Source organism: Cenococcum geophilum (genome assembly GCF_001692895.1).
Source record: "Cenococcum geophilum 1.58 unplaced genomic scaffold K441scaffold_99, whole genome shotgun sequence".
In the NCBI taxonomy this organism is placed as follows: Eukaryota; Fungi; Ascomycota; class Dothideomycetes; order Gloniales; family Gloniaceae; genus Cenococcum; species Cenococcum geophilum.
In genome coordinates, this window is record NW_027137657.1 from 109767 (window position 1) to 253945 (window position 144179).

General features: G+C 37.7%; 9 protein-coding genes across 9 annotated transcripts; 5 read left to right on the forward strand and 4 right to left on the reverse strand.

The window, feature by feature from the left end:
* Positions 1-38550: 38550 nt before the first annotated feature.
* Positions 38551-38914, reverse strand: K441DRAFT_671410 (uncharacterized protein). Its single transcript, XM_067650420.1, has 2 exons — positions 38671-38914; positions 38551-38616 (listed from the first exon to the last, which is right to left on the reverse strand). Exons 1-2 carry the CDS (start codon positions 38846-38848, stop codon positions 38594-38596), a joined length of 201 nt encoding a protein of 66 aa, XP_067496528.1. The 5' UTR covers positions 38849-38914; the 3' UTR covers positions 38551-38593.
* Positions 38915-39680: 766 nt separating this feature from the next.
* On the forward strand, positions 39681-40637 carry K441DRAFT_682903 (uncharacterized protein; the record flags this gene model as incomplete). Its single annotated transcript, XM_067651632.1, has 2 exons — positions 39681-40138; positions 40313-40637. 2 exons carry the CDS (start codon positions 39681-39683, stop codon positions 40635-40637), a joined length of 783 nt encoding a protein of 260 aa, XP_067496529.1.
* A 604-nt stretch (positions 40638-41241) lies between these two features.
* On the forward strand, positions 41242-42850 carry K441DRAFT_691368 (FAD dependent oxidoreductase; the record flags this gene model as incomplete). The annotated part of the gene is made up of 6 exons (XM_067652473.1): positions 41242-41370; positions 41440-41537; positions 41585-41765; position 41852; positions 41907-42049; positions 42098-42850. The coding sequence occupies 6 exons, from the start codon at positions 41242-41244 to the stop codon at positions 42848-42850; spliced, it is 1305 nt and encodes a 434-aa protein (XP_067496530.1).
* An 8549-nt stretch (positions 42851-51399) lies between these two features.
* On the forward strand, positions 51400-51681 carry K441DRAFT_596435 (uncharacterized protein; the record flags this gene model as incomplete). Its single annotated transcript, XM_067645032.1, has 1 exon — positions 51400-51681. The coding sequence occupies one exon, from the start codon at positions 51400-51402 to the stop codon at positions 51679-51681; it is 282 nt and encodes a 93-aa protein (XP_067496531.1).
* Positions 51682-56062: 4381 nt separating this feature from the next.
* K441DRAFT_682905 (esterase) lies at positions 56063-57205 on the reverse strand (the record flags this gene model as incomplete). Its single annotated transcript, XM_067651633.1, has 2 exons — positions 56063-56083; positions 56126-57205. The coding sequence occupies 2 exons, from the start codon at positions 57203-57205 to the stop codon at positions 56063-56065; spliced, it is 1101 nt and encodes a 366-aa protein (XP_067496532.1).
* Positions 57206-57530: 325 nt separating this feature from the next.
* K441DRAFT_709576 (FAD/NAD(P)-binding domain-containing protein) lies at positions 57531-59598 on the forward strand. The gene is made up of 3 exons (XM_067653855.1): positions 57531-58347; positions 58412-59074; positions 59133-59598. Exons 1-3 carry the CDS (start codon positions 57737-57739, stop codon positions 59164-59166), a joined length of 1308 nt encoding a protein of 435 aa, XP_067496533.1. The 5' UTR covers positions 57531-57736; the 3' UTR covers positions 59167-59598.
* An 813-nt stretch (positions 59599-60411) lies between these two features.
* On the reverse strand, positions 60412-62996 carry K441DRAFT_701531 (uncharacterized protein). The gene is made up of 3 exons (XM_067653348.1): positions 62202-62996; positions 61494-62141; positions 60412-61353 (listed from the first exon to the last, which is right to left on the reverse strand). The coding sequence occupies exons 1-3, from the start codon at positions 62723-62725 to the stop codon at positions 60468-60470; spliced, it is 2058 nt and encodes a 685-aa protein (XP_067496534.1). The 5' UTR covers positions 62726-62996; the 3' UTR covers positions 60412-60467.
* A 1033-nt stretch (positions 62997-64029) lies between these two features.
* K441DRAFT_701532 (MFS general substrate transporter) lies at positions 64030-65913 on the forward strand (the record flags this gene model as incomplete). The annotated part of the gene is made up of 4 exons (XM_067653349.1): positions 64030-64479; positions 64531-64894; positions 64953-65036; positions 65086-65913. Exons 1-4 carry the CDS (start codon positions 64181-64183, stop codon positions 65911-65913), a joined length of 1575 nt encoding a protein of 524 aa, XP_067496535.1. The 5' UTR covers positions 64030-64180.
* Positions 65914-66111: 198 nt separating this feature from the next.
* On the reverse strand, positions 66112-68111 carry K441DRAFT_691373 (amidase family protein; the record flags this gene model as incomplete). Its single annotated transcript, XM_067652474.1, has 8 exons — positions 66112-66281; positions 66336-66521; positions 66569-66688; positions 66738-66864; positions 66916-67317; positions 67374-67474; positions 67588-67636; positions 67692-68111. The coding sequence occupies 8 exons, from the start codon at positions 68109-68111 to the stop codon at positions 66112-66114; spliced, it is 1575 nt and encodes a 524-aa protein (XP_067496536.1).
* Positions 68112-144179: the final 76068 nt, after the last annotated feature.

Here is a 144179-nt window from a genome sequence, read left to right on the forward strand (position 1 = left end):
CTAATATTAAGCGCTAAAGGTGCGTCTCTAATTAGGTGTAGGCTTAAGTAATATCTTATAAATAAACCGCTATTTTATTCTTTATTAAGGAGGGAGCTAATATAATAATAACTCGCTAACTAGCTTATTAAATCGTGGGAGATTATATAAGAATTATCTCTTTGCTATTATTATTGTAACCTTAAATAATAAGCCTTGATTTCTTAAATAGGGCGTTAATAGCTTTGCCCTTAATCTTATTAACTATCCTTAACTTAAAGATGCGAACTTTATTAAACTTAGTAGGGCTATACTTCTTAAATTTAAAGACTCCTCTTGTAATAAGACTGTTAATTTCCTACTTATCAGATGCTTAGAAAGGAGCTCCTAGGGTTATAATACGACCTTCCTTTTAAAGCTATTTTGCGAGCTTAAAGTTAGCCTTCTCTTTAGCTGTTATAAAGGCCATTAATAACTTAACTCCATTCTTAATGGCGGCAATAAATTGTTCTTTAAAATTAATAAGATGTTAGCGATTTTATAATCCCTTTAGGTGACCTCTACCGCGTTATAGTTGTGGCGCATCTACTATAATTATATTAGGATTGTAGTCGCCTTCTAGAGTATATTAATTATAGTTTTCTTTTAGGGTATCTTCTAGGGCATCCTATAAAGGCTCAGAATTGTTATCTTTATAGTAAGGCTTAATAATAGTTAAATGGAATTAAGTGGGTCTATAAGGCATCTAAATAGTATAAGTTTAACTATTAATTATAATAAGTTAATGTGGGCCTAACTATCCTCCCTTTTTACGCCATATATGTACCTTAGACTAAAGTGGCAGATTAATTATAGTTAAGGTATTTGGGCCATTTCTTATTCCTAGTACGTTATTAACCTAGCGTATAGCATAGAGGCGTTATACCTCCTTTATTGCCTTATAAATTACCTTAGCTTATTATATAATGGAGGGAGATAGTGGAGAATCATTAGTTATTTATAGGTAGGCGCTAAAGACTAGTAATGTAGGTATAAGTCTATCCGGGCCAGCGGAATTATTAATAGCTTTAATAGCTATTTATAAGGTAAGTTCTTCGCTAACATCCTTTAATTCCGAAGAGATAATCTTATATACGCGGTGTAATGGCGCGTAATATCGCTCTACTTTTTTAATACTATTATATACCTTAACAGGGACTTCTTTAACCTTAATTGCTATTGCCTTTATTTATTATTAGAACTCTATAGATAAGAAGTTCTTTCCTATGTTATATACGATTTAATTAGGGGGTCCTAGGTAGATATTAATCTAGCATAACTAAAGGGTATCCTATACGTTCCTAGCTAATATATCCTTTAAGAATTATACGGCTTAGAAGGAGGTTAAGAAGTTAATAACTTAGAGTACTAGCTTACCGCTAAGATATATAACGTCAACGATGATACAGAAGTTAAAGTTATAGTTATCTTTAAGGGTGAACTTAAATTGGCTAGGGGATCTCTAGTTTATTTAGTAGTAGTAGCAGTATTTTATAAGATGCTTAACTGCCTTAACTTTAACTTTATAGCCTACTTGCTAAAGAACCCTAAGTAATTAGTAAACTCATAGGTAACTAAAATAACGGTGTAGTTAGCGTAACTCTAACTTAGTTAAATAGCTCTAAGCAACACTCTTTTTTAGTTATTAAAGGAGCAGCTAAGGGTAACCCCACTTACGTATAATAGGCACCTAATTATCTCCCTGCATAAGTATATTCTTAAGGTTATTAAGCTTAATGCCTAGTTTGTTTATATCTCTAATATAAAATAAAAATGGGGTGTTTATAGGAACAACGTAAAAAGTAATATACCCTAAGGGGGTTTAAACCCTAATTATGCTAAGGGAGATTGCAGTACCCTCACTAAAACGAATTGTGTATTGGCCTACCGTTAAATAGTTAATCTAAATAGAGCTATTAAGCTGCTAAAGGGCTTAAACTTAAGGTTCTCCTACTATAGATACTCCTACGGCTCTAGTATCCGGTATAATACTATAGAAGACGTTCGCCGAGTATCTGTTATCAAAGGAAAACGCGAAGCTCTCCTTTGGCTTATTAAAGATATTTAACTTTATAATAAAATAGAGCGTAGATTAGTTATTAAGAACAGCGACGGTTTATATACTATTTACCTTACTATACTTAGTAAAGTATTAGTTAGGTAAGTAGTCCTTAATTTCTATATCTATAAGGAGCTGTTCGGTCTTATTAACCTTACCCTTAAAATCTTCTACGCCTTTATATTAAACTAGGAAGCTTTAAAAGTAGGCTATAATAACCTTATAATTTTAACGTTTCTTATACTCTAACGGAACTTATTATATATCTCCTTTTGCTTATTAAGGGAGTGTCTAGTTAACTAGTAATTTAGCTTCTTATAAACGTAGCACTTTTTCTAGTAATTACTTTGAAATAAACCTCTATAAGGACCTCTATAATTACCTTATAGTTAATATTAATTGTACCCTCTTCTATATTCTCTACTATGGCCACTATATATTTAATTAGTCTAGTTATAATCGTGTTGGTTAGGAATACTTAGTTAGGTAGGGTTTTTGGTATAAAACTATTAAGATTCTTGTGTTTGTATTACAGTACCTATAGTAGAGCGTAGCTTAGTATATACTCCTTTAAACGTATCCGCAGGTTTATATAGCGCTAAGTTGCACTTAGGAATGCTATAGCATGCTAAGATAACCTGGTCCCTTAGGCTGTTCTTATTTTAGTAAGTTTTAGTAAGGCTATGTTAGATTTTCTAGAGTTTATTAAAGAGTAGTTAAAGGCACTCTAAACGAGTCTTTATTAGGTTAGAAGTAATAACTCTCTAAAATATAGTCTCCCGCCATTCGGATATATAAAGTTAGCAATTCTTATTAGTCTTAAAGTAAGCTCTAGTAAGCTAAAGCATTATATTAAAGCTATAGTTTTTACCTGTAATATAGTTATAATAGAATATTACTGCCTATCCCTTTAATATAATAGAGAAAGCGTAATAGTACTAGTGGCGTTAAATTTTAACCTTATTATAACAGTTATAAAAGACCTATAGTTTTGCTCCAAGTATATTATATAGTTCTCCTTTAAACTTCTTCTCTTTGTCCGAATATACCTTTATTAAATTTATAACTTCTTATAATAAAGGCTTACCGGTTAGCTAGAGTGGAGGAGATAAGGCGGAGTAACTCTAAGTGGGATAGCACCTCTAGGTAGGAGAGCAGCTTTAGGTAAGGGGTTAGCGTTCTAAGGGTTTTAATATAAATTAAAGTTGCCTTCCAAAGAATATAGGTTGTTTTTAGGTTTCCGTAGTTAATATATAATCTTAGCTTCCGTCTATATTAGTTCTTCTATACTAATAATAATAGCCTAAATATTGCTAGCAATTAGGTTACTGTTTTTAGTAACGTATACCCCATTCCTACGGAGGAAGTCTTAAAAATCCTAAATAATATTAATATTACTAAGTGCCTAGGTATCAGCAGTCTATCCTATAAAATCCTCCCTAAAATACTCCTATAGTTATAAGTCGGCGTAATATCTATTTTAGTAGAATATAATATAGTATAGGAGAAAGCTATTAACTTATTTTGCGGTATAAGTTGTTATATTAAAGGCGAATTTATTCTAATCTTTATTAATAAGTTTCGCGTACTTAGCTACCCCTAGTAGTAAGGAGTTTTTCTAGTTATTTAAAGTAGGCGTAGCTATGTTTTCGGAGGGAGGGAAGTATTATTAGTATAGGGATTGTTGTTTGGTACGCGTTCGTAATATATATTTATTATTTAGTACGTGTTTGTTATTTAGTACGCGTTTAGACGTATATTTGTAATTATAGGGCTTAGGACTAGTTCTAGCCTTAAATCGCGAAGACTTATAAAGTGTATTATTCTATATAATAGACGCAAGAATCCGTAATCTTAGAAAGGCTTAGAACCAGTTCTAGCCTTTAAATCCCTTAGATTTATAGAAGAGTTCTATTTAAGGTTTAGGACCAGTTCTAACCTTAAAAGACAGCTCCCTTTAGTATAAGTAGCACTAGTATAGTGGCTTATCTCTTCTTAGTGGAATACCTAGCTGCTCTATAGTATAACAGTAAAGTTAACTACTAATTAGTGTTGGTTACACAAGGTAATATTACGTAGCTACGGTTTGTAGATAGTATAATAATAATAATTATTCTTTTTTAATAAGGGAGGGCGAGGAGCTTAAGGCTCCTCGCCACGCTAGTGCCGCGGCGACACGTGACGGCAATATACCTTATATGGTGACTACTTGCCTTTATTCCCAACAAGTTTGGCCGTTTATTTCTAGGTACTAGGTCAAGCTTAATCTTAAGGTTATTTTAAGGCGTTTACTTAGTCGTTGCTAAAAGTCGCTAATAAATTATATACTATAATCGGAGATAATTATACTTAGTGCACTGTGGAGCTTATACACATTATTAATAAAGCCGTTAACTAGCTCCTCTATTAAGAGTCCTATTACTAAAATAAGGTATTATATTTTAGTTAGGCAGTCTATAATAATAAGGATATATTTATATACCTTACCGTAGCGTTAGCATACTAGTAGTATTATAATATTGTTAATCGAAATATTAGTCTATAGTATAAAATAGTATGCGTTAGGTTAGTGCCGTAATAGTACTCCTCTCCCCTAGATGGTTTAGTCCCTAAACTAAATAGATAACTTAAAAATAGGCAGTGTATGGGGTTGCCTATTTTTTACCGTAAAGATATTAGTTCCGCTTACCGCCCTTAACTAAGCTAATAGCGATTTTCTATACCGGGTATAGAAAATCCTAATTAGTTAGTTTAGTAAGTAAGGTCGGTAGAACTTTATACCACTACCTAAATTAATCCGTATAGCGTTTCTTAGCAAGAATTTGGCTAATTAGACAACTTTAACCACTGGTTAAAGTTCTATAATATCTTAACTACTATAAATTTTAATACGGTGGTTGGCCGTAACCTTAGCGTAACTTTCCCTTATCTTATGCTTAGTTTGGGGGTTCTAGCTTCTTAGGGTGTTACTTATAAAAGCGCTATACAGCTTATTTATAACCCTTTAGGTCTTCCTTTAGCTGCTAGGTTATATNCTTATAATATTTCCATTTAATCTTATAAGTTAGGCCCTAGGGGTCTTNATNNTNTANATTAAGGATTTTCTTAAACTCCTATTTATCTTCTATATTGCCGTTATTATCTCTCTACTACTTGTCCTTATATATTACGGCGCTCTACAGTATTAATATTTACTTAGCTAGGGATCTCTTTAGTAGCTTAGAGGCGGACCTTAGATATATAAAAAGATTTATTTACTTAGATATAGTCTAGAAGGTCTACTATAACTACCCCTTAGTATACTGCGAGTATAGGGTACAGGCCGTCCTATTTATCGTCCCATTTCTTTTTAGGTCTATTTATCTTTATATTTTCTAAGCTAACTATAACTATATCACCTTTATAGAATAACGCGCTCTTATCCCTACGGGTATTAGTATTATTTTTATAGTATTACTATAAAATCTAGGCTAAGGCCTTAAGCTGTATTAATATCCGCTTAAAGCGGTTAGCTATAGAGTCTGCGCGGAAGAACTCCTTCTTTACTTATACTAATAGTATTAATAGATAGGGGCTAGCAGGCTTAATTCCAAGGTAAGGGTTAAAGCTATAGTTTGCAAAAAATAGGGAGATGCCTATACTCTTGTTAACTTGGTTATTTATAGCAAACTTAATAAGCGGTAGATAGTTAACCTAGTTATTCTATATAAAGCTAACAAAAGTATAAAGGTATTTATTTACGGCAGCGTTAATAATTTCGGTTTAGCTATTTATTTTTAGGTATTAGGCTAAGCTTAATTATAAGGTTGTCTTAAGGCGTTTACTTAGTCGTTACTAGAAGTTGCTAATAAATTATATACCATAATTAGAGATAATTATACTTAGTGCACCGTAGAGCTTATATACGTTATTAATAAAGCTATTAACTAGCTCTTTTATTAAGAGTTCTATTACTAGAATAAGGTGTCGCATTTTTATTAGGCGGTCTATAATAATAAGGATATATTTATATACCTTACCGTAGCGTTAGTATACTAGCAGCGTTGTAATATAGTTAATTAAGATATTAGTCTATAGGCAGATAGGTAATTCTAGTAGCTTTAGGAAACCAGGCGGGGTAAAATAAAGGGTCTTAGTATAAAAGTATAGGGTATAGTTTTTAACAAAGGTAGCTATAAACTAGGAGATTCCTAGCTACTAGTATATTTAGTTTAAAAGGTTAAGAGTTTTAACCCAGCTAGGGTAACTAGTGGGGCCGCTACTATAAAAGTAATAGGTAACTTTTAGGCGGAGGTCTAGGGCATTAGGGATAAAGAGATATTAGCGGAAGTAGATCTATCTGCTAATAATACTGCATTCTAACTTATTGTAATAAAGTAATTTCCTAATCTTCTTTAGCTAATGGCGAGCTTTCTAATTACGTAGAGCTGCCACTATATCTCTTATAAGTTTATTCTCCTAGTATCCTAGCCAGATTAACTTATCTAGTAACTTTTTAGCTATTTTGGGGTCTAGAGCGGCTATAAACTCCGCGTTGTTAGAGTTATAGGACTTATATAGTAATTCTTCTAAGATTATAGGGTTAACTTTCTAGGGTGGTATAACGACTTAGGCTTAATAGCGGAGGCGTTTATTATTAGTATCTATATAATTACAGCACGTGGTATACCAAACGCGTAGTTACGCGTTTGGTGCACTAACTACTTATATACTAACTAATTAGGGGGGAGGCGCGTTAGTATATAGACCACGTAGTCTACCTTAATAGAATCGACAGTTACTACCATCTAAAAAAGCATACAATACTATACGTATTTCGTGCCCCTGGATATAACTTAATTGTATTATTAAGTTAATATAAATACTAATTAGTAAGCGCGCACAGATTAGCAATCACTCAACACCTCCCCCAAGCGATCACGACAGCGACCACCTGTTTATATCCTAGTACGACCTACTAGAAGGTCGGAAGTTGGGGATTACGGACTATTACCAACTCTATATACTTATTTAAGTCTTAGTACGGTTTACCGGAAGTTTATAGACGCGAATATAGACCTTTACGGAACCTCTTACCCTCCCGTAAACTACTACGGACCTGCTAATTACCTTTATAGACCGTTACAAGACCTTACGGAAACCCCCTACCATTTTACAAACCGTTACGGACCTGTTAACCGCCTTTACGGACCACTATAAGACCTTTTCCACCCGCTATGTACTACACTACACAGCATAGCAGACATAAGCAAGTAGATTAATAAAGGTTAAGAGAAATAGAGCTAAGGAGTTGACCTTATGTCTATAACTAACGTTAACAACTATATTAAATACAAAATCCTTAAATACGGATATTTTAAGCTTACAAATGACGACCTATAGGAGTAATATAAGGAAGACTTTGTGGACTTTACGGAAGCTATTTTTAAGGCTTATAACCCTACTACTATTTATAACCTACGAACCCTTTTACGTCACTAAGGCGTATAGGTTAAAAGGGACAAATAAGTCACTGCTGTATGGTCTCTATACGATATACTATATAAGGAGGACCAAATAAAATAGACTAAAGAGTAAATCTTAGATTATATTAAAACCAGCAACCTCTTTACCTCCTTTAAACTTAACAGAATCTCTAGCCTTATAGCTAACCCATTTAACCAAATTTGTTCTATAAACCTAAGTGGCATAAAAATTAATATTACTAGCTAAAGTATACCTAATACTTAAGTTACGGACTATAATACTACCGTAACCTAAATTATAGACTATAATACCCCCGTAAACTAAAATACGGACTAAACCCCTTCCGTTATTTAAGTTATAGATCCGTAAACTACCTAAGTAAAGACTTATAGCAAGGAGCTAGCTAACCTGGCTAAGCTCTATACCGACAAATCTAAGTATAGCGGTGAAAATAATAACTTTAACTTTAAACTAACCATCTTTACGGACCTTTATTAGAAGGCCGATATTCCTAAACAGGAGTTTAGCTAAGCCTACTCTACCACACTACGCGGCCTAGCACTTAACTACTACTACACTAACCTTAAGAGCAACCCCCTTAGTGTTCCCTTTAATAAGCTATATAAAGCCACACGTAATTACTTTAAAGGACCAGAATATAAGCGTAATATCCTTACCTAATAGAATGCGACTAAGTTGTGGACCGTAATGGACAAGAATACTAAAAAATCGACTATAGAGTACCTGCAAATCCTTATTAAAGACCTCCGCTACCTACAGCACGGTTTTAATATTAAGCTTTAAACGGACGACTTCCTATACAATAAACTTATTACGGCTTACCAGGAAATAGAACCCTGTAAATACGCCTATTATAAGCCTATAGACACTATAGCTGGCCTTATTAATAATTTACGGTCCTCCATTATAATATATAAAGCCTTAAACCCGCTAGGCAGTACTTAAGCCTTTATTACGGACCTACAAAATCCATAAATTAACTTAGATACCTACTTTACAGACCGCCGCTACCGCTAGTAGTATCCGCATCGACTAGGTCCTACCTATAACCCCTATAGTAACTCCCGTACGAAAGTATACCCCCGCAGACAAACTAGCCAAAAGTACTTTATATGCGGTAAGGAAGGATATTAGTCTATAAGGCATACCTAGGAAGAACGTAATAGGTCTAAAAAAATATTTAATAAATAGATTAACCAGTTTATCTTAGAATACAAAGGAGAGGAAGTAGAAGAGTCCCTTAACGAGTTAATAGAAGCCCTTATAATTAACTTTAACTTAAATACCTAGAAATAGGAGACCTTAGAAACGTTTTTAACTACTTTTAGACCTTTTACGGACAGCTAAGCCTTTAATATTACGACCGTATTAGCCGACCGCTCCTTTATATACTTAATCGCACCTAAAAACTGGCCTATAAGTATACCCGTTAGACCCGTTACGGACATTATAGACCGCAAACAGGACCTATTTGTATATATTACCACAGAACGCTACACCCCTAAAGAATTCTATAGCGTTATAATCGATATAAGTGCCTCTAAGAAGTCTACTATAGGTTACGGACAGTATCTTGCATATAAGACCACCGTAAATAACAATACGGATATTAATACTATGCAAACTAGGGCCGTAAACGTCTAATTTAGCATCGGCTTAACCACATTAATTGGGTTAGTGGCAGTAAAGACCCTAATTAGCCTAGTTAACTTCCATATAGTAAAAGCGGACACCCCTTTTCTACTCTGTTTTGCGGATATAGATAGGTTATAGGTTTACTATAATAATATTACGGACACCGTAATTGGCCCCATAACTGCCCTAGGAAGTAAGTATATTACCCTACTAATTATACAACGATTTGGACACCCGTTCCTTATATAGGGAGAGATATTACAGACCTATATTTAGGAATCTTTTAACTACAACCCGTGCTATCTTACTAGTACTAAAATCTACCGCCTATACTGCTGTTTTGGCTACCTATTAGCCGAAAAGCTATATAGAGTCCTTAAACGCTTTGGACATGACGACGTTAATAAAAAGGTAATTAACCACCTAACTAAATACTGCTCCTTTTGCCAGAAATACAGACGTTCCCTAGGCCGATTTAAGTTTACTCTTTATAAAGACCTTAATTTTAACTACTTAGTGTATGTAGATATTATATATATTAACGGCAGCCTAGTATTATATATAATTAACGAGGCAACCCGCTATTAAGCCGCCTGTTAGTTGTAAAATATATCCATAAAATACACTTAGGACATTTTACGGACCTACTGGATTAACACATACGTTAGACCCCTTAAGTATATTACCTATAATGCTAGTAGGAACTTTATTAGTAAGGAATTCTAATAGTACACTACGGCTATGGCTATTTTAACAAAAGCTGTTCTAGTTAAGGCGTACTAGTTTATTAGGCTTGTTAAGCGAGCTTACCTAGCTCTATAGAGAGCTTACTAGATTATTATAAACGAGTGTAAGGATATCTAAAAGGAACTGGCTTTATAGATGGCCGTAAAAGCTATTAATAATACCGCTAGCCCTAACGGGCTAGTACCTACCCTTTTAGTTTACGGAGCTTACCTAAGGATAAGCAACCTAGGCCCTCCTGCCCTATCTATTACGGAATAAGCAGCTATAATACGGAAGGCAATGGCCGAAATAGTTAAATTATAGGCTAAATAAACTGTTAATAACGCTCTATACTACTATAACGGACCTAATATAACCTTAGTATATAACCTCCCGCTTAATTCTAAAGTTCTTATATGGCGTAAGAGCGGCAATTAGACCGGACCTTATTGTCTACTAGCTGTAAAAGACAAAACGTGCTGTATATAACTCCCTAGCAGACTAACTAACTTTAGAAGCACGTCCGTAAAACCCTACTTTTGGTCCAAAAATACCTATACCGTTAAACTAGACGAACTAGAAGCACCTCTGCCTACTATAGAAGTTCCTTAGAAACCTACTAAACTTACTAAACCTACTATAAAGCGTGGTCGAGGACGCCCCCGAAAGAACCCCGTAATAAAGAATTACCTAACCTCCGCAAGCATATCCGTAAGGCAACCTCCGCTTATAGATATATTAGTTCTAGTATAGGAAACCCCTTTTATGGACTTACGACGTAAAGAGATTAATGGACTACTTAAAAAGGGCATCTTTGCGGTTATAATGGAGAAAGACGTTCTGCAAGGCGTCCGTATATTTAACTTACGCTTTATTAACGAAATTAAGCTCCCTAGTACTAATAAAGCCTTTAAGAAATTAAGGCTTATTGTACAAGCTTACAATGACTAGGGAAAGGGTTTAGTCCTTATGCAATTGTCTATAATTTAACAAGTTAGTTAACGGATTATACTTATACTTACGCCTAGACTACAGTAAACTAAACCCGTAGCCCTCTACTTATAGGACATCTTATAAGCCTACGTGCAGTCTAATACCTACCTAAGTAGGAACATCTTTATACGACTACCCCTTAAGCTTAACCTGTAACTAGGAACAATTTTATAGGTTGTAAAACCCCTTTACGGAGTGCTAGAAGCTAGAAACCACTAGTTTAAGATATACTACTAGTATTACATCCGTAAACTTAAAACGGAATAGTTAACCTATAACCCCTGCCTTCTATACACACTATTAAACGGATAATACCCCCTTTTTAGCGGACTGGATTTTTGCGGATACTAAAGAGACTAAATTATAAAAGGCTAAGTTCCTAGTAAAGCCGTAAGAGTAGTTAACTAAGTAGACCCTAATTAAGTTCAATGGAGGATTAATTATATAAAAGGGTAACTTAATTTAGCTAACTTAGAAACACTAAGCTTAAAACCTAAAACTTGTTATAGTAAAGCCTACGGACCTTACCAGTTCCCATAAAGAGACCCGTAAGACCGTAAATATAAAGGACTAATACGTTGCATAGCGTGCAAGAGGCGCCTATATTGCTATAGTCTGTTAACTTAAATCTGCCTACGATTTATCCTTTATGGCCTAGGTAATAGATCTATAAAATGAAAATACTAAGCAGCTAAATAAGCGTATTTAGTAGCAAATTAACAATGTAATAAGAGGACTTACTTTCGTACCACTAGACCTAAATTCCCTTAGCGTATTAGTATTTATAAACGCCTCCTTTGCTAATAATAAAGACCTATTATCATAAATTAGCTTTGTGATTGTACTTACGAACCGTAATTAAGATACAAATATACTGTACTGGTCTTTAATTAAATGCAAATAAGTAACCCGCAGTATACTAGCTTCTAAACTGTACGTACTAGCCTATGGCTTTAATATAGGAGCCGCAATCAAGTTAACAATCTAGAAGATCCTATAATTGGAGCAGTTACCCCTAGTTTTATGCACCGATTTAAAGTCCCTCTACAACTGCCTAGTCAAACTAGGTATAATATAAGAGAAGAGGCTCATGGTCAACCTAATGTGCTTACGTTAGGCCTATAAACAACGTAAGATTATAAAGGTTAAATGGATCAGTAGCGGAGATAACCTAGCGGACGCTATAACTAAGGCAAAGCTATGCTAAGCTCTTAAAACCCTAATTAACATAAATAAGCTTAACCTAAGGGTTATAAAATGGGTGGAACGAGACTAACGGAGCACTTACGGTTTATTTACGGCCCGTTAGAAGGCCGCACGGTTTATTTTACAGACTGTAAGCAGGACTTACGGCCAGCTTAGAGTACCGTTTAGAAGGCAGCCCGGAAGGCACCTTGGAAGGGATTTCCTATATATTTCTTTTGTGTTTTATAGCTCTGTTAAAGCAATTACGGAGGTTATATACAAGTGGGTCTATCTTTAAGTACCGCCAGTGTATAATTATAGCACGTGGTATACTAAACGCGTAGTTACGCATTTGGTGCACCAACTACTTATATACTAACTAATTAGGGGGGAGGCGTGTCAGTATATAGACTACGTAGTCTACCTTAATAGAATTAATAGTTACCACTATCCAAAAGAGTATACGATACTATACGTATTTCGTGCCCCTGGATATAACTTAATTGTATTATTAAGTTGATATAAATAGTATCCTTAGGCCTTATTCCTAGTAGCTGGCTTAGGGCATTAGGGAGCGTGGCTTTGCTATTAGGTCTATATATAATTATAAAGTTCAACTATAAAAGGAACTCTGCCTACTAGACTTGGCGCTAGTTTAGCTGCTTAGTAGTTATAAACGTCTATAGGTTTTTATAGTTAGTAATAATTTTAAACGGCTCCTTAGTCCCTTATAGCTTAAGACGCTATTTCTCTAAAGCCTTAATAATAGCTAAGAGTTCTTTGTCGTAGATCTCGTAGTTATACTTTAGCGCAGAGTGCTTTACGGAGAAGAATGCGACCGGTTTTAATTTTCTGTTGTTATTATATTAGAAAAGGACTCTGCTAAAAGCCTAATTTAATACGTCTGTCTCTACTACTATTTTCTTTATATAGTTATAGTATGCTAGTACTAGTGCTAAAGTAAAGGCTCCCTTAAGGGCCTTAAATAATTTGGCTTATTTTAGTCCCTATAGCCATCTAATATCCTTTTTTAGCAGTTTTATTATAGGTGTAGTAATAGTAAAGTAGCCTTAGATAAATCGTTAGTAAAAGTTCGCGAAGCTAAGAAATTGTTATAGTTCTTTAATTAATATTAGGTCCTTCTATTTCTATAAGGCCTATACCTTCTTAGGGTCTATAGTTATGTTATTAGTTAAGATAATTAAGCTGAGGTATTTTATTTTAGTAGAGTAGAACTTAAACTTATTAATATTAATCTAAAGTCCAGCATTGCCGAGTCTTTAGATAACTTTATTTACATACTTAGTGTGCTTAGCGCGTGTTTTAGAAAAGATAAGAACGTTATTAAGGTAGGCAGTGTAGTAGTTATTAAGGGCGTTATATAGAATATAGTTAATATAGTTTTAGAATATAGCGGGTGCGTTATAGAGGCTAAATAGTATAACTAGCATTTTATAGAGTCTAAACTGGGTAATAAATGCTATAAGCTACTTATAGCCCTCCGCAATTCGGATCTAGTTAAACGTAGTAATTATATTAAGTTTAGTAAAGTATTTAGCACCATAAAGTGCGTTAAGTATCTCGCGGATTAGTAGCAGTGGGTATTAATTCTTAATAGTAACTATATTTAGGCCTTAGTAGTTATAGTAGATTTATATACTACCGCCGGGCTTAGTAGTAAGGAGGAGTAGTACAGTAGCTAGTAAGGTTAATTTACGGATAAAACCCTTATCTAGCATCTTATTAATTCACTTCTTTATATACCTAAGTTTAGTAGGTAAGAGTGGTCTATTTTTATAGTACGGGGCCTAGTTTTTAGGGGTAATCTTAATTTTATAGTCCTATGGTTAGTAAGGGGGCAGCTTATCTACGTTTTTAAGGAGGAAGTACTTAATATATTTACTAAACTCCTTTAGTAGGCGTTGTAGAATGTCTTTATAGGTTAATCCTAGTTTACCTTTTAGAAATTTTTTAATATTGGTGTTGACTATCTTTTAACGTAAAAGCTTGGGTTTAGTTTTTAGATTTATTTTAAGGAAGTTATAGAAATAGGGGGGGAGTACTTTATAGGCTTTCTTTATCGTATAGTCGCCTTCTACTAGCCGGCGAAAAGACCTTTCTAATAGGTTTGGTACTTCTATTAGGCCTATAGGCAGCTCTTTAAGTAGCTATTAGTGCTTATCTTATTTAACTAGTTCTACTAGCTCCGCTATATAAATCCTTATTACTTTTATATCTTTTTGTTTACAGAACTAGGTAAAATTAATAGTATAAGTGCATTTAATATTGTCTAGGTTAGGGCGTATCTGGTTCTCTAGTGCTATAGCTAGGCTAATATAGCTTAGTTAGCCTAGGGGGGCAGAAATAAGGTGGCGGCCCTATATAGTACGCGCGGGAGACAGGTGTAAGATTAGGTGTTACAGTGGCGCGGTTTTTATTATCTAGGTCTTAGTAGTTCTATAGCTAGTCCTTACTATAACGCGAGCTATAGTGTCCGTATATAGTATATAGCTTAGTTCTAAGTATTAGGCTAGGCGGTTAGGGTTTAAATAGTGCCTAGGTTAGGGTTGGATTTTTAATAGTAGCAGCGCGAAATAGACCTTCTTCCTTAGTCTTGGTAGGGCTGGCTAGCCTATTATTTTAGTCTTAAGTACTAGGGTAGTCTAGTCTTCTACTATCTTATTTCTTTACAGCTATATAAGCTCCCCTTTATTAGGAATGTCTTCTACTATTAGGGCTTTATATATAGTCCTAGGCACTAGGCTTAGTAGTGCTAAGTATCTATATAGGGTGTCCCTACTAATATCGGTTATTCCCTACGGGAGGTAGTACCTAGAGTAGTAGTTTAAGTTAAAGCGGATTTTAAGTTTCCTAAAGCTAGGATAGGGCTCGTGCTTCTAAAGCTAGGGCATGCCTAAAATAATTAGGGTAGTAGGTAAGAGTTTGGTAATAAAAAAGAGTATAGCTTTAGTATAAAGGCCAATTAATATTTAGGTGGTAAAGTAGTCTATAATAAGCGAAGTTAAAATACTATCTGCAAGGCGTAGTAGCCTAGGTGCTAGTAGCTTCTTAGTTATAACGTTATACTTTTTTATAATAGACTCTGCGTTAATAAATGCCATTATAGTACTACTAGAGTCTACTAGGCTTACTATATTAATATAAACTTAGGGGTATAGGTTACGTAATAAGGAGAGTTAGGTTTAAATAAGGATTAATTTCTTATTACTATTTGCTAATCTAAGATTAAGTAGCAGTTTACTAATAGAAAGGACTAATTAATCTAGTAACAGGGACCTAATTTTCTTGTCTTCCTCCTTATATAGTTTAGACCCTTAAATGTAACTTAGTCTAAAGATTTACCTTTTAATAACTAGGGTACGGGGCTGTCTTAATAGGGCGGTCTAGTGTCCGTCTAGCTAGCGGTATTAGTCTTAGTTTTAGTTAGGGTATAGGAAAATAATACCTCGCTAATAACGTGGCCGTGTTTATATTTACTAGCGCAAAGTTACTAATACTAGGCGTTATTAATAGGTTAGGCTCCTATATAGGATATAGTTTAGAGTAACTAAGCTATAGGGTTAAAGGGGGGGGTATTTACTACAGCTATAATAGGCTCCGTGGTCGCCGCGTCTATAATAGACTTTACAGTCGCCGTATCCGTGGTTATTAGTTCGCGTTATTTAACGGGGTAGCATTAGAACTAGGTTTACTATCTTAGCGGGGTTATAGGTATTCTTTTAGTGGCTAGGTAGGCTATAGGCAAGGCATAATCTATTATTAATATAGCGCTTACGCTCCGTATCTAAAATTCTATTATGGTCTATAGGTTCTTTAGTTACTACTAAGGTTAGGGTTAATATAGGAGTAGGGGCTTAGGTAGGTAGGTAGTAGTTAGCGTTCTTCTTAAGGTTGGCTTAGTATGCATAGTTTATAAAGTTCTTAGTAAATATATCTATCTACTTACTCTAACCTATATAGTCGCTGTTATTAATTTTATAGATAAGTTTAAGTACTAGCTCTTCTATCTTTAAAGAGATAAACTTTTAGAGTAAGTCTACCTTCTATTTATCTATCTTCTTAGCGCAAACTATTAGCTTATTAAGCTCTCCCTTTTAGGATTAGTAATTACGCTCACTCTTAGGGAAATAGTTAAGCTTATTTTTTGCGACCTAGGTTATATTAAGGACCTTATAGTAGGTAGTAAGGTCTTTAAGTATATCTTTCTTAGTAGGCCATTTCTACGTAGATATATTGTTTGGGTTCTCGTATATAAGCTCTAGGCCCTACTTAATAAACTTATAGACCTTATCCTTTAGTATATCTAAGATATAAAGGATTTAGGACCAAACTATATTAAAATAGTCCTAGTCCCGGTTAAAGACTCCCTTAATCTTAATATACTAGGTCTTAAAATTAGCTTATTATTCTAGCGGGGTGCCTTTTCCGCTAAATATTAGCGGGTCTTTAAATCTCCGTTTTTTCTACTAGGTTACTACCGTTGTTATAGGGGTTAATTATTTTAGAACGGTAATAGTCTTTGCTTAGGAGTTAATAGTTCCTATTTAGAAAGCAATAAGGGTACTAAGGTTTTCGTTAGCTTTCTTATTAGCGGTATTTATGTTATATATATACTATAGTCCTACTTTAATATTATTAAGGAACTCGTTAGTATAGTTAATAAGGGTAAGGTAAGCTTTACTAGGCTTAAAAGTTTTAGGGTATAGTAGGGAGTGGCGGATTGTCTACGTAATATTAGGGTATATCTCTATAAAGAGGTCTGCGAAAACGTTATAGGGGTTCTAAGTTTTAGCTATTTTGGCGTTATTAGTGTCGCCTATCTAGGCGCTAAGTAAAAACTAAGGATCATTCTAGGACTGTGCTGGGGACGTATTAGTTTTAGCAGAGGCGCGCGTAGGTCGCGATTGCTTTAGGGCGGAGGTTAATTAGCTAGGGTACGGGGAATCAGTAATCGCGATAGGGCGCAAATTAAAGATACTATAAACTGTCACAGTGCTGTAATAAAGTAGACTAAATAACTACATTGTGGTATAAAGAGGGGAAGAAGGTAGAAAGGGGGTATTGTATATAAATAGTAGGGCCGGCCGCCAAGTCGCTAGTGGTAGGCTAGCTAACAGTAGGAAACAGTATGAGATAGTATAAAACAGTATGCGTTAGGTTAGTGCCATAACAACTATCTTCTTCGTGTAGTTATAGTATATTAGTACTAGTGCTAAGGTAAAGGCTCCCTTAAAGGCCTTAAACAATTTAGCTTGTTCTAGTCCCTATAGCTATCCAATATCCTTCTTTAGGAGTTTTATTATAGGTATAGCAACGGCAGAGTAGCCTTAGATAAATTATTAGTAGAAGTTCGCAAAGCTAAGAAATTGTTATAGTTCTTTAATTAATATTAGGTCCTTTTATTCCTATAAGGCCTATACCTTCTTAAAGTCCATAATTATGCCATCAGTTAAGATAATTAAGCTAAGGTATTTCGTTTTAGTAGAGTAGAACTTAGACTTATTAATATTAATTTAAAGTTTAGCATTACTAAGTCTTCGGATAACTTTATTTATATACTTAGTATACTTAGTATATATTTTAGAAAAGATAAGGACGTTATTAAGGTAGGTAGTACAGTAGTTGTTAAGGGCGTTATATAAGATATAATTAATATAGTTTTAAAACGTAGCGGGTGTATTATAGAGGCTAAATAGTATAACTAGTATCTTATAAAGTCCGAACCGGGTAATAAATGCTATAAGCTATTTATGGCCCTCTGTAATCCGGATTTAGTTAAACATAATAATTATATTAAGTTTAGTAAAGTACTTAGCACTATAAAGTACGTTAAGTGTCTTATGGATTAGTAGCAGTAGGTACCAATTCTTAATAGTAACTATATTTAGGCCTTAGTAGTTATAGTAGATTTATATACCGCCACTAGGCTTAGTAATAAGGAGGAGTAGTACAGTAGCTAGTAAGGTTAATTTGCGGATAAAACCCTTATCTAGCATTTTATTAATCTACTTTTTTATATACCTAAGTTTAGCAGGTAAGAGTAATTTATTTTTATAGTACGGGGCCTAGTTTCTAGGGATAATCTTAATTTTATAGTCCTATAGTTAGTAAGGGGGCAGCTTATCTACGTTTTTAGGGAGAAAGTGCTTAATATATTCGCGGAACTCCTTTAGTAAGCGTTATAAAATATCTTTACGGGTTAATCCTAGTTTACCTTTTAGGAATTTTTTAATATTAGTATTAACTATCTTCCAGCGTAGCGACTTAGGCTTAGTTTTTAGGTTTATCTTAAGGAAATTATAAAAATAAAGGGGTAGCGCTTTACGGGCTTCTTCTATTATATAGTTGCCCTCTATTAGCTAGCGGAAAAACTTTTCTAATAGGTTTAGTACTTGTTCTTAGCGAGAACTATATACCCTTAGATTTAGATAAAATTTATATCGTTCCTTTAAATCTTCCCTAAAGTCTCTTCGCGCCCTTATATAGTTATAGCTAGCGGCTGCGTAACTAAGGCGATAAGTAACTTTTTTAAGGAGATCCTCTTAGTTTTTAGTATTGTCTTAGGCGAGGGCTCTAGTATATTCCTAGAATTTAATATAAAACTTATTAAATAATTTAATAGGGCTTATCTTTAGGGTATGTAGTTTAGCTTAGTTAGTAGCTAGTAGGTTATAGTCGCGGTATATTAGGTTAAGATTATTAAGGACTTTTTAGTAAGACTACTACTTCTAGGGGTTACTAGTCTCCTATTAGGCGAAGAGTCTATTAAATAGTATACCCTTTATTTGCCCAATAATATAGTTAATCTTAGTGTCTTTTGTAGGAAAAAGGTAGGTACTTTAAGTTAGTTTCTTATAGATTTATATCTTTTAGTAGCTATATTCCTTACGGTCTCCCTAAAAAACTAGGGGATTAAAGTAGTATATATTAGACCCTATAGTAGCAGTTTAGGTCCAATTATTATAGCTTTTATTGTTAGTGCTTTAGTAGGGGTTTCTATTAAGTAAAGCTGCTTAGCGCTGACCCTCTATTAAGTGTTAAGTAGGTAAAGTTACTAGGGGCGTAAAGACTTGGGTGGCGTTGTATATAGTAAAGAGATATCTAGCATTATTATAATGTGCTTATTAAGCTAAGATTATAGGTATATAATTATGCCTTCTTTTTTAGTAACTATAGCAATTAGTATAATTTTATTTTCCTTTAACTATTAAACGTTGCGTTTAGACACGCGGAGGTTATCTTTGGTTTCTTAATATATATTATTAGTAAGCGCCTTATAAGCTTATAGGTCTTAAATAATATCGCGATCTTAGGTAGTACGCATCTTAGCTTATATAAGCTTTAGGTAGTAGTTCTATAAAAGGCGGTAGTATTTATTAGGGTCTTATACTACCATTTTTATAAATATCTCAGCGTCTCGTATTTTAATTTTAATAGGTAGTAGCCCTTTTATTTACTTATCTATAGTTATATAGTTAATAAAAGATAAGATATTATTAGTGTCTATCTCCTTAGGGGTTAAGGCTAGGGCTAATAAATTAAATTCTTCTAGAATTAATTGGCGTTATAGGTTAAGTATAGGTATTAAATTATTCTTTAGGTTTAATATAGTAGCTAGTAAAGAATATTATCTTACTATTATGGGTTCCTTAGAAGTATAAAGTAAGGTAATTTATAAACACGCTGCTTTTAGCAGCGCCTACAGTATTACAGAGACGTAAAATTGGTCGTAGGCTAAGCGTTAGTAGTAAAAAAAGGCGCAACGTAATGTTATAAAACGGGAGCAGTGGCTACAGAGCGTATGCATTCAAGGAGTCTATAAAACGTTACGCGATCGATCGTAAGGGTTGAGGGCGTAAGGAGGTGATATACCTACGCGTAGCTAATATAAGCTATACGCGAGGTATATACAAAAGCACAGGGCTCTCCTATAGAGGCCCCTATGGTAGGGTTCCGTAATACTACCCCCCCTCCTATAGAGGCGGAGCTCTAGCGACGCTGTGGTTACTATATATATATAAAAGGGACACTTAAGGTATAGAAAAGAAGAAAGGGGGGTATTACTAAAGGTTTAAAACAACGTTATATAATAAGGCTTAGCATCTAAAAATCTAACTAATTAGATAACTTTAACCGCTAGTTAAAGTTCCTAGATATCTTAACGATATTCCGGTCACGTAATCGCACTTTACTATAATTTAACGGTAATTTGCCCTTACGTGGTAATATATAACGGTTTAACTCTATAAGGGCTCCTATAGAGAATTAGGTATAAAATCTCTGCTTAGGCCCAGTTTCTATAGGTTTATATAGTAAAAGTCGCTAATTAGATCCTTTGCATTTTCGAAGTCTTTCTATAGTTGCTATTCTACATTAGGAAAATTTTTACTAGCATTTTTGCAGCATTTGGCAGCATATTGCGGCTAAATGCGCATTTCGCGCATTGCAACGTGTAGCGTATAGTATTGACTAAGGTGCGGCATACTGCCGTATTTAATAGAAACCAACAACGCGGTGCAGCTAATTGTGCATTTACAGCTACCCAGGCAAGTAGTACCTTTATTCTATTAAGCTTTTTTTATACTTAATGCGCAATTAACATATAATACTCTCCTCGCGCATTCTGTATATCTTACTTACTTTAAGTAATAGATAAGCGTTTCTCTTCCCACGCGGTTGTTATTAAGTGCTTATCCCGCGCACTTAATAGTATTTACTCGGTCTGCGCGGTTAGTAGTATTTACCCATTCTGCGCAATTAGTATACTTTACTTACTTTAAGCAATATATAGGTATTACTCTTCCCGCGTAGTTGTTATTAAGTGCTTATCTCGCGCACTTAATAGTATTTACTTAGTCTGCGCGGTTAGTAATATTTACCCGTTCCACGCAATTAGTATACTTTACTTAGTCTGCGCAGTTAGTACCCTTTACTTATTTTACGTAGTTAGTATTCTCTACTTATTCTATATGCCTAGTATACACTATATAAAGAACACATTTCGACCTAATAGTAGTATAGTATAACCTCAATACGCCTAATAACGCCCTTTAGTTAACCTACTATTTTAAGTTTAATGTTTACATTAGTTCCACCGCAATAGTAGCACCGTACTACTAAACCCCTAATTGTCTTTATTCTTACTGTTATTTTCCCTATCTATTCTGCTACCTTCTTTACTCTTATCCTCTTTATTAGTAAATTCTAGTTTATTAGTAAATTCTAGTATTACCTATTTATCTCCACTCCGTAGTCGGGCCTTTATATCCTTTAGTATAGTACTATTTATAATATCTATAACCTTAGACTTACATTGGCAAAATATGGTACCCTACCAATGGCCTCAATGGTTGGTGGTTGACGCAATTGGCGCGCAGTTGAGGGCATTTGGCAACTCGACCGACTAGCCTATGTCGTGTTTTTTTGACACGCAACCTGCGCGCAACCTGCCAGCAATTTATCGTTTGCAAAATGAATTAGAATCCTTGGCATGCAGATCCCCGATTTTTGCGCCCAACCCAACGTGTAAAACCGTGAGATAGCCCATTTCCACGTTAAACGCGCCTTATTGTTAACATAGCGTCCCCATTTTTAGTTAGTAAGTTGAAGCCGACGTCGCCCTGCTATTTGCCCTATCTTAACGCGTTTCCTAGTATAGTGCCTCCCGCGAAGAAGGCCCCAAAGAAGGCCCCAAAGAAGGCCCCGAAGCAGGCCTTAAAGTCAACGCTAGCAATATTAACGCCATCAGCAGCTCCTCCTGCTAACAGTACTCGCTCTATTAGCAATACCCGTGTTCGTTTACGTACTGCTAGTGTTACCCCCAAGGCTTCTGCTGCGAATAAACGTAGAAAGCCGTCTACTCCTCCTCCTCCAGGGCCGCCTAAGCCTGGCTAGCGCGCTAAACCAATAAAGGTAACTCGGATAACTCATATAGAGCCGCCTATAGACCGCGGTCAGCGTATACGGTTCCAGAATAAGGAAGTTAAGGAAGTTAAGAAGGCTACACCGTATTAGGCGTCAGAGGGCTATAGTTATTGCAGGCACTATTATAATGAAACTAAGGAGGAGGTTAAGGCGAGGAAGAAGTGTAAGAGGGACGAGCTTTACGCCAGATAGGAGCGCGATATTAAAACACTTAAGGGCCTAAATTTAAAGGTTCCGTTAGATCTCAAGAGGCTTAATTAGGGCCCTTACAGTTCAGATATTATTAATTAGGATAACGAGGACTTTAATATTAAAGATGCGTTAAAAGGGCAGGCAGAAGATCTACGTTAAAGGCGTTAAATTTAAGGTCAAGATTATGGTTAAGGTGTTCGTCTTAAGCGTTAGACTAAGCGGGTAACCGTTAACTATCCTATCCACAGTTAGTTTAGGCTCTATATTAATGGTTCTAAGGTTGCTATAGACTATCTAGTTAAGTAGAAATGGCAGTCGTACAACCTAAGCCTTGTTAAGGACGCTATTACGAGTTAGATTAACCTTTAACTTAGTAGTAAGATCTATACCTAGGTTAGACGTCTTATAGTTATACAGTACATTTCTGGCCGCAGCGGACGAGCTAACTGCTCTATTAACGACCTCTCTATTAAATAGAGCGATCGCCTACTTGAAGTCGTTAATGTCCAGTAGGCGCATAACCTTAATAGTAATATTTAATTAACTTTTGAAGTTAAGATTAACTATAAGGTATTTACGAAGTTAGGAATAAAGAGGAAGGTCGTTAAGGACGTTAAGGAGTCCATTAAAATACTATCTTCCCTACTAGTCGTCCTACAGTCTGAGAGTCCTGCTCTTATATTAGGTAAAGGCGCGCCTACAAAATTATACCTAGAGCCATTACTATAGCAGAATCTAAGCCGTTAAGCAGTATATAAGGATATCGCTAGCTTCTAGGCTCGCCTAGGGAAATAGATTAAGTGTATAGATATAAACTACGGTAACTATTAGAACTTCTACTATATATTTAATAGTTAACACTACGCTATTAACGCCGCTTAGCACAAGGCCTAGGCAAACGCTATTACCTTTAGCAACGCTTAGTACGAGGAGCCGCCCATAAAGGTTTTCCGCGCTCTTATAGCAGACGGTCTAGTTAGCCGCCTAGGTTAACGATCCTATAAACCATCGGCCACAGCTAAGCTTTATACGGCAACTGACCGTATAGCTAAGCTTTAAGAACTGCAGATAGAGGCTTATAGACGTTAATTAGAGGATAGAGAGGAAGAGAGGAAGAAGCGCTATAAAGAACGACGTAAGGAATAAGAGGAGCGTTATCGTCTAATCGCTATGCAGAAGCAATAGTAGCAGATAACAATGTTTCTATATAGCTTTAATCAGCAGCTACCTACGTATTCTTAACACCACGCCGGCCCTTTCTATGCATGGTATCCGCAGAATCAAGTGCCTTATCATTCGCCACCGTAGTAGCTTTAACTACCTATACCGCCGCCTGCTTAACTACCTATTCAACCTTAGATCCAAGCTGCTCCTACCGTTAGCCCTCTGCCGCTGCCGCTGCCTCCACCTACTCCTATACGCAATATTAACGATCACCTACGCTTAAGTCCTATATTAGTTAACAAAGAGGATATAGATACTATTTAGTGTCTATTTATCTAGAAGCTAGAAAGGATATATAATACTATAACGTAAGAGAAACTAAAACAGTTTAGGGATATTATATTAGAACAATAGTGGAGTCTAGATAATCTACGTGCTATAGAAAACGAAAACTTACGTAAATTTTATAGGGCTTTGGAATTAGATGCTACTAATAGCTTTATTAGTAATATAGCTAGCTAGCTCCATAAGTATAAAGTATACTATAGGCAGTAAAAGGCCGCTATGGCGGCGAACGCTCTTATAGACCTAGTAGGAGGCTTTATATATAGGTAAAAGATATATAAGCTAGGTAGAAGGGGGGTGTTTTCTATAGTAATTCAATATTAGATAATTTCCTAATTAGGCAATTAAGTGCCCGTAGCGATATTAAAGGCCTTAGTTAACTCCTCTAGCCCTTAAACCTTAATACTACGCTTAAATTATTCTAATTGACGCCGTAAACGCTCTAGCTTAGCCTGTTCTATATATATTTCTTCTATAGTATATTAAAACTACTACCGGGCAAAGGAATTACACCTACTCTCACAGATAGCTCGCTTAAGAAACTCACTATAATTATAGTAGAATTCTTAAGTATATAGGTGCTAGCGACGGATCTATACCTTTAAGACGGCCTATATAAGCTTAATCGGATTAAAGTCTAGTAAGTACGGTGGCAGATAGCGAAGGATATAGCCCTCCTCTTTAATAGCAGCTGGAATCTATACGTTGACGTAAACCCTAAGGTTATTTATTACGACTACTATAGTCCGATTTAGATATTGCTTATAAAGCGCAGGAAATAGGCAGCCGTATAGCCACCTAACAAAGTCATTAATATTAAAGTAGCCCTTACGGGCTTAATGTTACGGACGCTTTAAGTACAATATTACGACTACTTAGAGAAGAGTTAAAAGAAGCTAGTTGGTTAATATAAGCATAGTCCAGAATGGAACCCGTGGAACCATATAACGAAGAATGGTAAGTAAGTCATATAATATTATACGCAGTATACGTAGTGTACGCGGTGTACGACATATATAATATATATAACACGTATATTACGTATAAAGAGGATTTTATAGGAGTACAGTTGTGTATTTAAGGACCCTTAGTCCCTACCTAGATAGTTCCTTCCTTATAGTAATTCTCAGAATACAATTAGAGTTAATCTGTTAGGCAACTACTCCACTAGTTATTATTACGTTGTTAACTACTATCTTTACATTTCCTACACACCTAGCCTATTAACAGAACCTACCGTAGTTACTGCTACAAGGTTCTGTTATATAATTACTACTATAGTTACGGTATTAAATATAGGGAGTTAAATAACATACCACTAAAAGCAGCCACTATAACGCCGTTAACGGTAGTAACTACTTTAAGGTTAAGTAGAGATATAAGTATATAAGATACTAACTTACAACCAGTTACGGTTAGGCAGTTATAGGAAATTGTTAATAGGTTAAACGAGAATAACCAAATACTTAAAGAAAGACTTAATGGGATTGGAGCAGCAAAGGTTAAGTTACCTTTAATTAAATAATTCTTAGGTAAGAGATCGAAGCTTAAAGGATTCCTAACGTAAATATATTTTAAAGTCATATAAGAGGGGGCTAAGTTAGCCATAATAATGGATTAGATAGCCTACGCGGGACTATTTCTATTAGGTCGGGCACTTAAATAATTTAAACCCTACTTAACGGAAATATAGACTAACGGAATAACTACTACCAATTAAGAGGTACGATTTGTGTTTTTTAGCTAGGTAGGATTCGCGGAACGATTAACATAGATATTTAGGGACCTAAAAGCAATAACTATAGTGGAGAGAAAGCTTTAGGACCTAATATAGCGAACTTTAGCAATTAAGTACACGACGCAGTTTTAAATACTTGCTATATAGGTCAAATAAAACGATAGGGCGCTTATAGCACAGTATAAATAGGGACTTAAGGCTAAAGTCTAGGACGTAATTATTCTAATAGAAGATACGGATACCCTAAGGGAATTAATAGATTAAGTGATTAAAATTAATAATAGGATCTTCTAAAGGGAACAGGCTAAGAGAGGCTAGGATAGAGTTCTACAGTTATATAAGATGTAGAGTACGCAACAACTAAAGCTAAATTAGAAACTATGGTATAGCGCAGAGCTAATAGACCTAAGTAGTACTAGAAAAACCTATAAGAGATAGGGAAAGCAATTATAGAAACCTAGAAGTTAAGGATTAAGTAATTATAAGACTAAAGAATATAGGCTAAACTAAGGATCCTAATAGCGGAAGACGTTTAAGCGGACTCTATAGTAAAAGCAATGGTTTAAAAACAGAGCTTGCATAAATTACGGAAAATAGGGTTATTTCGCTAGAGACTATAGAAGTAGTTAGAGTTATTACGCAGTAAAGGGAACTAGACTAGCAGTATATAACACACATATATAGAGGGATAATAGTATACTGCAAGGAATAAAAGAATGTTTAATTAGAAGTTTTACGTTTTGTTATAATAACGCATGCCAAATTTATAAAGACGCTAAGTATAGTGTAAGCTATTGGCCACAAGAGCCAGAGTTAAGAGGACTTAAAGGAACTAAAGAGTTAGATAAAGAATAAGATCGACTCTATAAGCTAGATTAAGATGTTATAATAATATATAGATAATAATTAATAATAATAATAATGGAGTCGGAGTACTTATTAATTAATAGCGACAAGGATAGTAAAGAAACTAACTAGGGGTATCCAAACCTTAATAACGCAATAAAAGCAGAGACTAAGACCGCTATAGAGCAAGGTTTAGTAACGGGTATTATAACACCATTGGATACGGCATCTATTACTTTATAAGACGGAAGGAGTAATATCTAGAGACGATTAAGCAAGTAGATAATTGCTAGTGCTAGCTCACCACTCAATAAAGGCAAAAGGCTAAAGGCTTAAGATTCTTAAGACGAGATAAGAGATAACTAAGATTCTTAAGAAGAGATAAGGCACACTTAAGGACCTATAATAGACGCAAACCGATGGAGTAGGGTAGTAGCTTAGTTTAAGAATATACGAATAAGCTTAGGACGAGTGTCCCCAACGGCATAAGATTCTTAAGACGAGATAAGTGAGATTTAAGACTTTTAAGACGAGATAAGAACATTAGTAAAGCCTAGTTGGACTAAGGCTAGAGCTAAGCTTAAGTTAGAAGCAAGCTTAGGATTAAAAGATCTAAGGGGTTAAGAGTTTGGAGTACGAATAAGGATACCTATAAGTAAGAAGCAAGCGGCTTCGCTGTAGATTAGAGAATTAGTAATATAAATAGTAGTTAGATTAAGAGACAGATATATAGATCTAGAGGACTTACTAGTTAAATAAGATGTTTAGACTAAAGATTGAGAGTTTAATACCGAGATTAAGAAGTAAGAAGACTTTAAAGATCTACTCGCAAGACGTGAAAAGAAAGAAACTATGGAGGAATTTAGAGCAAGAATTACCTTATAGTAAGAAAAGAAACTAGATATAAGATCTAGTATATTAGGTTATATAAAGGATAGAGCACTAATATAAAGAATTACTAATAGGCTAAGAATAGGTATACTAAGGGCCAAGTGGCTTACTAAACTGGAACAAGAAGAGGATCTAGGGATTCCTACTAGGTTCGAAGAACGACATATAAAAGGCTGTTATGATGTAGTAATAAGGAGATACTTCCTTACGGATAAGCCGTATATACTCTAACAGCTGTACTAAAAGTGGTATAGGTAACGACATAATGACGAGTAGGAAGATTTCTATATATAGTTAGACAAGAAAGTTATCCAAGACCACCTAATTACGGAAAAAGCAATAAATTATATTAAGGGAGCCTTAATTATAATATTAAAAGATCTAAAGGAATAATTAGAGGACTAGAGAAGCGAGAGACGCGTCTTAGTACCTATAAATAAAGTCGCGATGTTTAGATTAGTGCGATAGAGGTTTAAACTTAAGGACGAAGACGAGCTAAGGGTTGACCTAAAGCACCTAGTACACTACACGCTATTATGGATTGCATGTATAGATAATATATATAAGATGTATAAGAATCTAAAGGAAAAGAATTGGAAATACCCTATAAGGATATACTAGATAATAGATAAACAATAGTATAGGAATGCTAAGTATATATACGGCTGGCATCTAGCAGAAGTCTAAGAGAAAGGAAATTTAATACTTTAACCAGGAAGATTCCTTACGGAAGAATGCTTAGATAGATAACAATGGTAGGAATGTCTAAAGAACACCTGTCTATAGTATATTAAAGACAAAAAGTAAACTAGGCATTAGCTAAAGAATAAGCTAAGTATAATAGGATTAAATAGCCAATAATTAGGAAAAGTAGAGGCCTATAGAACTAGAGGGAGCTAGTAGTAGAGCCTTAGACCCTTAAAGGAATTTAAGGACAACACCTAAACCTAAGAGTTAATTGGCAAGATTAGCAGTTTAAAGTATTAGTTAATAGTAGAGCAATAAGAAACTATATCTTATTAGCAGCAGTTAAAAGAATAGGACTACTATATAGGCAAAAGGAGCACCCTTACTTATTAGTAATAATTTTAGGAGATCTGATAGCCTATAGAGGAGGTATTATTAACCTTAAAACAGGACCAATTTAGATAACTATTAAAGGGAGACAAATTAAGATGTCTTTTAATATATTACCATTGGGGAATAATAAGGCAGTATTAGGAATACCTTAGTTATAAGAATATAATCTAAAGATTGATTGGGTTATAGGTTAGGTTAATATTAAAGATATATAATGACGTAAAATGCGATAATAAACTAAGTTAGTATAGTACTAGGTTGGAGCGATATATAAGGAGACCAATTAAGGATTAAGTTATGTACTAAAGAGATATTATAAATATAGTAAGAAGCTATAGTTACCAGAAAGTGAAAAGCTATTAGATTATATAGCATGGGACTATAAAATAGAGTTAGAACTAGGAACGAGTTTAAGGTTCTACCTAACTTATAAGTTAACAGAAAAAGAGTTATAGGCACTTAAGGAGTTTGTCTAGGAAAACCTTTAAAAAGGATACATTAGACTATCGCAGTTATTAGTGGGATATCCAGTACTATTCGTACTAAAGAAGAATAGAAAACTTAGACTATATATTAACTATAGACAGCTAAACAGTATCACTAGAAAGGATAGGTATCTTTTATCCTTAATTAGTAAAATCTAAGATAGAATTGGTAATGCGTAAATCTTTATAAAGATAGATCTGAGATAGGCGTACTATTAGATTAGGATTAAGGAAGGCGATAAATAGAAGGCAGCCTTTAGGTTAAAGGAAGGACTATATAAACTATTAGTTATATAATTTGGGCTTATAAACGCATTAGCAACGTTTTAAAAGCGTATTAATAATGTATTAAGAGAACACTTAGATGAATTTATTATGGTATACCTTAATGATATTATTATCTACTTAATAAGTAAGGAAGAATATAGAGAACATATTAAATGGGTCTTAAAGAGACTATAGGAAGAATAGATGCTAGTAGTAATTAAGAAATGCAAGTTCTTTACCAGGAAGACGGATTTTATTAGATTTATTATTAAACTAGGCTAACTTAGTATAGATCTAAAGAAAATCGAGGCTATAGTGAATTAGCAAGAACCAGAAAATGTAATACAGTTAAGATTATTTTTAGGGTTCTGTAACTACTGCAGAAGGTTTATAGCTTAATGGTTAAAGAATATTAAGTCACTTATAAGATTAACGAAGAAGGAAGAACTATGGATATAGGGAGAGGAATAAAAGGAACTATTTAAGAAAATTAAACAGTTGTTTACTTAGGAGCCAGTTCTTAAAATCTATTAACTATAGTTAGAGATAGTAGTTAAAACGGATGTATTAGACTATACACTAGGAGCGTGCTTTCTATAGAAATATTAGGATGGATAGCACCTAGTAGTATATTATAGTCGAAAGATAATACTACCGGAACTAAACTATAACATCTATAATAAGGAGTTATTAGGTATAGTTATAGTATTAAGGGAATAGAGATCATTCTTATAAGGTATAGAAAAACTATTTATAGTTAAGATGGATTATAAGAACCTAACGGGGTTCCTAATAACAAAAGAACTTAATTATAGATAAGTTAGATAGGTAAAGATGCTTATAGAATACCATTTTAAGATTTAGTATACTAAGGGTATAGAGAATACACGAGCAGACGCTCTAAGCAGAAAGGCTAAACTATAAAACGATGAAAAGCTATTAGGGGCTTTATTGCGAAAAGATATAGATAGATTAATTAGGTATAATTATCCGAAAATTATAGCAACACAAGAAGAATAGATTTATAAATTACTAAAGAGTAATTAGATATAAAAGATCTAAGATATATAGGTAGAGGATCTAGACTTAGAGTAGTACGAAAATTAAGAAGTAATATACGTGCCGAGATCTATTGCAAAGGAGTTTGTTAAATTATTTTATAAGGGACTAACTTAAGGATATAACGGAGCTACAGGCTTAGTGTTAAGACTTTAAGAGGAGTATATTATTAATAAAATCTAGGGACTAGCTAGATAAGTTATAAAAGAATATTTAGATTACTAAAGGAATAAACTAACAAGGTATAAGCTATATAGAGGGCTATAACCAGTTAAAATACTAGAGAGACTATAGGAGGTCATATTATAGGACTTTATTATTAAGTTACTAAAGTTAAGAGATTCTATTACCGGACAAGATTATAACGTAATCTTAGTAATAATAGATAAGCTTACAAAGTAGGGATACTTTATAGCATATTTAGAAGAAATATTAGCGGAAGATGTCGCTAGAATCTATATTAAAGAAGTGTTTATAAGATATAGAGCACTAAGTAAAATTATATTAGATAGAGATTTAAGATTTATAGCAGCATTCTAGGAAGTGTTCTTAGTAGAGCAAGGAGTTTAAGTAGTAACTTCCACCGTATACTATCTATAGACAAACGGTCAAATAAAAAGATTAAATTAGACACTAGAGCAGTATCTAAGGCATTATATTAATCATGCACAGAACAATTAGGTATCGCTATTACTAGTTATATAGTTTGCATATAATATAACACTATAAGAAGAAATAGGTACGTTACTATTTAAGGCGAATTATGGATATAAGCTAAGGACCTTATTATTGCTACGTTAAGTAAAGAAGATAAGTAGCATAGCTAAGTAAAGAATAAAGAGTTTAATAAATCTTTATGCAAACCTTACGGAAATAGCTAAGGTGGTATAGTAAAGAATAAAAAAGTACTACAATGCTAAGAGATCTGAGGGACCAGATCTTAAGGAGGGAGATAAAGTATAGCTACTATATAAAAATTTTAAAAGTTAACAACTAAGTAAGAAGTTAGACCACGTTAGACTAGGACCTTTTAAAATTATATAGAAAATTTTATTGGTTATATTTAAGTTAAACCTACTAGCTAGGATAAAGATCTACCCTATATAGTACATCGTAATGCTAGAGCTAGCATATAGAAATATTAAGCTACTAGTTTATAAAGTAGACATGTACAGAGGACAAGAAGAAGATAAATAGTAAGTTTTAAAGATTATTAGTTACAAGGACGTAGATAATAAAATATAGTATAAAGTAAAGTAGATAGGCTATAATAAGACTACCTAGGAGCTACTAGAGAACTTAAAGAACGCTATAGGAAAGGTATAGGAGTATTAAAAGAGAAAAGGTTAAGCAATATTAATAAAGAAGAATTGCTAAAGAATAAGTCACCTAAGGGGGACCCAGGAAGAGCGACTGCTAAACTACTTAGAGTTATTTCCTTCTCTATTAGAAGAGAATCCGTTCTTTTATTGCTAAGTTCCTATAAACCTTATTAAATAAGTTTCTACTCCTTTAAACGAACCTTCTTACGAACTTTCTTAAGATAAATTAACTAAGTAGACGCAGTAAGACGAAAGTTAAGAGCCCGTTATTAAGCATTAGCGGCCTTCTTCTTAGCGTTACATAAATAATAAAGTTCCACTAGAGCAACAGACAGTTTATTATTAAGCTTCGTAGCAGCGGATTAAATATAAGACCCTATAACAAATTACTTAGGGAACTTAGAAACTATTAAGAGTTATAGGACGCGTATACTTAGCGTTAAAAGTAGAGCAAACATCGCAGGACAATTAAATGTTTGCTTTAGTGCACTCTATATAAGAAGAGGGCTGTTAAGATAAAGGACTCGCCAACGCGATATACACTAACCCCTCTTTCGTACAATAAGAATACGGAGATAGCATTATTTTACTAAGCGATAATATTGTAGTAATAGTGCGGGCACGACGTTGCGCTTATAAAGAAGAAGAGGCTTTAGGCATTATAAGTAACGATATTAACCAAATTAATTAGACGGACATTATACCTCTAATGACTTAGAGATGCTAGGTATCTTTAAGGACAAAGATGGAGAGGAGGGAGATAGTGTTACGGACGCTTTAAGTACGATATTACAACTACTTAGAGAAGAGTTAGAAGAAGCTAGTTGGTTAATATAAGTACGGTTTAGGATAGAACCTATAGAACTATATAACGAAGAATAGTAAGTAAGTTATATAATGTTATACGCAGTATACGCAGTATACGCAGTATACGCAGTATACGCGGTATACGATACGTATAATACGTATAAGGAGGATTTTATAGGAGTATAGTTGTGTATTTAAGGACCCTTAGTCCCTACCTAGATAGTTCCTTTCTTATAGTAATTCTTAGAATATAATTGGAGTTAATCTATTAGGCAACTACTCCACTAGTTATTATTACGTTGTTAACTACTGTCTTTGCATTTCCTACACACCTAGCCTATTGACAGAACCCACCGTAGTTACTGCTACAAGGTTCCGTTACACTTAATAGCAAACCCAGCCGTTAATTGTTATAGCCGCATAGATACTCCAAGTATTACCTCTTTAAAGATCACCCTTATAGCACGCCTCCTCACTAACTAGAGCTCGCCCTCTTATCCACCAGCCAGTCTTTTCGTTAAAAATAGCCTCGTTAAGGAATACCACAATATCTGCCGGAAACCGTCTTATATTATCACAATAGAGCTCTCTAAGCTATAAGTTACGGCCCTACGCCATACGCCTAATTGCCTTCCTTAACCACCCTTCCTTCTTTAAAACACGATAGATTATAGAACAAGTAACGTTAAGATTACGTTCGTGATAGAGCCAGTACTAAATTTCGTCTAGATATTTCTAACTGTCGTGGAGTAGGAGTTTAAGGAGAGCCTCTCTATCAGCTCTTATTAACGCCGCCAGCCAGCCAGCCTTCCGTATATAAGGCCTAATAGGTTGGCCATATCGCATAAGGTAACGTTCGGTGTTATATACGGTAGCTTAACTAACGTGTAACTGTTCTGCGATAGCACCTAGCCGCCAGCCTAATTTAAGTAGACGGACTATATCCGCGCGACGAGCAGGGTCAATACGAGGCACTACAATACTAGGAAACGCGTTAAGATAGGGCAAATAGCAGGGCGACGTCGGCTTTAACTTACTGACTGAAAATGGGGACGCTATGTTGACAATAAGGCGTGTTTAACGTGGAAATGGGCTATCTCACGGTTTTACACGTTGGGTTGGGCGCAAAAATCGGGGATCTGCATGCCAAGGATTCTAATTCATTTTGCAAACGACTAATCTGCGCATTTGGCAACCACAATTATATTTACCTCTTTTATACTAATAGCATATTTTAAATAAATAAAAGCTACTTTAAAGCTATTTATAAGGCTAGTAAAATAAATATTATTTTAGATAATTTAATATAATATAGCGATGGTTCTCTTCTACCTATCTACCTATTGACTTACCTACCTGCCTGCATCGCCTACCTGTCTGCATTGCCNACCTATCTGCATTGCCTGCCTGTCTGCATTGCCNACCTGTCTGCATTGACTACCTGTCTGCATTGCCTACCTGTCTGCATCGCCTACCTGTTTGCATCTGCCTACCTGTCTATATCTGCCTACCCGTCAGCATCTGCCTACCTGTCTACATCTGCTTGCCTGTCTGCATCTGCTTACCTGTCTGTATCTGCCTACCTNTCTGCATCTGCCNACCTGTCGCATCTGCCTACCCGTCAGCATCTCCCTGTTTGTGCCTACCTATCTGTGCTATCTTGATTCGATCGATCGATCGAATCGTTTATAGCGTTCGCTGGCTAGTCGTTGTCGTCTGGCTCTGGCGACGGTCGTCTGGTTCTGGCAACGGTCGTCTGGTTCTGGCGACGGTCCTCTCCTACCTGCCTGCCTACCTACCTACCTACCTACCTACCTGCCTACCTACCTACCTACCTACCTGCCTGCCTGTGTCAGTGTATGATTCAATTTGGGGGAGGGGTCGGCCCGATTGAAGGCCCTGATTACATTCAAACGGTGGTCGTCTAGAGTGCCTCCCTAGGAGGCCTTGATTTGATTCGGTGACAGGCCAATATTAAAGCTCTNGTTCAATTCGATCGATCGATTGATTGAATCATTCGTGGTGTTTGCTGGCTGGTCATTCAAACGGTCGTCGTCTGGTTCTGGCAACGGTCGTCTAGTTCTGGCGACAGTCGTCTAGTCCTGGTTCTGGCGATGGTCCTCTACTGGCTGCTGTTCTGGTGCCTCCCTAGGTAGGGAGAATGTAAGGAAGGAAGGGTAAAAAATAAGGTGGCTACAGGGTAGAGGCACGTGTAGAGGCTATCGGTAATATAGCGGGGACCCGAGGCAGAGCTTCGTGTAGAGCCTCTGTACGCAGAGCTTCGCGCAGAGCCTCGTGCAGAGCCTCTACATAGAGCTTCGTATAGAGCCTCGTGCAGAGCCTCTGTACGTAGAGCTTCGTGTAGAGCTTCGTGCAGAGCCTCTGTACGCAGAGCTTCGTGTAGAGCCTCGTGCAGAGCCTCGTGCAGAGCCTCGTGCAGAGCTTCGTGCAGAGCTTCGTGCAGAGCTTCGTGTAGAGCCTCGTGCAGAGCTTCGTGCAGAGCTTCGTGCAGAGCCTCGTGCAGAGCTTCGTGTAGAGCTTTCGTGCAGAGCCTCTACGTAGAGCTTCGTGCGGAGCCTCTACGTAGAGCTTCGTGCAGAGCCCTCTACGTAGAGCTTCGTGCAGAGCTTCGTGCAGAGCCTCGTGCAGAGCTTCGTGTAGAGCTTCGTGCAGAGCTTCGTGCAGAGCTTCGTGCAGAGCTTCGTGCAGAGCTTCGTGTAGAGCTTCGTGCAGAGCCTTCTACGTAGAGCTTCGTTATAGAGCCTCGTGCAGAGCCTCTGTACGTAGAGCTTCGTGTAGAGCTTTGTGTAGAGCCTCTAAGTAATAAGACAATATAAGATTGTATAAGATTATATATATTTGCGTAATTGGCATACAACTTTACCTTAATTGCATGTCAAGAAATATACAGTTACCTTTTAAAGTTGCCAAGTAGGTTAACTGCGTGTCAAGAAATATATAGTTAGCTTTTAAAGTTGTCAAGTAGGTTAACTGCGTGTTAAGTTGGCTAAATTGCATGTTAAGTAGGTCAACTGCGTGTCGAGTTGGTCAAATTGCATGTCAATTACGCGAAACGCGAAAACCAAAGTCTACTTGAATCTCATCCTGCGAATATTTTCCCGATGTGCTAGCAAAAGTATACCGCAAGATACGGTAATTAATTCCTGTTTCCTATTTATTATTACCTTAAATTTATTTAAGGCGCGCTTAAATAGCGTTAATATTATAGTCGTATAGCATTAAAATCGTCTTATTAGTATACTGCGAGAAGGAGACCTTATATATGGTTTCGGGGCTTATTCTTAGCGATAAATATACTAGGCTACCGTTTCCCTATTATATTATCTTTATTAGCCCACATATAACAATTAAAATAGTAGGATATTGTAATATAGGAAATGGTGGTAAAGTGCTACAGTATATAGCGAGTATCGCGATATAACGTTGCGATGCGATTAATATAATATTATGTTTATACTTATAGTATACAGTTATTAAGTAAACCTATTATTATACTTGGGATCCAGTTCCTTTAGATCTTCTATAGTATCCTTAAAAGGATTACTAATTGTCTACTAAGTCTATAGCATTTTGTCTCTAGTTACATTCTATATCTTATTAACTTATTATAAAAGTAGCCTACGTAGCCTTTTGTTATACTTAGGTTAGTAGCTCTTCTAGGTATTCTATAGTTGCTCCTAACTATCTATAATACGCTTTAGTAAGTATAGTAAAAGGCTTCCTATAGTTTTACCTGTAACTATAGCGTTGGCTTTAAAATTATAAATAACTTATATTCTACTTCTATAGTCCTTAAGTGTATGTTAAATCGCTACGCATATAAGCTATATTGTATTGGCTATAATAGGCGAAAAGAGGTTAGTATTATTTTTATTAAGGGCAAGTGACCTTAGCCCAGTATTAAAGAACACGCGCTTAATACAGTGTGCGATAATTAGCGCCTTAAATCTTATTTCTCCATCCTAGCCTTAGTTAGTTAGGTATAGTAAAAGGTAGAGTACTAACTGGGCTACTAAGCGTAAAGCGGTTATCCTTAAGTAGTTCCTCTACTTTCTTTGCTATAGCCTTAGTATCTAGTTTAAGGCAGTTATAGCTCCTAGTAACGGTATCGCGCACTATATTTATTATAGTATACCAAAACACGCTAAGCTAGTTATATAGCTGGAAAATTGGTTAACACAGTACTACTAAATCTAAGGACTGCGAACCTTGCATGCCGCTGGCCCCAGTAGCTTACTTAATACTCTATTTATTAGGCCTTTATAACGGCCTATAATAGTAATTACCTTTTTCTACGTCTGCTTTATTAATATATTTAGACCGCTTATATTTATTTCCGGCTAAGGAGAAAGATAGAGCCTTTTAGGTATAGAACTTGTTATTACTTATGCGATAAGATATATCTAAGCGATACTATATATCTTTATATCAACTAGGCTAAGTAGCTACTTTGTACGTTGTCCGAAGTTATCCTATAGCGGTTATTCGTTTAAGTAATATATGCGTTTCTTTTAAGTATGGGTTTTGGATGTTTTAGGGTTGCTTAGGGTTTACGGGCTTTTGTTTAACGAGAAAGGGACTATCCGTTGGGATAACGTTATTAAAATTAACGATAATAGGTTGTATTATAGTATATAATAATATTAATAACAGCCTTACCTTTTAATAGAGACAATTACAGTATAGAGCTTAATATTATCCCCTTTAAGATCTAGATTATCTTGGGAGCTACTACTTAACTTATAGTGTCTTTGTTTACTTTTCTACAGGATAGGTAAAGGATAAGTATATTAGTCTAGTAAAACTATTTGGCTTTTATATGTACCTTACTTCCTTAGGAAATGCTAAACGGTCTAAAGTCTTATACCTAATATACTTTAAACAACAACCTATTTAACTTTTATAATATAAATTAGGTTTTTTTTACTAAGTAAAAGTTTATATATATCTTATATAAGAATAATTATATTTTAGGCCGTAGCCCTAGGCTTATTATTATTAATTAATAATAGTGCCGCTACTATACAGTCCCTACTATTACTATTAAGCCCTACCTATAGTGAGCGCAGAGGTCTACTATTATTACCTTTATCCTTATCTTGTATAAAGTAGCGGCGTATATAGTTACGCTATTTATAATTCTTATATATTCTGCTAAAGTGATTAGGTACCTAATAATATAATAAAAATAGGTAGTAGCCTAGGTAAGCGTTAAGGCATATAGCGTATAGGTTACTTATTACCTAACCCTAAGATTATATAAAGATGGCGTTAATATATAAAGGCTAGTACAAAGCTATCTAATAAGGGGAGATTGCGCCTTATATAAACTCTATATCCTGCCCTAAAAGGGCTAGTAACGTATAGTTCTGCGGACTATAACACTAGGGAGCTAACTGCTGCTACCCTATAATAAGGGCGGGGTTGGCGTTAGCGCTGGTAAGGGCGGTAGTAGTAATGGTAGCGTTGTAGAGAATAAGAGCCCTAAGTTAATATTAGCTTTATATAATCTTTTTAGAGGGTATATATATATATATATTTATTATTTATTGTTGCTACTATATTAACAAAGCAAAGTAAAAGTAAAGAGTTAATATTAAAAGGTTATACGAAGGCGCTATTACGTGACTAGATTATATCTTAAGTTATATAATTATATTATAAAACTGCCAATCTATGCCAATAATTTATATGATATTTATATTTATAATAATTATAATAATTATATTTAAATTATTGCCAATATTTAATATTAACACTATAAATATTAACAAATGCCAATATTTTATTGGCCGGAGTTCCGCCTATTGAAAACCTCACTGCTCGAGACAAATTGGTAATAAAGCGACCCGTTGTTGAAAAGTAAATTCCGGGCTGCTAGTCCACACCCCCCTAAACCAAATTTAAAGGAGTTCCATTTAGTTGAAAAGGATAAGGAGAAGCAGTAGGCCTATTCATCGAATGGGATTGCCACACGGTAACGCGTTATCTGGGGGAATAGAGGGCCAATGCGCTTAAAACTTGCTTATCCTAGTTAGGTTAATAAGGTTGGGCAATATTTAGACAAGCCAGGGTAAGCAGCACTAAATGCAGCTGATTACTACAGATCACAGATAAAGAGGTGCAAAGCAGGAGTTGATATTTTAATATAATACGAACAGATCGAAAGCGGGATTCCAAGCCCCGCATCCTATAGGATATTCACTCAACCTCTTCACAGTTTGGATGAAGTCATTTAAGGTTCAAAGTATTTAAGTACAGTAACGACCGACTCTACCTAGCTCCCGAATTCAAACTCTCACAGCCTTACACATCATGCCAGCCAACATCACTCCGTCTCCAACCATATTTCTACGAGATCACCTGGTTAGATTTATTGCGCAATTCGGTCATGAATGTACTTACGGGTCTTCTTGATGTGAACGATTCTGCCCTTGGTGTTGGAAGCATGGCTTCCGTAGGCGCGCTGGTTGGTCATCTCCTCAGAGGATAGACCCTCTGGAATGACGGCGGCTTGGTCGGCAACACCCTCGGCTGGTGGCCAGACGTTCTTCCAGGGTTGAGTATTGGTGGTTGGAGCCATTTTGAAGTTGGTTGTGATAAGAAACTTGATGTGATAGACTTTGACTTGGTTCTGAAGATTGAAGATGAGGATTTGAAGATTTAGTCTTTGCGTTCCCTTGGCTTCTTATATCCAAACCTCATGATTTTGAAACCGGCATTACCGCATTAACCGCTGGAGAAAATCGAATCTGCATCAGCTTGACCGTTGTCGTTTCTTGCTCTAATTTGCGCAATTCTGAGGATCAACCCCATCCCGTATCTGCAAGTCAAAACCATGATACGCTCTGTAAATGTTGCCATTGGACTTTTACGACGATCACATCATTTGTAACAGCCTAGGGAACGTCGCAGAAGCTAAGATGCCGCACCAATTGCTGTAGTCGTGAGGTTTGATATTCATCGATTTTTGCTTTACCTAGAGCAGCTTTTGAGCATCAACACAGTCTGTATGCAAGGGAAACCGAACTTAGACCTTGCGAACATTGGCATCGGGTAGTTCCGTTGTCCTAGCCAATCATCTATGGCTGTGAAAGCTCTAGGAAGCTACGAGGAGCATTTGCCGTGCCATAAATCTCTCGAATTTGCTCAGATCCGGCATGAGCTTGTTACTTGGGCTCGGCTATCAATGGTGCGCTGCATATGGACATGTGCGCAGGCGCAATGCAGCCCCAAGAGTACTCCAAATCAATTCCGCGGGCATATCATGATTGAAATACGTTATTTCATTAACTCATCTAGTGTCTGATCGAGACCTTTTGTACATTGTCTTTGGGACCAAGTGTGCATCCAGGACTGGATTTCCTTCTTTTCTGCGCATCCCAAGACCGAATCACCTCACCAATTCTTTTAAAATGTTAGACGCGATATCAGCTTCAATCAGATATGTCCGAAAGGACGAAAAGACCAACTCTGACGAGAAAGGATACATCCTTCACTATGCCGCCCCTCCCGGCTTCCCGCAAAACAACTTCACCATTAAGTCCCACCCAGGAATCAAAATTCACAATCTGAGAACTGCTGGATTAAAGTATAAAGATCATGGAATCACTATTGCCTCACTCGACAGCAGTCAGATGAAGCCTGAATACTTCGATGACGATGACTGGATTGAGAAAGTCTGCCTTCCGGAGCTGCACAGCTGCCTCTGCAAGGCACTTGGTGCGCAAGACGTCACGATCTTTGACTGGATGCTGAGGAAACGTGCCGCGTCGTTTCCACGGAGGAATATTGGGGAGAAGAATGAGGACCAGCCGCAGCCGTCGCTGTCGGCACATATTGGCGAGTTGGGATTCTCTCCGTCTTTTGGGGGGTCAGACGTTTAACGGATAATAGATTATACAACGGCGGAACTTGAGGGGAGATTGGACAAATATTTCGGAGAGGACAGAGAGAAACTTACGAGTCGGCGGTATCAGGTTATCAAGTAAGAGCAGCATCTCTCGCTCCTTCTTCCAGTCTCGCTCGCTAACTCTCAATCGCATAGTATATGGAAGCCGCTCGAGGGTCCATGTCGAGACTTTCCAATGGCCTACTGCGACCCCAAGAGCGTAGATCGTGAAAAGGACCTTTTCATTGTCGACGAAGTATTCCCTACTGTTGCCAACGAAGTTTTCCAGGTCCATTACAACCCCAAACACAAATGGTACTGGGTGCCTGATCAGCTAGACTCTGAAATCACCATCTTCATGGCCTACCATTCGGAAAAGGGGCAAGAACTCGCAGTCCCGCATTGCTCCTTTGATTTAGGCGCAGCAGGGTCTGGAATACCACGGCAAAGCATTGAATTCAGAGCATTTGTGTTCTACTGAAGGCTGTATGTCCTGCGCTGGTGGTTGATTGGGCGGCCAAAGAGACACAGACTGGTCTTAAGCAGCATGGCTTGAGGACACTTGCGTGCTAGCCTCTATCTCACTGTGAAGAAGCTAGTTGATAGATCAAATAAAATGCATCTACATACATTCGTTTTACTCTTCAACCAACTCAGCAGTGGCTGGTTGCACAAACTGGGCATCAAGCGATCGTCTGAACTAAGCCATTGGAACGGCACGGACAGACGGACGGACGGGTCGGGTCGAGTCCGGTGAAATGTGGGTTACGTGGTATAGTAGACTCTCGATAGCGCGATACAATCCTGGCAGTGAATATTTGTCATTATAACGAGGTTATCGCTATATCGAGTATCGCGCCATCGAGAGTCCACCATATACCGTCCCTGAATAAGTGAGGTTTGGTCAAGCTTCACGGACAAGCTTGGGACGAGCTTGTGTCGAGCTTGTTTCCTTTCCCTCTCAAAGGCCACGCCCGTTAGTTAGACCCTATACCGGGGTAGTACTAGGAGGATTTATAAAACGTGCTCAAAGAAAGTCCAGTATTTAAAAGTTCCGAGTCTCTCCTTATACAGTACGCATCTTGATGGCAGAGCAGCGACCTCTTCGCGTCGGAATTATCGGAGCTGGCGTCAGTGGTATTGTGACAGCGGCCCATTTGATTGAAGTTGGTGTTGATGTGACTGTTCTTGAAAGACTTTCTAAACCTGGAGGGGTATGGTAGATAGATCCAATCGTTTTTATGACTCTTCGAATCTGACTAGGCGCTGGGGTATTCGATGAGCGCCGTCCTATCGGGCCAGAATTTCCCTCGATCTTAGCGTCCAAAGGCGAAGTGTATCCCAAAAATTCGCAACCGGATCTTGAGCAGTCTCCCCCAGGGTTAGGCTATCCTCAACATTGAATGAGCTTCGCTAATCCTGAAAGAGTCCATGCTATCTAGGACTGACGAACAATGTTTCCACTCGGTTGCTCCAGACAGAAGTCAGCGCATGGCCTTCTGGAACTCCGGATTTTGTTCATCACCCTGTCATCGAGGATTACATTCAGAACATGTCACGGACGACAGGAGTTGATGCCATCACCTTGTATGGAGCTAGAGTCACGGATGTCTAAAAAGTTGGTAAAACATGGCGGTTAACCTATATCATACTGCGCGATGATTCGGTTTCTGGAGGTTTTATGAACTCGTCAAGCGTGCGGGTATGTAGTAAAATCTGGAACTTTGAAGAGATTTCTGACCGTCCTAAGAATTCGACGGTGTAGTTGCTTCTGGTCATCATCACGCTCCTCGGGTTCCGGATCTTCTGGGCTTGAAAGACTGGAGAGCAGCATGGCCTACAAGAATCTGGCATAGTAGAAGCTACCGAAAGCCTGATGAATTTCGGGGAAAGGCAAGTTCCTAACCTGCTGATGGCGTTCTCACCTGACCTTGTCACCAGAACATTCTTCTCATTGGAGCCGGCACTTCTTCCACGGACATCGAGCGGGAACTAGGACCTGTTGCAGGAATAATCTACCAAAGCTCCCGTGGAGGCGGATTCGACCTTTCAGCGAAGTTGTTACCTGAGAATGGCATTCGAGTCGGAGTAATAGCTTCGTTCGACGGAGACGTCTGTCAGCATCAAGCAACGCATCTGCTCGACGATGATCCGCTTCCGGGTACCATAACACTGGAGTCCGGTCAACAGCTCTGCAACATTCACTTCGTTGTTGTTTGTACTGGATATCACATCACCCTTCCATTTCTCTCATCTTTTCACGAGGACAATACGCCAGTGGAAGAAGCAAGCGATACCATTCTAGTCACGGACGGATGGCGAGTGCACAATCTGCACAAGCATGTCTTCTACATCCCCGATCCGACACTCGTCTTCATCGGTTTACCTTACCACGTCTCAACCTTCAACCTCTATGATTTCCAAGCAGTTGCTGTAGCCGCTGTTTTTTCCGGAAGAGTAGCTCTGCCGTCGGAGGAGATGCGGGAAGAGTACCGGAATTACTTGCAAGTCAGAGGAAGTGATAAAGACTTTCATTCATTGGGTGGGGATGAAGAGGGCTATGTCCAGCCATTGCTGGATTGGATTAACAAAGATGCCACGGCGAAAGGATTCCTTTCCATCGGTGGCCACACGGAGGGATGGCATGTTGCCAAGGCAGAGCACATCAAGAGGATCACACCGTTCTTTGTCTGAGAACAAGCCCGGATGTAACGATAAGAAACGCCAAGCCTATAACAAGCCTCCGGTAGTGGTGCACTGCAGTTTATGCCTTCAATTGATCAGCTTGATCAAGCCCAAGCTGCACCTCTTGTCGTTAGCCTGCCAGCCTGTGGTTAGACAATTGCGACGTCAAATCCAGTAGGGAACTTGGGGGTAGGCAATCATTGTTCTGCCCCCTGGACCGTTCTAATGGAGGGGAAGATCATCCACTTCAGCTAGAGTAGATTTTATTGTACTTAAAGCGAACTCTCTTGGGCCTCAGAATCAGGGGTCGAAACGAAGGACTGGGCAACCAATGGGAAGCGCCGTGCCTTAAAGATTGTGACATTGCGTGAGATGCTTCTTTCCTTATCCGCTTTCGAACCTGAGCACTAATTGCTTGGATCACGAAGAGGCGAATGTCGTGATTATTCCAATCTTACCGGACGGCAACATTTGCTCCGGTCTCATTGGGTCGCTGTACGTGAGCAAGTTTCAAGGTTTGCCGAGCGACTCCCCTCATCAACCCTGCATTTTCTTTCCGCTTTTGTGGGTCTGGAAAGTTGCTGATCCTTCAAAAAGTTATCGAAAGAACGCAATTTGTCAGCTTCCGCCGTTCGCGTGGTACTGTAGCTGCATCTCATTGTTGGGGTTGAAGCGTGTTGATTGCGGAGAACCGCGGGAAAAGTTATGTCGAAGACCCCAGGTCTTCTACCGAACGCACTAAACCAGTTTAGGACGGAGCCTTTGCAGAAGGTTTGGGCGGGTTAGGCGGATTTTAAGTGTATACAGTCCCTCGTCAAAAGTGTCCGTGCCGAGGTCATGCCAAAAATAACACTTTTTGCCAAAATGCTATATAAAAGTCACATAATTAATTCCAGAGCTTAAAAAAAATCTAAAGCTACTTATAGATATATAATCTAGTAATCGCAATACATTTTTAGTATTTAAAATCTATAGTCCTTTATTAAAAGTCTCTAGGTTTTACTAACTTTGTTACGGACGCTTTAAGTACAATGTTACGACTACTAGGAGAGAAGTCGGAAGAAGCTAGTTAGTTAATTTAGGCACGGTCCAGAATGGAGCCCATAGAGCTATGTGATAAGGAATGGTAACCGAGGTTATATAACGTTATACGCAATGTACGGAGTGTATAAAGGGAACGTACGTATAATACGTATAACACGTACCTTACGTACAAAGGGGATTTCTTAGGAGTACGGTTGTGTATTTAAAGGACCACAGTCCCTACCTAGATAGTTCTCTCCTTTATAGTGAATCTTAGAATACAATTAGAGTTAATCTATTAGGTAATTACTCCACTAGTTATATTTATACTTTAAGGTATCTTTATACTCTTTAGTAGATATCTTTAAACTTTCTAGTAGGGTCCTATAATTAATTATACGGCCTTAGCTAGTAATTATTAAGTATACCATCAAATCCTAATAATTAGACACTGTTACGGCACTATTACAGACCCTAGTTAGGGGCTCGGCCGAGCCGAGCCTTGGCTTATATATATAGACGTGTCCTTTCCTTAACCTTCTTCCAGACCTCGTCTTGGAATTCTCGTTCACTAGCTACTAATAGATTCTGTTCTTTTAACTGAGCCTTTATAGACACTATAGATAATCTAAATAGGTATAAACTAATATAATATATATTACTTTAAGTTATAAGCGTATTTCGCGTATGGAAGTAGCTTATACTAATTATTCTGCTAATAGTTTAAATATATATGTAGATAAAACTCTAGTTTCTAGCTCTAGCGTTCCGTTAACCTATCCGTCTATAGGTAAAAAGCTATACTATAATAGTAGTCTGTCTTTAAATAAAAGTATAAATTTAGCTAGTATTAACTTATAAAGATGCTGCCTTTATTAGTAATAATAGAGTATAGCTAGTCTCCTTTAAGAAAGCATTTCTCCTTAATTAGGTTTATAAGCGCTTATATATTAATAATTTTATTAATAGGAAGATATTAAACGTACTTTGAAAACCTATTAATAAGTATAAGGACTAAATTATATATTTATCCTTGCTTATTCTTAAATAGCAGGAGATCTATAATAAAATCTATGGCGTAATATTACTAAGGCTTACTAGTGGGGGGAACCAATTTAAGTAAACTCCATGGCTTATACCTACGGATTTTATATACTTAACACTTCTTATAATAGCTAATATACTCTTTTATTTCCTATTTAAGCTTTAGCTAATAGTATTTACGTTAAAGTAGTTCTACTATTTTAGCTCAACTATAGTAGCCACCTAAAGAATTATCGTAATTCCTTATAAGAATTTTCTGCCGTAAATTTACTTTAAATAGCATCTAAACCTTACTATTTTTATATAGTAGGCCCATTGGATCTAGTTCCTATTAGAGATAGTTAATGGTTCTATAGCTACTTTGCCGACTACTATATTTCTTAGCATAGTAATAGGGGTATTAGGTAATTTCTGGTGGTTTTTTAGGGGTTCTAGTCCGTGTAGGTCCTTTAGGTTGTATTATATATAACCTTTTAGTTCTATCCTGTTTTTAAGATCGTATTTTATTCTTATATATCCTTTGGGTCCATTTCTATATCCTTACTCTATTATAGTCTATAAATATATTTAAGTTCCTTCTTAGAAAGAAAGAGTAGTAATAAGCTTTAAATAATATTAGCGGCTTAGTTAATTAAGATACTAATATAGTAATACAACGCGCGCAAGCCTGTATAACTAGTAGTCTATAAATAGGGGTCTAAAGCTAGAGAAAGGAAAGGAGAAGGAGAGTAGCGCCGGTTAAAGTAGGGTTCTTTTATACGGTCCTTTAGTTACGTGACCGTAAAGTTCTACTAAGTTCTGCTATTTTCTGCTAGTGCCGTAATACTAAGAATTGTTTAATTAATAGTATCTTAATTTTTATCATTCTAAAGTTATTAATTTTTGCCTTAAATCCTATTTAATCAATATTAATATAATTATTTACTTCCTTAAGTCTGCCTATTATAACTATCTATAAGTTGCCGTATTTTATAATATTTATATCTCCTTAAGATCTAAAGGTTAATTCTCCAGGCCTTATTATAGGTGCTACTCTAGGTAGTATATTATTTGACTTTATTAATATTATAATTAGGTGGTAAATATATAATAAAGTCTTGTAGTAGATACTACGGTAGACTTATTAATAGGCTAGGTATATAGGTAAATAAGAAGTCAATAACGTAAATATAACCTAGTAAAGTAGTTACCTAATAGATTAACTCTAATTATATTCTAAGATTTACTACAAAGAGAGAACTATCTAAGGTAGAGACTGTGGTCCTTTAAATATACAATACTGCGCCTAGTAAATATATTAAGTACGCTAGTACGTTAGTATGTTAATACGTTGGTACGTTATATATATTCCTACGTTTTAAGTTATAGTCCCGTAATCTATTATATAACTTAGCTACCTCTTATACTATAGTTTAATTGGTTTTAGTATCTTCCATACTACCTTAACTAGCTTATTTATGTCTCTCCTAAGTAGTTATACTACTACCGATATAAGGTCTATAACAACAATAATAGAGGTTAAAGGACTACTAATATAAGTAGAAATCTACTATATATATTATAAGATAGGTAGATATTAAGTAGAAATAACGCTAAAAGAATATAGTAAAAGTATAAAGGGAAATTACGTAGAGTACCTTATAGTTAATACTAACTCTCCCCCTATATAAAAGATAGATAAAGGCAGAATCTATAGCTGCCCTTTTACTATAGATAGAGGTTTTAAGACTAAACATATAGCTAATAAGTATCTATCTCCTAAATACTATACTACACTATATACGCAGATAGCCTATATAGTTAGTACGCTATAATACTCTTCTATAACTACTATATAGTAAAAGACTAGCTATTTATTAGAGTAAGTATAAATAATATTACCTAAATACTTCTTATAAGTAGGGGCCTATATATAGTAATATAATGGCTTATAGGTTAAAGAGCCTTTTAGTAGTTTAAAATAGTATATAAAATCTAATATAAGGATATAGGGGGATACGTCCCCTTCTAGCCCCTTAGGGACTAGATATCCCGCTAAGCTAAAGGTAGTATATAAGCAAATTACCAAATCCTTCTACTACCCCCTAGACCTTTTAAAATACCTTAAAAGTATATTATAAAGGTAAATAGGCTAGGTAAAGGCGAAGCGCGTAAAACTAGCTAGAAAGTTATATTTAGGTTTTTCCCTTACTAGGGATTTTCCTATAAATAGAAGGTAGAAGCCTATATAGACCTAAGAAAGGGACTAAATTAGATAATAAATAGAACAAATAATAATAATTTCTATATTGCTTTTTTATATAACTAATTTTAGGCTTAACTATAATACTACACTTTGACACTAGGTAATTTTAGAAGTTAGAAGTTAACTATATATTATATAACTCTATATAGTATTTATAATAAAGTAAAAATAGGCTTTTTTATTTTATATAGGCTTATTATTACTTAGTGGACGGATATGCTCCTATATTATAAGAGCTAAAAGACCTTTTATATATTTTTGATTTAGAGGTATTAATAAAGCTAAGAGATTCCAATTCCACTTCTAAAGCTATATTCATACAATAATAAAGAAGAAAAAGGCAACTAAAAATTTATTTAGGGAATGCTAAGACCTATCGCGATAAATATTAATTAATTAGAATATTGCGATAAGATATATCCAAAACCATCCTACTTCTGTGAACGCACATTTCCTTTTAGATCGCGAGAAGGTCAAACTTTTGCGACATACGAGCGTCAACATGACTAGAATCGTCAGTCCTCCATTTATTTGACCAAGTGCTTCAAGCCAGTGATCTTGTTGGATTGGCGGCAATTTGGCGTAGCGTGGCTGGATCTAGACTGCATTGGCGGTGGATCTACTAATTAAATAGGTGGCGTGGAGTGGATCTTAAAGCTCTGGAGCTCCTAAAGCGCCAGTTCTATACCTAATTAGAAGGAGGAGACTAAGGAGGAAGGATTAATAAGATATTAAAGTATAATATAGAGCCAATCGGAAGGGTTATATAATAACTTAAGTTTAAAAATATAAGTCTTTTTCTATATAATCTAGGAAGCCTACTTATCTTCCTTCCCTTTTTACTGCCTCCCTCTATATACAACTACTTTATAACTCTATTTTACCTTCCTTAATTACTATATAGCAATATTTCCCTATACGCGCATTAGAGCCCTCTAATAATATTATTCTAGCGCCTAAATTAATTAATCTAAAGGCAGATAACTCTAAAAACTTTAATAAGTTTAGGCTATATAGTAAATAATATATACGGTATAAAGCTCTAATAAAGAAGCCAAAGAGTATAAAGCAATAAATATCACTAATTTAGCGGTAGGGGGAGGATATATTTCTAAAGGATTTAAATAGTAGTATAATATTTTACTACTACTAGCTTTATAAGAAACAAAAGCAAGTTTACAAACTTATAACTGTATTAAAGGAAAGATATATAGCCTTAGATTACCTCTATAATAATTATAATATAAATAGGTCTACTGGCAAGCTTAAAAAAAGGCTTCCTTTTAATTTAGATTAGCTAATAATTAAGGAGTATCCTATTTAGTAGTTGTTTAAACTTTATTATAACTTTATAAGCTTTAAACAGCTTCTAATTTAAAAATAAGTATTTCCGCTAGCTTTTTTTCTTCCTATATTTAGGCCTTGCAAAGCTTCTTCTAAAAGCCGTAAGCATAATTTATAGCTAAGTAGTTAAGGCGTATAAAAGACGGAAGGAGGATTTAAAGAAGGACTTAAAGGAAGCTTAAAGCGCGATATTAATATCCTTTAATCTTTAGATGTTACTAAACTCTTATACAGTCCTTAGTGTAGTTGCCTATTTTATTAACCGGAGAGGCAAGCGTCGCTAGGTTATTTTAGGCTTATAAAAGGTCCTTAGTAAATACAATAGTAAGAATTAAGTAGATATACTTATTACCCTTTTTAAAGAGTATAAAATCTGTAGTAATATAGAATATTTTATAGCTAATAATACAGAGTTAAACAATATGTGTATTAATACGGTCCTTTAAGCCCTCTATTAAAATATATTAGTAAAGCAGCGAAAGGCACATTAACTATATTACTTTAGCCATATTACAAACCTCTGCACCTAGGCGTTTATTATAGGAAAAGACTCTAAGAAGATTTGCAAGTAGCTCTTTACTATATATCGCGACATAGATATAGCAACCGTTAAGAAGCTCTAGAGAAAGCGCAGAGCAGTTAGATTGCTTTATAATATCGTCTAATTTATTTAACTAATACCCTAGCATTATAGTTTTTTCGCGAGGATCTAAATGGGAGGTTTATTGACTAAATTTAATAGCTTAGAGGTAAGTAATAAGATCTTATATAGGAATTTGGTGTTAAGAAAATTAGGGGGTTTAATTAGCTTAGTTATGGATTTTTTATACTCTAGTAAAGAATTACGCAGAGTCTCTATATAGTTGTAATATTTAATCTACCTTTAAAATTAGTACTAATACCTCCTAGCTTATCTAGAACAATTAAACGCGTTAAAATTCTCTTTTTATATCTATTACGCGCTTTTTAAACTATAAACAACGCGTAAAATAGTTCTATAATAGCTATATACCAATATCTAGTTTAAAGCCTCTCTTAAAGGATGATGTACTTTATATATACTATTAATAGGAACTTAGGCACCTATATAACCACCTAGAAACGTTCTATAAGGCTACTATTATAGTAAAAGGCAATACGATAGGCCTTACAGACTACTTTTAAACACTTAACTGGCTCTTAAATAAGCTTAATACTATAAAGTAGAAGTTCTTAGAGCTCTTAATTAAGAAGCAGAAGTAATAATAGGGTCGCTAGGAAGTATAAAGTTATAAATATCTTATAAGCTGTGCGGAAGCTATATAGGAAAAGTACGAGAAGTATTATAAGAAGGCTAATAATACTGCGGCATACTATGCAGCAATTATACTTAACCCAACGCTTAAGATAAAGTGGTTTAAGCAGTAATAGGAGAATTTAAATAAGTAGAAGTGGATTCTAACAGTTAAAACTTTAGTTAAGGAGCCCTGGCTTAAATATAAAGGTAAATATCTATTAGACCTCTCGAACTTACCTACTTTAAATCCTCTACCATAGCAGGCGCTGAAGTTATATACCTCTGCTTAAGCTTATAAGCGCCTAAAAACTTCTTACTAAGTTAATTTAACGCAGCCGCCTAATAAGGACAGCTTTAAATCCTACCTTAAAACGAACTGTAAGCCTATTAGCAAAAACAAACACTTTAATATAATATAATACTGGCTAGATTGCTATAAAAGTCAGCCAGATCTTACTCGCTTTGCCCTTAATATTCCTATAATACCCCCTATATTAGACGAATGCGAGAGACTATTTAGCAGTTATAAGATCCTTCTAGAAGATCGTTGTTCTTAATTACGGATGGATATAATTAAGGCAAATGAGTATTTTTAATACTTGTATAGGCCTCCGTAGAAGGGTGCATTTAATAATTAAGATATTGGAGAGGTAGAAAGAGAGCCTATAGCTCCATTAATATTACCTACGCAAGCTTCTACGGCTCGCAAAGCTGCAGAAACTTAACCTTAACCGGCTGTAGTAGTTAAAGAAGCTTGGGGTAAGGGCTTTAAGGAAGAGGATACACCTGGTGATAATGTAGGAGTTATTAAGGACGATGAGATTATAGGGGGGGGCTCTAGGGAAGTAAATCTAACGACTTTTTGATAGGGTTAACTACCTCCTACTTCTTAAATACAATACCAAAATCGTGCTAAGACTTTCTATATATAGTATATATCTGCACTGGAGCGCCGCGGCGCTCCTGGCGTCAAATCGTATATTTGGTGGATGGAGTGGATTTGACCCCAGATCCACGCCACGTCAATCCAACAAGATCACCGCAGTGCTTCATTGAACGGGTTAGATCGGCCAGAAGCTTCGGCCGCGCAAGATTATAGAAACATTGAGAGACCCACGGGTTTATATGCTCTCACTTGCTACCTTTTTCCACTGCATATCAGGCGGGCTTACAACCACTTATGCGGCACAACCGGTTAAGTCCTGGGGTTATTTAAAGTAAACAAAACGTTCTTTTAAAGATGCCTCCTGGCGCCATCAAGTTAGTATGCAATGGATTTCGACAATACTGGCTAACAGAGGGTGTAGTATTGTCACCAATGCTATAGTAGGTATTGGTATTTAATCGTTGGCTCTGGGGACTTGGCTTGACTATCCCGGCAATTATTGGAGGCTCAATTTTCGTCTTTGCCTATCAGCCTAGTGCTGCAGCCCAACTTGGAGCATTGTATATGGTATTATCTATCTCTATCTTACGTTAGTAGCTGAATGCTAACTTATAAACCTATATTAATACCATCTATAGTAAGCACGAGAGAAACCAATACTTAATGGCGGCTGGATATTAACTTGATTCGGCTATTGGAACGGTCGCGGGCTTAGTGTAATTTCCATGCCCCTTTTCTAGATGATTCTAATTTCTAAACCTAGGTCTATAGCAAATATTTCCGGCTATACCAAGCGGGCTCTCACGGCATCGTTGTCATCCGTTAACGTCGGAATTGCCAATATTGTCGGTCCGCAAACATTTCAAGCAAGGAACGCACCAGGATATCGACCCGCAAAGATTGTTGCCTTTGCGACGAAGTTGTTATGTGCACTCGACATAATCCTCTTGTATCTTTATTATCGCAGAGAGAACGCGAGGAGGAATCGCGAGCATAAAGAGGATATTCTGGAGGATGATTAAGGACAGAATATTAGCACCAAGGATGCCTACGGAGCAGTGATCTTGTTGGATTGGAGTGGAGTGGATTTGACCCCTAAATCCACTTCATATGCCAAAAAGCTGATGGAGCTCTAGGACTCCAATGCAGCTCCAGATCAAATATATACTATAAATAGTAAATCTTAGCATTAGGTAGGTGTTTAGGTAAAAAAGGAAGATTTAATTAAGCTTATTAAATAGAGCCTAAATCGCTCAGTCTAATCTTCTACCCTAATTGCCTTAATATTATTAATATCCTTAAAGGCAGCGTAGGCGTTATTGTTGCTATTATTCTTATCATCCAAATCTAGCTCAATTAGCTTACTTAGCTCCGCTAGAGTATCCTCCGCTATTACTACTACTGCCTTTACAGCATCCTCCGCTGCTGCTGTTACCTTTATAGTATCCTCTATAGCCTTCTTATACGTAGCAACTCGTGTCTTTAAGGCCTCCTTTAGTGATATTAATAGTGGTATAGGCTCTCCCTCTATAACTTCTACCTCCGTATTATTAAACGAGCCCTTAACTGGAGGGCTATACTAGTAGCAAAGACACTTATTTGCCTTAATAATATCCATTTATAAGCGAGAGCGACGGTCCTTTAGAAGGATCTTATAGCTACTAAAAAGTTGCTCACACTTATCTAATATAGGCGGCACTATAAGGATATTAAGAGCAAACTGGGCAAGATTGGGTTAACTCTTATAGTGGTCTAACTAGTATTATATAACGTTAAAGTCGCCAGAGTTATCCGTACGGAGGTAGTTTATTTCCAAATATTCCTATAGGCGATTAACGGTAGTAGCTAATACGTCAGCATTATTATTAGAGTGTACTATTTTAAAGCGCTTATAATTCCGAGCGGAAGTATAAGTCTTTAGCTTTAGCGGCGGCTATATAGGAGTTGGCGTAGTTAGTAAGGAAGTAGTATATACCTTACCTTTATATTTAAGCTAAAGCTCTTATATAAGGCTCTTAGCTTTTAGAATCTAAGGCTCCTTATCTTTATACTCTACTTACTAGTTATAAAACCACTATATCTTTAGCATCGGATTAAGAACAATTGCTACATAATAAGCGCTGGTATTATCTACCTTTAGGTAATACTTCTTATACTTCCGCTATGCAGCCTCTATATAGGCAGCCAAATATTTATAGTTTTATAGCTCTATAGTGCAATATTTTTTAGTATTAAGCTTAGTAAACTTTTACTAAGTCTTTTTAAGCTCCAGTAAAAGCCAATTAAGAGTCTGGAAGTAATCTATAAGGCCTATATTTTTACCTTCTACTATAACCGTAGCCTTATAAAAGGCCTCTAGATAATTATATAAATACTTAAGTGCGCTCTAAAAGCTGTTGTCGACCTGAGTCGGGTGTCATGCCGCCGACTCAGTTACCTACTCCTTGACTTGGTCACCGACTTAGTCACCGACTCCCTATTACGTACCCCCCCCCCTGTACCTGCATCTACCTTGTGTATATATAGCCTCTTTTTCTTCATAGATCAATCTTCACACGAGTTCTTCTTTTCTTACAATCGGTGCACGGACTTCCAATTGACAGCTGTTTATCTTTAGTAAGTGCTTTTATACCTAGGCCTAGTTTATACTTCTTATAGAAGATCTTAATACAATCTTTACAGTTTAAGGTATAAGAAATAGCTAAGAATATGTGACGGCGCTGGAGCGCGTCACCTAGTCAGGGGTTCGCTTAAGACTTGGCATGTGTATATAGACGTGGCCTCACTACAGCTTTGTTCACGACCAGCTTCCACCCCCCCCCCAAGGCGAGCTGCGATTTTTGTACGCCATTTAATTTTGCTTGATCGCCACCAACTGTACATAGCAATCGTAGCGAACGCCCATGCTTGGCTGTAAGAACTTCAAAGCTGTTTACGCTCCACAGTATCGTCATCTTTGTCAAATATCGTGAGGTTTCCACCCCTACAATAATAACGAATTTGAGCGCTGTATTTGCGTTTTGGCAGCTATTGTAAGTCCACAACGTAGGTATAGGCGTAGGCGTAGGCAAAAGGGGAAGGAAAGAAACTTCAACAAGTCGTTAAAAGGGAGGAGTCGACAGTTCTCCCAGACAACCAAAATGGCCCTTGCGTTCAGCCATAGGCGTTCGCTACAATTACTATGTATAGTTGGTGGCGATCAAGCGAAATTAAATGGCGTACAAAAATCGCAGCTCGCCTTTGGGGGGGGGGAAGCTGGTCGTGAACAAAGCTGTACCTTCTCTTGCTCCTTAGCTTAATATCTTCGTAATACAGCATTCGTTCGCTTGATCTTGCAAGCATTCGTTTAAGTCTCTATTAAGACATTTGTTCGATGGTTCGAGCCGTCACAGAATAGAGAGTTCTAACGCGTTTAATTGTTTTAAATAAGCTAGTAGATATTAGTATTAACCATATAACAACTTTTATAAAGGTAGGAATATTTTAATTTTCCTCCGGTTAATTAATCATTCTTAACTAAGCTAATTAAACCCTTAACTTTTAATATTATACACAAAATTGTAACCAAAATCTTAATACTAAAGCTCTATTACCTACCTCTAAGCCGTTAAACTTAGCTAAAGTACTCCTAATTTTAATCTTTTAAAACGCTATACGAAGTTATAACGTCATATAAATATATCGCACGAGATTATAGAGTATTCTAACTACTCCGTACTTTTTCTAAAGCTATTCTATCTTTTTAAAGTCGTAATTGCGATATATAGTAGATAACTCCTTATAAATATTTTTAGCATCTGGCCCTATAATAAAGGCCTACGCGTAAAGGTTTATAATATAGCTAAAGTAACAAAGCTAACAGGCCTTCCGTTTTTTCGCTAATATTCCTAGGTAGAGCGCTTAAAGTATTACCTTAATATACGTATTATTCGACTCAGCATTATCAGCTATAAAATACCTAATATTACCACTAATCCTATAGTCCTTAAAGATCTTAAGAAGTATAGCCGCTATATTTGCTAATAACTTTACAAAGGCCTAATACTATATAGCAACGTTTGCCGGTTTTACTAATAAAATATATAATTACACTAAGGACTCTAAACGCGTTTAGTAACGTCTAAAGATTAAATAATATTAAGATTATACTACGTGCGCTCCTAAGCTTCTTCCTTAATTTATTCTTCCTTATCTTAAACGCCCTTATAACCCACCTATAAATTATACTTACGGCCTTTAGTAATAACTTCTTAAGCCTAGGGTATATAAAGAAGAGTAGTTAACGGAAATAAAGGGTTTTAAATTAGAAAAAGGCAATATAGCAGCAAACAATCTATCGCACAAGCAGCTACTTAAAAGTGTTAAAATTGCAACTCTAAATTAGCGATCTCTTAGCAGGATAATCCTTAATCGTTAGCTAATCCTAAGTAGAATTACTCTACTTTTTTAGTAGGCCCGTATTCTTATCCATATTATAGTTACTAATTAAGTAAGCTAATATAGCAGATCTTCCGGTTAACACAATAGGAAGCTCTTATGACTTCTTTAACTTCTTATAAAGATAACAGTAGTAGTATGTCGTCAAGCCGTCGCTTTTCTTTAGCTATAGATCCTTACCCTAAAGCCATATTGGCGATGTACGTTTCTTTATTAAGGCAACACAACAAATATAATTTTAGCCCTATAGCTTAAGCTTAAGCACCTCCTTTATATTATTGGCGTTTAGATTAATTAATTTAGGGGCAAGAATAACTTTATTAGAGTATAGAGGTGGCCAAACCAACAGATATTATTCCATTTTGGAGGGGGCCAAATATAACACCACAATAGTAAGTATAGATGTGGATAAGTAATAGTAAAAGCAACGGCAGCAGTAGAAGAGTAAGCGGGCGCCCTAGATTCTATAGCTAATACACTACTTACTAGACAACGAGTCAATAATAAACCCATTAGAGTTACCGATTGGCTTTATATCCTTAGCGCTCTATTCTTCCTTAGCCTTACTCCGAATTAGGTATAGATCTAGAGCTCTAAGAGCCAAATCAGCCTCAAATCCACTCCAATCCACTAATCAGAAGCTCGACTCCAAATCCACATTAAGCCTTAATCCACCTAGAGCTCCAAATAGACTCCGCTCCAACAAGATCACTACTACGGAGGCAAGACGGATTGGGAAAATCGGCGCTTTCGATACGTGTATTAGTAGAGTGTGAGTTAGACGGGTACGTAGGAGTCTTTTCACATTAGCACGCAGGTGTTTTAATAAGCTCCGACTACACGAACCAGATCTTGATAGCCATGAGCATGCCTAACGAGTTTCCGTCGTAATTGCTCAATTGCTTGCTCTTGCTTTATTCCTTGACCTCTAAACTGAACGGCCCCCATGTGGACTGCGTAACTACCTCAGCCTATTTCCATTCCTTCCTGCAAACAACACAGTAGCTGACCCACTCAAAGCCGACTAACAAACGTCTTGAATTCCCATAGATTCGCCAGAAACATATCCGGCAGAGTCTGTCGGAAGAACAACTCACCCTCATGCATCACACCAAGATTCATCCTTCCGACTGCGCTCACACCAGCCCCAGTTAGTTTCCTGTAGTAAGCGTTGCCTTCGTCTTTCAGAGGATCCAGTTCATTGGTCACAATCAAGTGAGGAGGCAGCCCCTTCAAGTCTTCCTCGGTAGCCCAGTACGGCCAGGCTAGAGGGTTCCTTGCATTCTCCCCCAAGGGATCGTATAGCTTGGCAGTAAGCGAGCTAGAGATACAATTGGAAAGATAGAAATCGCATTCAACGAGGCTAGGCAGTTCTCGAAGCCTCCAATCTAGCGGCAAGTGATACGCCCCGCTGATGTATGGGACTGTTGCGCAAACGCCATCGATTGCTTTGAGCCAACCCTCCTTTTTCGCTTTCAGGGCAACGGCCAGTGCGAGGTTGCCCCCACCGCTCTCTCCTTGAAGGACAATTTTGCTAATACCAAGCTGCTCTCTGTGGGCGTCGACCCAGCGGATGGCCGCTGCGCAGTCGTTCAGACCAGCTGGGAATGGGTTTAAGCCGGTTCGTGTCAGGGCGTTGCGAAAGTCGACTGCAATCGCCACAAGTCCAGTTCTTGCCATGGCTTCCACCCAGGTGACATGCATGGGATTCTCAGTACTTAGAATGACCATGCCACCGCCGTGAAAATATAGGACTGCGGGCAGTGGAGAGCCCGAGGACTCAGAAGGCCGGTAAATGATCAACCTTATTCCATTGCCATCCGGACCGGGAATAGATTCTTCGAGTTTTGTGATGGTCGTTGAAGATGTTTTATCTGGCACGCTGTAGTCCAACTTATTGTAGAGCCCCTCGATGGCCTCTTCGTTCTTCAACACATATGAGATTATGTCGTCCAAAGGTGCGTCTGGCGTCAGGTCTGTAGTCAGGTGCGACAGCCCATGGAGGTTATGGGCTTTCAAGGCCGCGAGGAGCTGGGGGTGGGTGCGGGGATCGGTAGCGAGGGACATTTCCGGGTCGCCCAGACGGCCAGGTGCTGTTGCCGAAGCCATTGTGATGTCTTGTTGGCGTGATATGGCTGATGGGCTGCTTTCGGATTTGAATGGTAGACTGGATACCGGAGATGAGGAGGAATGGCCTGAAAGGGGCTATATCCACCCTCAGTGGATAACATCGAAGCCCTTGCGCTTCAAAAACTGAAATACAGGCTGATGTGAGCCGATAATTTAGCGGCTTTTCCGCTTCGTGCGTGCAAAGTTGCTCACAATTCGGGAGGGCCATTCTACATGCATGGCATCAGGTGCTGCAAGCGACCTTGAAAAGCAACTGTTCCCCAAGGGGCGGAGGAGATTAATGACTCATGACCGCTTGCAGGAGGGTCTGCATTGCATAACCTGCGCAAACTACCTCACCGTGCTTGGCAAGTGCATGCTCCTGAAGCCGATTGCGGAAATCGAAGGAAAGGACCCTGATTTCATGCACGGAGTGAGTCTCGTACCTTACGCATCTCCGGGATCCTCTTCAAATTGCAGATTCAAGTGTTTCTCTAGGACCATTGCGCGAAGCACCATCCGAACGGCACAATGAAGATTATCATCATAGGCGCTGGTGTTTCCGGTCTTTCCACCTACCTGTTACTACGCAAAGTGCTGCCGTCTTTCGATTCACACACGATCCTTGTCTATGAAGCTCACAGCCCCCGCGAGGCCCTTCCCACTGGGGCATCTAATCCCTTTCCATCAATGTTAGGGAACCTCTCAGACTCAGCGGCCGTTGTCGGCAATATCATCTCCCTGGCGCCTAACAGCGTGCGGCTGTTGAAATTCATCGATCCAAAGCTCTATGAGATCTTCAAGGCTCGAGGCTACATCAACGAACATTATACGTTCAAAACAGCCCGGGGCCACACCCTCGCGGTGACGCCGACGCGTGATAACAGGTACCCCGTTGAGTACACGATATCGTGCCCGAGATATGGTCTTTGGAAGTGGCTCCACGAGGTCGTTGGCGAGGACAAAATCCAGTATCGAAGGGTTGTCGAGGTTGATCTGAGTGGAGAGAAGCCAGTCGTCAAGTTTGCAGGTGGCGGAGAAGAGGATGCGGATCTGGTGGTAGGTGCTGATGGTGCCCGAAGCGTGGTGAAGAAAGCCCTCTTCGGAGAGGAGGCTGAGGGCAAGTATGCCGCACGTTATGAGTGAGTTGAACGAGACATGCCTCTTATGGTCTGTCCGGCAGCGCAAGTACTAAGAGGGCGATAGAGGATTCGCTGGTGTTGGGTCCTTCCTAGACGTCGAGATTCCGGAGTCGGTTACCAAGCACAAGAGCATGGNCTTCACGTTTGGACCTGCAGGTTCATTCGGCTATTGTTCCGCGGCACCTCTGAAGCAGCGAACGCTTTCTTGGTGGTCCAACTGGGGAAGCCCCAATATTCCAGACGGCAATGTCATGGACGTAGAGGATATTCGAAGACAGCTCCAGGAACGCCATGGCACGTGGAAGGACCCGGTCATTCAGAGAATCATCAAGGAAATAACTACTGACCGCATATATCCTGTTTGGACTACGCCATATCTACCCCACTGGGGCCAGAGGGGAGCTGTGCTGCTTGGGGATGCGGCGCATGCACTACGGGCCATGAGCGGACAGGGAGCTGGTCAAGCTCTGGAAGACAGCGTGACTTTCTGCCTGTTGTTGTCCCATTACATCACCAAGGCTGAGACTGCTGGCAGTGATTTAACTGTCAAAGAGGGTATTGAGCTGACTGCCAAAGGGCTATATGAGATCCGCAGTCCTAGGGTTGCATTTGTTAGAGATCGATCGCGTCGTATGTACTTCACCAAGAAGAGGATTAACAACGTTGTTGTTGAGTACATGTGGTATGTCTTCATATATCTATGCACAAAATTTTCTATGATCGGTGAGTACGTTTATAGTTTACTTTACCCGTGAGTTCCCAGATTCGACTGCTAACCCTTTCAGGTCATCTGGTTATTGGTATTGTGTTCAAGAGTGATGAATGGAATCCAGAAGAGCAAGTGAAGAAATATTTGAAAAGAATGGGCCACTGAAGCACAGGACATATGGCAGAGGCGAGGTGGAGTACGTCTTTGGTGACTCCCTCCCAATGGGTGGGAAGGACAGACTGAAGCGACCGGGCATGTATGGCGGGTTCTTCGGCATGGAGCGGGAAGAGGCAGATCCTCCGTGGCACCGTTGGTTTCATGCCCTCCGGCTGGTGAGGAACTGTGTTGAAGCCAGATGAGCAGACGGCAGTGGCCAGTGGTGTCAGTAATGAATGAATGAATATTTTGGCCAAATATTCATTCATATCCTTAAGCCAGCCAAATATCCATAAGAATGAATGAATGAATGAATATGTATTATGTAAGCTCTATCACCAGTCCTGGCATGGTGTTCTGCTTAATCGTTATCCTCAACCTCGCCGTCTTGATCGTCCCGGATGCCTTCCTCCTTAATCCGTATATTAATCCCTTCTATAAGCTCTTGCCTCTATTTAGCTACTAGTCCTGTATAAATTCACGACTTTAAGCACTTAATTATCTTAATATTCACTAACCCAAGTTTTATCTGTTGCTATGAGATTGTACGCCAAGCGCCCAAGAAGATTTAGCCGACATGGGGGATATAGAAAGGATATCAATTGTCATATGATAAAGGATTGGGATTATTGTATGTAGAACAGGTAAATAACCAAACTCTATGTATATCCCTTGCACTGATAACTGCGTCCAATAAACTGTGGCCCGTGCGCACCAATTAAAAGGCCTACTTGAAGGGAAATGTTGGGGAAGTATTAAACGTGCGCGGGCATGATGTAGAGTACCTAGAATTTCTCGCACGGGCCACTTATTCTTGGCAGTCATCAGTGCAAGGGATAGAAGAATGCTTGGCGTATATATAAGCATATTCCCCAAAAAGACGTCCTTTATTACTAATAAAGTTTTATATATATTCTATATATATTCATAAGCTTATGAATAATTTATTCATTTAGGTTAATAAATATTCAATTCGTATCACGGTCTTATGAATGGATATGTTCATAAGTTTTGAATATTATTTACATCATTGACATCACTGGCAGTGGCGAGGTCTTATTGTCAACAAGACCCGCCAGTCACGCACAGTTGCAAGTGGCCGGAATGAAAGGCGCGGATAGTAGATGGATCCAATTCTCTTTTGGCCCTCAAGTTCGCTGTCACCCTTTCTGAAAAGAGTTTGGAATTTGACGGACACACCGTGCGATTGATCCGATCCCAGACTGCTGGGAAAAAAACTAACAGTTTGACGACTTCACCACGAATAAGCATCTACCTCGAGCTCAAACACAGTTTTTCCGCTCTTCCCGGCCGCTACTACGGCTGCCCTGACATCATCACAAAGCCCTCCCGGCCCAGATACCACAACGCCAACCCTAGCCCACCCAGAGCTCGCCTCCTCGGCCAGTAGTTCACTGATGTTCAGTCTATTACCCACCCTGATATCCTTCTCAGTAATCTTGTTCAGAGCACCATTGACTTCTTCAACTAAACACTTAGCCGTCTCTCTAACACTCCAGCATAGCTTGACGTTGGAATGGTGGGTAACCCATGGCAGAACACCAGTAATACCGATGCCTCCTCCGATGAGCAACAGCCGGTCAGAGCGCAGGACCGCCTTCATTGAGTTGTTTGGATAGGGCCCGTCCAGGAGTGTAAGCAAGCTGTCATGTGCCTGGAGGTAGTTGGTCATGCCGGTTGATTTCTTAATCAAGATAGTGATACCAGCGGCGGTACGACCTTCTTGCGCAGGCTTGACCCGTTCGGTACCCACCCTGTGCTTCTCCAAGTCGATGTTATCCGGCCCTGCCTGGCCACCATTGTCTGAGCCAGGACTGTGATGAGATGGCCGCAGTAAGGCTGTCGGTACTATCGAAAACGGGTGATTCTCCCAAGGCCGTAATGGCGTGACTGTTGGAAAATAGGTGTAGACGTGATAGCCAGGCTCGAAACCCCAGCGGATTCCATCGACGTCAACGCGGATGTAGCCCCCACCAAGGTCGGTAGCTTTAGCATGGCGTATACCATTCTTCAAGACACGCCCCACACGCACCAGCCGGTCGAAGAACCACACTGCGCATGCCGCATACAACCAAGTCTCGTATCCCCATGTAAGGTTTATCCAATAATAGATGTGATACCAGCAGCCAACAATAACGAAGACAGAGAGCAGGATGTCATGTAAGGTTTATCCAATAATAGATGTGATACCAGCAGCCAACAATAACGAAGACAGAGAGCAGGATGTCATGTAAGGTTTATCCAATAATAGATGTGATACCAGCAGCCAACAATAACGAAGACAGAGAGCAGGATGTGCGAGATCAGGAAGAATTCGTAAGCGAAACTCCGTACATACAAGCCACTGGCAAACGTAAGAATCATCAACGCGACAATGGCAACGGCACCCCAGATCCAATACTGCTTCTTCGCCTCGGCCGGATAATATAATGGCAGGGCGGTGAGAGTATGGAGAAGTGCTTGCAAGGCGCAGATGCGGGCTATCCAGCGGTGCAGCAGGATGAAGGTTGAATGTGACCAATTTGTTAACCAGAGCAGAAAGTTGTTTCTCGATGAGAAGAGAAGGAGGAGAGGGAGCAAGACGAACGCGAAGACCCCGGTACGGTAAAATATGTAGGCTGTGACTTCCTTGGACAAGTTCGCGTACCACGCGTGGGGCTGTTTATGCTGGTAATGGACCGCGGTCAAGATGAGGTTAAGAATGATGAAGGCCAGGATGTATAGGCTTTGGCCGACGGTAGGAACATTGCCAAGGAGGTACGGAAGTGGACGGACTTGGTAGGTGCCAATGGTGCTTGGGTAGACGACGTACGGCTTGATCTTGTCCAGGACACCGGACATGTACGGTACATAGCCCAGCCATGTAAGGACCAACGGGATACCAAAGCCCGCGACGAGGATGGCGATTCTGTATCAATCGAGCGTTAGCAGTTGTTCATTATTCATGAGGCTGGGATGAATAGCGTACCCGAATCCTGACTCCACGACATTCTCACGATAAACGGCCGTCAGAGCGTTGTATTGGGATTCGTAGACTTCCGGGTTGACGAGGGCAGTAGAGTTGAGATCAACGGCATCCTTAGCAAGGACTTGCGTTAGCGGTTCGGAGATGTTGAAGAGCGTCGTCCGGTAATCCCATTTCGGGGCCACAGTTGGATCCTCAGTGCTATATTGTTCCCAGAAGAGCTGTAGTTTCGAGGGCGGGAGGTTGAATTTGGCACACTGGGTTTGCATGCACCAGGCGAGAGTGGTAAGATATGGCGTGTCGCCAGCTCGACACTGCGGTGGCGTCACGACCGAAGGGCCATGCATCATGCCCATGGAGCCCATATCGTCGGAGCACTGCAGCATCAAGGAAGAGAGAGCTGTATAACAGGCATACGCACAGGGCGGCTCGAAGGGATAGATGCCGTAGCCGACCAGACCCGAGACTCCAAGGGCAGGCCTGGCCAAGAGACCTGCAACAACGTAGGCGGCGGATGGAACCTTCATGCTGGCGGCCGGCAGCTGTTGTGAGGACTAGCGGCGTCGGTGCAATCCGAGTTGAAGTAAAACGAGTTGCAGCAGCTCGCGGACTAAGAGGAAAATAGATTGAAAAGAGATGGGAAAAGAAGCGCTTGAGGGGATGAATACCAGAGATGTTGAGCTTGCAACTCCCTTTAACTTGGTGCTTTGCCATTGGAGGGACGTTGCTGAGCATCAAGAGATGGCCGGAAGAGGACAGCAGCTTGGAGGGGAAGAGAGAGTTTGCGCAAGTTTTCCGAGCCGTGCAGAGGAGGTTTGTCTTGCCGAGAAACTATAAGGATTTTGGAGCTAGGGGGGCCGCCTGTTCTGTAGGCAATGCCCACGCTAACTCTAGAGGGTACCCTCTCTATCTTGATGACGTCCATATTTCCCAAGCTTGTGGCTTGGGCCAGAACGTTTGGGTGGTGCCATCACGCTGTGTTTGCATGAGCCACTCGTCCGCCGTTAAATCTATGCCAATCGCTTCCTCTTTTCTCATGCGACCCCTTGGGGCCTTCCAGCCACACTGAGCAAAAATCAAGCCATGTGGGTTGGGGCAAAAAAAACAATGCGATATTCCGAGCTCCGCTGGGTCTGTAATACGGCCAACTTGACGGTACTCTGGAGCAATGAGATCAACCTCCGCAGACCTTCCTAAGGAATTGCCAGCGGAATTACTTTGGCTATGTGCCCTGCCCGGCGCCGGTCATGGACGGATAGGACTGCATCCTGGAAGCTGGTCCTCATGGCAGGCGCAGAGATGAGCATCTCATTCTCAAAAGAGGCTGCCCGCGAACAGTACAATACCCCACTCGGCCCGGCCCGCAAATGAAACACGGAGCTGGGAGACAACTCCAACGGCCAGTGAGGCACTCCTTGTGGCCTGTGCGGAACAGCCAAAACGGAATCCCTCACGGAGGTATTTCCAATTTGGTAAGAGAGTAACTTTGTGTACGTAGTGTAGCTGGAGACATGCCATGTCCCAGCTTTGTCAGTATGCTTGCTGCCCTGTACTAATTGGACGTCGCTAGATTTCCGGGAACCGGGGAAATTCTAAGGCACCCCCTGCGCTTGCTGATTCTTGGAATGGTCGCACCTGGGAACACTTGTTCCGAAGGCACTAGAGATGCCGCTTTCCGGGATCTATCCATTCACGGCACAGTTGGAGTGCTTAGTCTCGGCGATGGTCATTCTAGGGACGGTGAAATTGTCAGAGCCCGTGTTTGGCCAATGACGACAATGTGCGCTCAAGCTCCACTTGCGCCATCCTACATAGTAAATCCACCTCTGCTTACCGCCAGTTTTGGGGACTTGAATCAAAGGATCCAGTTAAAAGCCTTGGTCCCACAGTTGATTCGAAGTTATTAGCCCCTAACTCTATAGGACTGAACGTCTTAAAGACAATCTTAGAAGACGCGATGCGAGCCTCTTGATCCCCATCCAATGGACGAAAAGAATTGCCTAGACACTGGATTCGCGCGTGACGAGTCCGAAAGGGAAATCACAACTATCACGGACTTTTCTGTGGCCCAGCAATCGGTCCAAATCAGCATTGACGTAGAAAAAGCTACAAGAAATGCAACAGCAGATGCACATCAGCAGCCCGCCTTAGAGGCCCCAGCATCCCACCAAAACAACATCGTCGACTGGAACAGCCCAGATGATCCCGAGAATCCGCAGAACTGGTCGGGCAGGAAGAAATGGACAATCATTATCCTAGTCTCAGTAGTCACTTTTAATCAGTATGCTTTCCGCCCAGCTTTCACGAATACTGCGTGTTGACCGCACTCCAGGGCCATGTCGTCTACCATCTTCGCTCCCGGAGTGCCGCAGGCCATGAGAGATTTCCACTCCACCAACCAATCTCTCGTTCCTCTGCTCATCTCTATTTTTTCTATCGGCTTGGCCGTCGGACCACTCTTCCTGTCGCCTCTTAGCGAACTGTATGGACGCACGCCTCTCATGCACATGTCAAACCTGATGTTTCTGCTCTCGGCAATCCTTTGCGCAGTCAGCGTCAATATTCCCATGCTGTTGGTCTTCCGGCTGATAATGGGCGTCAGCAATACCTCGCTTGGAGGAGGCTATGTGGCTGATCTGATGATGCCCGAACACCGCGGAAGGGCGATGAACGTGTGGACCGTGGGACCAGTGCTGGTGCGTCGGAGCTCGATAAAAGTTGCGGAATGGTCCATGATAACAATCCTTGGTATAGGCTCCGGTGATCGGACCGATTGCAGGCGGCTTTATATCTCTTAAAACCAGCTGGCGATGGGCTTTTGGACTGGTAGGCTTCACCGTAAGTAGTTAGCCAAAGTTAAACATCCGATTTTTCTAACAGATCTCAGGGCGCTCTTTTGACCGTTGTATGCTTTACCCTCCTGTCCGAAACGTACCCTCCTTGTCTTCTGGAGCTCAGGGCCGTGCGTCTCCGAAAGGAAACCGGCAACCCACAGCTGCGCTCAAAATACGACAAGGGTCTGACCCCTGCACAGCTACTTCGCCTCTCGCTCATCAGACCAGCAAAGATGCTGGTGCGGTCTCCAATCGTAGTGATCGTTTCTCTTTTCCTCGCAATAGGTTATAGTTACATGTACCTCATGTTCACGACTTTCACCAGCGTGTTCGAGACAACGTATGGATTCAGCTCGGGAGAGGCTGGCCTCACTTATCTGGGCATCGGTATCGGCTCTTTGCTTGGGCAATACGCACTGGACTTCTTCATGAAACGGCACATCAAGAAGCAGCTAGCCAAGAACGGGGAGGTACAGCCAGAGGATCATCTACCGTCTCTGATTTTCGCCGGATTTTTCATGTCAATCGGGTTGTTCTGCTATGGCTGGTCCTTGGAGTACAAAGTCCACTGGATGGTACCCATTCTCGGAACCTCCCTGTGCGGCGTTGCCATCATCATCTTTTTTCTCGCAGTTCAGACGTACCTCGTTGAGGCGTATACAATCTATGCCGCAAGCGCGATAGCGGCGAGTACAGTTGTCAGGTGTGTTTTCGGGTTAGTCGTACCTCTAGCGGGGCCGCCTCTCTACAAGGGACTTGGCTTGGGATGGGGAAATACACTGCTTGGTTTTCTTTCGCTGACGGTGTCGCCAGCGTCCATATGGCTTCTAAAATATGGGGAACGGATACGAAAGAACCCGAGATTCATACCCAAGCTATGATTTCCATGTTGCGTTGGAAGCGACAACAAAGTTTTGAAACGGCGTTGATAATCATCTCGCGCTTCTGGGGCCTTCGATGAGTCTGATATGCGAGATAGCGGCAAGATTGAATGATTGTTATATTGATACTTCACCGCTTGATTGCTAGCTATCCATGTCCCAGTATCCTTCATCACATCATGAAGACATGCAAGTGCATCAGGTCCTTTCGCACAAAAATGCCGTAGGCGGCTCTCTTGCCGGAAATGTAGCCTCGTGGGCGCTCATAAGTGTGACCAATGTCACTTCACTCCTTGCTATCGCCGTCAGTCCAATGGGTCGACCATTGTAATCGATGCGTCCGAGAGGCAATGTGCACAGAGTGAAGCCTGAGGACGTTAGCCAAGCCATCCATGCCCTGGGAGTTTGTGACTGTAGTCTACCTGTCGCGGCTGAGTATCTGCTGAACCAACTGTCGGATGGGCCAATGATGACATCGATGTTGTATTTCTCTAGTGTCTCAGGCAGACTCTTTCCCACCTCGGTAATATGGGCCATCAGCTTCTCGCGTCTATTAGATAATTGGTCAAATGCTATGGCACGCTCGATTTCCTCCTGATTGGGATACTCTGCAAAAGATTAGTATAGTTAGTGACGATACTGATAGATTCCAAACCCGGTGGAAGGACCAAGTGTGCGTGAGCTTTGTTCCATGCCGCAAGTTCTTTGGTCGTCGAGACTTTTGAGTTCTGCGTGCCACTCAAGTACTTGTCAAGGTCCGGCTCGAAGTCGGCCACTAAACTGAGATCAGAATTTGAACTATGGTCTCCAGAGGAATGCCTAACCCATGAGATCAATCAAGGAGTTTGCTCCTTCGTAGTCGAAATCATTGTCAAGCCGAAGAGAAACGTCATAGTGATATTCTTTCGAAAACCCTTTGATCCGCTCATATCCCTTCAGAGTTGTTTCTTTCTGTAGAGCCATCAGTGGGAAGGCTGGATAGATTAAAGCAGATCAACTTACAATCTGTTCAATCGCCTCTGGTACTGGCGTTTGGAGTTCTTCATTGTAGCGGAATTTCTCGGGGTCCAATACGCCCACACGTAATTCCTTCCAACCATCGGCACCTTTCATTGCAGTAATATAGCCACCTTGGGGAACGTCCGGTCTGCCGTTGGCCATGAGGACGGTGAGCAGATTTGCAGTGTCTTTGACTGTACTGCACATTGGCCCGGCGGTATCGAGATGAAAGCTAATAGGGATGATGCCTTCGTTCGGAACAGAGCCCAGGGTCGGTTTGACCGTGTAAAGCGAGTGACGAGTGGAAGGCGCGTTGAGCGATCCCTCGGTCTCGGTGCCTATGGCCATTGGAGCCAAGCCGGCAGCAACTGCAATTGCGGACCCGGATGACGAGCCTCCTGGGCTCTATTCTTGCTATCAGCTGATCGCGTCGAGGTCAAAGAAATGAGAGTTGGGCGTACGCTGTGACCACTAACTCCGTCAGACATATCAATCCCTCCTTTAATGTATGGATTCTGCGATTGGCCGTGGAGAGCAGACCAACCACACCTGACTCCAGTGCCTCTGAAGATCCCATGTTAGCTGCGTCAACTCTAATGTTGCAAACACAGTACTTGTACCACATCATTTCCTGTCGAGAGTAAGCGCGAAAGTAGTTGAATGATCGAAAAAGACTGACCGAGAGAGTGGTCTTGCCCAGAATGATAGCACCGGCAGCAATGAGCTAGAGATATATCAGACCCGGCCTCAGGTGCAAAGAAACTTTACGATGTACAAACCCTGTCCACAATTGGTGCGTTTTTGGCGGCAAATGAGCCTACAAGTGCGAGATTCCCGCCAGTATTGTCCATCCCAAAGCTAGGATCTGTGCCGATGTTGTCCTTCAAAAGCACAGGAATTCCATGTAGGGGACTAAGGACGTTGCCGCTGGCCCTTAGAGCATCGAGCTCCTTTGCACGGGTAATGGCACCGGGGGCGAGCTGGTAGACGGCCTTGAGATAGTCATTGTAGGCAAGTATTTGGCGGTAGTACTCGTTCAGGATCTGGACACTTTTGATTTTGCCGGAACTCAGTAACTCCTGGAGAGCAGCAGCAGAAGTAGTGCGAGGGTCGAATCTGGGAGCATCGTCGGTGACAGAAGGTATCCACCCCGCAAGATGGGCTTTACCAAAGGTGCCAGCACCGGAGTTTATATCCATGGTAACGGACAATCTTAAAAGCATGCGTCATACAGGAGAAGATGCTTGTGGAAGTTAGACTATCATGTGATTACCATGTTGAGACTGTATTCCGCCAATGTGCAGTGGTCTTAGTAATATCTCCAGTCCTGACTACGCTCGGCGATTACCCGAATACAGAAGATCGGGAAGACGAAGCTGACGATTGNCATGACGGCGAGCGGGATCGATTGGACGAGCAACTGCACGAGCGACCAAGACACGTCAATTGCCCTGCCTGAAATAGGAACAATTTTCAATACGGTAAACAATGCAGTACCCCGAGTTTCGGAGCTAGGGTAGGCCAGATAGGGCCAACTGGAAAATGTACTCATCGCAGAAAGTCAGGGAGTGCGCCCAAGGCGGGCTCGCAGTGCAAATGGCTGGAAAACGTGCTCATGCAGGGAAGCAAATGCAACAAAACCTGCTCACAATCAACATGCGCACATTTGCCCGCCTGTGATACATGTACCTTCACCAGTTGGCGCCAAACCCCCGCATTTCTTATCTCATAAATCAGGCGCTCCGCAAAAGATTTGTTCCGTGACACGGGATAACACATAGACCTTACCTCAGCAGGCTCAGACGTGATTCTGTTGGTGCGGATTTTCTTACCTCAGAAGCTCAGACCAAGAAATCGATTGCGGATATAGGAATATCCGCACCGTCCACTAAGCTGATTTAGGACGGTAATCGTTTTCTTGGTCTGAGGGACTTTGGCAAGATTTATAGAAAACCTAAACACCGTTTATATAAGACCTCATTAACTTTAACGAAATTGATCTACCCCCTCACAATACTTATTAATATAAAAATTACACCAAATTATAGAGAAAAGCCTACTCTATAAGTTATAAGATCTTTAGCTCCTTATACACACGCGACGTTAAGAGGAGTTTATTGCCGCAGAGGCTCCAATTCCACTGCCCTACTGAGGCGCGTAGTAAACACGCGTACGCCTACGCCACCAGCCCTCTTTGCAACCAGTGGGTATTCCATCTACTATATACCTATTTAATTTATTGACCCGAGGTACGAGTGGTCTATTATTGACCCGAGGTACGAGTGGTCTATATATTCGGGTTGGGGGGTCCTGGAATTCAAACTTCCGCCAAGCCAGCTTCTAATTGGTTAGAAATTTGGCTTCTAATTGGTTAGAAACAAAACCGCGCGCGGTAAGGTGTGGCAGAATCCACGTGACGAACATTAAAACCTTGAGTTCTACCAAAGCTCTGGAAAAGCTCTGCACTGAGCTCTACTAAAGCCCTGCAAAACCTCTGCACGAAGCTCCGTACAAAGCTCAAAGCCCTGCTCAAAGCTTTACTTAAAGCCCTATANGGAGCTCCAAAGCTCTACTAACACGCAGCACTAATATACTAGGAAGGTTCTGCAATCTGCCCATACGGTCAATCGCCGTACAATCGTCTCTACGAACGGCTCTACGAACGGCTCTACGAACGGCTCCACGAACGGCTTTACGAACGGCTCTACAAACGTCTACACGATCGCCCGTACGAACGTCCATACAACTGCCCATGCGATCGTCTCTACAAACGTCTCTACAATTGATCACCCGTATAAGCGTCTGCACCCTACACGCCTACACGTGGCTCTATAGAAGCTCTATATAAAGCTCTATATAAAGCTCTACACAAAGCTTTGCACAAAGCTCTACACAAAGCTTTGCACAAAGCTTTACACAAAGCTTTGCATAAAGCTCTGCACAAAGCTCTGCAAAGCTCTATTAAAAGCTCTACTAAAAGCTCTACTAAAGTCTCTACTAAAGCCTCTGTAAGAGCTCTGCCCACGCAGTAAATGGAGCACGTAGTGCGCAGGGGGGTCCAAGGGGGTCTCCCCCTTGAAGCTCTGCTCGAAGCTCTACTCGAAGCTTTACTTGAAGCCCTATACAGAGCTCTAAAGCTCTACTAACTCGCAGTACTAATATACTAGGAAGGTTCTGCAATCGGCCGTATAACCGCCTATACGATTAATCGCCGTACAATCGTCTCTACGAACGGCTCTATAAACGGCTCTATAAACGTCTACACGATCGCCCGTGCAAACGCCCGTATGAACGCCCATACGAACGATCAATTAAACGTCCATATAATCAATCAATCAAACGTCCATATAATCAATCAATCAAACGTCTATACAATTGCCTATACGATCGTCTCTATAAACGTCTCTACAATTAATCGCCCGTATGAACGTCTACGCCTGCATGTAGCTCTATAGAAGATCTATACGAAGCTTTACACAAAGCTCTACACAAAGCTCTACAAAAGCTCTACTAAACGCTTTACCAAAGCCTCTGTAAGAGCTTTGCCCACGTAGTAAATGGAGCACGCAGTACGCAGGGGGAGTCCAAGGGGGTCTCCCCCTTGAGCTTAAAGCTCTACTTAAAGCTCTACTTAAAGCTTAATACGGAACTCTAAAGCTCTACTAATACGCAGCACTAATATACTAGGAAGGCTCTATAATTGTCTACACAAACGGCTCTACAAACGGCTCTATAAACGTCTGCACAATCGCCTATACAAACGCCTATATAATTAATTAATTAATCAAACACCTATACAATCGATTAATTAAACGTCCATGCAATTGCCTATACAATCATCTCTATAAACATCTCTGCAGTTAATCGCCCGTGCGAACGCCTGCATGTGGCTCTACACAAGGCTCTGTACAAAGCTCTACCGAAGCTCTACACGAAGCTCTACCGAAGCTCTACTAAAGCTCTACCAAAGCTCTGGACAAAGCTCTACTGAAGCTCTACACGAAGCTCTACTAAAGCTTTACACAAAGCTCTACCGAAGCTCTATACGAAGCTCTACCAAAGCTTTGCATAAAGCTCTACTAAAGCTCTAGACAAAGCTCTACTAAAGCTCTACACGAAGCTCTACTAAAGCTCTGCACGAAGCTCCACTAAAGATCTACACGAAGCTCTGCAAAAGATCTGCACGAAGCTCCGTAAAAGCTCTACCAAACGCTCTACCAAAACCTCTGCAAGAGCTCTGCCTACGCGGTAAATAGAGCATATAGTACGTAGGGGGGGGGGGGGGGTCCAAGGGGGTCTCCCCCCTAAGCTCCGAAGCTCTACCCAAAAACTCTACTTAAAGCTTAATACGGAGCTCTAAATCTCTACTAATATATAGCACTAATATACTAGGAAGGCTCTATAATCGTCTATATAAACAGCTCTATAAACGGCTCTATAAACATCTACACAATCGCCTATATAAACGCCTATATAATTAATTAATTAATAAACTAAACGCTTATATAAATGTCTCTACGAACAGTTCTATAAATAGCTCTATGCATAGCTTTACTTATAGCTCTACAAATGTCCATACCATTAATTAATTAATTAATTGCCTATACAAACGCCTGTACGAACGATTAATTAAACGCCCATACAATTGCCTATACAATCGTCTCTACAAATATCTTTGCAATTAATCGCCAGAATAAACGGCTGCACATCTATATATCTATATGTCTATATATAGCTCTGCGCAAGGCTCTATATAAAGCTCCGTATAAGGCTCTACTAAAGCTCTATATAAGGCTCTACTAAAGCTCTATATAAGGCTCTACCTAGCAGTAACTAAGGCGCCTTAGCTTTACTACTACTTTTAAAAGCTCTATAAGGGGATCTAGGGGGTCTCCTTTTAAAAAGCCTTATATCTATATATATAGATATAAATATTAATTAGACTATATTACTTCTAAATTAAGCCTAACTTAAGTAAGGCGCCTTAGTCTCTATAATAGATCCTCTTAGTAAGATAATATTACTTAGTAGTAACTAAGGCGCATTAGCCTTACTACTACTTTTAAATTAAGTAAAAGCTCTATAGAGGGGGGGTCCAGGGGGTCTCCCCTTGGAAAACCTTATATCTATATCTATATCTATATTAATATATTAATTAAACTCTATATATAAGGCTCTAAGTTAAAGCTTTTAAACTCGGGTCAAAGTTTACGTAGGGTACCTAACGTTCCGCATATTATTCGGGTCCTAGAATTCAAACTCTCGCTAAGCCGGCTTCTAATTAGTTAGATGAAAAAGCGCGCACAGTAAGTTATGGCAGAATCCACGTGACGAATATTAAAATATTATAAACATCAAAATATCCTAGTATTGCGCCTTCCTTTTTATTAACACCTCTATTAATACTACTATATACATTGTAAATATGGCAGATCCTACTGTAATTCAGTGCAGCAAGTGCCATATTTACAAGCCCCGCCTTAGCTTTGTTAAAGACGGCCCTTCAAAGAAGCTTTTAAAGCTATACCAGTTATATCGGTCAAAGGCGCGTCTTCCCTATATATTACTTCTACCTCTGCTTACTTTTCTAGATCTCCAAATATAATTCAAATAAACGGAGAGCTTTTGTAGAGTTAGGTTCTACTAAGACTTGTCCTACAAGGCGCCAGCGAACTGCTCTACCTGAAAACGATACCGAGAACGCCTTCCTGCCTCGCGGCCAGAATAGCCAAGATACCCCTGAGATAGCTTAACGGCGGAAGACAATTAGGGCAATATAACGGGAGCACCGCATTCTTAATTGGCGGGGTGAAGCTCACTCGCCTACCCCTCCGCTATATACTATAGATAAAGCTCCATACAGTAGAGGCACTCTAGATGGCCTAAATACGTCCTTATTAGAACTAGCTCCTATACCTACTCTACCGCCAATACCTACCCTTCCGCCAATACCTACCCTTCCGCCAATACCTACCCTACCGCTAATACCACCTTTCTCGCGGCAAGCTCCGACTACGGCTACACTACTACCTATTTCGGCTGTCGATTGAGAGCAAATTAAGAAGTTTAGGAGTATACTATAGGCTAAATATATGGAGACGTGCAGTTATTATAAGGAGTGGTAGTTCTAAATAGGCCTAGCTACGGAGGGTAATAATATAGGTGTATATAAAGCCTACATTAAGGACGCTAATAGCCTTAAAAATTTAATCCTTTTACCCTTATTTGGTGAAAGCAACGGGCTTAATCTAGGGCCTGTTCCTAGCTTCCTACCTATACTTACCGCGGTAAAGGAGCTTCTAATTGCGCGCGTATACGTTTATCTGCAAGTTATACGTATACGCGGCTAGTAACATCGCTATACTAGCTACGTTTGCTGCTTTGGCCAGAACATACTAAAGACTTAGAGGCAGCTACTATGGCTACCTACTAAACTCGATATACTAGTCGTAAGGCCTACGGTAGTAGAGGGTGGCAAATACCTAAGTCGGCGGTTTACCAAGCGGTATACTGTAAGGTGCTCTACTATAGTATAATGGCTTTACTTTCTAAAGGTTAATTATCCTAATTATCGCGACGTTGAAATATATAGCACCTGGCTTATAAGCTTACCCAAAAATGGCTCTATATTAGATTAGCTACCTTATATTAATAAGTTAGAGTTTAATTCTAGTGGCCCGACGGCTTACCCTACTGCTCCTATATAATATCCTTATGCTATTAATCCTCTGCTTGCCAAGCTTAGCAGTAATATACTAGACGGCGAATTTAATAACGACGTATTGGATACTTTAGTTCCTAATCTAGTGCCTAACCTTAATAAATTGGAGCTTTTGGGTCGCGAGGTTTAACACTAATAAGACCTATAAGCGGGCTTAGAGGTTCCTACTGTGCGACAGACACCTCTCTCTAAGCGATTAGCTAGTTTTATTATGCGCGGCGCCTTTTCTACTCTATTTCCTTATGGTAAAGCCGATTTTAACATGCTATAAAGCCGTACGGTTACCCTGGCTGCGTATGCTAAGTATATGCTTAAGTATTAGGACGGTCGGTTTGGCCGCTACCCCTTATTTTGCTATTACGTGTTTAATCAGATTATAAGAGAGCAAGCCCTTAGCGCTACCCGCTTCCTTTACGGCCGATTAAATAAGAATAGTCTATCTTTAAATAAGCTTAGTAATCTTATAAATAGTAATAGGGGTAGCTAGTTACTAAATAAGATTATACGGTATGTATAAAACCTTAAGGGCACTAGACCTTACTAGAGGTAGAAGAGAAATAAGCTTACGGCTTATGCTGAGAATATTAAGAGCGGGTCTCTATTCTTTACACTTAGCGCTACTAATCTATATTAGTATGATTTATACTCTTATATACCTCTATTTAACGAATATAAGGCTGCTAATAAGGCTTAGCGCTACCAGATTGCTTCTTAAAATCTTAATAATAATCTGTATATTACTACTTACTAGCTATATCGCCGCTTTAATCTATTTAGGAAGCACGTGCTTATAGGCCTATTTAATAGTATAGACTTTTAGTCCCGATATAAGTGGCAGGTATAAGGTAGCGGCTATATATATAGCTTCTTATAGAGTTTAATAGCCCTAAGGCTAGATCCGTTAGCTAGTGAGTTAAGGGCGGCTTTTACTAAGTACTGGACTACTTTTATATCCGTAGTTAATCTTAATTAATTTAGGCCTCCTAATCTCTAATATCCTTCTATTCTTAGCTATAAAGAACAGCTTAATACTAGTAAGCTTCTTACTGCCTGCCTTAATTAATTTTAACGGCACCGCAATTACACCAAATCTTACTGCTTAAGATTAAAGAAAGGCTCTACTAGAGTAAAGGAGTGCCGCTTCTATTTTCCACGCTCTTTCCGTAATAAGGCCGCTGTATTAAAGGATTAAAATCCATATTACTGGACGTTCTGTCCATAGCGTAACGATAAACTTCTTAATGGTTATAATACAGCTATAATATTAGCGTGGATGGCGAATATTAATACGTCACCCGCTATAAGTATATTAGTAATAGTTAACTATATAGGCAAATATTGCAGCAAGGAAGAGAAGAAGTTAACTTTCTACTAGGAGTTACTCTAATCAGTATAGCCGTACGCTAATAGCCTTTATGCCTTTAGTTTAGTTATGGCTAGGTTTATAAATAAGCTTATTACTAAACGCGATTAGTTAGTATAGGAGGTATGCTATCTGCTTCTTAATATTCCCCTTTATAAAGGCTCTAGGAATATAGTGACTTTAGACTACCACTAGGAGGACGATTAAAGCGCTATATATAAGCTTAATAATGGGTAACTAAGAGGGTGCGGACTGTCTAATTATAAGAAATATAAGCGCCGCCCAGATAGGGTAGAGGACGTTACTTTCCTTAATTTTCTACTCTATTTTAATTACTCTACTTATAAGCGTCAGCTAAGAGTAAGGCCTTAAGTTATATTGTACTTTCTACGATATAACGGTAATTGTTTCTATCCGCAGTATCCTAAGTTCTGCCATATAAAGCTTATTCTTTATTACCCGTAAAGGGAGTATAAGGAAGTGGCTACTTATACTAATAGATTTGGGGCCCCTAATTATGTGGCTTCCTATTAGGCTTACATTAACTCTTATTAGCACCTGCCTAACTACTTCTGCAATTGGAAACTAGAGAAAGGTTATAAAACTGCTAATAATATTAATAAGTTTAAGGACGATTTCGTAGATAACTTAGAGCTATACTAGTCCTTTAAGGCCCTATATGCCCGCGTTTAAAATACTAACGGAGTTAAAATTAAGGATCCTAATAGGCTTGGTAATAGGGAGCTTAATTATAACTATAACTAGAGTATATATTAGGGTATATACCCGCAGCTTAATAAGAGGACTTATTGGTAGGAAGTATGGCTATAGCCTCTACTATAGAGCTGCTTATCCTAAATAGTAACTCCGTCCTCCTTATAACCAGGTTAGCGTTATATCTATAATATTATAGTTAATTACTATAGGCAGATCTAAGTGGGCCTTGGCCCCCCCCTACTGCGGATTAATATTAATAGAGAGGTAGGAACTAGTAAATTATATCTTATTACTGTCCTCTCTACTACGCTCTATAATATAGTAAGGGCTAATAGCAAGCCGTCGCTATTAGCTTAAGCGGCCCCTACTAGGGTAGCTGCCTTTAATATTAACGGTAGAACTATATACGATTTATTAAGGTTGCTAGTAAACCATTCATTTGACAAATTGCCTGCTGCTAGTCTTACGCCTCTATAATAAGCTTTTAAGGATATTTACTATCTTATCTTTAACGAGAAATCTATAATTAGGCAAGTATATCTGGCCTAGATTAATTACTACCTCTGTTAGATCTACCCTGCGCGTAACAATGACTACTTTAGAGGCTTAAACATCTTACTAGTAGGCGATTTCCATCAGCTTCCCCCTATAGGTTAGGCGGCCTTATATAGCAATTTACCTACTAGGCCGTTAGAGCTCGCTAGCTATAGAAAGGGAGCCTATAAGGCGATTGACCAAACAGCTGTCCTAGATTAAGTTATGTAGTAGAACGGTAATAACGCTAAGAGCTCTGTATTTAGGACCGCCCTTACGGAGCTATATAGTAATTCTATAAGTAATTTAACCTAGAAGCTTCTTTTAACTAGGTATAAGCAGGACCTATCTATTAATAAAGTTGCGGGCTTTAATAACGTAATTTGGCTATATGGTATACGTGCTGTTATAGGTAAGTATAACACTGTTCGGCTTCGCGACCTTTTACAGCCAGTGGTGGCTATTAAGTTAGTTAATACTAGTATAGGTGCGCGGAAAGTTACTCCTAATTAGTGCGATACTATAGAGAATCTAGCCCTATGTATTAGCGCGAAAGTAATACTAATATAGAATATCTGGGTTAAACTAGGCTTAGTAAATGGTATTACTGGTATAGTTAAAGATGTTATATAGAAGGGACACGCGGATATTAAAAAGAATTAGCCTTAGTTACTATTAATTATAGTAGATAGGTACAACGGACCTGCCCTATTTACTCAGCAGGATAGTAAGAAAGTCGTCCCTATATTTTCCGTGCTTTATAAATAGGAGGGTATAAGAGGCTCTTACTTACGGCGTTAATTTCTAATTACTCTAGCTTTTGCTCTTACTATATATAAAAGCTAGGGCCTAATACTTAACCAGGTAGTTCTAGATGTTAAGGAAAAGGATAAGACAGCTAGGCTAACCTATATAGCAATCTTATAAGTTAAGAAGCTTTTAGGGCTTATATTTAAATATAGGTTTAATATAAAACGATTTTAGTTATCTACGAGTAAGACTAAAGAGGTATAATAAGAAGATTTTGTATAGAGGTAGTAGTAACTACTTATAAACGACTTTTCCTAAATAGGAAATTATATACTGGCTTAGAGGTAAGCGGAGAATACAGCATTTATCTCGGTTTCCTAATTTTTAAATAGCTTAACCACAAAATCTAATTTTCTAAATTTTAACCCCCCTATCCGTTCTACCTTCTTACCACTTCTAGAGCTGTTAGATATACATATAATGGTATATAGGGAGAATTAGCAGTATTGCCGGATCAATATTGCTGCTATCTGTAGCGTTAATTAATTTTTGGAATTTTTTAATTTTTTTTTAAAGGGCGGAAATGTCGCTTATATAAGGAGTTACGTGACCTCTAAGAATATATGCTACTTAGGACCGCATATTAGCAGCCACGACTTCTCTATACTATAGTTAAGATTTTATATATACCGCACCTAGAGCTGCTTAAAATAACTATTACCTATAAATCTGCCGATTTATAAATTAAAAATTAGACGTAGTTAGAGCTGTTAGTAGGGGTTATTAATCGCGCTCCCTATAATAAAATCTGACTAATAAACAAACTAACAAATTAAATTAAAAGTTTAGAATATCTAAATAAGGTTCTGCTAAGACGCTAGCTAGACCCTAACCTAGACCCTTCCTAACCTGTTAAATTCTAAAAATAATAACCTCTACTAAATTAAAAATTAACCTTATCCTTAATAAGCTATCCGATTGGATTTAATGGTTCTTTATTATCTAAGACATAGCTAAAACTAACGAGGTATAGTAGTATATCGACCTATCTAAGAAGAAAGACGATCTTCTAAAGCTAGAACTACTAAATTGGCCTATACTAAGGGATATACTACCTATAGCTATATTAATAGTAAAGCTAGACCTAAATTAGCTTACTGCCTATAACTAGCTCTACGCCAGATATAAGGACGATTTACGTGTATACTAAAAGTAAAAACAGGCTATAAATAATATTAATAACTACATCGTTCGCACTATATTGGTAGCCTACCTTTTACTTATCGATAGCCTTAGTAGTCGGTTACATTAAATATTTAAGGCGTCTCTACTACTGTAGTAGCCACTACAGTAACAGAGATACCCCGTATTTTAGTAAGTAATTAAGCCCATCTTATACGAGAATCTCGTACTTATTAGTACTTACCAAATTACATACTTATAGGGCCTCCTCCCGTCTATAAATACTCCCTTCTCTATACCTTCCTCTCTTCTTTTCTTCTTCCTTATAAGAGCTAGAGGTGCTCTAATACTCCTCCCCAGTCCCTACTAAGGGATCTATTAGTTGACGTAGCGATATAGATAGTATCTGACGAGGAGATAGGTGAGAGAGGAAATAGGAAGGACGGAGGGGCGTCTAGTAGGTGTTAGCCGAGCAATATTAACGTCTATATTATGGCTGCCTAATCTCCCGTTCGCAGGCCTCCTCCTGTCTATAAATACTCCCTCCTCTATACCTTCCTCTCTTCTTCTTTCTTCTTCCTTATAAGAGGTGCTCTAATACCCCTCCCCAGTCCCCACTAAGGGATCTATTAGTCGACGTAGCGATATAGACAGTATCTGACGAGGAGACGGGTAAAAGAGGAGACAGGAAGGACGGAGGGGCGTCCGGTAGGTATTAGCTAAGTAACATTAATGTCTATATTATAGCTGCCTAATCTCCCGTTCGCAGGCCTCCTCCCATCTATAAATACTCCCTCCTCTATACCTTCCTCTCTTCTTCTTTCTTCTTCCTTATAAGAGGTGCTCTAATACCCCTCTCTAGTCCCCACTAAGGGATCTATTGGTTAACGTGGCGATATGGACAGCATCTAACGAGGAGACGGGTAAGAGAGGAGACAGGAAGGACGGAGGAACCTCCGGTAGGTGTCGGTCGAGCAACATTAACGGCGGTTTTCATCACCCAAAAATTATGTCACGTGACGATATTTGGGAACGCAAATATGTACCCCCGTCCCATACTTACACCACTACTAAATATTCTAGATTTTGCACTCGGAGCTGCTTATAATAGGCATTCCTAAAAGATCTGCCGGTTTAAAGCTCTATAATTAAACGTTGTTAACGTTTTATATAGGGGTCGTCAATCAAGCTCCCGGGACACGATTTTTAAAGTTTAACACCATACCAATATTACGACCTTCTTGTAGTGGCCGAGCCACCCCCAATCTCCTCCCCCTCCTCCCCCTCCCATTACTCGGCGCCAAGCTATTACGTCATCGCCGAGCCATCGCGTCGTTGTACGTCCGAACTGGGTGGGCAATGACGTGGTTAATAGTTATTAGGCATTAAAAATATTTAGTATATAAAGCTTCAAATTGGAATCATAATCTACTATATTATATCCTACGTAGAGGGCTCTGCATTAAAGCTCTGCAGTCTAAATATGTGCTATATTCGTGACCAATATAATCTTTAAGCCCAGCTCAAGTAGGGTGCCTTACTGCAGTAGATCCTTACCTAGCGGTAACCAAGGCGCCTTAATCTTACTACTACTTCTAAATTAAGCAAAAGCTCTATATAGGGGGGTCCCAGGGGGTCTCCCCCTGGAAAACCTTATCTCTATATATATTAATTAAAGTCTATAAGTCTATATAATAAAGCTCTAAGTTAAAGCTTTGGGTTATAAACTCGGGTCAAAATTTGCGTTGGGGGACCAACGTTCCGCATGTTTTACTTTACAGCCCTTTATAGGTTATAGTGTAGGCCCTAATAGAGTTGTAAGCTCCGCGTCTGTGTAGAGCTGTAGAGCTTTGCGAGAGCTCTGCAGAACGAAGCTTAGGGGGAGATTTGCACGGAGCTCTGCACGGAGCTCTACTAAGGCTCTGCGGAGGCTCCGCACGAAGCTCCGTACGAAGCTCTGTAAAAGCTCTACTCGAAGCTCTGCTCGAAGCTCTGCTTGAGGCTCTGCTTGAGGCTCTGCTCGAAGCTCTACTTAAGGCTCTGCTCGAAGCCCTATATAGAGCTCCAAAGCTCTACTAACATGCAGCACTAATATACTAAGAAGGTTCTACAATCGCCCGTATGAACGCCCATACAATCGTCTCTACAAACGTCTCTGCAATTGATCGCCCATACGAACGTCTGCACGTCTGCACGCCTGCACGTGGCTCTGCACGAAGCTCTGCATTAAGCTCTGCACGAAGCTCTGCTCAAAGCTCTGCTCGAAGCTCTGCTCGAAGCTCTGCTCAAAGCTCTGCTCGAAGCTCTGCTCGAAGCTCCTTGAAGCTCCTTGAAGCTCTGCTCGAAGCTCTGCTCAAAGCTCTGCTCGAAGCTCTGCTCAAAGCTCTGCTCGAAGCTCTGCTCGAAGCTCCTCGAAGCTCTGCTCGAAGCTCTGCCCGAAGCTCTGCCCGAAGCCCTATATAGAGCCCCAAAGCTCTACTAACACGCAGCACTAATATACTAGGAAGGTTCTACAATCGCCCCGTACGAACGCCCGTACGAACAGTGATCTTCTTGGACTGGACTGGAGTGGATCCGAGCTCAAATCCACTCCATCCAGCTAGTAAATTGTTTAACTCCAGGAGCTCCACGGAGCTCCAATGTATTTATGTACTATATTTAGAAAAGCTTGGCATTATTATGGTGTTGTAAAAGGAAGCGTAGATGTAGAATAACTCGCTAAAAGCTACCTATATTACGTCTTACCAATAACCTTAGTCTTGGAGTTAATCTTAATAGCCGCATATTACTTATCTAGCTCCTCTTCCTCCTTATTAATTATATAATCTTCCACCTAAGCAGAGGCCTTTGCGGCGACTACGGTAGCAAGTTAAGCCTTGGCAGCTTCCTTAAGCGACAACCTCTTACAGTCCTCTCTTACCATCTTATCTACTTCCTTATTGTTAAATGTGCCTTTTTATAGTGGCCCGTACGAGTGCTAAAGGACCTTATTTGCCTTAATTATATCCATTTATAATTAGGAACGTCGGTCCTTAAGAAGAATCTTATAGCTGCTAAAGAGCCGCTTGTATTTGTCGCTTATAGGAGGTACGGCTAATATATTAAGCGCAAATCGAGCAAGATCTGGCTGGCTCTTATAGCGATCCTGCTAGTATTATAAGACGTTAAAGTGTTAATTCTCGGCAAGAAGTACGCGGTTGGTAGCAAGATATTCCTTAAAGCGATTAATTGGCGATAGGTTATTATATTCTTAATAAGTCGTCTTAAGGCGTTTATAAGTTTAGGCGGAGGTATATATCTTCTCTCTTATAGCTAGCGGCTGCGGAGCTATTGGTGTAGATAAGGGTAACAGTTGGTAGAAGCTTTTACCTTTATATTTAAGCTAGAGCTCTCTTACTATATCCTCTGCTTTTAAGATCTAAGCCGCCTTCTCTTTATACTGCGTCTATTAGTCGTAAAACTACTGCATCTTAAGGGTCGGGTTAAGAATAATTGCTGTATAGTAAGCTGCTGTATTATCAGCCTTAATATAATACTTTTCGCACTTCTACTAGGCAGCCTCTGTATAGGTGGCCAAGTAGCGATAACCTTATACTTCGGCCTTCTTCTTTAATTGCTTTAAGAGCTTAATAAACTTATACTTTATATTCTTAAGCTTAAGTAAAAGCCAATCTAGGGTTTAGAAATGGTTAGTAAGGTTAGTATACTTACCTTCTACTATAATAGTAGCCTCGTAGAACGTTTCCAGGTGATTATATAGGTGTTTAAGTTATTTCCAATAGTGCTCTTATAGTAGATTTTCCTTAGAAAGCTGCTTTATACTTGCCGCTGGATAGTAGTTACTATAGAACTTTGTAATACGTTCCTTGCAGTTTAGAAAGCGTAATATAGCTAAAAATAATAAGTTCTAACGCGTCTGGTTATTTTAAATAAGCTAGTAGGTAGTTAGTATAGGTATATAAGAGAGTATAATTTTTTGATATAGAGTTAATTTAGCTAATTTAGTTAATTTTCTTCTAGAAGAAATAAAATCTGGCGCTAAGCTGCGCGAAAATCGCAACACTAAAGCTCTATATAAGATTTTACTGCTTACCTCTAAGCCATTAAATTCTGCCAATGGACCTCCGATTTTAATCCTCTAAAAGAAACTATAACGCTAAGGAGTTATGCGAATATATCGCATAAGGTTATAAAGCAATCCAACGGCTCCGCGCTTTCTCCACAACTCCTTAATCTTCTTTAAGTCTATTTCACGATAAGCCGTTACTAGTTCCTTATAAACTCCCTCTATATTGCTTTTAATTATAAAGGCCTAGGCGTAAAGGTTTATAATATAGCTAAAGTAATATAGTTAACGTCCTTTGCAAATCTTTACTAATATATTTAGATATAGTGCACGAAGAATCGCGTTAATACACGTATTATTTGACTCCGCATTATCGGCTATAAAATACCCAATATTGCCTGTAATCCCATAGTCGCGATATAAATCTATAAGGACGCCCGCTATATTCTTACTAGTGTGCTTACTAACAATTTTACGGAGCCCGAGAACTATATGGCGACGCTTGCCTTCTTTACTAATAAAATGGCCCATGACACCAATAATCGTATATGCGTTTGGTGACGTCTATAAGTTAAAGGAAATCGATATTATGCTTTAGGCGCTCTTAAGCTCTTTCCTTAATAACTCCTTCCGTTACTTAAACAATTGTATAACCTACCTACGAATCGTCTTTCCTAACCGTGGAAGAAACTTTTAGAGCCTAGGGTAGAGGAAGAATAATAGCTGTCGGAAGTAGGCGTTTTTAAATTAGAAGAAGGCAATATGGCAGCAAACAATCCATTAAATTAGGAGAGCTTTAAAGCTGTTAAAGTTGTAATTTATATTAAGCGATCTAGCCTCCGGATATTCCTTAATTTTTAGCTAATTTAAATCTACTGGTTTTGTAGAGAGAAGCTTACCCGTTGCCTTATCTAAGTAGTAATCTTATATAAGGTAATCTATAGCAGTTATTCTTCCTAATGATACTACGTAGAGCTCTTGCTTATGCTTCGATCGCTTATAAATATAACAGTAGTAAAATATTCGGCGATCCGTAGAGGACTTTAGCTAGATATCCTTACCCCACTTCTAAATCAGTAAGGATCGTTATTTAATATTCTTTGGGGTTTTAGTAAGAGCTTTATACTAAATATACTGCTTCCTATAGAGCTTAAACTCCTTAATCGTTTTTAACTTATTGGCTTTTAGGTTAACGCTCTTAGGCGTAAGAATTACGTCGTTAGATGCAGAAGGCAATTTAGTTAATAAATATCGCTCTATAGCAGTAGTAAGAAAAAATATAAGGAAAGATTAAAGCGATGATGATGGGGGTAGGAGGAACAGTTATATACACTAGAGTTTTTAGATTGTATAGTTTATACACCTAATTCTAAAATTAAAGCTTATCCTCAGTCACTAATTAGCTTACCCTTATATTACACCTACCCGAATTGGGTTAGAGAATTGGAGCTCTAAGAGCTCCGCGGCTTCAAATCCACTCCATCTAACTAATTAAATCGACAGGATCCAGTCTAGTCAAACTACGGCTCCACCATGGAGCTCCTGAATTAACCCAGTCTAAGAAGATCACTGCGTACGAACGCCTATACAATCGTCTTTACAAACGTCTTTGCAATTGATCGCCCGTACAAAGGTCTGCACGAAGGTCTACACGAAGATCTACTAAGGCTCTACATAAGGCTCTGCGCAAGGCTCTGCCCAAAGCTTACCCCCTAGTAGTAGCAGAGGCTCTCCGGGCTAAGGGGGGATATTATTAAGGAAGGACCTAACTATAACACCTACTAAGTGTTGTAATAGCTTTAAGTAGTAGATATCTACATATCTGTATAGTTTTATTAATATCAGTAAACTATTTAATAAGATATAATACGTGCTTAGGCTTTTAATAACGCGTTTTTTAACTTTAACGAAATTAATGTTAGGACTAAGCAATAGCCGTATTACTATTTAGAAGCCCTAAGTCTTAAAAATAATCTATAAACTTTTGGTAATACTAACGCGTTATATAAATAAATGAATTAGATATCAGCAATCTCTATTTAGCGGATTTTGCTTAGGTTTTTAACAAAACTCGCCAAACGCCCTTAGACGTGATTTTGCAATCGGAAGACAGCGTAGGTTATTCCGACGCTAGCTAAATAATCACGTCTGAGCTCGCTGAGGTAACGGATTTTCAATCGGTCCGCAAGCTGACTAACTACATTTGTGCGAAACCACCAGAATTACGTCTAAGCCATATTTCTAAGGTTTCTTAGTAAATCTGACGATATCTGCGTTGTGGAGGTTGCGGATATTAAAATAACTCAACACTAGTATTTTATATTATTCCCTAAAGTTAATTAATTATATAATAGAACGTAGGCTTTTAGAATATATTATTTTTATTACTTAGGTATTTTTAGGTCTTGTGATCATTTTCGTAAAAAAAAAAAGCGTTATTAGCAATTCTGTGACCATATATAACTTTATTAAACGCTAGCTAATATATATAAAACCTATATAGATCTATAAAGTACCTTAAGGCACCTACTATAGCCAGGTGGATATATAATATCTATAATATATTAGATAATCTCCCTACTAAGTTATAGATATTTAAGCTAACCTATAGTATACTACTATAAAAACTTATTATATATAGAGATAGAGGGTTAAATAAGATACTAGAACAGCTGCTACTATATTAGGTGCCGGATACTTAAAATTGAAGAAGTTATAGGATGGAGCGGGAGCGACGGCTCCGAATAGATATCCGCAACGTCCTCAATCGCACTGCGGGTCTCTTCGTGCAGAGCTTTGAGCAGAGCTTCGAGTAGAGCTCCGTGCAGAGCTTCAAGCAGAGCTCCGTGCAGAGCTTCGAGTAGAGCCCCGTGCAGAGCTCCGTGCAGAGCTTCGTGCAGATCCTCCGTACGCAGAGCTTTGTGCAGAGCTTCGTGCAGAGCCTCCGTACGCAGAGCTTCGTGCGGAGCTTCGTGCAGAGTTTCGTGCAGAGCTTCGTGCAGAGCTTCGCACAGAGCCTCGTGCAGAGCCTAAGTAGGCGAATAGCCCGTTCGGCGGCGCTTTTTGCTTGACATCGCGGGGGCTAATAGGGTGGATATATTGATCGATTGTAGAGCTGCTTCTGCGGATTAATTTAACGGTATTTCTAAGATAATAGCTGTTGTGGGGGGGTAGATTAATTTCGATTAAGAAGGTAACTGCTCCACATATATACAAAGTCGGATCGCTTAAGAAATACTGGAAAAGTCTCTCAGACCATAGAATCAACTTTTTAACAAAAAAGGTTAGCGGTATCCGCTTGCGGATATACGTATGTCCGCTAATTGATTCTACGGTCTAAGCTTGCTAAGGTATATATAGACCATCTAATACGCCTGCAAATCCTAAGCCAATTAGAATAGCGCCCTAACTCCTGCTAACTCCTGGACCAATTAGAACAGCGCACTAATTTCAGCCCCCTGCGTACCCCTATTACCTAACAAAATCTTTTATATAAATATGTCTATGTGGCTAAGCGAGCACTGCAGCAGCACCCCTGCATCTCAGCAATACTAACATCATTAACATTCACAAAATTAAGCCTTGCTTGCTTGCTTTCCATATTAGTCTTATTTAAAAGCCAATACCTTATTTACTCAATTTCTAATAATTAATTGTTGCTGTTAATGACTTAACGACCTATACGCTCGTCTAAACCTTCGCGAATTGTTTATGAAAACCTTAAAAACTCGACCAATAACGACACACTCAACGAGCTAAACTCCTTAGAGGTTACCTACCAGTCTCCCTTACCTTCCCCTACACCTTTAGGTAATACGCCGGCGTTACAGTTTCTATCCTCTATAATGGCGCCTCTCTCCGCGGCTTAACGCGAGACTTTAGCCGCTAAAAAAGCTAAAGAACGGCTCTAGTAACTATATAAGGAGGACCTAAGAATTAGAAGAGCTTAGGTAAAGGAGGTTAAGGACTAGGCAACCGACTGGAAAATAAGACTCCTTTAGGAACAGAAGGACCGTACCAAAATACTACGCGTCTAAAAAAAATAGGAAGATCGGGCGACTGAACTCCATATATTAAGCCTTGCTATAGTAACAGCAAGATTAGCTACGGCAGTGTTATCCTTAACCCCAATTAATAAACTAGGTAAGTTGCTTCCATTTATAGCTAATATCCTAAATACCCTCCTCCCTAGCGTCCCAAATAAAGAGATACTTAAGGTATTTTAGGGTACTTTCTTGCCTAATAACCTCTCTTGCCTCCGGATATACTAGCTCTAGTCTAAGCCTTAGAATAATATCCTTATCGTTAACAGCGTCCTTTTTATAAGACCGAAAGAAGGGACGATAAAAGACTACCCGTTTATTAAAGTGTGGGTAAAGGGCTTCCTTAACTATATAATAATTTTAATCGTTATATATAAGAATCTTTCGGTAGATTTTATTCCCTAAATGCTTGCCTTCTATAATTAAGTTATCTAGCTATCTACCACCTACTAAATTGCTCCCTTAATAACTATAGCCTTAGAGCACCACTCTATAGTTATTTAAAAGAACTAGTTAGAGCTAGCTAACTAAAAGATCTCTAGTAACTTCCTAAATATTTATTGCAATCCCAGTACTTATAAATCCGTATCTATCTTAAAACGCGCGCAAGTAAGCACTAATATCTTAAGGACCTGTTACAGCTTTAATAGAGGGAAGTGTAACCTAGGCAAGGATTGCAAGTTCCCGCATACCTATAGTAAGTGCGGTGGCCCACATGCTACGAGGAATTGTAAGTAGTAATTACTAGAGGAAAGTGTTAATAAGGAAAAGGAAAAGGAGGAAGAGGATTTTATTAAGCTATACCTATACTCCGCCGAAACTATACTCTACCCTTATAGTACGGGTAGGCCGAATACTATACTATTATTTCTAGTCTTCCTACCCTCCTCTCCTCTACAGGACTCTCCCTCCCCCTTAATTATTTAAGCGTGGGGGTGTTATCTATCCCTATACCCTGGCAACCTCTAACGCAATATTATCGGTATCTTAAAATTCAGATGCCAGATTAGGGTAGACCTAGAAATTAAGCTCCTCTCCTAGAAGAATTAAGCCTTAACAGCCATAAATACGGTCCTAATCTTAGAGAAAATTAGCGCCGATCTAGATATAGGTAGGATTACAATAGCAACGTCTCCCGTTATATCCTTACCACTAGGTTTAGTACCTAAAGCGGATAGGGGATAGCGCCGTATTTATAACTTATCCTTACTATTTAGCCGATCTATTAACGACTTAATCCCTATAGCATTCGCCACACTACAATATTTAATAGTTAATTAGGTTCTCCAATACGTTATACGTATAGGCTATAGTTGCATAATTATTAAAAGGGATATTAAGGACGCCTTTTAGAACATTTTACTTTCTATTAAAGCTTAACGCCTTATAGGGTTCTCCTAGAAGGGTATAGTGTATTTCAAATATTGCCTCTTATTCAGCCTTTAAACTACACCCTTTTTATTTAATCTTTTTACGGAGGAATTCTACTAGATACTTATCTAACATATCCTAAACGCCGCCTTAGAGCACTATTTAGATAACTTTATCTTTATACTCTCTAACGTTTCTATCCTCCCTTAATTGCTTAGTATATATAACCAATTAAGCAACAAATTAGGCATCCTATAAAACGAATTAAAGAATATTAAAGGCACTACGGCTAAAGTCCTAGGTTATATTATAAATACTCTAAAGTTTAAGCTACGTCTTTTTCCTTTAAAACAGGCCACCATAATTAAGGAGATTAATAAAGCGTTAAGTGGTAAATCCCTAACGCTAGTTTAAAGTTAAAAACTAGCTAGTAGACTCGCTTAGAGCGCCTAGGTAATTAGGCTTAGGCGTTTATATAACCACTCTATCTAGGAGTTCATCTCTACTTTTATAAAGGCAGGTAGTTATTCTCGCTAATAGCTAACAGCTAAACTTCGCTAAGACTTATTATGGTAGAGGAATACTCTTACCCTTTTAAATAGTATCCTCTTCTTTAATAATACGGATCGAAAATAATTCCATCTCTTCTTAAACGCATCCGGGATTCTTAGTTATAGGGCCTTTTTTTTCCTTAAGAATTCTTAAGGGATAATATAGCCGCCCTATTTAGTATCTCTACCCCAAGACAATTCTTTAAGCTGCTACCCTAATGCAGAACACCGCCTTACCCTAATTAATAAGCAGGAGGTCCGAGCAATTACGACCTTATTCTAGCTCTAGGTAACGCGGTAGGAGCACAGCTCAGTCTATATCTATACAGATAACATAGTAGCACTCTTAGGATTCCAGAATACGGTGGTAAAAGGACCGGGTAATTACCCGCTCTATAAGATTCTCCAACTGGCCGCAGCCTATGATATTACACTCTATGCGGAGTAGGTTTCCTCTATAAAAAACGGGCTAGCTAATGCTCTATCTCGTTTTAATCGCAATAGGGTATTATTACTATACCCGCATTAGGATACTTCTAATTTACCGTTACTATACGCTTCTTTATTATATTTAATCTAACGCCAAAATAGAAGACCTAGTTCCTTTTAAAGACCTCCTACCTAATTTCTGGATTAAGGTAAAAGCCCCCTTAGAATGCTTCGGCCAACTATTATAGCATAGCCTCTCTAATAGAACGAGAGATTTATACCATCCCGCAATTAAGAGTTAAAAGGGCTACTGCGACCTTTATAGAGCGGTAAAGTACCTAGCGCCCCTCTACTACCTAGGAGAATGGATTACCTAACAGATCTTCGGTAATGCTAGTTTAGGAATAAGCCGTATTAAGCCTACTATAGTTAGAGCCTACGTCTCCGTAATTTAATCCCACTATATTAACGCTAATTATAATACCTCCGTCTTTAATAATCCTATTATTAAGAAGATCCTAGACGGTGTAATATCTATAAATCCCTTTACTACGGCTAAAAGATTGCCAATTACTAAAGATATCCTTGCCTAATTGGTTACCCCAAATGCCTAATCCATTAAGGATCTTAACTTTAACGCCGCCGTCACCACGGCCTTTGCAGGATTCCTTTATCTAGGCGAGATTACCTATACTAAGGCTTAGAAAAATAGCCACGCCTTCTTTACTATAAAATATACCAGAAACGATATAACGCTAGTAGAGAACTATATAATATTACGTCTAAAGCGTAGTAAAATGGACGTCAATTATTAAGGAGTCTTAATTATAATTGCCGCTTTAGGGCAACCTAAATACATAGTTTAAGCTATAAAACACCTGTTTAAAAATAACCCCCAACCCAGAAACGCCCCTCTCTTTTACTTTAAGAGATTGGCCTTTATAAGCTACGCGGTTAGGAATAAGCTAAAGTATAAAGTTACCACTCTCGGCCTCTACTCTAAGCTCTATAATAGATACTCGTTTTAGAAAGGTGCTGCTTAACATACTTAAGATAACGGTTTTACGGACGGCTAAATACAGTAACTAGGCCGGTGGTCCTTATAAGCGTTCTAGCTTTACTATTTATTATCCCTAAAAGACCTATTCCGGCTAAGTGTAAACTTCTAACGTAAAACACTAATACCGTTCTTATTATTACTCGCCCTAGATATAATGGGCGAAGGTATTTAGGCACAACGGCGTATAGGAGTGCCTATTTTGGCACTCTAATATATTAACTTAAATCTCTCCTTTCCCCCCCCTTTTTATTTTTTATTTTTTCTTCCCCCTACTCTACCTTATATAGTACGGGCGCTGCGCTTTTAGGTTTATAGGCATTACGTTTAGTTAAGGTAGGGCAATCCCCTATAAATGGCCTTACGAATATACCCATTCTTAATTAATGCCTTTAAGCCCGTACCCACTAATTAGATTAATTAATCCTCTTCTCCGCAAGCGTATAAATAATAGATAGATATGTCTATATGGCTAAGCGAGCACTATAGCAGCACCCCTGCATCTTAGCAACACTAATATTATTAATATTCACAAAATTAAGCCTTACTTGCTTGCTTTCCCTCCTACCCATACCTTTTTCTTTAGTTATATATTTTGGGCTTTATAAATAGATACTGCAGCGATATGCTTGCGCACGGGTCCATGGGCATCACATTTAGTTAAGGCAGGGCAATCCCCTGCAAATGGCCTTGCGAATATACCCATTCTCAATTAATGCCTTTAAGCCCGTACCCACCAATCAGATTAATTAATCCTCTTCTCCGCAAGCGTGTGAATAATAGAAAGCGTTTAAAAGCTTATAGGCGTCGCTTTAATGCGAAATAAATGTTTTAAATCGCGTATTTTAACTTTAACTAGCTCTACTAAGGCCCCACTAATAGTTATTAATGCTTTATTTAATACATTTTAATCTTAAGGTAATAATCTTTAATTCTATATATAAAGGCTAATTATAACGTAGTTAAAGACATAAGATATATTATACAAAACCTTAACTACGCTTTTAAAAGGAATCTTTTATAATACTTATAAACTATTTCTCTTACTACTATCTATATCATAACTATATTACGTCTATTTTTATTACTAGCTAAGTTCTATAACCTCCTATAAACTCCTACAAACTTCTATAAACTCCTAGGCCGATTAAATTACTTATATAGTATATTTAATAGGTAAGCCGCTTAACAAGCGCACCTGCGATTGATTAATTATTAATCAATTAATTGTAACCAGGAATTGTTATTAAGTAATTAATCGTAAATAGGAATTCTTATTAAGCGCCTACGATTAATTAATATAAAAACCTACTAATAAAGAGGTAGTTTGTAATAGACTTTTAATGTTAAGGTATACGATTTTAATAAGGTGTGCAGTATTAATCTAATTAGATTGCTTAGGAATACAGCAATTAAATACACTATTAGCGACTTAGTCAATCGAGATATAAGCACGGCAAAAGGGTCGCGCAAGCCTATACGATTAGATTGTCTATAAACGAGAATCTAAAGCTAGGGAAAGGAAAGGAGAAAAAGAGCAGCGCCGTTCGGTATTTTATAAGATCTTCGCGTTATATAATTGCAATATACGGCAATCTATAGCAATCTGTAATAACTTGCCGGTGCGAAGTTCTGCTAAGTTCTGCCAGTGCTATAACATTATCCCCCCCTCCAAAAAAGCCTGCCCTTAGGCTTTATTACTAAAAGTCTTAGCAAGAGAATCTAACCAATTAGATAACTTTAACCGCCGGTTAAAGTTCCTAAATATCTTAACACCTTATATAACTAAGAAATTTCTAGGGTATTTTTATCCTTATATTCTTCTAGTAGCTTATTATCTTTATTATACTAGCATTCTATCCACTTATTTAGGTACTTTAGCGGTCTAGGTTTATTAGGGTAACAGCTATAAAACTTTTAAAGCTTATAGGGACTACCTATAAAGTTCTATATAGGGTACTAAGTAGGGTTTAGGTTATATCCTTTCTAACTAACATAATACTTTAACGTTCCCTTTACAAGTTTATAGGCCAGCATTTCTTTAATTTCCTATTTATTATTACCATTAACTTAAATTAGCAGGGGAGGTTTATTCTTTTATTTAGGCATTAGGTTATTTATAGCTTTCCATAACTTATCTAGTAAGAAAATAGGGTGGACTTTAATTAAGCCTAGGAGCTTAACCTTATACAAGTTACCTACTTTATTAAAAATCTTATACGGTCCTACTATCTTATAGTTTAGCTTACGGCTAGGCCGTTCTATCTTCTAGTTCTTTATTATAACCTAAACTATATTACCTACGGTAAAGTTAGGCTCGCGCCTATACTTATTTACCTACTATTCTATTAATTTTTAGGCCTTTTTTAGGTTTATATAGGCTACTTTTTAGGCTTCTTCTAAGCGCTTAGCGTACTACTAGGCTTCCTTATAAAATAGCTTTTTATATATAGTTTAGGGCCCTTCTAGTCTTTCCTAGTTAAAGCTTATATAGGGTAGGTAACCTATTTTTAGTTAAATAGGGGCAAATCTGGTAGAGTTATAGGGTAGGGTCGCTTAGGCGTAGTCTATTAAGGGTAACAGTTTAGCCTAGTTATCCTAAAAGTAGTTAATAAAAGGCTAGAGTCTCTAGTCTAAGTATTAATTTATAATCTCCGTTTAACTGTTTATCTAGGGGTAATATACCATAAAAAGCTTTAGCTTAATGCCTAAAATCTAGGTAAACTTATTCTAAAAGGCTAATATAAACTACGGCCTATAGTTAGATATAATAATATCTAGTAGTCCGTAAATTTAGTAGATATAGTAGATATACAGTTAGGCAGCCTTTTTAGCATTAATATTCTTATAATAGGGAATTAAAAACAGGCGCTTACTAAAGCGGTTAACTAAAATTATAACCATATCATATCTATTACAGTCTAGAGGTAGCTTATAAAAGTCTATAGAGATATATTACTAGGGGCGGTTGGGTATTAAAAGGGGTTTTAATAATCCTAGGGTCTTATTTTATAGAATTATAGACCTACGGCAGTTATTGCAGTTTTATATATAGCGGTTAATATCTATAATCATTCTAGGCCAGTAGTAGCGGTTGCCTATAATCTTATAGGTCTTATTTTTTTCAGGGTAGGCCATAGAGACCTAGGTATATGCTTTGGCAATAAGCTAAGTCTATAAGTTCTATTCCTCTACTACTACTAACCGTTTGCGGTGCTTAAGTAGTCCACTTTTAAGGGACTATAGGCTAGAAACGTTCTTTACCTTTTCGCGATACTCCTATAGAGAAGGGGCCGTATAGTTTGCCTACAGCAGTTTATTAATAAGGTTCAGTTCTATAGAGTCTATAGGGCATATCTTAGCATTTAAAGAGTCTGTATTTAGTTCTGCCTATATCTAAAAGTTAAGGTGCTCTAGTTATAATAACGCTTAGGTCTATAATAAGATCTTTACGGCTATCTAGTTATTTATATCCTATTTACGCCTTATAAAAGCATCTATATAGTTAGTAGCGCCTAGCCTATATATAATTAGGAAGTTAAATTAAGATAGGGTATCCGCCTAGTACGCCTATTAGGCTATAAGGGCCTTTATTATTATAAAATATTCTAAGGCCTTATAATTAGAAACTACTTAAATAAACTTAGGGGTGCCTTCTAGTTAGGCTCGCCAGCGCTAAAAGCTAGAAATAATAGCCAGTATTTCTTTATTATAAATCGGGTAGTTTAGCTTAGCATCTACTATAATTTTTAAATAGTAAGTAATAGGGTGCTATTCTCCGTTTGTCTACTTTTAGGAGTAAACGCTAGCTATAATACTATCTAAGGCATCGGTTTCTAGCATTAAGGGCCATTTTAGGTTAAAGTGGGCGAGTAAGGGAGTAGAGACTAGTCGTTTCTTGTCACGGGACGGGGCAGTAGCTACAAGACGTATGTATTCAAGGAGTCTACAAGACGTTGCGCAATCGATTGTAAGGGTCGAGGGCGTAAGGAGGTGATATACCTACGCGTAGCTGATATAAGCTATACGCGAGGTGTACGTAAGAGCACGGGGCTCTCCTATAGAGGCCCCTGCGGTGGGGTTCCGTAACACTACCCCCCCTCCTATAGAGGCGGAGCTTCGGCGACGCTGTGGTTACTATATATATATAAAANGGACACTTAGGGTATAGAAAAGAAGAAAGGGGGGTATTGCTAAAGGCTTAAAATAATGTTATATAATAAGGCTTGGCATTTAAGAATCCAACCAATTAGATAACTTTAACCACCGGTTAAAGTTCCTAGACATCTTAACGATATTCCAGTTATATAATTACACTTTACCGCAATCTAACGGCAATTTAACGGCAATTTACCCCTACGTGGTAATATATAACGGTTTAACTCTATAAGGGCTCCTATAGAGGATTAGGTATAAAATCTCTGCTTAAGCCCGGTTTCTATGGGTTCGCGTAGTAAAAGTCGCTAATTAGATCCTTTGCATTTTTAAAGTCTTCCTATAGTTGCCATTCTGGCTAATCTATATCGAATCCTATGTATATAGCTCTGTAGTAGAGCCATCGTCCTCTACCTTTGCTAAAGTATTTAGAGTTAATAATTCGTTTAATAGTCCACTCCTTATAGTTCTCGTCTTTGTTCTTATTTTAGATTAGTACTAGTAGGGGTTTGGGCTATATCTGCCCCGGTAAGGGGTTAGGCTGGTAAAGGTATAGTAGCTATAGGTAAAATATAGGCTATATCCTATAGGTGGCTAGGGTAGGCGGGAGCTCTAGCTTATATGCGGCTCCCCTATTAATAACTTATTTAATTAGGTAGGGGCCGAGGTTCTTATAATTAAGTGACTTTATAGGCCTCTACATAGAGATATTACGTGCATCTAGCCATACCTAGTCGCCAATACGTATCTCCGGTGGTGGCGTTCTATAACAGTTAGCAAAGTAGGCCTGCTTTACTTAAGCCTAGGCCATTTCTCCCTTATAGTAGTTGAGTAGATTTTTTATACGGTTTATATGCTGGTTAGTAAGTAGCATCTTAAGGCGTTTTCCATATGGCAGTTTCTTATTAATAGGTTCTAGTGGTTCTATGCCGGATTAGGGGTAATATCCCTTATTCGCGAAGAACGGGGTAAGTCCTATAGTAGTTAAGACATAGTTATTCGCTACAAATTCACCTAGTAGGAGGTAATCTACCCAGTTATCTTAACTATAGGCAACTACCTGTCGTAGGTACGCTTTTATGCTAGCATTAGCGTTTTTTAGTTGCCCAGTAGTTTCGTAGTAAAAGGATGTAGATATCTTAACGGAGATACTAAGGCGTTGGCAGATTCGTCTCTATATATTAGAGCCGAACTATATACCTTAGTCGGATATAATTAAGTCAGGTAACCCATGTAATCGGTAGATTTCGTAGAGAAAGGTGTTAGTAACGTTGCTAACGGCTACGCCTTTAGTTAGGACGTAGTGGCGCTCTTTTATAAGTCGGCATATTATTATAAGGATGTTCTTATAGGTACGGCCATATCGCTTATAGGGTGGTAGGTTAATAACGAAATCTATGGCAATATCTGCCTATTATTGTATAGGTACTAGTAAAGGGTGCAGTAGTCCTTAGTACTTTGTATTAAAGGCCTTAGCGCGCTTATAACCGTAGTAGGCGCCTATAAAGCGTTTAACTAAGTCTATTATTTTAGGCCAGAAGTAGTATTAGCTAAGAAGCTTATAGGTTCCTCCTCTGCCTAGGTGGCCGCTTAATCGGAGGTTATAGGCTATTTAGATTAGTTACCGTTGTAGATTTTCTAAGTTAGGGATAAATAGACGGCCTTTATAATAGAGCCTATTCTCTTTTACTTCTAAGGCTGCTATATTAATCTAGCCTAAGCTTTAGAGTTTAGTTAGCAGTATATAGGCGCCGGCGGTTTTTGCGGCAATAAGTTAATATAGTAATGGGTTAATAGAGGTGTTATATACCGTAGTGATAAGCTTGTTAATTTCGGGAGGTGATTTTAGTTCTATAGTGTAGAGCTAAGGTACAGTTGGCTCTATTATAGGTAGCATACCTAGGGCCAAATTCCGTGCTTTTAGAATCGTCTATTATTAGAACTAGTTATAGGGGTTATCTTTAGACTAAGAAAGGTCTTATAAGCGGCGTATTAGGCTATTAGGCTTAGTACCTTATACTCCTGGCCTATATATAATTTTAAAGTTAAAACTAGAGAAGAACTCGTTCTAGTGTGCTTAGCGTTAGTTTAGCTGTTTTATAGTTATAAAGTACTTAAGGTTGCAATAATCCATAAGGACTTTAGTTGGCTAGTTAGGTTCTACTAAGGAGAGTTCTAGTTGGAATTCCTTAAACGCTTATATAATCGCAAGAAGTTCCTTATTATAGATCTCGTAGTTACATTCTTATAGTGTAAGCTTAGATAAATAGAATGCAACTAGGTAGAGGAAACCGTTATTACCTATCTAAAAGAGGACGCCTACGTTAACGTGGTTTAAGGAGTTAGTCTTAAGATAGAGTTATTGTCCTAGTATAAAGTGAGCTAAGATAGGTGCTTTAGTAAAAGTATCTTTAAGGTCTTAGAACGCCTTCTTATATTTAGGCGTCCAGATAAAACGTAGATATGTTTTTCTTCCTTTTATAGAAAGGCCCTTCGTTCGTATTATTGCTATAAGTGGTGCTATAACACCCGAGAAGTTGTATATAAATTTTTAATAGAAGTTGGCGAAACCGAGGAAAGCTTATACATCTTTAATACAGTTAGGGGTTTACTATTTGGTAATTATACGTACCTTTTTGGGGTCTATACGGACACCCTTAGTAATAACGATTAGTCTAAGGTATTTTACTTCTGTAACTAAGAATTCGCACTTCTTTAAATTAATATAAAGTCTTACGTCCCTAAGGCGCTATAGGACCTTTTAAACGTGCTTGGTATGCTTAGAAGGGTTATCGCTATAAATAAGTATATCGTCTAGGTACGTAGAGTAGAAGTCGTTAAGGTAGTCCCGTAAGGCGTTATTAATATAGCTTTAGAAGCTGCCTAGGCTGTTATATACGCTAAAAGGCATAATGGTATATTTGAATTGGCCAAAGCGCGATACGAATGCGGTTTTCTATTTATTACCTTCTTATATTTAGAGGCGGTTAAAGGCGGTAATAATATTAAGCTTGGTATAGATTTTGGCTTGGCTAAGCCGCTTAAGAGTCTTATATATAAGTGGTATGGGGTATTAGTTCTTGATTGTGATAGCGTTAAGTCCTCTATAGTTAACATAGAATTAAATACCTCCTTCTAGCTTCTTAGTAAGGAGAATAGGGGCGGCTACTAGGGCTATGCTGGGGCGAATAAACCCTTTATCGAGGTGTTTGTCGATATACTTTTTAATAACTAAAAGTTCGTCTTTTAATATTGGGTAGGGTCTCTTGTAAGGTAGCGTTTTTCCTTATTTAATATTAATGGCATAGTTATTAGGTCGATATGGGGGGAGTATATCTACGCTCTTTTATAAGCATACCTTAATAAAGTTATAGTACCTCTTGGGGAGGAGCTTACGGAGTTCCTTATTAGTAAGTCCTTTTTTAAGCTTTATAAACTTCTTAAAGTCTAAAGGTAAAAGTCCGTAGAGTTCTGCGGGGGCATCGTTTTCTAAAAGGTTAACTATATCTATCCTATTACTGTAGAGGACGTAGTCCTATTCTTTATTAAGCTTATATAGTCGTGATTAAGAGGCTACGGTAACGGTCTAGCCTTTCCTACGTGCTATGCGGTAGAAGGCCGCGGCACTTACGTAGTGGCAGTTAGTTATAAGTAAGGTAATAAGGGGTTCCTTAGGTTAGTATCCTGGGGAGTAAATAGAGGCGGCTAGGCCATGTCCTAGGCAGGTCTCTCTATAGTATTTAGAGTTAAAGGTTACTTCTCTCTTTTTCTAGTTAATAGCGGGGTTATATTATTCGAGCTAGTTTATTCTAAGGATAATAGGGTAGTTAGTAAGTGGTGTAATATAGGCCTAAAGTTCTTCCTAGTGCCTATTTATATCTAGGTGGAGTTATGCCATATAGGTAATCTTCTATACGGTATAACTACCGTCGGCGAGTTATAGGGCGCGGGCTTTAGTAAGGGGTAAGGTAGGTAGGTTATAAGTGCGCACGAATTAGGTATCTATAAATTTATTAGTAGCTCCGCAATTAATTATAGAACGGCTTTTATATTATTTTTTAGCAGTAGTTCCTATTACGGGTAAAACTATCTATTTCCGTCCATTTATCTTTACTAAATTATCTATTAAGTAGGCTGATATATAGATCTCCTTATTATTAGGGCGTCCTAACCTACAACTTAGGGCTAGGACTTGGCGTTTTCCGTTTCCGTATCTGACTCTACCGCTATTACTGCGTCTTCGTCTTATACGGTAGTGGCACATAGCGACGTATTTAGTGTTTAAGGTACTAGGTTAGGTATTAGGCGGCAGCTACTAAACCTAGCCATTAGGTAGTTTAGGCTATAGCTATAATAGCCTTTTTAACAACATCTATAGCAACGCTTTAACTTCTAGAGTAGCTCGCGTTCTCCATCTAGTAGCTTCTGCGGGAAGGTTAGTATAAAAAGGTCGATATTAGGACTAGTAGTATTGCTTAGGGTAGTAGGCGTCGGTAGTTTAGTAGGTCCGGAGGGCTTCTATAGGGAGGTCTTTGGGTAGGGGTTTACAGTAGCAATCTAATTTAGTCGTCGTTTAATCTTCTGTATAGCTGCTACCATATTATAAATATTATTGTAGTTGTAGCTAGCGGCTGCGTAACTAAGGCGATAAGTGACTTTTTTAAGGAGATCTTCCTAGTCTTTAGTATTATCTCGGGTGAGGGCTTTAGTATATTTCTGGAATTTAACATAGAACTTATTAAATAATTTAGTAGGGCTTATCTTTAGGGCACATAGTTTAGCTTAGTTGGTGGCTAGTAGATTATAGTCGCGGTATATTAGGTTAAGATTATTAAGGACTTCTTAGTAGGACTGCTACTTCTAGGGGCTATTAGTCTCCTATTAGGCGAAGAGTCTGTTAAATAGTATACCCTTTATTCGCCTAATAATATAGCCAATCTTAGTATCTTCCGTAGGAAAAAGGCAGGCGCTCTAAGTTAGTTTCTTGCGGATTTACATCTTTTAGTGGCTATATTCTTTACGGTCTCCCTAAAAAACTAGGGGATTAGGGTAACATGCATTAGACCCTACGGTGGCAGCTTAGGTTCGGTTGTTATAGCTTTCATTATTACTTTAGTAGGGGTTCCTGTTAGGTAAGGCTGCTCGGCGCTAACCCTCTATTAAGTATTAAGTAGGTAAAGTTGCCGGGGGCGTAGAGACTTAAGTGGCGTTATATATAGTAGAGAGGTATCTAGCGTTATTACGAATATGCTCGTTAAGCTAAGATTATAGGTATTTAATTATGCCTTCTCTTTTAGTAACCGTAGCAATAAATACGATCTTAGCCTTCTTTAACTATTAGACGTCGCGTTTAAACACATAGAGGTTGTCTTCGGTTTCTTAACGCGTGTTATTAGCAAGCGCCTCGCGAGCTTATAGGTCTTGGATAATATCGCGATCTTAGGTAGTATACATCTCGGCTTATATAAGCTTTAGGTAGTAGTTCTATAAAAGGCGGTAGTATTTATTAGGTTCTCATGCTACCATTTTTACAAACATCTCGGCGTCTTATATTTTAATTTTAATAGGTAGTAGCCCTTCTACTTGCTTGTCTGTAGTTATATAGTTAATAAAAGATAAGACATTATTGGTGTCTATCTCCTTAGGGGTTAAGGCTAAGGCTAATAAATTAAATTCTCCTAGGATTAATTGGCGTTATAGGTTAAGTATAGGTATTAAATTGTTCTTTGGGTTTAATATAGTAGCTAGTAAGGAATATTGTCTTACTATTATGGGTTCCTTAAAAGTATAAAGTAAGGTAACTTATAGGCACGCTGCTTCTAGCAGCGCCTATAGTATTACAGAGACGTAGAATTGGTCATAGGCTAGGTGTCGGTGGTAAAAAGGCGCAACGTAATGTTACGGGACGGGGCAGTGGCTACAAGACGTATGTATTTAAGGAGTCTACAAGACGTTGCGCGATCGATCGTAAGGGTCGAGGGCGTAAGGAGGTGATATACCTACGCGTAGCTGACATAAGCTGTACGCGAGGTGTATGCGAGAGCACGGGGCTCTCCTATGGAGGCCCCTGCGGTGGGGTTCCGTGACATTTCTTAAGCTTATTAAAGGCCTGCCTATATACGGTATTAAAGTAAAAGGGCCAGTCCTTATAGGTAAGTAGGCTTAGTAGCTAGGTAATCCTACTATAGTTCTTAATAAAGCGTTAGTAGAAGTTACAGAACCCTAAGAATAACTATACCCTCTTTACAGTCCTTAGGGGTACCTATTAGTTAATTATAGCTATCTTTTCTAGGTCTACCTTAATCCTATTTATACTAATAATAAACCCTAAGTACTTTATATACTTAACACTAAATTCTAACTTCTTAATATTAGCTTAGAGGCTAGCTTCCTAAAGCTATTATAGGACTTTATAGACATGCTCTTTATATTCCAGTTTATTTTTAAAGTAGATTATAATATTATCTAGGTATGCTATATAGAAGTTATTATGGTAGTTAAATAGTACATCATTTATATATTGTTAGTATATAGCCAGTCCGTTAGTCAGTCTAAAAGGCAGTACTTTATATTTATATATTTTGTAATAAGTCTAAAACGTAATAAGGTTTTCTAATTTAGGGTTTATTCTAATTTAGTAAAAAGCCTAGCGGATATTAAGCTTCGTAAAGATCTTAGCTCTACTTATTTAGGCTAAAGTCTCATTAAGTAAAGGCAGTGGGTAGCGGTCTTTAAGGGTTAAATTATTAAGCTTATAGTAGTTAATACAGAAATAAAGTCCTCTATTTAGCTTTTTAGTAAAGAAAATAGGTAAGTTAAAGGGGCTTAACTAGGCTCAATAAAGCCCTTATCTAGGTTATTAATAAGATACTACTTTATAGCCTATAATTCGGCAGTAGATTGCTATTAGAGGGGGCTATAGCTAAGGGTAACCACCTTATCTAGCTCAATTTTAATCTTATAGTCGTACGGTTAGTAAGGCAGGAGTATATTAGACACTACTTTAAAGAAAATATCTTTAAATTTCTAGTATTAACGGGGTAGTTTCTGTTCTACTAGCTCCTTATCTATAAGCTTACCTTTCTCTTAGGCTAGGGCTTCTTTCTCTTTAATTATTTAATTAATTTCGTATAAGCTAGTTATAAAGGTAATAGTATTAGGCTAAACTAGGTTTTAGTAAAATCCTATAGCGCTAATATAGCAGATATTAACTAGCGGGAGGTTTATAGGTTTCTTTATAAAGGTTTATTAGGCCGTATTTTATGGTATAGGGTTTATAGTCTTCCTTAGCTTACGTTCCATTTTCCATAAGTTATCCTTTTAGTCTATTAGTTTAGTATATCATCCAATATCCCTAGCCTTTCTTTATAGCTGCGTAGAGCCTAAGTTCTCCACTAGGGACTTAGCTAGGCTACTACTAACTTCCTAAGTCTTTAGTGCGGGTAGTATAATATAGGCAGTCTAGGGGCGGTGTAGTATATAAATCCGTTGCGGATTAAGCTATATATCCTTCTTAAAAGCCTAGTCCTTACGCGTCGCATTAGCCTAGTAAATGGTGTTTATCTACAGCCGTATAAGGTTTTCTATTATAATACTAATCTCTTTTATAAAGGAAGGCGTTAGGGGTATAGTTTTAGGCTAAATAAGCTGCCTATTCTATATATTAAGCTATAAGCCTAAATAGGCTAGCTATTTTCTCCCTAAGATTATATTATGGCTTCTAAGGTCCATAATAAGGAAGGGGACGTTATACTGCCTTTATCCGTTAACGCGGAGGTAAATCCGCAAGATAGTTATAATAGGTGGTCCTATCTGTCCGTTATAACCGCAAATAGGGACTAGTTTAGGCAGTTCTTTAAGGGGTATATTTAAAAAGTTAGCTAGTTTTACAGCACACTTTATATTAATTAAGGTAAAGGCATTTACTTCTAAGTTAGCTAAAGTAAAGGTTAAAACTTAATATCTATTACAAAATAAAGTATAAGGGATAGTGTAGCTTTTTTTACTAACTAGCTAACCTAGATCGATATATAATATATTAATCCCTTTTAACCCTAAAGAGGAGTCTTCCTCTAGCTTCCCTCTTTTTCTAGCTCTATACTATCCTCCTAAATTAATAGGACCTTATTTATTTTTACCTTTATTAGGTAGTTCCTTATAGGGTAACCTATTTAACCGCATAAAAAGTAAGCTCCTTAATCGCTAAGGGCCTATATATAGGGGTTGCTATATATAGGCCGGGTATACACTAGGCCTATAGTAGGGGTAGCTACGCGGCTAGCTGCTAGGTTAACTATAGGAGTTGCCAATTATACCAGGGCACTATAGGCTATACTCGCAGTACTTATAACCTAGTTTATAAGGTTTCTAGTTTTTAGCCAGTTAGCGCGTGCCTTAATTTAACGGAGGCCTTAGTTAATAGCTAGGCAATAGTTTATAAGTTCCTTTAACGTCTATACCGTAGTATAAGCTAGTAATATAGCCCGCTATAGGTCTAGGGTAAGCTTATTAAATAGGTCTAATAATAGGTCTTCCTAGGAGATCTAGGCCTATCCGGCTAGGTATAAAAAGCGGGTTTAGAAAGCTAAAAAGGTCTCTATTATCTCTATATTTAGGCTTTTATAACTAAGGCAGGCGTTTTATACTTTAAAAGGGTCTTTATAAATAGAAGATAAGTATTTAATTATTTCTTCTTTAGAGATAAAGGGGTCTGCTAAGTCTTTAGTGTATTATAGGCGTAAATGCGTCTAGGTGTCTCCGCCAGTACGGCTAAAAATATAAGCTATTTTGGCTCGGGCATTAGGGAAGTAGTCTATATTAACTTTAAGCTTATCCTATAATTAAAGCTTCTAATTATTAAATATAGGGTTAGTTCCGTCTATAAGTAGCGGGGGATCCGTAACCTTTACTAACCACTTTAGTACTATATAGGCCTTAGTAAATCTACTAAGGCGCTAAAATAGGGCCTAAAGGACTATAGTAAGTCTTTAGTTATTTAATAATAACTTATTATTAGATATAGGGGTACATTTAGCTTTAAGCAGCCCTTACAGTTATTTAATTTTAGTATTAGTAGCCGTAAGCTCCGCCTAGGGGGTTAAAACGTTAATTATTTCTTTATCTAAAGTATTTAAGGGTCCTACAGCCGCTTTACCTACTACTATAGTTCGTAGCATAGTAGTAGGGGTATTAGGTAATTCCGGGTAATTTCTTTAGGGGTTCTAGTCTGTGCGTATCTTATAGGTCCTTTCCTTAAGGTTCTATTCTTTTCTTTTAGGTCCTGTCCTTATAGTCCTAGTAATATCCTTAGGGTCCTATTCTATATTCTTATAGATATATTTAAGTTCCTTCTTAGGAAGAAAGAGTAGAGTAAGCTTTAGATAATATTAGCGACTTAGTTAATTAAGATATAAGTACAGCAAAAGGGTCGCGCAAGCCTATATAATTGGATTGTCTATAAACAAGAATCTAAAGCTAGGGAAAGGAAAGGAGAAGAAGAGTAGCGCCGTTTGGTGTTTTATAAGATCTTCACGTTATATAATCGCAATATGCGGCAATCTGTGGCAATCTGTGGCAACTTACCGGTGCGAAGTTCTGCCAAGTTCTACTAGTGCCGTAACATACACTAAGATTAATAGGTTTAGCGTAGTCTGCTACTAGAACGCGTTTTATTAGCTATATTTACTTACTCCTATCCCTATAGAGTTTTTTTATTATCTTTTAACCTCTATTACCTTAACTACCTCTAATACTATACCTCTTAACCCCTTTTAACGAGCTAAATAAAGGCCTAGAACCTCGCCCTCACCCTTACCGTCTTTATTATTGTTAAATTTAACACTATTAACGCGTAATTCCCCAATTCTAATTATTAACGCGCCTAAATAATAGGGTAGTAAGGTGCCTAAAATACCTACTCTACCTTAACTAACTCTATTAAATATATAACTGGGCAACGCTATAGCTTCTTATATCTTTATAATTGGGTAGGACAAGCTTTACTATAATTTAAACCTATTAAAAAAACCTCGCTGTTGAGCCAGGCACAAGCGGCACGTTAATACTAGTTTTACACCCTTACTAATCTATAGGTATAGTGCAGATATTAAGGATAAAAAGGGTAGGCGTTAGTGGGTTTATAAGCTCTGCTATATCTCTAAATAATACTAGGAGGGCGTGTATTTATTAAAAAGTACTACTAGAGTAGTAAGGCATATAAGAAAATAGTATAATATTATTATTACACAAGACAGCAAAAACGTTAAATTATTAACGTCTTTACCAGGCAGCCCTTTTAAAGTTGCCGTTACCATAACTCTAAAGCAGCGAACTCTTAAATACTATTTAACAGCAAGAAATATAATTAAAACTATATAAATTGGATTATTACTAATAATATAACCTTTTGGTAGGTATATAGCTTATAGCTTAGAAAGCTACTTACTACACCTTATTTAGCTGCTACTTTAGCTAGCACTATTAGCGAATAGGTGCTTAAAGCTCTACCTAAGTAACGGCTTGCAATTAAAGGCCTTTTAAGGGAGAGTATTAGCAAGGTTAATATTAGCAGCGACCTTTAAATAGGAGGAAATAAGCGTAATTACATTAGCGTTGTTGCTTACTAGATTAGTAAGTTTAACTTCTATATTAATAAGTTATCGCTTACCTAAATTAGCTGCTAAAGGTAACCTTTCTACCGCCCTTATTAGCCTCCCTTAATTAATCAGCTCCTATACTAGCTTTAATATTACGCGATTAATTATAGATGTAATTATAAAATATTATATAGAGGAAAATATTAGCGCCTTTATAAGTAGTAGTTCTTTAATTAACGTCTGATACGGATCCTATCTAGGCCCACGCAGACTACTCCGTTATAGGGGGAAAACTTGTAATTTACAGGAAGAAAACCCTGCAGTTAGGGGAGGAAAAACCCTATAAGCCACCTCAGTAGGATAAAAAACCCCAGTTTGCTATATCCGTCCGTAGCGGCGGCCCTGCGGGCCTACGGCTACGTCCTGTCCTCCTTAGATGTTTAAACTCCTTGGGAACCACTGCTTCCTTTACTAGGACATACAGTCCTTGCTGGTTAATTAATTGCTATACTATTGTTTCCCATATCTTAGCTATCCCCTATATGCTATCTCTTGTTTAACCATTACCATATACGCCATGCCTCCCCCCCCCTAAGGCCTATTAAAGGCGTAAGGGGGATTTATCTATAAACTACCACCACACTATACCATAAGGCGAGCGGGATGTGTATACCTAGGTATCTTTTATGCCTAGGCCCCAGTCACTAGGCCCTTGCTAAGGGTCACCACTCTTTAAAAGGAGACAGGAAAACCGTACGGTGTCGTCTAGGCTGCCAGGTTTTTTTTTTTTGGTATTCGATAGTTGATGGCGAGTGACTGCATGCTCTGCGGGCGATCGCCCTAGGGGTTAGGAGGGGCCGTATATTTGCTCGTTGCTCGTCCATTCGTAATAGCTCGTTCGTTAATAGGAGGTCGTTGATGCTTTCTACTGGGGGTCAGGGGATGCTATTAAGTGCTATGCATCCATGTTGGATCGTATAGGTGCCTTAATAGGAGAATAGTGTTGCTGTTATCGTAAGGGGCACTTAGTGGTGGTTTTCGAGATCTCACCATCCCATGTAAAAACTTTTCACCACCGCCTACAATACTTATAACCACTACCACTAGGTCGTATCGCACGCTGTGCGACGTCTCTGCGTTGGCTCTAAGTCTAAAAGACTTAGGTTCGTAGCCGTCACCACGTATAGGTGCAGAGTCCGTTTTCGATGGCCTAGCGCCTTTATAATAGATAACGCTAAAGACAATAATAAGCTTATAGAAATAATTATAACGATATTTCTAACTATAGATTTAAAATGGGCTTAACTTTAGTACGCTAGATATATTATTAACCTTATTATTAATGCTGCGCTCTTTAGCAAAGGTAGAAGTAAGCTTTAAAAGTAAATTGCTAGTATAGGTGCTAATAATATCTTCTAAATCTAGAGTAAAATAGGGCTAATTAGTAGAGTAAAGACAATTATAGTGTATATTAGACGAACTAATTAGCGGTAAATAACCTTTTAGAACTGCTAAACTAACTATAAGGAAGGTAATAAGGAAGTCTTCTATTTGGAACTCTTAAAAGATAGTAAAGTACGCTAGAACGCTATATATATAATAATTAAGAGAGGTACATTTTAATGCAATTATTTCCTTTTAGGTGGGGTTCTATAGAGTTTAGTTATTGCTAAATATTCTACTTAACCTCTACTATTCTTTACTACCTTATTATATCGTTAAACTGCCTTTAGCGCGTATAGATATAGCCTATAGCTTACCCCTCCGCCAGTATATTTAATGGAATTTAATGGCGATAACGCTCTACCTCTTACCGTTAAATTATTTAAAAATAGACTTTTGCTAACTTCTTATATCTAATAATACTTAAACTTTAGAATCCTATTAAACTTTACTAACCCGCTAGGTTAAGCCTGCTAATAAAAATGCGTATAATCTCTTACAGGACTTCCTTATAAATAAAGACTTTAAAATACTAAAGAAGTTTAAGCGGCTTCTTAAGCCTTTTAAGACTCTTATTAATAAACTATAAGGTAACGCAAATGCTAAAGGCTTTAAGGGCTCTTATGGTATAGTTTAGGAGGTTCTTTAAAGCATAAACTATATATTTAAGGTCCTGTAATAAGCTAATACGTCAGGAAAAAATTTACCAGCATTTTTACAGCATTTGGCAGCATTTGGCGGCCAAATACGCATTCCGCGCACTATAACGTATAGCGTATAGTATTAACTAAGGTGCGGCATACTACTACATTTAATAATACAGTGCGGCATACTGCTGTATTTAACAATATAGTGCGGCATACTGCTATATTTAATAATGCAGTGCGGTATACTGCTATATTTAACAATACAGTGCAGCTAATTACGCATTTTGCACTTAATGCGCAATTAATATATAATGCCCTCCTCGCACATTCTATATATAATACCCTTCTTACGCATTTTATATATCTTACTTAATTTAAGCAATAAATAAGTATTACTCTTCTTACGCAGTTAGTGCAAAATAAATTATATTATTTTAGATAATTTAATATAATATAGCGACGGTTCTCTTCTACCTACCTATCTACTAACTAACCTACCTACCTACCTACTAACCGACCTACCTGCCTATCTACTAACCTACCTACCTGCCTGCCTGCCTGCCTACCTGCCTGCCTACCTATCTACCTACCTGCCTGCCTACTTACCTACCTATCTGTCTACCTACCTACCTATCTGTCTACCTATCTGTCTATCTATCTGTCTATACCTACCCGTTTATGCCTACCTATCTGTGCCTACCTGTCTGTGCCTACCTATCTATGTCACCTTGATTCGATCGATCGATCGAATCGTTTATCGTNTTCGCTGGCTGGTCGTTTAAACGGTTGTCGTGTGGCTCTGGCGACGGTCGTGTGGCGATGACGACGGTCGTCTAGCTCTGGCGACGGTCATCTGGCTCCGGCGACGGTCGTCTAGCTCTGACGACGGTCGTCTGGCTCTGACGACAATTGTCCAGCTCTGGCGACGGTCATCTGGCTCCGGCGACGGTCGTCTGCTGGCTGTCGTTCTGGTGTCTTCCTAGGTAGGGAGGATGTAAGGAAGGGTAAAAAATGAGGTGGCTACCTAGGTGTATATAGGGGGTATACTTGGCAGAGGCACGTGTAGAGGCTATCGGGAATATAGCGGGGACCCGATGCGGAGCTTCGTGTAGAGCCTCCGTACGCAGAGCTTCGCGCAGAGCCTTGTGCAGAGCTTCTGTACGCAGAGCTTTATGTAGAGCCTTGTGTAGAGCCTCGTGCAGAGCTTTGTATAAGAGCTTTGTGTAGAGCTTCGTGCAGAGCTTCGCGCAGAGCTTCGTGCAGAGCTTCGTGCAGAGCTTCGTGTAGAGCTTCGCGCAGAGCTTCATGCGGAACTTCGTGCAGAACTTCAAACTTTATGTAGAACTTTATGCGGAGCCTCTATATTAGGAAAAAATTTACTAGCATCTAATTTTACTTTTCTGCCATTTTAGCATTTTCTAGCATTTAGTAGCTAAATGCTAATACTTAATTATAAATGCGGCATTTGGCGGCTAAATGCTAGTACTTAGTAATAAATGCCGCATTTAGCTGCTAAATGCTAGAAAATGCTAGAAAATGCTAAAATGGCAGAAAGTAAAATCAGATGCTAGTAAATTTTTCCTAACGTAATAAGATTAAGGCGTCTCTGGTGGGGTACTTAGAGTACTGTAAAGTAGGAGTTTATTACGCATATATAAAGCTTATTAAATATTTTAGCCTTACTAACCAAACACCTACCTACTAAGTAGTAATTATCCTCTACCTAGCTTATAAGTTTAACTACTTTAAATAGAAGTAGGCTAGTAAGGCTATATAGTAATTATAATGCAAAAAAGACATTACTATGTTATATAAGTAGTATAAGAAGAGGTATACGCAGTTAGAGGATAAGGAGGATAATAAGCCGGTTACTTTTAAGCGGCTTATATATAAGAAGCGTTATAATTTAGATTCGTCTTCATTAGGCGAAGAAGGCTTTAACTTTTATAGTATACTTACTAGTAAATATAGAGCTCGTAAGCGTTAAAGACTTAAATCCAAACTTAAGCGCTTTATTAAAGATATCCCTACTAAAGCTAAATAATATATTATTAACCCGCTAGCTTATTAGTAAGGCATTAAGCACGTCTATTTAATCCTTTATTATATAGCAATAGACCTCTTTTCTATACTAGCGTTAAGCTTTAAGTGCGAGCGTAAGTTTAGCTCTGCTAATAACGTAATTACTAATAACTAAAACCGCCTAGCTAATAAGATAATTAAGGCGCTAGAGCTTTAGAAGAGCTAGTTAAATAAAGGGTATATGGAAAAGAATAAGGATAAATAAGGAGTATAGGGAGGACTTATTTTTAGAGTGTATATTTACTATATAGGGCGAAGCTCTGCTAAAAAAATAACTATTACTTAGATTCTCTATTACGGACTACCTAATTAGGTAATTCTTGGCAATTAATCGCAATTATTTTAATTAATTAGCTAATTCTTATCGGTCGATTAATTACAACTAGATTTTAGCCAATTAATCGTAACCGGGGGTCCCTGCCTGCGATTAATTGCCTGTCACAGTACGTGCCGACTGTCAAGGTACGAGGTACGAGGTGACTGTATATCATTGACAAACGATGTCGTGTGAGGAGCTATGTAGGAGGTGAGGCGGTATATATACACGTCGCTTAGGGGTTAGGTCTGTGCTCGTGTTATGACAACACTAAGTCATAACAACGTATCAGGTCAGTGCCGTGACATTGCCTATTAAACACACTGTGCTTATATATAAAACCCTAAGGCGTATTACTAGTGTTACTGTTTTATATCTACCTATTGCCGATTAAAGTATAGCTAATTTATATTCTTTTTAACTTTTATAAACTCCTATAAACTCTTAGGCTAATTAGATGCCTAAATAAAATCGTAATTAGAGAAAGAAATGGTATAAGGATTGGAGGAAAACTAGAGTAAGTGGGGTAAAGGTTTATCTATGCCTAATACTACAACCAGGTTATATTATAGCAATTAGTTTAATAGACCCAAAAGGATTACTATCTATTATTAAGAAAGCTCGGCGTAAGGAAAATATTCTATTATAGATGGCCATTCTAGAAGCATATCTTAAATAAATACTCTAGTATATAAACCTAGGAGGCCGCCCTTAAACCTCTTATTTTAAATAAATACGCACTTTAAGACGTCTAATATTTGGTTTTAGTAATATACTTCTTATTATATATATAGGTTTTAAAAAAAGTCTTTTTTTAAATACTTTTTAATTTTAATAAGCAAGATTACTATCTAGTTAGTTTTATTAAATAAGCTTAGTAATAAACAATTAGATAATATCCGGAAGCTTAATAGTTATAATTCGTGCCTTATTACTACTAAGAGTAGAAGCCTAAATAGGGCCCTAATTAAAAGGGTAAAGAATAGTGTATATATATATACGTACTCCTTAGTCCTAAGTAGTCCTTATTAAAGTCTTTTTAGAATATATTAAAGAGCCCAGAAATATAAACTAGGATTAGACTTATAATTAATAAGTATTATCTAGTAAAATAATAGAAATCGTTTTAACTAACATTTATACTATTAGGCGAGCTATAGATAATACTTTATTAGGATATAGTTTAGTTTAGTTATTCTACTATACTTAATAAGGAGGCAGAATAACTAGTTCTTAACAACGCCGATTTTTACTTTATAGGCAACTATATATACTAAACTAAGGTTATTAGGACTTTTATAGATCGCCTTAAAGTCTTAATCTATATCCTGCCGCTTAGTAAAGGTAAGGTAGATTTATAGAATATATTATACTTTCTATTAGACGCGTGTATAGATTTAAATGCTATAGTCCTAGAGTAAATACTAAAGACGATTATCTTTATAGACGGTCGTTAGTCTGTTTAGAAAGTAGTGGTATATATAAGGGATATTATCATAGTTATCTTAGGTTGCCCTTAGGACAACCCCTAAACGCCCCTTAAATAGTTACCGGTTATATACTAAAGACATATATCTATAGTATTGTAAGGGTACTTTTGGTCCCTTACTTAGCTATATCCTAAGAGCTCTTAGGGGCTGCTAAGGCTAGCCTTCGGCTAGGCCTTGGCTACCCCTTATAAGCTCCTTAGGCTTACAGCCTCCTTCCTCCTCTATTAGTTCGTCTTAGTACAAGGCTATTGCCTACTCTTTACCATATCGTCCTCTTCTATCGACTCCCTATATAACTTATGCTCGGCTTACCTGCTCCCTACTATACACCCTAGCAATACTGCCTTACATTTAAACCGATCCTATACCCTTACGGGTGGTAGCCTATAGCAAGCTAAGGGCTGCGCCCTTAAGTAAAATCACGATCCTTTATTTTTACCTAGGACGATTGCGTTTACTATAATACAGTAGGTATACTAGTAGACGCCTAGCAGATCGCATCCGTATATAAAGGTTTATTAGAATATAGATCAAATCCTCTACCTTACTTAGAACGATCGCGTATGCTATAGAGCAGCTATACTAGCAGACGCCTAGCAGATCGCATCCGTATATTACGGTTAGTAGATATAGATTAGGAGAAAAAAAGAATTCTTAATCCTTTTCCTCTTACCTAGGCTAATTAGTTTACTGCAATAAGTAGGTATATTAGCAGATATCTAGGATTACGTCCGCTAATAACGGTTATAGAATACGGATTAGAGAAGGGAGACTAGATTAAACGCGATTACCTTTTAAGGAAATTAGTAACGCTCTCTAGGCTAACCGCGGTTTACTTGCTATAGAGGTCCCACTAATAGAGATTAGAAGGTTAAATGTCCTTAAAAGAGATATAAAGAGCTACGGCTCTTAGATTGTTCGTGATCGCTTAAGGGCTAGGGCCTATCCTAGAAACTTTCCGGCTGTTAGCCTAAGGGCTGCCGAGACTAAACTATAGGCGGTTATCTCTTAGAGCTACGGCTTGCCTTAGAGCTACGGCTTATCCTTAAGCTACGGCTTAAAGATCGTACGCGATCTCTCTATAAGGCTTTAGTCACTTTAAGAGCTTTAGCTTACATTAAGAGCTACAGCTTGCCTAAGAGAATGGCAGTAGCTTAAAGATCCTATACGATCGCTTAAGGGCTACAGCCCAACCCGGAGACTCTCCGGCTGTTAGCCTAAGGGCTGCCGAGACTAAACCGTAGGTGGTTGTCTCTTATTAAGCTATGGCTTACTTTAAGAGCTTTAGCTTAGAGATCCTATATAATCTTATAAGCTACTACTTGCTTTAAGAGCTACGGCTTAAAGATTATACGCGATCTCTCTATAAGGCTTTGGTCGCTCTAAGAGCTCTAGCTTATATTAAGAGCTATAGCTTGCCTAAGAGAATGGCGGCGGCTTAAAGATCCTACGTAATCGACCTAGAGACTCTCCGGCTGTTAGCTATAGGGCTACCAAGACCTAATCGCAGGGCGATTATCTCTTAGAGCTATAGCTTGCCTAAAAGATATAGCAGCAGCTTAAAGATTATACGCGATTATCTATCTGCAAGGCTTCGGTCGCTTTAAAAGCTCTAGCTTATATTAAGAGCTCCAGCTTACCTAAGAGAATGGCAGTAGCTCTTAGATTCTATAAGATCTCTTCTTATTACTAATATTACTCCGTAATAACAGTGTAATTTAGAAAGGAAGGAAACACGCGTATAAGCTATTTAGCCATTACTTCCTTATAAAAACTAGTTGCGCGGGCAGAGGAAGGTAATTAAGACGTCAGTTAAAGACGTATAAAAGAGCTATAGCTTGCCCAAAAGACATAGCAGCAGCTTAAAGATCCTACGCGATTATCTTTGCAAAGCTTTAGTTACTTTAAGAGCTCTAGTTTGCTTTAAAAGCTTATAAAACCCTATTAATATCTCTCTAAACCCTTCTAGGACGAGCCCTTTATAATCTCCCGCTACTATAAGGTAATAGAGGGAGTTAACTATAAGAAGGGGGGGGGGTAATGTAAGGGATATTCTTGCGATTAAGCCGGCTCTAAGTGGAGACTATCTAGCTGTCAGCCATAGAGCTGTTAAGACTTAATTATAGGCGATTATCTCTAAGACTGATTGTATATAATTAAGTCTTACCCTACTAGCAGACGCTCTTTTCCTACCTAAAATAGGCCCTTTTTCCTACTGGGTTTTGGCCATAGGTTAAGGTTTTTATTAAGGCTGCTTAGCTGGTCCTTTTCCCCTATTTCTTTACTCCCCTATATAAGTAAGGCTTCTATACTACTTACCTTTTTATATATAGAATTAATCTATTAGGATACGGGCTAGGGGCCAGCCCTAACTAAGGGGGGGGCAATATAAGGGTACTTTTGGTCCCTTACTCGGCTACATCCTAAGAGCTCTTAGGGGCTGCTAAGGCTAGCCTTCGGCTAGGCCTTAGCTACCCCTTATAAGCTCCTCGGGCTTATAGCCTCCTTCCTCCCCTATTAGTTCGTCTTAGTACAAGGCTATTACCTACTCTTTACCATATTGTCCTCTTTTATTAACTCCCTATATAACTTATACTCGGCTTACCTACTCCCTACCGTATACCCTAGCAATACTGCCTTATATTTAAACCAATCCTATACCCTTACGGGTAGTAGCCTATAGTAAGCCAAGGGCTGCGCCCTTAAGTAAAATTATAATCCTCCATTTTTACCTAGGACGATCGCGTTTACTATAATATAGTAGGTACACTAGCAGACGCCTAGCAGATCGCATCTATATATAAAGATTTATTAGAATACGGATTAAGTCCTCTACCTTACCTAGGACGATCGCATATGCTATAGAGCAGCTATACTAGCAGACGCCTAGCAGATCGCATCCGTATATTATAGTTAATAGATACAAATTAGGAGAAAAAAGGAATTCTTAATCCTTTCCCTCTTACTTAGGCCGATTAGTTTACTATAATAAGTAGGTATATTAGCAGATATCTAGGATCGCGTCTGCTAATAATAGTTATAGAATACAGATTAGAGAAGGGAGACTAGATTAGACGCGATTACCTCCTAAGGAGATTAGTAACGCTCTCTAGGCTAACTACGGTTTACTTACTATAGAGGTCCCACTAATAGAGATTAGAAGGTTAAACGTCCTTAAAAGAGATATAAAGAGCTACGGCTCTTAGATCGTTCGCGATCGCTTAAGGGCTAGGGCCCATCCCAGAAACTTTCCGGCTATCAGCCTAAGGGCTACCGAGACTAAACCGTAGGCGGTTATCTCTTAGAGCTACGGCTCGCCTTAGAGCTACGGCTTATCCTTAAGCTACGGCTTAAAGATCGTACGCGATCTCTTTATAAGGCTTTAGTCGCTCCAAGAGCTCTAGCTTATATTAAGAGCTATAGCTTGCCTAAGAAAATGGCAGCAGCTTAAAGATCCTATGCGATCGCTTAAGGGCTACGGCCCGACCTGGAGACTCTCCGGCTGTCAGCCTAAGGGCTACCGAGACTAAACCGTAGGCGGTTATCTCTTATTAAGCTACGGCTTACCTCAAGAGCTTCGGCTTAGAGATCCTATGTAATCTCGCAAGCTACTGCTTGCTTTAAGAGCTACGGCTTAAAGATCGTACGCGATCTCTCTGTAAGGCTTTGGTCGCTCCAAGAGCTCTAGCTTGTATTAAGAGCTACAGCTTGCCCAAGAGAATGGCGGCGGCTTAAAGATCCTACGTGATTAACCCAGAGACTCTCCGGCTGTTAGACATAGGGCTGCCAAGACCTAATCGCAGGGCGATTGTCTCTTAGAGCTATAGCTTGCCCAAAAGATATGGCAGCAGCTTAAAGATCGTACGCGATTATCTGTCTATAAGGCTTCGGTCGCTCCAAGAGCTCTAGCTTACATTAAGAGCTCTAGCTTGCCTAAGAGAATAGCAGCAGCTCTTAGATCCTATAAGATCTCTTCTTATTGCCAATATTACTCCGTAATAACAGTATAATTTAAAAAGGAAGGAAACACGCGTATAAGCTATTTAGCCATCACTTCCTTACAAAAACTAGTCGCGCGGGCGGAGGAAGGCAATTAAGACATCAGTTAAAGACGTATAAAAGAGCTATAGCTTGCCTAAAAGACATAGTAGCAGCTTAAAGATCCTACGCGATTATCTCTGCAAAGCTTTAGTTGCTTTAAGAGCTCCAGTTTGCTTTAAAAGCTTATAAAACCCTATTGATATCTCTCTAAACCCTTCCGGGACGAGCCCTCTATAATCTCCCACTACCGTAAGGTAATAAAGGGGGTTAACCGCAAGAAGGGGGGGGGGGGGCAATATAAGGGATATTCTTGTAATTAAGCCGGCTCTAAGTGGAGACTATCTGGCTATCAGCTATAGAGCTGTTAAGACTTAATCGCAGGCGATTGTCTCTAAGACTAATCGTATATAATTAAGTCTTACCCTACTAGCAGACGCTCTTTTCCTACCTAAAATAGGCCCTTTTTCCCACTGGGTTTTAGCTATAGGTTAAGGTTTTTATTAAGGCTGCTTAGCTAGTCCTTTTCCCCTATTTCTTTACTCCCCTGTATAAGCAAGGCTTCTGCACTGCTTACCTTTCTATATATAGAATTAATCTATTAGAATATGGGCTGGGGGCTAGCCCTAACTAAGGGGGGGGCAATGTAAGGGTACTTTTGGTCCCTTACTTAGCTATATCCTGGGAGCTCTTAGGGGCTGCTAAGGCTAGCCTTCGGCTAGGCCTTAGCCACCCCTTATAAGCTCCTTAGGCTTACAGCCTCCTTCCTCCCCTATTGGTTTGTCTTAGTACGAGGCTATTACCTACTCTTTACTATATCGTCCTCTTCTATTGACTCCCTATATGACTTATGCTCGGCTTGCCTGCTCCCTACCGTATACCTTAGCAATACTGCCTTACAAGTATATAGTCTCTATAATCCTAAAGGCCTTACCTCCTTAAGGATTTATCTCTCTTACTAATCTATTTTATTCTATAATTGTGTCTTTATAGCCCCCTATCTATAAAGTCCCCTTATATTTAAACCCTTCCTACTCTATTTAGAAGGGCAGCTGGCCTAATAACTAGATTATTTGTTTATATCTTTTATTTATATCTATTATCCTCCTTTAAAAATCTTGTAAAAAGAAATACAAAGATAACTAAGCTCTTCTCTCTCCCTAGAGAAGCTCTTTTATATAGAGAAAGGAAGAAAGGCGCTTTTTCTATTTCTAAGTAGGACGAAAATAGCTATTAAAAAGTGGCTAATGGAAGCAGGACCTTTAGAAGGAGGTAACTCCTACTAAACTTCTAGTAAATAGGTAGTAGTAAGTAAAAGGATAGAAATAAACTATAAAAAGTATAGGGGCAGGGGTTTAGATTCTTTTACCGTTTTCTTTACTATTTTCCTACTGTTTTAATACTACCTAATAGTTGTTATAGCCTAGTAGTTTACTAGGAAACGGTAAACCTCTAGTTTAGAGATTTATAGACTACTAGGACATAGCTACTAGTATATATTAAGCTGCCTAGAAAGGATTTATATATATAAAACTATAGCGCTATAGCCTAGAGGCTGCATACGTAGTATTATACGTAGTATAATACAGTGGATATAAAAATAAAATAAAAATTCTTGTAATAACTTAAATAGAAACTCTATGGATACCTTATAAAAAGCTATTACGTTAAGGTAGAAAGGTCTCTTTAATAGCGAGAGATTGTGATAATATAAACCTTTAGGTAAGACTGTTACGGGACACTACCGTAACACCTTGCACATGTCTACCTATTTCTACTAACTTAGCAATTAGAGACTAACCGCGAAATAGCAACTTAATAGCAATCTAATAGCAATCTAACGGCAATTTATGGCATTCTGCTATATTTTGTTAAGTTCTGCTAAGACTATAACCTAAACCCTATTCTACCCTATATACGTATTAATTAAGTAACTAAGTTAATAATATATGCCCTTTCTTCCTATTTTCCTACCTTCTCTCCTTATATAATGTCTTAACTTCTTACACAGTTTATATATATAGCTTAATAATATCTACCTTGCTATATATTATCACCGCTTATACTTACTCCGTAATACTACGTTGCGTTAACTTTATATACTACCTCCGAAATATAAAACGACCCTAAAGCCCCTATAACGGCCATTGGTATTATATCCACATTCTAAAAACAACTAGCAGAAATATAAAAGTCTTTTATAGACGCCTTTATATAAAACTAAGCTACTTTAAATTAATAATAAGCCGAATAAGAAGCACGACACTAGCGATTAATTAAGGAACTCTAAGAAGAAATCTATATACTTAAGATGCCTATATTAGGGCCTTAAGACTAGATACTATTTTTAGAAATAAACACGTGGAACATAAGCCCCAAACCTATAGCAGCTATCTACCTTAAATTAACTACTATACTAAAATAATCCGAACGACTATTAGATCCTCTAGTATTTACTAGTAAATAATAAGAACTCTAATTATTTCTAAGCTAGCTTAAAAATAAGCTAACTAGTAACGCTAACTGTTATCTAACTAAAGCTAACTAACTTTGTTACGCCCTAAGTTAACTAGAAGGAAAGGCAGCTAACCTTATTAAACCTCTTCAGCTAAACTTAGTAAAAAGCCTAGTTATACTTCTTAAAGCCTTATACGGTAACCTAAACCGCTAAGCTACTACTTAGAGAAAGATAAACTATATAGCTTAAGGAACAAAAAGTTTCCTAATATACTTCTCTAAATTTAACTATTACGTAAGGGAAATAGGCTAAAATAACTCCGTACTAATTAACAGCCTTATTAAATCTTTAAGCCTTAAACTAAAAACCTCCCTAATAGGCGTAAACCTACTAGGAGCCTTTAATACTTACATAAACGTCGTTAATAAACAATGTAATAATATACTACGCCTAATATTAAAACACGCTCCTTAATATAATATAATAGCCTTATAAACATCCACTAAGTTATTTTAGCTTAAGCACCCTAACGCCATGGATATTAACACTGGAACCCTAGGATATACCCTACTAGGGTCCTTTAAATAAGAATAACGCATTAAACTAGGCCTCTACTTTAAATATAGAAGTAACTTCTACCTCTTTAACTACTACTCCGCCCCTTTTTAAAAAGATTTATAAATAGTTAACGCTAATAGCCTACCGCCCCAATCCTTTAGCTACTCTCCCCGATCTTTATCTAGCTCTAGCTTAATAATTAGTAAGCACCGTTTGCGAGAACGAAGCTCTAACTAACGTCCTATAAGAATCCTACCCTAATCGCCTCTAAAAGGAAGGTCCTAGAGCTAAGTCGCTCTCCGGAACGGCTCTACTATAAGATCTCGTTAAACGCATTTAACGTTACGAACTCCAACTCTTAGGACTATAGCATAACTATTAACTGCCATCTTTAGTAGAATAGTTAATAGGCTAATACTTAAATCCTAATTAATATAGGAGCTAGCGGCATAGGATTTATTAACAAGATCTTTATATAAAATAATAGTTTTACCTTAACCCCCCCCTTAACCGGCATATTAATATATTTAGATTTAATAGTAAACGCACAGTCTTAGGCTAAATTACCTATGTAGTATATCTAAGACTCTAGTACCTAAACTACAAAGAACTAATTAAGCTCTTTATTACTACCTTAGGTTACCTAGTAATTTTTAGATAACCCTAGATAAAGCTATATAAGGTAACTATTAATTAGGACAACCTTAAGCTTCTATTTACTGACTCCTGTTATAAGTAGAAGTGCCTTATAACGTACTATCCTAACCCTAAACTAAAATTTAAGAAATTTACTAAAATCTATTAGCCTAAGATTTCTATAAATATCTACCCCGCGCCTAAGAAATCTACCAGATTTTACTAACCTAGGAATTTCACTAAATTCTACCAATATAAGATTTCCACTAATATCTATTAAGGACCTAAAAATTCCACTAAACCCCACAAATAGACCCTAAGTACTATACCGCCCTAAACTAAGCAGAAGCTTAAGCTTAGTATATAAAACTACTAGAAGAACTAGTACTCTATAATAAGAAGAATACTTAAAGAACCTAAACCTAAATCTAATATTAACTCCGTACCTAATACTAAACCTAAACCTAAATAAGAAACTATAGACAATCCGAGCGAGCTCGGCACCCTAAATATCCGTATAATTAGAGCTACCCCGCTAGCGTAACTTGTTAAGAAACCCGAATATATAATCTTCGCTATTACTATAGCTAATATTAAGAAGGCCTTAGCACTGAAGAAGTACACTAACCCTACTATAAAGGTATTAGTAGAGTACTATAACTACCTAGAGGTATTTTTATAAAAGGAAGTTAATAAGCTACCCGAACACCAATTGTATAACTATAAGATTATACTTAAAAAAGGAAAGTAGCCTAGATTTAGACCCCTATATAGGATATCCTAAAATAAACTCTAAGTGCTATAAAAGTATTTAGATAAGAACCTAAGTAAAGGATTTATTAGAGCAAGCTCGTTGCCTATAGTCGTACTAGTGATCTTTATTAAGAAACCTAGCGGCAGTTTATACTTTTATATAGACTACTAAGCTCTTAACGCCGTTACCGTTAAGAACTAATATCTAATCCCGTTAATATAGGAGATATTAAACTAACTAAGTAAGGCTCGCTACTATATAAAGCTTAATATTATCTCTATATTTAACCGCCTCCGTATAGCAAAAGGAGATAAATAGCTTACTGCATTTTGTACTTAGTATAGATTATTTAAATACTTAGTAATACCATTTGGCCTCGCAAATACTCTAAGCTCGTTTTAATATTACGTAAATAATACCCTACGTCCCTACGTCCCTACCTAGATATCTTCTATACTGCTTATATTAACGACATTTTAATATATAGTAATAACCTAACTAAATATTAGAAGTATATTAACCTTATTTTATAAGCCCTATATATAGCTAGTCTATAATTAAATATAGATAAATATAAGTTTTATAAAACGGAAGTCCTATACCTTAGACTTCTTATTTTTATAAACGGTATATAAATAGACCTAAAGAAAGTTAAAGTAATTATAAACTAGTAAGAACCTAAGAACATTAAGGATGTAAGAGCCTTTATAGGATTTGCCAATTTCTACTAACGGTTTATTAATAACTTCTCCGCCCTAGTTTTACCCCTTATTACCTTAACCTAAAAGGATAAAGCTTTTATATTTAATAGGGAATATAAAAAGGCCTTTGCTTATCTAAAGGTTATATTTACTACTATACCTATACTCTAATACTTTAACCTAGAATAAATAAGTATTATAAAAGCCAACTTATCTAATTACGTTACTAGAGGTATCCTGTCTTACTATAATAAAGAAGGAGTATTATACCCTATAGGATACTTTATAAAATAACTAAGCCCTACTAAATATAATTATAAGATCTATAATAAAGAATTAATTAATAATTTATTGCTTAATGTCCGATTCGGATCCCTATTAGGCCCACGCGGACTACTCCTTATATACATGTGGGGAGAAAACTCTATTTAAGAAAACCCCGTAATCCATCTCCCTGCCTTATAGGACTCGCCTATAAAGCGCCTGCGAGGCGCCTACGAGTTACCTGTGGTGCTCCTGCTACCTTACTTTTTAACCTCCTTAGGAACCACTGCTACCGTAATAAGCCTACGGACGCGCTAGTATTGTAAACTTTACTCTACTGCTATAGAGTTATTAGGGGGCACCCGTTGCTTACCCCCCTACCTTTTATTGCTATTTCCTTTACAACCTGGAACTAGTTTAGTATATTTTAGCTAATAAGCCACTGGATAACCGCCTTAAGGCCTTTTTATGTTGAGAGCAGTGTCTTATAGTTCTCTATGCCAGCTACTAAGAGCATTACTTCTTGGTTAGTATGTAAGGGGCATAGCAGTATTACGTGCTTTAGTGTCTGTCTTGGCTAGCTATATTCGCATCTCGGGCTACCTACTAGGATACCTACCTAGTAGAGCTAGTCTTTTAGTCCTATTACTCCTGTTCTTAAGAGTATTGCCATTATATTTTCTGCCTTTGTTAGGCCTTCTCGGAGCCCTAGAGTGTTTACCCCCTATAGCGTTAACTATGCTACGGCTTAGGTTCTTCTTGCCTTAGTTAACCTCTGTACCTTTAACTCCTATACGCCTCTCTAGCGTTGGTCCAGCCAGTATTGTATTACGGTAGTTAGTTTCCCAGCGTTCTTTTATGCTTTACTTTAGCTCTTTTCTCTCTCTTACTATTGTCCTTGCTGGCCTTTTATACGTCTCCCTTCCTCCTCTATATGGGCCTAGGCCCTAGAGCAGCACTATTCTTCTTTTACTTTCTTTACCTATTTCTCTAATATATCTTCCCTGCTTTAGGGTTATTGGTTTGTTCTCCTATAAGGCGCCCTAGGGTCCCTCTATAGTTTATTTAGGCGTATCTTAATATACTTTATAACATTAGAGTTGTGTTCCTTTTACGCCCTTTATATTGCAGCGGCTTCAATATATAGTTATAGGGGGGGAATATTAGCTTCCTTCTTAAGCAGTGCTATGGCCGTTTGCTTATATCCGCCTATTATACTCTAGAGGTAGGCTATTTGGACCTTTTAGAGTGGTTTAAGGAGCGATTTAGGGGGGCCTTTCTTAGATTCTCTAATGGCCCAAATACTAGACCTATATGTTATAGTTGGCCGGACAACTGCTATGTATAGTAGGCGTAACCTCTAGAAGCATGGGCCCTATATAGAATTGACGATCCTAAATAATGCGATGTACTGTGCTTGGCCCTTACGGGCCGCTTAGGCCGTATATACGCTCCACTGGAGCTTACTATCTACCCATACTCCTAATACTCTTAGGCCCTAAACTGGCTAACCCCTAAAGCCTTAGATGCGAATTATATACTAAAGATCTGCAGATTAGTTGCGTTTTCTTATAAAATGGATTAGCTGGTACTTCTCTGGTGAGAATTAGACTCTATATTATCTTGCCTATTCTATATAGGTGTTATAAGCTTTCTCTAGCGTTCTACAATTATCTGCGGCTGTTAGCCCGTATGTAATTAGGTTTATATTATTGATAAAGCCTATCCCCTAGGTCGCCCCTTTCTTAAAGGAGTTAAGTAGGTTGCTTATAAAGAAAAGGAAAAGTATAGGCGAGAGGGGTAATCCTTATGGTATTCCTGTTGCAACTATAATAGGGGGGCTTTAGTATCCGCTAAAGACTAGCGATATTTCTTTTTAGCCTATAAACCCTTAAACAAATTGTATAATCCATTCTGGGAAGCCTTTTGCTCTAAAGATATATAGGAGACGCTTATGGGGTACGTTATTGTAGGCGCTACTAATATCTAGGCTGAGCATTAATACTATAAAGTCCCTTCGCATCGCCTATGCTGATTTAATAGTGGCAGCGAGTAGCGTAAGTGCTGATAGTGTTAAGCGGTTCTTTCTTGCCCCTATTTAGCTTTATGGTAGTAGGGCGTGTTACTCTACCGTGTCTGCTATATAGTCCGCTATTACCCTTTCTAAGATCTTGCTAAGGGTATTCTCTAAGGCAATAGGGCGGTAGNTCCCTNNAANTNAGTAGTNTGCTTTNCCTTCTTTANNTAGNATAAACGTTGTNATAGCTCTTCCNAGTNTTGGGTAGTAGCCTATTATAAAGTATACTCTAGCTATATCCGCAAGCTAAGGTGCTATTAGTGGTCCGTAGGTCTTTAGGGCTTTATTTAGAATCCTATTTAGTCCTAGTGCTATATTATTTAAAAGGCGGCTAATAGTTCTGGCCATTTCTTTAGTTGTTATATCACTGTTAACCCTTAGGCGAGTCACCGGTGCTTTGCCCGTGATATTACTAAGGTCTGCTAGAGCTAGTTAGGGGAAAAATCTTTCTATAAGGATTTTTGCCTTCTTATTATTATTGCTTATGGCTAGTAATTCACCTAGTCTTCGCAAGGGCGGAAGGTATAGGTCTTCTACTAGACGTCCTACCTTTCTCTTTACCTATTTTGCTATCCTCTAAAGACCTTTGTTATAGGGGAGGCTCGGGTTAGTAGTATGCTTATTTATAAACCGTCTCCAGCTATTCCTTACTTCTTTTTTTAGGGTATTCTTTAGCTGGTTTCTTATGTCTTTATAATATCTCTCGTCTTTAGGATTATAGCTGCTTATATATTTTCTTCTTACTTGTTATTGGCTGGTAACGAGAACCGCGCATTATACGGACTATACGTATCGCGCGTAGGGGCCCGCTTTTAAGACTAGGCAGTGCTCTTCTAACCCATTTTTAATTGCTGCCTAGATCCTTTCTAGTCTTTAGTTGATTTCCTTAGGGGTAGCTACTAAGCCTCGCTTATTCGGTATCGGGTGGATTTTTTCTAGGTCTTAAAGTTGTTGTTTAACTGTATTAAGGAAGCTGTCTGTCTTAAGCTTTCTTATTGCGTATCTTTTGCTATTTAATTATGCCTTAATATCCAGATCTAGCTATATTTAGATGGGGATATGGTCTAAAGCGAGTGCCTATTCTTCTTTGGGGTTATATTTTTTAAGTCTCTAGTATAGGCCTTCGTCCATAAATATAAGGTTAATTGTGCTTCTGGCGGTGCCTTATTACTATATAATTGCTCCTAGGGGGGTGGCTAGCTTAAGGCCCCAGGTGTCTATAGCTTTTAGTAGGCACTCTACCTATTGTTCGGCAGCAATATGGATACCCCCCTACCACGGGTGGTGGAGGTTTATATCTCCTAATAGGATAAACTTTATATCTTCGGTTTCTAGTAAGCTTATTACCGATATAATATTCTCTGTTTATGGGACCCCTTCGACCCTAGGGTTATATACATTAATAATCTAAACCGGTCCCCTATATGTCTGGATTATTATAACTATAATATCTAGGTTAACTGCCTGCCATAATTATAAGGATAGGCTGATAGCCTTACTAATTATAAAGTATACGCGTATGGCTGCTTTTGGTTTATATAGGAGCTAGAATTCTTGGGGGCAGTATATTAATTATGTGTAGGCATTGTAATACGGCTCTTATATAGTAAGGATGTGGTATTTCTCTAGGTCTAAGCTGTCTAGCAAGGGCCTTGCAAGACGGTAGTTTGTATTACTGTAGTTGTACTATATAATAGATAGGTGGCGGACCCCTGGCGGGGGTCCTTCGCCTCTCCTTCGCTCCTCGCTTCCTCTATTTCTACTTTCTCTAGGATATTTAGAGCTTCTATCTCTTATGTCTGCATCCTAGTTACTACTTATTTTATATAGAGCTTTTTATTTCCGTGTCTTGTGTTCCTAGTAGCGCTTCTATATCTAAATCTGTTATTATCTTTAGTTCCTCCCCTATTCTTACTAGTTAGCTATATGCCCTTTAAAAGTTGGCTGTAAATATTATATTTACCACGTTAAGTCTAATTCTTAATTATCCTAGTCTTAAGCTTACTATAGCTGTCTATAATAGTCTTCCTATAGGGCGTCCTCTCCCTTATATCCCCTATAACCCTTATATCCCTATATAGTCTGGTAATATCGCGCGGCAACGCTTCTAGCCTATTAAGGCTTAGGATGGCTAGCCTAGCCCCCCAGTGTTAAAGGTAGGAAATGCTAAAAAGGCACCTACGCCCCCCTAGCTTATTGCCTATTATTTCTATTTGTATAACCTAGCGTGCAGTTATTCCCGTAGCTGTTAAGCCCTTACCTTCTGTCTCCTGTATTTGATGCAGTCTCCTCTCTCCTACGCCTTATATATGCTTTAGTAGCAGTTTACGCATTTTATTTAGTCTTAATTTAAGCAGTTTCTTATATCGTGGGGGCCTGCACAGTAGCCGTAGCATACCTGTGCTGCGTATGTGGATTAGGTATATCCCTATTATGCGCAGCGATAGCATCGTTTTAGGCGGAGTTTATAGTTATAGAGCCTTACGTCGTATATAAGGCTATTTATAATAATACCTTTTTAGATAAGGAGTTTTTGCATTCCTAGTGTATATATGCTAACAATAAGGGAGCTATGCGTTTAACTGGTGTCTCCCTAGCGAGTCTCTAGCGACCCTTGTGTTCTTTTATTATTCTTATTATATACTTAGTTTGCATTTTCCTATTAAAGCCATTAAATTTGGGTAATCTCGAGTCCTAGTATAAGGCGTTCCGTTTGTTTTACTATCTTATATATAGTTGCCGTATTGTCCGCCTGGCGTCCCTTTTTTACCCTAAGGCTTAGGGGAACCGCTGGGACTTCGACTAGGTAATCTTTATAGAGCACTTTTATGCTAATACGTTCTCCTAGCCTATTCCCTGCCCTTATAGCTCGTTCCTTTACCTATTAGTCCCTTAGGGTGACTCTAATATCTCCGCTCCTAAGGTGTCGGACTGTAATAGCGTCGTGGACCTCTTTGCGAATTTCTATAAGGACTTCTGTTTCTAATTATCCCCTAAGCCCCTCTGCTTTCTCTATATTTAGTTATATTGTAATTATATATCCGGATATTGTCTTTAGGGGGGTAGGCTCCCTGTGCTATAGAGGCGCAGCTACGGCGGCCCAGGTGCGGTTTGCCGGTAGGGAGGAGTTTTGTTTATTTTCGATTTTATTTAGCCGTTAGAGGATTTAGTTAAGGGTTTGCTGAAGGGGCGCCTAAGTAGGTAGTTATATATTAGCTATAATATAGTAAAGTTCGACATGCCTGCTTATCTAGGCCTCTACCCCAGTTTTTAGTGGCTTATTCCCACCTTTGGGCGTCACTACCTCTATAGTTAAGGCTAGGCCAAAACCTCTCCCGCCTAAGTAACTCCTATTTACTCCTTAAGCGTACCTCACTAGCGTACTGCCCTAGTAAGCAGCCGTATTACCCTAGCGAGCAGCCGTACTGCCCTAGCGAGCAGTCCTATCTATTAGTACACCGACACGCGTATCTATTCTCTTAAGCCACATAGTAGTCTCTCTGGCTAGGATATAATCCTACCTACCTACCAGGTACACTAGGGGTTAGAGCTTAGCTAAAGGGTAAAGTCCCTAGAGCTAGTAGTAGCTACTACGCACTACGCCCTATAGGGGCTAGTAGTAATATAGGGGCGTAACACCCTATATATACTACTAGCTCCCGTTTCGCGTTGCCTATAAGAGTCTCCTTATAATAGGCCGACCGTATCTTATAGGAGGGGGCTATAGACTAGGTCCCGTGCTAGGCGACCTACTCCCCCCTCTCCTACTAACTAAGTTTATATCCCCCCTTCCTATAAGCTGGCCTGTATCTCTAACTATTAAGACCTTATCTAACTAGCCTATGTTTCCCCTACAGCCTCCCCTATATATATGCATTAGGTTACGTGCACTACGCCTATTAAGACCCTCCTATAAGTCGCCTTATATATATGCATTAGGTTACATGCACCACGCCTATTAAGACCCTCCTATAAGTCACCTTTTAACGCCACGGGGCCGTTAAAGCTGGCCTATATTTCCGCTGCCTAGAGCTTTACCCGTGTTTCCACCTCGTTAAACCGTCTGGTCGCCGTCACGTCGCTATCGCGTTGCTATCAACCAGGTCGCGCGCACCACGCCTATTAAGACCCTCTTCTAAGTTACCTAGGTGTACTAAATACCAGATAGGCCCTTATAGAGGGGCCTTAACAAGTTCTCTAGGTAGGGCCTTAACAAGTTCTTCGCGGTAGCCTTGGGGCCTTAACAAGTTTCGTACAAAGTATCTATAACGCGTTAACCTTAACAAGTTCTTATAAAAAGAGGATCCCTACGCCCTCGTCGCGTTCCCTTTGCGATCTCAGAGCTAGTGCAAGCCCAAGGGTATCCTGTCGTACGCCTAGGCGCATCCACGTCGACTAGCTGAATAAGGCCAGTTTTGGGCCTGGCTGCGAGCCAGGTAGTCGTACGTCGGGCGGTTTTCGTATCCCAGTTTCCCTTAATGGCCCCCCTAGATGGTATAGCAGGAGCCCCAAGCGGGGGCAGTAGGTCTCCTGGTGTTGTTAAGGGCGATACTTCGTACAATGCGTCGTACGCGTCGCGAGCTCAACACCACAGAGTCGCCACGACAGCGCTGCGCGCGCTGCGACGACTCTCTACCATCGCCTCTGCACTTGGCCATTAAGAGGAACGAATTCCAGATGATGTTTCCATCCGCGGCGACGTGGACGCGTATAGTAGGGCTTCGCGGGCATAATAAAGAATTACTAGCTATTATTAGATGCTTTAAGCAATATAACCTAAACTAGAAGGCGCCGGATTTCTAATTAAGGTCCTTAGCAACTATAAGAACCTATAGTACTTTATAACCACGAAATAGCTAAGTTATTATTAGGCCCGCTAGTTAGAATATCTGTTATAATTTTAATTCTTAATTATATACCGCCTAAGCGTTTAAGGTTAAAAGCCTAATGCCCTAACCTAACACTTATAAAACGCGCCAGCTCTAAAAGAAGCGCGCTTTTACTAAAATTAGACCCTACTTCGCCCTAAACTATTTAACCCCTATACTAAAGATCTTACGGTATACGTCCTTAAAATAACTAATTAATTAATTAAATAAATTTATAGCTGATAAGTACCTAAATAACGAGTTTATTTAAGAGACGCTTAAGCTAATATAAGACGGCATTAGACGCTCTAAAAAGATTTCTCTAAGTAAATATAAAGCCTATAGAAACCGCTTATATTACTAGAACTATCTAGTTATCCCTAATTACAATAAGCTTAAGCTTAAGCTCCTTAAATATATATACGATCTACCTATCGCCGGCTACCTAGGCTAAGGAAAGACCCTAAAACTACTCTAATAGGAGTATTATTAGCTAAATATGCATAATATAATACAAAGGTATATCTCTAGCTGCTATACCTACTAACAATCTAAAGCCTCGTATAAGACGTATAACGGCCTTTTAAAGCCATTACCTATTTTAGACTAAAGATAAAAGGATATCTTAATCGACTTTATTATTAACCTCCCTAAGAGTAGAGGCTGTATAAATATTATAGTAGTTATAAACCGACTATCTAAAATAAGACACTTAATTGCCTGCCCTAATATATTAACGCCTACTATCGCCTAACTATTCCTAGATTATATATAGAAACTCTATAAACTTCCTAAAACGATTATCTTTAATAGAGGTAGCTAGTTTATCTTAGTATTCTAAAAAGAACTAACTACTTAACTCCGCATTAAAGCACTATTATTTATTATGTATTACCTAGAAACGGATAGTTAAATAGAATATATAAATGCTATAATAGAATAACTAGATTAACTGGCTCGCATTTACCGAGTTTACTATAAATAATTCCGTTTCAGAAACTATAAAAGTCTCCCTTTTCCTAGCTAATTACGGCTAGCACCTACAAATAGGGTTTAAACCCTTTAGTAATATTCCTTACCCTGCTTATTACGCCTTATAAGTTATAAAAGTAAATAAATTTATAGAAAAGATAGAGGAACTATAATAGTTCCTTACTAATAAGATAATATAGGCTTAATCTATCTATAAAGCCGCAGTAAATAAAAAACGAACCCTAGCACCGGCCTATTAAATTAGTAATTTTATCTGGCTGGGTATAAGAAATCTAAACATAAAATAACCTACTAAGAAACTTAATTAGAAGAATGCCGGCCCTTATAAGGTTACGAAGGTTATTTTCTCTTACTCCTACTAATTAAAGCTCCCTAATACGGTTAAAACCCACCCCGAATTCTATATATTAGTCTTCCATCCTACTACCCCTATATTAGATGCCCTGCCTAAACAGATATAGGACCCTCCCCTACTAATTAAAGTAGATAGTAAGAACAAGTACTTTATTAAAAGAATTAATAATATTAAGTATAATAAACGGAAACGCTAATATATATATCTTATAAAATAGAGGGGCTTTACTAAGTCCTTATAGGAACCCGTTAACTCTATAGAACTTATATAAGCCGTAAGAGACCTTTATAAACTCTACCCAGAACTACTATAGCCCTATCTTGTGGGGGCTTAAGATTAAAGGGGGGGTACTATTATAGGATATCCCCGTAATACCTTACACATATCTACCTATTTCTACTAACTTAGCAATTAGAGACTAACCGTAAAATAGCAACCTAATGGCAATCTAATACCAATCTAACGGTAATCTATGGTATTCTGCTATATTCTGCTAAGTTCTACTAAATTCTATTAAGTTCTGCTAGGACTACGACCTAAACCCTATTTTGCCCTATATGTATATTAACTAAGCAACTAAGTCAACAATATATACCCTTTCTTCCCGTTTTCCTACCTTCTCTCCTTACGTAACGTCTTAACTTCTTATATAGTTTATATATATAGCTTAATAATATCTACCTTGCTATATATTATCGCCGCTTATACTTACTCTATAATAAAGACGGCTAAATAAGCCCTAATATTTATATAACAAAGCCTCATAAGAGATGCTACGGTAGACTTATTAATGGGCTGGGTATATAGGTATAGAATAGTCGACAATATAAACATAACTAGTAGAGTAGTTGCCTAATAGATTAACTCTAATTGTATTTTAAGATTTACTATAAAGAAGAGAAACTATTTATAGAGATCGTACGTCCTTAAATATATAACGCCTCCCTATAGTAAAGGTTTAGTGTATTAGTACGTTAGTACGTTAGTATATTACGTTCTTATATTCCTACATTCCTATATTCTAAACTTATAACGTAACTAGCTACGTAACTTAGCTACCTTTTATTCAATAGCTTAATTAGTTCTAGTATTTCCTATATTATCTTAACTAACCCGTTTATATTTATTTTTAGTAGTCGCACTACTATTAATATAAGGTCCGTAACACTATCCCCTTCCTCCTTATCTTTATCCTTAAAGATATCTCCTATCTCTAAGTCGTTTATTAGAGGTATAGCATTCCCATCTTTAATTTAGTGACCTTTATTATTTCTAATACCTCCTATTAGATCCTCTATATCTAATTATTATTGTCTATACAAGTAGAGGTTATATATATTGTTATTAGATAAATGGCGTAGAGCGTATGCGGTAGGGGCTATATGCGTAGCGTAGGTTACCTAACCACCTACGGCCCGATAGATAGCCCGACCTTTACTACCCCTTTCTTTCTCTTTAGTAAACAGAAAAGACACAAATAAATTAAGAAATAGTTACCTTATATTACAATTGCAGTACCCCCCTAGGTAATACTAATACTAATCAGTAATATTATAGATTAGAATCCAGTGTTATTACGAAGAGAGATAACACGCGATTGCTCCTACTAAGGCTTGTTAATCTCGTCGCGTTTGCTAAGGAGAACCCTTCCTACTAAGGCCCTGGGAACTTAAAGAACCGACTCCTACTAAGGCTTTATTCGGTTCGCGTTTATTACGCAAATTAACTACTTAATAAGGAGAACCCTTCCTACTAAGGCCCTAGGAACTTAAGAACCGACTCCTACTAAGGCTTTATTTGGTTTGCGTCTATTACGCATACTAATACCTAGTACAACCTCTTTACTAAGCTAGTACACCCAGTAGCGTTAGCAGCACCCCCTACCTACACCACGATCTATACTAGTTAATTATGTCCGATATAGGAATCTAATATTTGGACTAGGGTAACGGGATTACCCTAACCAATAAGACTACCGTAAAAGATATTACTAACTATATTGACTTTAAAATTAATAAGTATACTAAGCGTAACTTTAAGGATAAAAGCTTATGGGAATTATATTAAGAGGACTTTAATAATTTTAAGGTATAAATATTTAAGGATGCCGATAGGTCTGCACTTAAGGCACTTAAACAACTACTCTGATGTAATGGAGTATGGGTCTTTAATAAGAAGGAGTTAGTACTATAAGCACTGTATAACGTTGCTTATAAGGACGACCGTACGGAATGGTTAGATAAAGAAATTAAGCTATATATTAACAACAAAGGACCCTTTAATTCGTATGTTATTAACCGCCGTCTTAAATCACGTTTATTAACTCCCTTAATGTTATCTATACCCTAGCAAGCTCCGTCTACGCAAGCTCCGTCCGCGCAAGCTCCGTCCGCGTAAGCTCCGCCCACATAAGCCTTAACCGCGCAAGCTCCGTCTACGCAAGCCCCGTCCACACAAGCTCCACCCACGTAAGCTCCGCTAGTTTTACCCTCTTCCTTAACTAAAGCTAAGGATCTACGGCAGCCAAGCTTATATAAACCTCCGCCTATATAAGCCCCGTCCGCGCAAGCTCCGCCCATAAACGTTACGGCTCCTGTTATGGACGCTTTAAGTACGATGTTACGACTACTAGGAGAGGAGTCGGAAGAAGCTAGTTAGTTGATTTAGGCACGGTCTAAGATGGAGCCGGTAGAACTATGTGACGAGGAATGGTAACTAAGGTCATATGGGGTAATCTATATAATCTGTGAGATCTATGTAATCCGCGACAGAGCAGACAGAGCACACGTATATCACGTACAAGAAGGATTTCATAGGAGTATAGTTGTGTATTTAAGGACCCTTAGTCCCTACCTAGATAGTTCCTTCCTTATAGTGATTCTCAGAATACAATTAGAGTTAATCTGTTAGGCAACCACTCCACTAGTTATTATTACGTTATTAACCTTTATACTTACATTTCCTATACACCTAGCCTATTAACGAGCCTACCGTAGTTCCTGCTATAAGGTTCCGTTACACAATTACTACCTAGTTACGGTATTAATACAGAAAGTTGAACAACATGCCACCAAAAGCAGCCACTACAACGCCATCAACGGCGGCAACTACTTTAAGATCAGGTAACGACACTAGTATGGCAGACACTAACTCATAGCAACCAGTAACGGTTGGATAACTATAAGAGATAGTTAACCAGTTGACAGAAAATAATATAACGTTAGAAAATAGGATTAACGGGATAGGCGTAGTAAAGGTTAAGTTACCATTAATTAAAAGGTACTTAGGAGAGAGATTAAAGCTTAAAGGATTCCTTATGTAAATGCACTTTAAGGTCGCGCAAGAAGGAGCTAAGCTGGTAACACCTATGGATTAAATAGCCTATACAGGACTGTTCTTAACAGGAAGAGCACTTAAGTAATTTAAGCCTTACCTTATAGAAATCCAGGTAAACGGAATAATAACTACGAACCAAGAAGTACGGTTTATATTCTTAAGCTAGAATAGATTTGTAGAGCGACTTATATAGATATTTAGAAACCTAGAGGCAGTAACCATAGCGAAAAGAAAACTCTAAGATATTATATAACGGACCTTAGTAATTAAGTATANAACGTAGTTCCAGACGTTAGTAATATAAGTAGAGTGGAATAATAGGGCGCTTATAGCATAGTATAAACAGGGACTTAAGGCTAAAGTCTAGGACGTAATTATCCTAATAGAAGATGCGGACACCCTAAGGGAACTAATAGATTAGGTAATTAAGATTAATAATTGGATCTACTAAAGGGAATAGACTAAGAAGAGCTAGGATAGAGTTCTATAGTTATATAAGGCGCAGAGTACGCAATAATAAAAGCTAAGTTAAAAACTATAGTATGGCGCAGAGCTAATAGACCTAAGTGGTACTAAAGAAGCCTATAAGAGATAAAGTAAGAAACCGTAGAAACCTAGAGGATAAGGATTAAGTAATTAAGGGTCTAAGGAGCAGAGGCCGAATTAGGGATCTTAGTAGTAGAAGACGTTTAGGCGGACTCTATAGTAAGAAAAATGGTTTAAAGAAGGAGCTTATATAAATTGTGGAAAATAGGGTTATTATATTAGAGACTATAAAAGTAGGCAGAGTTACTATATAGTAAAGGGCACGAGACTAGCAGACGATATATACGTATAGAGGGACGACAATATACTGCGAGGAACAAAAGAATGTTTAATTAAAAGTTTTGCGTTTTATTACAATAACGCATACCAAATTTATAAGGACGCTAAGTACGGCGTAAGCTACTAGCTATAGGAGCTAGCACCTATAGGATATAGAGGAACTAATAAACCAGTTCGCAGATCGGATATTAAGGATAATAAATTTAACGTAGGCGAAATATTCTATAACGATAAGGTAATAAGAGCGGGTTACTAGGAACACGCAGCTATTAGAGATATTACACTAGAGGTAGAGGATGATTCCACTATAAAATAAGGAACATTAGTAGGGATCAAGACCCTACTAGACACGATGTCTATCGCTTCGTAAGACGTAAGAGAAGTAGGACAGTAAACTACTTCAGCACTCGATAAAGGTAAAAGGCCATAGGCTTAAGATTCTTATAATGAGATAAGAGACGACTAAGATTCTTAAGATGAGATAAGGCAAGCTTAAGGACCTATAACGGACAAAAACTAATGGAGCAGAGTAGTAGCTTAGTTTAAGAATATAAGAATAAGCTCGGGACGGAAGTTCCTATAGGCATAAGATTTTCAAGACAAGATAAGTAAGATTTAAGATTCTTAAGATAAGATGAGAACACTAAGCAAGCCTAGTTAGACTAAGGCTGGAGTTAAGCTTAAGATAAAAGTAAGCTTAGAAATAAAGAATCCAAGAAATTAAGAATTTGGAGTATAAATTAGGACACCTATAGGTAAGAGGCAAGGAGCTTCTTTACAGATTAGAGAATCTGCGGCATAAATAGCAATTAGACTAGGAGATAAGTATATAAACCTAGAAGACTTACTAGTAGAACACGGTATTCGGACTAAAGATTAAAAAATCAATACCAAGATTAAGAAGTATAAAGACTTTAAGGATCTAAGCGTAAGGCGCAAACTAAAGGAAACCATGGAAGAATTTAGATAGAAAATTATCGCATAGTAAGAACAGAAACTAAATAAGAGATCTAGCATATTAGGACGTATAAAGAATAGAGCGCTAGTATAAAGAATTACTAATAGGCCGAGAGCAGGCACACTAAGAGCTAAGTGGCTTACTAAACTAGAAAATGAAGAGGATCTAGGGATCCCTACTAGGTTCGAAGAATAACATATAAAGGGCTGTTATAATGCAGTAATAAGAAGATACTTCCTTACGGACAAGCCGTATATACTCTAGCAGCTGTACTAAAAGTGGTATAGGCAGAGGCACAATAATGAGTAGGAAGATTTCTATATGTGGTTGAATAAAAAAGTTATCTAAGACCACCCAATTACTAAGAAGGCTATAACTTATATTAAAGGAGCCTTAATTATAACGTTAAAGGATCTAAAGGAATAATTAGAGGACTAGAAAAGTAAGAGACGTATCTTAGTACCTATGAACAAAGTTGTAACGTTTAGATCGGCATAGTAGAGGTTTAAACTTAGGGATAAGGATAAGCCAAGAGTTGACCTAAAGCACCTAGCACACCACACGTTATTATGGATTGCGTACGTAGACGATATATACGAGATGCATAAGAATCTAAAGGAGAAAAATCGGAAATACCCTATAAGGATATATTGGATAACAGACGAGCAGTAATACAGGAATGCTAAATATATATATAAATAGCATCCAGCAGAAATCTAAGAGGAAGGAAGCTTAGTACTTTAACTAAAAAGATTCCTTATAGAAGAATACTTAGACGGATAATAGTAGTGGGAATACCTAAAGAACACGTGTCTATAGTATATCGAAGATAAAAAGCGAACTAGGTATTGGCCGAAGAGCGAGCTAAGTGTAATAGGATTAAGCAGCTAATAGTTAGGAAAAGTAGAGGCCTACGGGACTAAAGAGAGCTAGTAGTAGAGCCTTAGACCCTTAAAGGAATTTAAGGACAATACCTAAATTTATAAGTTAATTAGCAAGATTAGCAGTTCGAAGCATTAATAGATAGTGGAGTAATAAGAAACCATATCTTACTAGTAGCAGTTAAGAGAATAGGACTACCTTATAGGCAAAAGGAGGAACCTTACCTATTAGTAACAATTTTAGGAGATCTAATAGCCTATAGAGGAGGCATTATTAATCTTAAAACAGGACCTATTTAAATAACTATTAAAGGGAGATAAATCGAGATGTCTTTTAATATCCTACTATTGGGATAGGATGAGGTAGTATTAAGCATACCTTAATTACAGGAATATAATCTAAAGATCGATTAGATTACAAGTTAAGTCAATATTAGAGATACTTAACGCTGTAAGATATAATAATAAGCCAAGTTAGTATAGTACTAAGTTAGAGCGATATATAAAGAGACTAAGTGAGGCTTAAGTTACGTACTAAAGAGATACTATAAGTACGGCAAGAAACTATAGTTACTAAAAAGCGAAAAGCTGTTAGAGTATGTAGTATAGAACTATAAGATAGAATTAAAACCAGGAATAAGTCTAAGGTTCTTTTTAATCTATAAGCTTACCGAAGAAGAAGGTAGAGCATTAAAAGAGTTTGTCTAAGAAAATCTACAAAAGGGATATATTAGACTATCGCAGTTATTAGCGGGATATTTAGTACTATTCGTACTAAAGAAAAATGGCAAACTAAGGCTGTGTATCAACTATAGATAGTTAAACAGCATTACTAGAAAGGATAGGTATCCTTTACCCTTAATTAGCGAAATCTAAGACAGGATAGGTAACGTATAAATCTTTACAAAGATAGATCTAAGATAGGCGTACCATTAGATCAGAATTAAGGAAGGCGACGAATAAAAGGCAGCCTTTAGGTTAAAGGAAGGACTATATAAACCATTAGTTATACAATTTGGGCTTATAAACATACTAGCAACGTTCTAGAAGCGTATTAATAATATATTAGGAGAGCACTTAGATGAATTTATTATAGTATACCTTGACAATATTATTATCTACTTAATAACTGAGGAAGAATACGGGGAATACGTTAAATGGGTTTTAAAGAGACTGCAAGAAGAACAGATACTAGTAGTAATTAAGAAATGCGAGTTCTTTACCAAGAAGACCGATTTTATTGGATTTATTATTAAACTAGGCTAACTTAGCATAGATTTAAAGAAGATTAAGGCTATAGTAAATTAGCAAGAACCAGAGAATATTACGTAATTAAGATTGTTTTTAGGGTTTTACAATTACTGCAGAAGGTTTATAGCGTAGTAGTTAAAGGATATTAAACCATTTATATAATTAATAAAGAAAGAAGAACTATGGGCATAGGAAGAGGAATAAAGAGAACTCTTTAAAAAAGTTAAAGGGTTATTTACCCAGGAGCTAGTTCTTAAGATCTATTAACTAGGACTAGAAACGGTTATAGAGATAGATATATTAGACTATATACTAGAGGCATACTTTATATAAAGATATTAAAATAGATAGCACCTAGTGGTATATTATAGTCGGAAAATAATACTACTAACAAGGAGTTATTAGGTATAGTTATAGCATTAAAGGAATAGAGAGCATTCTTATAAGGCATAGAAAAANCATTTATAGTTAAGACGGATTATAAGAACCTAATAGGATTCCTAATAATAAAGGAACTTAACTAAAAACAGGTTAGATAGGCAGAGATGCTTATAAAATACTATTTTAAGATTTAGCATACCAAGGGTATAGACAATATACGAGCGGATACTCTAAGTTATAAAGCTAAACTACAGAACAATAAAAAGCCATTAGGGGCTTTACTGCGAAAAGATATAGACGGATTAATTAGGTATAATTATCTAAAAATTATAGCAACTTAGGAAGAACTAGATAAGGTTTATAAAACACTAGAAAGCTTTTAGGCACAGAGAATTCTAAAAGTATAGTTAGAAGATCTATAAACGGATATATATAAAAACCGAGAAATAAAGTATATCCTAAGAAGTATAGCAGAGTAGTTTATAGAAGACTTCTATAAGGGACTAACTTAAGGACATAATAGAGCTATGGGCTTAGTGTTAAGACTCTAGAAGGAGTATATTATTAACAGAATCTAGAGAATAGCTAGAAAGGTTACTAGAGAGTATCTAGATTGCTAAAGGAATAAACTAATAAGGCATAAGCTATATAGAGGGCTATAACCTATTAAAATACTAGAGAGACTATAGGAGGTCATATTATAGAACTTTATTATTAAGTTACTAAAGTTAAAAGATCCTATTACCAGATAAGATTATAATGCGATTTTAGTAATAGTAGATAAGCTTATAAAGTAGGGATACTTTATAGCATATACGGAAGAAATCTCAGCGGAAGATATCGCTAGGATTTATATTAAAGAAGTATTTATAAGACACGGAGCACTAAATAAGATTATATCGGATAGAGATCTAAGATTTATAGCAGTATTTTAGGAGGTATTCTTAGCGGANNAAGGAGTTAGAGNAGTAACTTCTACTATATATTATCCGCAGACAGACAGTTAAACGGAAAGATTAAATTAGACGCTAAAGTAGTATCTAAAGTATTATATTAATCATGCATAGAATAATTAAGTATCGCTATTACTAGTTATACAGTTTATATACAATATAACACCTTAAGAAGGAATAGGCACATTACTATTTAAGGCAAATTACGGATATAAGCTAAAAATATCATTATTACCACAATAAGCAAAGAAAACGAGTAGCACAGCTAAAGAAAGGATAAAGATATTAATAAATCTTTATATAGACCTTATAGAATTAGTAAAGAAGGTATAAGAGAGAATAAAAAAGTACTATAACGCTAAGAGATCTAAGGGACTAGATCTTAAGGAGGGAGATAAAGTATGGCTACTATATAAAAATTTTAAAAGTTAATAACTAAGCAAGAAGTTGGACTACGTTAGACTAGGACCTTTTAAAATTATATAGAGGATTTTACCAGTTATATTTAAGTTAAACTTACTAGCCAAAATAAAGATCTACCCTATATAGCATATTATAATACTAGAGCCAGTATACGGGAATATTAAGCTACCGGTTTATAAAGCAGACACGTATAGAGGACAAGAAGAAGACAAATAGTAAGTTTTAAGGATTATTAATTACGAGGACATTAACAATAAAATATAGTATACGGTTAAGTGGATAGGCTATACTAAGACTACCTAGGAGCTACTAGAAAATTTAAAGAATATTATAGGAAAGGTACAGGAGTATCGGAAGAGATTAGGTTAGGTAGTATTAAGAAAGAAGAATTACTAAAGAATAAGTTACCTAAGGGGGACCTAAGAAGAGCAGTTACTAAACTACTTAAATCTGTTTCCTTCTCTATTAGAGGAAAATCTATTCTTTTATTACCTAGTTCCTATAAACCTTATTCTATAAGTTTTTACTCCTTAGAATAAACTTTTTTATAAACCTTTTTAAGACGGATTAACTAAGCGGACGCCGTAAGACGAGACTTAAGAGCCCGTTACTAAGCATCGGCAGCCTCCCGTTCTGCGTTACAAGAATAGCGCAGTTCCGCCAGAGTAATAGACAGTTTATTATCTAGCCGCGTAGCAGTAGATTAAATATAAGACCCTAAAATAAATTAATTAAGGAACTAGACGACTATTAAGAGTAATAGGTTGCGTATATTTAGCATTAGAGACGAAGTAAACGTTATAGGATAAATAAATATTCGCTTTAGTATACTCTAAGTAAAAGGACAGTTGTCGTAAAGATGGGTTTACTAACGTAATATAAACCAACCCCTCTTTTAAACAGCGAGAATACGGAGATAGTATAATCTCACTAAGAGATAATATCGCAGCAATAGTGCGAATACGACGAGCAGTTAAAGAAGAAGAAATTACTTTAGGTATAATAATTAACAATATTAACTAAATTAATTAGACGGATATTATACCTCTAGTAAACAACTTAGAGATATTTTAAATCTTTAAGGACGAAGATAAAGAGGAGGGAGATAGTGTTATGGACGCTTTAAGTACAATATTACGACTACTAGGAGAGGAGTCGGAAGAAGCTAGTTAGTTAATTTAGGCATGGTCTAAAATGGAGCTAGTAGAACTATATGACGAGGAATAGTAACCGAGGTTACGTAGGGTGATCTATATAATCTATAAAATCTATATAATCCGCGATAGAGCAGACAGAGTATACGTATATTATATATAAGAAGGATTTTATAGAAGTACGGTTGTATATTTAAGGACCCTTAGTCCCTACCTAGATAGTTCCTTCCTTATAGTAATTCTTAGAATACAATTAGAGTTAATCTGTTAGGCAACCACTCCACCAGTTATTATTACGTTGTTAACCTTTGTATTTGCATTTCTTATACACCTAGCCTATTAATAAGCCCACTGTAGTTTCTGCTATAAGGTTCTGTTACAGCTCCACCTATAAATATTACGGCTCCCTCTGCGAACGTTACGGTTCCCTCTATAAACGTTACAGCTCCCTCTATAAATACCCCTATAATACCTTAACCATCTATTACATCTATACCCTAGTAAGCTGCACTAACTGCTACTTAATAGCAGTACTACCCTTAAACACCCGTTGCACTTATACCCCAGCAATAGTACAATTTTTAGCAGCCTGCCTAGTAGTAATAGTATAACCCTTAGCAACCTAGTAAATAGCAGTATACCCTATTATAATTTACCTAATAACAGCAACTAGATCTAGGAGGAGAAACAACCTTATATAATGCTTAGTTATTAGCCCTTCTACCTATTTTCCCCTATAGTTTATAACAGCTTTATAACTCTTATACCTTTTAAAGCCGCCACACCTTCGGTTTTAACTTTAACTATGCTTTATTATAGAACACCTCGGTAATACCTTATACGCGCCTACCTATTTACGATATCCGCAATATCCGCAATGTTTACAATATCCGTAATATCCGTAACGATATCCGCAACGTCTATAATATCCGTAATATTTGCAATACCTAAAATATCCGCGATTACTACCCTAAGCACCTGTTGACCTATATACTTCTCCTTTATACTTTCTTACCTTCTTTCCTTTTTATAAATGTCGCCAGTGTCTATACAAGTAGAGGTTATAAATATTATTATTAGATAAATGGCGTAGAGCGTATACGGTAGGGGTTATATGCGTAGCGTAGGTTACCTGACCACCTACGGCCCGATAGATAGCCCGACCTTTACTACCCCTTTCTTTCTCTTTTGGTAAACAGAAAAGACACAAATAAATTAAGAAACAGTTACCTTATATTGCAATTGCAGTACCCCCCTAGGTAATACCGATAATTATAATTAGCTAGTAATATTAATTTTTTTACTTAGTAAAGTTATGCTGTCCTATTCCTATTATATAGAGAAGAAGTTAGTATATATTATAATTATAGCTCCGTCTAGTTACTAAGCTTCTTTTTATACTAAGTATACGCGAGTAAATATACAATTGTCCTATAATATTTAATCTATCTCTAACGCTAAATATACGCGTCTTCTTATTTTTTATAATTATTTAGTTCCTTATCTAATTTGCTCTAAGGTCGCGCGTATTAGTAGCAGCTAAAAAGCTAAAAAGTAAGCTAGTTAAGGCCCTTACTAAGGTTTAATATCGTTTTAATAAGGCGTCTTAAGCTCTAAAAGCTTAACTAGATACTTATACTCGCCTAAGCCGTCTAGTAAAGGGTTATAAAAAGGTATGCTTAAAAGAGCTTTATTTAGTAAAGCAAGGTCTATTTAAACTTAAGGCTAAGGAGGCTAAAAAGGATTCTAATTAAAAAGAGGCGGAAAGAGTTTATACATTAGTAGTGGATCCCTTAAATAATCCGGCTCCTTTATTACCTTTAACTAATCCCTTTATCTTTAGCTCCTTCTTAATATTACCTAACCTATTTTCCTCTAATACTCCTATACCTTTCCTATAGTATTCTTTAAATTCTATAGTAGTTCCTAGGTAGGCTTATTATAGCTTATCCACTTAACCTTATACTATATTTTATTATTAATATCCTTATAACTAACGATCTTTAAAACTTACTATTTATCTTCTTCTTGCCCTTTATATATATCTACTTTATAGACTAGTAGTTTAATATTCCTATATACTGGCTTTAGTATTATAATATATTATATAGGGTAGATCTTTATTTTAGCTAGTAGGTTTAACTTAAATATAACTAGTAAAATCTTCTTTATAAATTTAAAAGGTCCTAGTCTAATATAGTCCAACTTCTTACTTAGTTGTTAACTCTTAAAATTTTTATATAGTAGCTATACTTTGTCCCCCTCCTTAAGATCTAATCCTTTAGATTTCTTAGCGTTATAGTACCTTTTTATTCTCTCTTATACCTTTTTTATTAATTTTATAAGGTCTATATAAAGATTTATTAATATCTTTATTCTTTTTTTTTTAGCTGTACTACTTATTTTCTTTACTTACTATAGTAATAACAATATTCTTAGTTTATATCTATAGTTTGCCTTAAATAGTAATATACCTATTCCTTTCTATAGTGTTATATTATATATAAACTATATAACTAGTAATAGTAATACCTAATTATTCTGTATATAATTAATATAATATCTTAGATACTATTCTAGTGTTTAATTTAATCTTTCTATTTATCTATTTATCTGTGGGTAATATATAGTAAAAATTACTACTCTAACTCCTTATTCCGCCAAAAATACCTCCTAAAATACTACTATAAATTTTAGATCTCTATTAAATATAATTTTTTTAGTACTCTATATTTTGTAAATACTTCTTTAATATAGATTCTAGTAATATCTTCTACTAAGATCTCTTCTATGTATGCTATAAAGTAGCCCTATTTAGTTAACTTATCCACTATTACTAAAATTACGTCGTATTCTTGCCCGAATAGGATCTTTTAACTTTAATAACTTAATAATAAAGTCCTATAATATAACCTCCTATAGTCTTTCTGGTATTTTAATAGGTTATAGCCCTCCGTATAGCTTATGCCTTATTAATTTATTCCTTTAGTAATTTAAATACTCTTTTATTACTTTTCTAGCTATACTTTAAATTCCGTTAATAATATATTCTTTCTAAAGTTTTAATATTAAGCCTATTACTCTATTATATCCTTAAGTTATTCCCTAATAAAATTCTTCTATAAAATGCTCTACTATACTCTTTAGAATATACTTTACTTCTTAGTTTATATATATATCTATCTATAGATCTTCTAGCTATGCTTTTAGAATTATTTATACCTAAAAGCTCTCTGGTATCTTATAAACTCTTTTTAGTTTATTATTTTCTTAAGTTACTACTAGCCTAGGGTAATTATACCTAATTAACCTATTACTATTTCTATATAATATTACTCCTAATAGTTTCTTATTATTTTATAGTTTAGCCTTTTTACTAAGTATATTTAACCTTATATTCTTAGTTTCTTTAGTATACTAAATCCTAAAATAATATTCTATAAGTATCTCTGCCTATCTAACTTATCTATAATTAAGTTCTTTTGTTATTAGAAACCCTGTTAGGTTTTTATAATCTATCTTAACTATAAATAGTTTCTCTACGCCTTATAAAAATACTCTCTATTCCTTAAGTACTATAACTATCCCTAATAACTCCTTATTATAAATATTATAGTTTAACTCTAGTAGTATTATCTTCCGACTATAGTATACTACTAGGTGCTATATATTTTTATACTTCTATAGTAAATATACTCCTAGTATAAAGTCTAATATATCTATTTCTATAACTATATCTAGTCCTAGTTAATAAATCTTAAGGATTAGCTTTTAGGTAAATAGCTCTTTTAGTTCCCTAAATAACTTTCTTTACTTATCTCCCTATACCTATAGTTTCTCCTTCTTTATAAGCCTAGTAAATAGTTTAATATTCTTTAACTATTATACTATAAACCTCCTATAGTAATTATAAAACCCTAAGAATAACCTTAACTATATTATATTTTCTAGTTCTTACCAACTTACTATAGCTTTAATCTTTATTAGGTCTATACTAATATAACCTAGTTTAATAATAAATCTAATAAAATTGGTTTTTTTTAGTAAAGAACTCATATTTTTTAATTACTACTAGTATCTATTCTTTTTATAGTCTCTTTAAAACCTATTTAATGTATTCTCTATATTCTTCCTTTATTATTAAGTAGATAATAATATTATTAAGGTATACTATAATAAACTTATTAAGGTATTCTCCTAATACACTATTAATTCTTTTCTAAAATATTACTAGTGCGTTTATTAATCCAAATTATATAACTAATAGTTTATATAGCCCTTCCTATAACCTAAAGGCTGCCTTTTATTTATTACCTTTCTTAATTTTAATCTAATAGTACGCCTACCTTAGATCTATCTTTATAAAGATTTACGCATTACCTATCCTGTCTTAAATTTTGCTAATTAAGGGTAAAGAATACCTATCCTTTTAAGTAATACTATTTAACTATTTATAGTTAATATATAATCTAAGTTTTCCGTTCTTCTTTAGTGTAAATAGTATTAAATAACCTACTAATAATTATAATAGTTTAATATATCCCTTTTATAAGTTTTTCTAGATAAACTCCTTAAGTGCTCTTAACTCCTCTTAAGTAAGCTTATATATTAGAAAGAACCTTAAACTTATTTTTAGTTCTAACTCTATTTTATAGTCCTATACTATATAATCTACTAGCTTTTTACTTTCTAGGCTCTATAGTTTCTTACTATATTTATAGTATCTCTTTAGTATATAACTTAAGCCTTATTTAGTCTCTTTATATATTACTCCAACTTAGTACTATACTAACTTAGTTTACTATCGCATTTTATATTATTAAGTATCCCTAATATTAACCTAACCTATAATTTAATTAATCTTTAGATTATATTTCTATAACTAAGGTATTTCTAATACTCCCTTATCCTATCCTAATAGTAGAATATTAAAAAATATCTTAATTTGTTTTCCTTTAATATTTATCTAAATAGGTCCTATTTTAAGATTAATAACCCCTCCTCTATAGGTCATTAGATCTCTTAAAATCGTAATTAATAAGTAAGACTGTTTCTTCTACCTATGCAGTAATTTTATTCTTTTTACTATTATTAGTAAGATATAGTTCCTTATTACTCCACTATCTATTAGTATTTTAAATTATTAATCTTACTAATTAACTTATAAATTTAGGTATTATTTTTAAATTTCTTTAAGGGTTTAAGGCTTTACTACTAGCTCTCTTTAGTTTTATAGGCCTCTACTTTTTCTAACTATTAGCTGCTTAATCCTAGTATACTTAGCTCGTCCTTTAGCTAATACCTAGTTTACTTTTTGTCCTCTATATACTATAAATATATATTCTTTAAGTATTCCTATTACTATTATTTATCTAAGCATTCTTCTATAAGGAATCTTCTTAGTTAAAGTATTAAGTCTCCTAATTCCTAAACTTCTACTAGATACTATCTATATATATACTTAGCATTCCTATATTATTACTTATTTAGCGCCTAATATATCCTTATAGGGTACTTCTAATTCTTTTTTTTTTATATAGATTTTTATATATATTGTATATATTATTTATATATGCAATCTATAATAGTGTATAGTATACTAGGTGCTTTAGGTTAACTCTTAACTTATTTTTATCCTTAAGTTTAAACCTTTACCACGTTAATTTAAATGTTATAACTTTATTTACGGGTACTAAGATACGTCTTTTACTTCTCTAGTCCTCTAATTATTCCTTTAGATCTTTTAACGTTATAATTAAGGCTCCCTTAATATAACTTATTGCCTTCTTTATAATAGGGTAGTCCTAAATAACCTTTTTATCTAACTATATATAGAAATCTTCCTACTTGTTGTTATACCTTTACCTATACTACTTTTAGTATAACTACTA

Coding starts and splice junctions, on each gene's coding strand:
- K441DRAFT_671410 (XM_067650420.1), bottom strand. CDS start 38,848: ATGGCTCCAACCACCAATACTCAACCCTGGAAGAACGTCTGGCCACCA. Junction 38,617..38,670: donor CGTTCACATCAAGAAGACCC/GTAAGTACATTC, acceptor GTGATCTCGTAG/AAATATGGTTGGAGACGGAG.
- K441DRAFT_701531 (XM_067653348.1), bottom strand. CDS start 62,725: ATGAAGGTTCCATCCGCCGCCTACGTTGTTGCAGGTCTCTTGGCCAGG. Junction 62,142..62,201: donor GTCGTGGAGTCAGGATTCGG/GTACGCTATTCA, acceptor CGATTGATACAG/AATCGCCATCCTCGTCGCGG. Junction 61,354..61,493: donor TTCGTTATTGTTGGCTGCTG/GTATCACATCTA, acceptor TGTTGGCTGCTG/GTATCACATCTATTATTGGA.